We start from the raw sequence: 129219 nt of genomic DNA on the forward strand, positions 1-129219 counted from the left end.
ATGAACCTATATTCAAACATCTTATCCAACTGTGTTTGTTTTGTCGAGTTCAAAGAGCGTTTGGCCAACAGACTAGGAATGTTTTGCCTTGAGTTTTTGGTTTGTAAAATTCGTCTGGATTAGGGAAATGGGAAAAGCTGAGATGCATCTGTGCTGTAATTTGCCAATGGCAAATCAATATATATTGTAAGTGACGAATGGGTCTGTGCAGGGTAGGGTATATCACCAGAGCGCCTTGCTCTTCCGTTAAACAACATACTTGACATCTTTGTTGCAACACTGGGTCGCCCGAAAATTCTTAGACTACAGTATGGTGGTGGGTGTGGTTTGGATGTTTTTGTCATAAAAGACTCACGTTTGGTTTCCTAATGGTACTGTACATTTTCAGTGGGATCCATTCGTTTAATGAGATGCACCTGTACAAATATCGTACAATGGAGAAACATCTAGGAGACTTTAAGTTTCCAGTGTCAAGAGCCGGTTATAGCAATACAGTGAAATAGCGCTAGTTGCCATGAGTACTGTCTGAAATTGTCCCCATCTTTATTTTTTCTGAATGCTACCAAAAGGCATGGAACAAACTTGCGGCGTTCACATTATTAAAACAATAATCATGGTGTATCTGGCATGCAGGATTAAAAGATTGTGGAATATAGAAAAGCAACATTAATGAATGAACACATGCAGAAAGTGGTGAAGTGACAAAAGGAAACTAATATCCTAACAAAGTCTGTCACCTGTATGAGATAATACATATCCGGTCAACGGTGCATTATCCGGTAAAGAAACTGGAATTATAAGGGACTCTGGTTTATCTTTAATACATCTTTATATATATATAAAGATAAAAATACGTATATTTAACACACTATAGCTTCTCAAGAGTAACACCATCAACACATTAATTCCTGGGTTGTATTCCTGGCTCTGCCATTGATTGGCCTGCTGGGTGACCCTGGGCATGTCATTTCACCTCTCCGTGCCTCAGTTTCCCCATCTGTAAAACGAGGAAAGTGATGCCAACCTCCCTTGTAAAATGCATTGAGGTTTACTGATAAAAAGTGCTATAACAGCTATGTTGTTATTTTGTTACTGTTGTTTTAAAAATATATAATTTTTCTAATCTCCTGGAATGTATAGTTTATTACGATATTGTAGATTACTGATTTGTGTACTGCAGAGTACTGTTTTACAGAACACAGTAAATCGTACCGAAAACAACCTGTGCTACAATTCAGAAACATCTGACATCCATACTGCAAGTTCGCCACTAAGTGTTTGCTATAAAAGCTCACAGCTGTCATGTAACGGGTACATTTGTTTACCTATTGGATTTATATCCACACTTAAGCAAATCAGATTGGAGCTCTATTGAGATAGCCTGGAACACACATTCTTGCCTTGAGTAGTTCTCTAAATTACTGATTTATTATTGATAGAATAAACTTAATTGAGTTTATTTTAACTCTGTAAAGGTCATTGCTCACGATACTGATATTAAATTACCTCGAACGTTTTCTAACCACTATTCACTCTTCCTCCTATTGTAAGGTGTCTACTGATTGAGAAAGATAGAATGAATTAGTAAAAGTTATTCTAACCCCTAAATGTAGAAGTGGCTTCCCTAGTGACTTTTTTGAGAATGCATTTTCCATGTGGTTTGGGATGATGGCTTGTCATTGTTTATGTATTTCACTACAGATTTATGTGGGTGATCACATATAAAAATGAGAGGGAAGTTGGCCTTGGTTAGAAATTCACTCCTCGTACCAGGGAATGGGGAAATTCGAAAACCTAAGTCCTCTTGAACTAGTCAAATCTGAAACGCCAGCTGAGCATCAAAAGCAACACATTTGAAAGGGCTTTTACTTGGTATTTTATCCTGCATTCGTGGTTTGTGTGCTAACTCCTGAATCTAGCCAAGCAGCCCCTCGCCTCTTGACTCAACTAGAGCGAATCTATGTGAAATTGCCCTTCTGACACTGGTATATTAAAGAATTCTTATCCTGGCAAATTGTAACATGTTCTTCAAATTCAAGAGTGAATTTTCAAAAGCGCCTGGGTGGTTTAAGAGCACAGGTCAATGCTCCTAAATCACACAAGTGCTTTTGAATCCCACCCTGAATCACACAGGTGCCCTTGAAAATCCCCCTCTAAAAATCCTGCTTTAATTCCTTTAAGTTTTACCTATGTCACATTTTCAAAACTCAGCACAGAAATTAGTATGGTCTGACATCTATAATTTACACGTTGGAAACAGAATGATAGATCTTGCCTCCAGTGCCTTTCAAAGGATAAACACATAAACCACAAATATCAAGAATCTAATTTCCTTGGGGGACAGAGTGGAAGCAATCAAGGAACTCAGATCTTGATGTTCACACTATCTAGCATTTACTGTTGAAATAAAGGAATTAATCCATATCTTCTGATACTGTTGTTTATTTCAGATAATAGCCTAGGGGCACACAAGAAAAAATGGATACGTTAGTTTCAAAGCAACGAGAGCAAAGGAGAGGAGCGAGAGAGATTGCAACAAGTTAGTAACTCCAGTGAGAAAGAAAGTAAGGGAGGGCTGAAACTCACTTTTCATTCATAACAGTGTATATCGGAAATTTAAAATCACGGTGTGGCGGGGAGATTAATCTTTGAAAACACTTACTATGCTGTACCGCTCCCCAAAGGGGAAAAGGCAAATCGGCCCATTCATTGAGACAAAAAGCCTTTTTACAGGACTGAATAACAAGTCGGCACGGGAATGAAGCTAATAGACTGGCTCCACGCGTGTCTCAAGCGCCATCTACTGAGCACTGTTCAAAATAGGGAATAAGTTCAGCTCCTATCTATTCGTTTTACTTAGTATTTGTGGAACAGGTACTTGTGCATATCAGCGGATATAGATCTGTAGCTGCTGTGACCAGCTTAACATAGCTCCAAATCGTCGTTTCTGTCCGGCAAGTCTGACCGCAAACTCCACTCAAGGCAGAGGTTCGCATAGGCAATTAAATCATACCTTGCAGTCTGAAAATTAAAAACTATTAGGTCCACCTGATAATCTCACTCCTTTAATGCACAGGAGATTTTGATGATTGAAAGCATGATGCTTATACCTTCATGTAAAAAATAACAACCAATTATTCTAGAGGAATAATTTGAAAGATGCCCTTTTCTCTCATACTACTTGAATGTGTTATCTCTCAAATATCCACCATTCTGGGTGAAATATATTTTAGAAAGACATCGCTCTCCAGATAAGGAAAGTAATAATCATCTAATATAAGAAGAGACTCCAAGTGTGAATATTAAAGCGAAATAGGTTAAACAATGCCCTGTACTCTGAAAGGGACATGGGCTACAAAATCCTTGATGTAGAAATCATCAAAACAATGTCAATTTAACAATAGGTTACTTTGTATCAGAGAATAAATGGAAATGTTTTAAAAGATGCTGAAACAAGTAAAGTTGCTTGTTTTATGTTCTTCTAATCTTACATGGAATGTCAGTTTAGCTACCCTTTAACCCAATTCAAAAGAAAGAAAGAAAGAAAGAAAATTCTTAAATCTTAAAATGGAATTTCTGATAGGGAAACTAGATACCAGGCCTCTCCAACAGTAAAACAGAATGGACTTTTGATGAGACATGAAGCCCCAGAGGTGTCACCCAAAGCAGAGCAGATTCAGATAAACCGTTTCTGCTTTATCCAAGGCAGAAAGTACTATTTTTGTGACAACTATCAGTATTTAAAGATCAATAACTGGTTTATAGCCAAAAGAGAAAAAAGCTGAAGGGTCAGAGCCAGTATTGTGGAGTTCTTGGAAGCCTGATAAAGAGTATGACAAACTCCAGATAATCAGAAGTACTAGTAACAGCTGGAAAAAATAAATACAGAAAATAAAATCCTGACCCCTTGAAGTCAATGGGGAAACTCCGACTGACTTCAGAATTGGCATCCAAGTCATCTGCCCTACTTTTCTACTACTCTATTGAAAAACGATGCATAAAGCATGCCTTCTATGTTGATTTGTCAGGGACATTTTATGGAAGAAGAAGTGGGGGGCACTCCTCAAATCTGAATAAAATAGCCTAAGCAGCCCCATGTCTGTCTTCCTTTCTTTAAGGTAAAGAATATTTTGACAGATTGAGTAACTGAGGAATTCAGTGGAATAGCCCATGTACATAACCAGTTGGAAAAAGTCCAGAGGAGAGCAACAAGAGTGATCAGAGGTTTGAAAAACATGACCTGTGATGTAAGATTGAAAGAATTGGGCATGCTTAATCTAAGAAAGAGAAGACTGGGATGAGAACCTGAAAACAGTCTTTAACTATGTAAAAGCATGTTATAAAGAACATGGTAATCAATTGTTCTCCATGTCTACTGAGGTTAGGACAAGAAGTAATCAGCTTAGATTGCAGCAATGGATATTTCGGTTAGATAGACAAATGTTCTAACTCTAAAGATAGTTAAGCACTGGAAGAGGTTACTGTGATACTGACATACCATGTACCACCTCATACCTACATTCCCATGTCTCAGTGGAATACTGCCAAATACATAGCTGGAATCAGTCTGGCTCACTTTTGTGTTAGTATTGTTAAAATACATATTAGAAGTATCAGAATGTGTTTAGTGTTTAGACTTTATTTAATGCTTGTGAGTAGCTGCATGCATTAATCTCATTCATAACATCTGTGTCCTCTGTTGTAAGGGGATATTTGAGCATTTGTATTGTGAGTCCCTGTTACTGTGTAAATCACCAGATTTACACAGTAACAGGAGAGAGAACAAGAGTACTTGTGGCACCTTAGAGACTAACAAATTTATTTCAGCATGAGCTTTCGTGAGCCACAGCTCACTTCTTCAGATGCACAGAATGGAACACACAAGACAGGAGATATTTATAGATACAGAGAACATGAAAAGATGGAAGTATGCATACCAACAGGAAGAGTCTAATCAATTGAGATGAGCTATCGTCAGCAGGTGAAAAAAAACTTTTGAAGTGATAATTAAGATGACCCGTAGAAGGTGTGAGAAGAACTTAACATAGGGAAATAGTTTCAATTAGTGTAATGACCCAGCCATTCCCAGTCTCTGTTAAAGGCCTGAATAATGGTGTCTAATTTGATATTAATCGTCGAGTCTTCAAGCAGTCTCTCTTTGGAGTCTGTTTCTGAAGTTTTTTGGTTGCAAAAACTGCCACCTTTCAAAGTCTGTCACTCAAGTGGGTAGAGGTTGAAGTGTTCTCCACTGTTTTTTGAATGTTATGATTCCTAATGTCAGATTTGTGTCCATTTATTCTTTTGCGAAGAAGCTGTCCAGTTTGGCCAATGTACATGGCAAGGGGGCATTGCTGGCACATGAGTGGCATATATCACGTTGCTAGATGTGGCAGGTGAACGAACCCCTGATAGCATGGCTGGCTGTGATTAGGTCTATGATAATGTCACTTGAATCGATATGTGGACAGAGCTGGCATCGAGCTTTGTTGGCACAGGATAGGCTTCCTGGTTAGTGTTTACATGTTGTATGGTGTGCGCTGCTGGTGAGTATTTGTTTCAGGTTGGGAGGCGTATTATGCGAGGAATCTCAGGATCTGTGGAGAGTGAGGGATCATCTTAATAGGATAAGTTGTAGATCTTGATGATGCCCTTGGAGAGGTTTTAGTTGGGGCTGTAGGTGATGGCTAGTGGCGTTCTGTTATTTCTTTGTTGAACCTGTCCTGTAGCAGGTGGCTTCTGGGTCAGCGCATAAAGATGTTGGCAATAATCTGTGGCTAACTAGAACAATGCTTCCTTAGCCCTCGTTCCCTACGCCGCTCTCTACTTACATCTACTTGGCGCTACACTGATGACATCTTCATCATGCTGGACTCATGGAAAGAAGTCTCGACGGATATTCCAACCGTGATTTTTACATATTTCCATCCCACCATCAGCCTCAGCCTAGATCAATCCACACAAGTGGTCCCATTTCCTAGACACTACTGTGGCTTAATAAGCGATGGTTCATAAACACCACCCTAGATACCGGAAACCCACTGACCGCTATACTTATGTACATGTCCTCCAGCTTCCATCCAGGACACACCACACGATCCATTGTCTACAACCAAGCTCTAAGATACAACCGTACTTGCTCCAAATCCCTCAGACAGAGACAAGCACCTACAAAAGATCTTTATCAAGCATTCTTAAATACAGTACCACTCCTGCTGAAGTAAAAAACAGATTGACAGAGCCAGAAAGAGTACCCAGAAGCCACCTACTACAGGACAGGCCAACAAAGAAAAATAACAGAATGCCACTAGCCATCATCCTACTACGCCCCAACTAAACCTCTCCATGTGCATTCATCAAGATCTACAACCTAGTCCTTAAAGATGATCCCTCACTCTCACAGATCCTGGGAGACAGGCCAGTCCTCGCTTATAGACAGCCTCCCAACCTGAAACAAATACTCACACAGCAGCAGCACACCATACAATAAACACTAACCCAGGAACGCTATCCTTGGCAACAAAGCTCTGATGCCAGCTCTGTCCTCATATCGATTCCAAGGTGACATCATCATAGGACCTACATCCACCTCAGCTGCCATCTAGGGGTTCGTTCTACTAAGACTGACATCTAGCAATCGTGATATCATGTCCATCATGTCCAGCGAATGCCTTCTCTGCCCATGTACATTGGCCAAACTGGACCGCTCTTGCAAAAAGAATAATGGACCATAATATCTGACATTAGGAATCATTAACATGTCAAAAAACACTCGCAGTTGGGAAAGAACACTCAACGCTCTCTACCACTGAGTGTAAGACTTGAAAAGTGGGCAGTTATTTGCTACAAAAAAACCTCAGAAACCAGAACTCAAAGAAGAGACTGCGACAACTCGAATTAAATATTGCAAAATTAGATCACAAATTAATTCAAGGCTTATAAGAGACTGGGAATGGCTGGGTCATTACACTAATTGAATCTATTTCCCTATGTTAAGTTCTCCTCACACCTTCTATGGATCATCTTAATTATCACTTCAAAAGTTTTTTTTCGCCTGCTGACGATAGCTCATCTCAATTGATTAGACTCTTCCTGTTGGTACGCATACTTCCATCTTTTCATGTTCTCTGTATCTATAAATATCTCCTTTCTGTGTGTTCCATTTTGTGCATCTGAAGAAGTGAGCTGTAGCGCACGAAAGCTCATGCTGAAATAAATTTGTTAGTCTCTAAGGTGCCGCAAGTACTCTTGTTCTTTTTGCAGATACAGGCTAACACAGCTGCTACTCAGACAGAAGAGAGACATTAGTGTGAAATGCTGGTCTCCAGTGGAAGGTGTTACATCCTGTCCAACAGGGAAGGTCCTTCAACACCAGATGGGCTATTGTGGGACATTTAAGAGGACAAAATACATTGTTGTTCTGCTCTCCCATCCCTGCCCTCCCATGAAGATAAGTGATGCAAGTCGATTCCTCCCATCAGCTAAATTTGCAGCTCAGAATACAAGGTCTCTTCCAGTCCTACATTTCTATGAGTCTATGATTCAGTAAGTGTTTACAGAATCAGGGCTTTAAGGAATAGTTTCCTTGAAAAATTACCTTTGTTTTTGATTTAGGTTAAAACACAAAAGAGTGATAGAGCAGAAGAAAAGATTGATTGATTGATTAAAACATTGCCTGTGGTTATACCTGACTGATGAATTTCTGAAGAAATGAGAAAATTTTAAATCATTCAAAGCAGAGGTCAAATTAGAGGGAACTAGCAATGGGATTTTCCCAGGCTCCACGCATTTGGCAAAATGAGGTGGGGGCGGGTTAGGGGTTGCAATAGCTATCTATTATTGCAATGAGTCAAACTACAAAAAAAATCAAATAACTCTCATTGTATAAACTCACTGAGATTATGTTCTTGCTTAAAATGTGAAAATCTTTTCCTTCAGAACTTTTATATGTATTCTGAGATACAAATATAGAGATAAAAACAAGATTGCCAGCTGTGCATGGCTTTTTTTATGCCAACATTTGTGAACCAGAATTGGATCAAAGTCAAGAACTAATTTTGCATAGGTTGTCGAATAAACCTGATCCGATACCCACTGAAGTCAATGGAAGAACCCCATTGATTACAATGAGTGTTAGATTAGGTGCTTAATAAGAACTTCCAGTTTCTTAGATGTATCTTCATATCAACAGTCCTCTGCATTATGTGGAATTTTAATTTTTCTCTTTTCTAGATTAATATTCTCACTGATTAAAAATAAATAATAACAAAAGTAAGGGAATAATGGCCCTGGCTTGAGCTAAGCATAGAGTAAGATTGTACATAACAATATTCTAGATAGTGTGTACTAAGGCAACTCCAGCTTCACCTCAAATTCTTTGGGTCTTTCTTGAAAAGAGATAATTATTTATGATGAACAGGCTCAAACTGTGCAATAGTTTTCTGCACTGCAATAGTGGGATTTAGAATGATGCCACCACACTCATTTTCACTTAAGCTCTACACTAGAATTTGAACTCAGAGCTCCAGTTCAGTAAAACACCCACTTAATTTTCAGTCTGTGTTTAAGTCCCATTAAATAATCAAATTGAAGTCAATGAGACTTAAGTACATGCATGACGTTAACCATGTGTTCAAGTGCTTTGTTGAATTTTAGAGCACCTACTTAAACTATAATGCCACATATTCCTCAGTAGTACTATGGTTAAGCAATAGCTATAGTAAAGAAAGTTATATATGGAATATGCAATTAAGAGGGAAGCACAAAAATATCTATTCCTACCTTTTCAGTTCACAATCCTGCAACTCGTATGCACATGAGTAATTCTTCACTTCATTCACTTCACTCATTACCCAAATGAGTAAGAACTATTCACATATGCAATGTGCTTGCAGGACTGGACCTTTAGCAGCTTGCTTTATAGTCTGGTTTGGTTTAGTTTTCCTAGGAGATATAAGAAGATTTGAAGCTTCTGAGTTGTAGGGTATTTTTCTCATGGTCATTAATCCTGGAAAAATATTATTATTTATTCATTATTTATTGAATTAGGTCCTGATTCCTAGAATGCACAATATCCACAATTCCCATTGACTTGACAGTAGCTATGACTGATGTTAAAAAGTGACTGATTACAGTTTTCAGAGGAAAATAGTTTGAGGACATAATTTCCTAGTATGAAGGCACAAGATTGCTAGTATTGGAAGAGAAATGATATAAAGTTACAAAAAGTAAACTAAAGATATTTATATGTCAGGTAATAACAAAAACTGGATGTAAGAAATTAAATTTGGATGTCCTGATTCTCCTTATATCTCTCTCTTTCTACAACTTAAGTGTAAAGTGCCCTTAAGTTGGATGTAAAAGTAATTTATCAAAGTAATGAAGCTAGACAGCATAAATGAGAATCAGGCCTGGAATGCTTCAAGGCCATCAAAAATAATAGTCAAATTTAACAAATATAATTCACATTAATATAAAGTATTGATGTTATCTAACTCTGTTTTGTTATTCTGGTGTTGTTATTTATATAAATGTACTGATCTTTAATACAGACCATTTAAAAGTCAATCAAGCTTACTGATCTACTACCAACTCTTGCATCTTTGTTGGATGAATCACTTTCCCCTTCAGTGTCTTGGAGATGTGTGGTGAAGGGGGGCCTGCTCCCCTAAAATCTTGGATGAACCTGCAAGGGTTAACAAGTGACACTGTCTCTCAAAGAGCACAGAATCCCTTCCTGCTGCCAATCTTCCGCTTCCTTCCCCCCACCTCATATCCGACAACCATGTCAAAACACATAGCTACTCCCGCTCAGAAAATAAGTCAATACGACTCTTTGCCAACCTTCCAAACTACAAGGAAGGTTCCATTAAGCAGGAGCCATGTGACTTATGACCAATCAAAACCAGCTTGAAATTCAACAAAGTAACAAGAAAATGTGTCATAAATTCTCACAGCCATTCAACATGAAAAATAAATTTCACATTTTCACTAGTGAGGAGTAGATGTTCATAAAATTCTCTTTGTGTGTGTGTGTGTGTGTGATCTTGGAACAGGTGGAGGTTGATAAACAAATGCCTGATAAAAATATTGAACTCATCTCTAATGACTGGCAGCCTGATATCTTGTCATGGTTTGAGATGTGTGTGAGCATAACCTGACTCTGTGGTTGACTTGACAACTGGAAATATGTGATAGAAATAAAGGAGCTTGCACAATGTGTAATTCTGATGAAGTGAATATGTATCAAGTTTCTTTCAGCTGCTGAGAGGTCAAAAATATTACAAGTGGCATCATAAAAATGTAACAGGAACTTAGAGAGACAAGAAAACTGAAGATTAATTACCAGGGATGTCATCAACCTTTAGAAAAATGCCACTAATACTTTCACTGGACTATAACTTTGGTCTTTTGTTTTTAATTCTGAGAACTGTCAAACTTTGTGACTTTCCTATAAAGTTCACCTGGCATTCATGGCTGGCTTTCCAAAAAGGAGCAGTGCAATTACACAAGCATAATAGGTCAAATCCAGCTCCCCCTTCTAACCATGAAATATATTGCACTGTGGTCCTGTTACAGCAGATAGGGCAAAAAGTGTGTGTGTGGAGTGGGGTGAGGGTGGCAAGGGATAGACCATATGCAAAACTGGGGAATTACTGTTGAGTGGATTCTCCAGTTCTCTCCCTGAAAGGGCTGCAAAAGGTACTGCAAAGGCTACTCTGGTCACTGGATTGGAGTTACCTCTGTGTAATACAGCTCAGTAGCCTTTGTGGGAGAGGAAAGCTACTCCTCATCATGATGCTAGCCTAGGTACCTGAGCTGTGTGTTAAGATCTAGCTTTGGGTTGAAACACATGTGAAAAGCATATCCATGGGTGTGTGCTCTCTTACTAGATTGTCATTTTCAAATGGCTAATTATATGCCTATTTATCCTTCTGCATGACTTGTGCATGCAATTGTAGTGCTAGTGCTAATTTGTGAGCCTATACTTTTTTGAAAATGTTATATTTCCATGTTGTGTATATGTGACACAGTGGCCCATTAGTGACTCACTACCCTATGTCAACACCTCTTGTCAAGCCTGGCATACTCACTACACATTGTTGTCATAATCTGTATATAAAAGGTGTCATATAAGATATCTTTGGAAAACTTAACTCTGATTATTAATATTATTCCATGGTATATGTACCGGATTGCACAAAGAATTATGGATATGTACTAGAATTATATTCTTAAAATGAGCTGGGCAAGCATAAACCCAATCTGCCCTGGACAAAGGAACGTGTATTTGTTTGTCTGACCCACCTGGTCGTCAGACAGAGGCAGTGAAGGTAAATTTACATAAAAGGTAAACAAAGCCATCAACCTAGCATGTGGGGGAGCTAGTCTGTTGCTGGGTCTGAACCTCAGATGGTAAATAATTGTATCAACTGATTGTATACAATATTACTAAATTATGCAGATGTATCAAGTAAGGTCTTTTATGAAATTAATGACACCCTGTTGATTAATACCATTGTGAAATGTATACATTAACACTATATGAAGAATTATGGATACTCACTCATTATAAAACACACAGATTCAGGACATGGAATGTGTCAGACCCTACCATTTTTTCCACCCAAGCCCCCAAATTCTACTACCTGAATACAGACCATGTCCAGCAACTCCTATCACACCAAATTTTGCAGACACTGGTATAGACCAGTGTCACAAAACCCAGAACTGGAAGATTCATTTTGGCAATTTTGGCACCTACCCTCTCCCCCCCCCACACACACACATTCCACTGTATAAGTAGAGCATGCATCCAGCTGCGTCTGCTGAACTAAATAAACCTGGATCCAAATATGTTGCGTTGCCATAGAGCTGCCAAAATCTATATCCAAGGTATGTATCATGCAAGATCCTGCCTATTTTTGCTCACAAGGCTTCATATTTCACTGCCTCAGTAAAGAACACGTCCAGCCACTCCTAGTGAGCCAGCAAATCCTGGAAGTGATGCTACATAAATGGGGGAATAGGATTCGCTTTCAGGGAGCATAGACCAGAGGCACCAGGGGGACTAGTACTGGCAGACACATAGAAGCCACCAATGGGCCTCTTGATTGACTTTTAAAAGGTCTGCATTAAGCTGATATGTGTAGGGGAATCCAAAAGCTGGGCCACATGTGCATGGAACATGGAAAGAGTGAACCAATGGCAATATGTGCAGGGGAGAGCAGGACCTGGGGTCAGGAAAGCATGCACAGCAGCAGGGATATATGAGAATGTAAGCAGGGGACTGTGCAGCAGAGAAGAGTGTGAGAGGAGATGCATTGCATACAGAGCATACATTTTTCAAGAGGCAGGGGACAGGCAAGTTTCAATGAAGGAAGAAATGTCGAAGGGGCAAAGGATATCATGATTGTGAATTATGGGGAGTTTATTACTGACAGATGGACTAGAAGTATTGGATAGTGCAACGTTTATAATGGGATAGGGATAAATTTGTTTCAAAGGGGCACGTGGAGTATGGGGTCAGGTTGGAATGGAATGGCCTATATCAGGCATATGGGTGATGCCTAGGTTGGGTAATATGGCACTAGAAGAAGAAGAGAGTAAAAATTCAAATGGGAACCTGTACTTAAAAAGGAGACCTCAGGGGAACCTGTACTAAGGTGCTGGGGGAACAGTCTAAATTCTACCTTCAGATGATAGACAGAATCTAGAGGAAAAAGGAAAAGGCTGCTTGGTAAAGAATGAGTAGTGGAGAAGACACAGCATTGAGGACCCAGAAGAAAAGTTCAAGTGGTCTGGTGAGAGAAGTTATGAATCCAAAGAAGAAATGTCAACATAAACAGCAGTAAGCAACTGCATGGATATAGCAACAATACTGGAGTGCTGAATCAAGACTAACATCCTATTGTGAGAGCAATTGGTGATTGATGGGGAGGGCCTCACCTGCCAGTGACCCTCAGCAACAGGCCTGCAGAATCTTTGTGGAATCTCTGGATCTACAGTATGATTTTGTTACTATAAGAGAGCTATTCCTTTTATGTGGGAGAAGTATATAACTGTTCTGAGGGTCCAAAATAAGTTACTGATCCACCATATAGACTTTGTGGGGATGTGGTACTATATTCTTTCAGAGGTTTTCCCCAGAAGATAATGACTAGTGGTTGTGATAAGTATTCTTGCATTAACTGGTACATCTTTGGACAAAATTACATCTTAAACTATGGAAATTTTAGCACAGAATCAAAAATTAAGTAAAGTACAGGAACATTTGTTACACACAGTTTTCATAAATTCAGAAATTTTAAGGCAAAAGGGACCATTGTGATCATCTAGTTTTACCTCATGCATAGTACAGGTCAGAGGACTTTAAGTCTAATAGCTGTGGCTGAACTAGAGCGTGTATTTAAGTAGAAGTGGTTAGAAATTTTGCCATTTTGACTAAAACAAGTTTTTTTCATGAAATCATATCAATTTTGACAAAATAGATATTGTAAACTAGAATACCAGAATCACAAGAAATATATATGAATGCTTCCATGCAGTTCTAAAACAGCAGTCTGAATGAACAGAAATATCAATGGAAGAAATGGTACTACCAGTGTACTGTCTACAAAAAAGTTACTGGAGATAACTGTTACATGAACTTTGACATATAGGAGATTACCATTGATGCTCACAATTCATCAAACACGCAACAATCCCTGAAATAAGTTTTGATCATAAGACAATATAAGAGTATAATGCTTATGATCTACCACCAGGCAAGTGAGCTCAAGAAAAAGACAATTTACATGACCAAAAAAGAGGGAACCTATAAGTCACATTCTGTGCGTCCAAAAATGCTGGCCAATATAAGATAGAAAAATTAACTGCTCTGTGGTGACAATGGTACAATTTTCCCATTCAGTTACTACTTAATATAGACACTGGTGCTATAAAAAGTGTCAAAACAAAGCACAAAATATTGCATAAAGCACAACAGCCTACAAAAAGACAATTTGCTGATTCCTCTTAATGAGAGAGGTTCACTGGATACTGATTATTATCATTAGGAAGACAAAAATGCTTAACCTAGACTCAAACTATGGACAGAATATGGACTAGATGTATGGAATTGCAACAGTTTTAGGGAATCTTCTTCTTACGGAGACTAGAAAGTCATCATCTTGAGTCATTTTTTGTTGCAGCAGCCAACATAATCCAAGCAAAATAATTTTAATGACTGTGCTGTGTTTCTGTGCACATCATTGTAACAGCTAGGAAGTTACATTATACCCAGAATAATATCACTTGCTACTTCTACATCTGGAGCGGAGGGTGTGATTCCCAGCTCCTGTAGACATACCCCAGCTACCTCTCAGAACTACTATGCTAAAAATATTAGTGTAGCCAGTAGCACTGGGACCTGGGGTGAGGGCTAACCACAGGGAGAACAAACCAGCCAGGACCCCTTTGGATGTATTGGACATCATTAATCTTTGCTACTGCTGCTACACTACTAAAAAGCTAGCTGGAGGAGAGCTAGCACCTGTATATCTATGCCAGCTGGGAATCACACTCCTAGCTCCTAGTGTAGATGTAGCCAATACAGGCTGGATTGCAATGACATTAATAAAATGTAATGGAAAAATATATTATTTCTGAGGTAGCTAGTCTTCTAAAAATGAACCAAGAACATTAAAGTTTCCAGAGGTTGTTCTGATGGCCTTTAAGGATTCTCAGGTTTTTCTCCAATTTTAATTTCTTTGACAGATATTAGACATGGTGTTTTCTGGAAAAGAAATGCCTTAGGCTAAACTTGAACATGAAATGGTGTTTTGTAAAGGAAACTGTAAGGCCTGGCAGCATTGCGGTTGCTTGGAAATTGAGACAACAACAAAAAATCCTCCCCAGAGTTATTTCCCCATTTGTGAAAATTAAGAGCAAATCTAGATCAGTCAAGTAGTACCTGCTCTGATCACTAATACTTAGTGAGCGGGTGAATATATTTTATGGAGAGAGATAGATTTAAGGGGAAGAGGTTGAAGGAGACTAAACTAAGGGATTTGGCAGAGAGGGCGGGGAAAGTGAAGGGACAGAGGGATATCCAGAAAATCACGGGGCTTGGTTCTCCCCTGCCCTGGAGCTTATGTCATTATCTGCACCTCTCCAGAGTGAGGCCTGGTCTACACTACGCGTTTAAATCAATTTAAAGAGAGTTAAATCGATTTAATGCTGTACCCGTCCACACTACAACGGCTCTTTAAAGGGCTCTTTAAATCGATTTCTGTACTCCTCCCCGACGAGAGGAGTAGCGCTAAAATCGATATTGCTACTTCGGAATAGTGTTAGTGTGGACGGAAATCGACGTTATTGGCCTCTGGGAGGTATCCCACAGTGCACCACTGACCGCTCTGGTCTGGACAGCAATCAGAACTCTGAGACACTAGGCCAGGTAAACAGAAAAGCCGCAGCAACCTTTTGCAATTCAATTTCGCTGCTTGGCCGCGTGAGCTCTAATTCGCACAAAGGGTGACACGCAAGCTCCATCACAGCACAGGCAACATGCAGGTCTCCGTGAGAAAAAGTCAAAAGCCCTAGGGCCATGAATGAACTTAAGAGTACTGGATCTGATCACTATATGGGGAGAGGATCAGTGTACATAACCAGAATACCGTTCAAAAGACTGAAAGAAAAGTATTTATACAATATTCAACAGTCTATAGGAAGGAAAAGGCCACAGCAAGTGATAGTTCGCTATGCAGAGTAAAAAGTTATGAAGGACTGCCAGACACGCATAACCAGAAAACCAGAGCTACGAGCAAGCGGAGTCGGTGCAGGCTGAAATACTAGGCACTTCTATGCCGAGCTGCATGCAATTTTAGGGGGCTGGCAACCAGTAACCACCTCTGGAGTGAATTCAGAGGTCGGGGTTGTAATATAACTCGTGGGCTGAGGATACTGCAGAGGGAGAAGATAGGAGGAAGAGGAAGAGGAGGAAGAGCTGCTGGAAGCACACAGCACTCATTAGCCCCACAGCCAGGAGCTTTTTGTGACCCAGAATTACCGTCCAGCCAGCCTACAAGCACGCCAGAAGTGAAGCCATGGAGCGACTCAATGGTGAGTGACCTTGTAAATATAAAATGGTTTAAAACAACGCGTTTTAATGAATTGATTGCCACAACACACAGGGGCTTGGGAGCATTCGCAGTCAGTATAGTTACAGGACAAGATCGTTAACGTGTCCTGGGGATGGACCGAAAATCCTCCAAATAATCCTCTATGAATTGCTCTTGGAAGGTCAAAAGCTTTTGCAAGAAGATTTCTGGCAAGCGTCCCTATTTGGTCTCATATGTATACACTTTTCACCCAAGCATGTAGGAAAGAATTCGGATCATAAGCTTCACAAACAAGCCCGCTATGGCCCAGGTGACGTGGCCCAGAAACATACGTTCTGCTCCTGCGGGGTGTATTCTCAGGAGATTATATCATTCATTGTAACCTGGTTGAAATTCAGGACTTTAATTAGGGGCGACATGGCGATTTTCCTACTGGGCAGCGCTTAATCCTTCCTTGCTTAGCAAAGTGAGGGGAGGGGAGGAATGATAGCGCTGAGTTTCTCAGCGTTTGGCGAGCAGGAATCTTCCCAGTACCAGCCACGATCATACCAGTGATCTTTCATGATAGCGCCATGCGTGGGGAGGAGGGAAAGAGGGGGTTTGGGTTTGCTGGTTCCCTTAACAGGAACAAGGCATCATAGATTACTGTGTATATGAACGCTGGAGAAGTCAAACAGAAAGCCTTACCATGGCCACATGGAAGCTTAATTTGGATGCCTGGACCTGTGTCTGTGAGATCTGCAACACAGAGCCACAGGCACTCAATATTACGATGCAAAATGCGACCTTGTTAGGTGGAAATCACATGTGCTATGTAAGGTGGATAGTGTTATTCACTGTGAAAGAGTACAAGCATTGTTCTGTAAAATGTATCTTTTCTAATACTTCTCTCCCTGTTTTCCCTCCCCATGCAGCTGCACAGTTGTCCGCCTCCTATGCATCCGAAGGCTAGCTCAGATAAGCAGAGAGGAAGAAATGCGAGATGAAATGTTCTTCAGAAATCATGGAAGGAACACGCAATGACAGAGCTCATCAGAAATGGTGAAGGACGTGCTAGCAAAAGTACAGGAAAGATGCCAGTGAACGGGAGGATAGGAGAGACGCTCAAGATGAGAGTGTAGCAGGAAGATCAGCAGTGTGGGATGCTACCTGTAGCTGCTGCGTGCTCAAACTGATATCTCCGACGCATGGTGATCTTCAGGAAAGAGCAGCGGGGTTACAGAGTGCCGCTGCAGCCCATGTTTAATCACCCTCAAGCTCCCCACGTTCCTATCTCCCTCACCCATGTGTGAAGAACGCGTGCGGAAGGCTTTCTGCACCCGCCCACTCCACCCCCTGGACAGTCCAAGCAAAAGGACTGTCATTATGTTGGAATGAGCTTAATGGCCTTTTCCTTCCCTCCTATCCTTCTCCCAAAACCACAGCAGTCAGGATACCTTGATAATTCTCTGCTTCTTTTATAATTACTTTAAAGAATACATCCAAAGGGGAGGTGGGTTGCTTACAGGGAATGACTTTTAAGAAGAATACATGATTTTTAACATACTGAATGACTTTTAATAAAAATACATGATTTTTAACGAACTGACTTTATTTCCTTCAGCAAGCTGTAAGTAAAGGGGAGGGTGGGTTGCTTACAGGGAATGAGTCAATCAAGGGGGAGGGTTCATCAAGGGAAACAAACACAGCAGTCACACCGTACCCTGGCCCGTGCTGAAACTCGTTTCAAGGCTTCTCTGATGTGCACCGCTCCTGGTGTGCTCTTCTAATCGCCCTGGTCTCTGGCTGCTCGTACTCAGCGCCAGGTGATTTGCCTCAGCCTCCCACCCCGCCATAAATGTTCCTCCTTACTCTCACAGAGATTGTGGAGCACACAGCAAGCAGCAATAACAAATGGGACATTGGTTTGGCTGAGGTCTGAGCGAGTAAGTAATGTTCACCAGCGCCTTTTAAAACGGCCAAATGCACATTCTACCACCATCCTGCACTTGCTCAGCTGTAGTTCCTGACCACTGTCCAGGCTGCCTGTGTATGGCTTCATGAGCCATGGCATCAAGGATAGGCTGAGTCACCAGGATAACGACAGGCATTTCAAACATCCCCAACGGTTATTTTCTGGTCTGGGAAGTAATTCCTTGCTGCAGCCGTTTTAACAGAGTAGTGCTCTGAAGACGTGAGTGTCATGAACCCTCCTGGCCATCCACGTGGATGTTGGTGAAACGTCCTTGTGATCCACCAGCGCTTGCAGCACCATTGAAAAGTACCCCTTGCGGTTTACGTACTGGGTGCCCTGGTGCTCTGGGGCCAAGATAGGGATATGGGTTCCATCTATGGCCCCCACAGTTAGGGAATCCCATTGCAGCAAAGCATCCACTATCACCTGCACATTTCCAAGAGTCACAACCTTTCGTAGCAGCAGCTTAATGATTGCTTTGGCTACTTGCATCACAGCAGCCCCCACAGTAGATTGCCCACTCCAAATTGATTCCACTGACGGTAGCTGTCTGGCGTTGCAAGCTTCCAGAGGGCTATTGCCACTTGCTTCTCCACTGTGAGGGCTGCTCTCATCTTAGTATTATGCATTTCAGGGCAGGGGAAGCATGTCACAAGTTCAAAGAAAGTGCTCTACGCATGCGAAAGTTTTGCAGCCACTGGGAATCGTCCCACACCTGCAAAACTATGCGGTCCCACCAGCTGTGCTTGTTTCCGCGCCCAAAATCGGCGTTCAATGGGTAGAACCTGCCCCATTACCAGCAGTAGCTCCAAAACGCAGGGGCCCCGGTTAGGGAGAATTCAGTGTCCATGTCCTCATCGCTCTCGTCGCCGCGCTGCCGTAGCTGCCTCCTCCTCTCCTCCTGCCTTTGCAGTTCATGGCTCAGCATAGACAGCACGAGAGTGCGCGAGGTGTTGACAACGTTCACGATAGCGTTACTGATATCAGCAGGGTCCATGCTTGCTGTGCTATGGCGTTTGCTCAGTTCGCCCAGGGAAAAAGGCACAAAACGTTGTCTGCTGCTTTCACAAAGGGAGGGGTGAGGCTGTACCCAGAACCACCTTGACAATGATTTCTGCCCATCAGGCACGGGCTCTCAACCCAGAATTCCAAGGGCGGAGGAGACTGAAGAACTATGGGATAGCTACGGAATGGCTACCCACAGTGCACCACTCCAGAAATCGACGATAGCCTTGGATCATGGACGCGGATCATCGAATTAACGTGCCTAGTGTGCGCACACTCGACTTTATAATATCAGTTTTAAGAAACCGATTTTAGCTAATTCGATATTATTCCGTAGTGTAGACGTGGCCTGAGTGTAAAGCAGGCGTGATAATACTTTTACATCAGCTCAGCATGTAAGTGTTCATTGTTCGAGATGTCAAAAGTGGAAGACGATAAACATCCCATACTCATTTAAGTGACACAAAAATGCGATACTCCTATTTTAAAACATCTAGTTCTGAAGTCTGTGATCACCTTCTTCCAACTCTCATTGTGTTAATTCTGCCCTTCCTTCCTCTGGCTTCTGATCTCCTTCTCACCCGCTTTACTTCTGACCTTAAAACTTCAGATCCCTTGTTTCCTGCTCTACAGAATTCACTAATTAGGATATGTAAAAATGTTTGATCACGAGTTATTTCTTATATTTAAAACTGTGAACCGTTCAGGGGCTGTTCCACGTCCTTCCGATGCTCTTTAAACTATGCAGTACACTTGAGGTGCTATGCAAATAAATAATGTTACTTATACTTAGTAATTATTCAAGGACTTATAGTTTTTGTGTAATTGAATTTAAGGTCTTACATCTGAAGCATTTTGCCATGTATCATTCAAATGTGGGTTTATTTACAAGTTCCTGTTATGTTTCACTCTCCTATTTAAAAAATTAAGTTATTATGCTATAAATGTTGTCATGTAAATCATATTAATAAGCCATCAGCCCTGCTCAATGTGAATTTAAGTAATGCAGAAATGTATTTCTAATATGGAAACAGGCAGAGATGTGTAACTTCTCTTTTTATAGTAAAACGCTTCTCTGCAGCCTGCCAGGATTGTCCTGACTGCTACTCAAACATAATTTCTGTTCAGCACGGGACTTAATTAATTCTATTTTCTATCTGATAAGAAAATTATGACCTAATCTTGAATGAGAAAAAGGAGATGCACATTGTACAGATATCTGAGTGTGACAGACGCGTGAAACAGCAACACTGTTACCTATATTTAGTCTAAATAATTACAACAAAGCGCTAGAAACAATTATTTGATCAGAGACGTTTCACAAACAGGGAGAGGTTGCAATAGGTTGTATAAGGACTTGCCGAGTTCCAATTCAGCCTGAGTGGCTGAAAGACAAAGTGGTCTCTATTGAAGCCGCAGTGTGGGGCACTTGGAGGCAGAAATCGGCAGGTAGATCCAGTTTTCTCCTTTTCCCCTAGAGCAATTTGAGCTTGAGGGCAGTAGCCCCTGCTGACTGAGGTGGGGGCGAAGTAGGGAGGAGCGACTCATCGGGCTGTGGGTGATTACTGGAGCGCTGACAACAGATGTCTCTCTCTCCCTCCCTGCTGTGTGCGCACTGGGCGGGCAAGGCACTGCTGGCAGGACGGCAGCTTTCTTCCAGGATGGTCCCTGCTCCTCTCCCTGGACGGACCCAGCTGGCTGCCGCGGAGAAGCGGGATCCAACAGCAGCTCCTGACTTGAGCCCCAAGTGAATGGGACGCCTCAACAACACAACGCCGGGGCTGAGGCTGGTGCGTACTACGCCGTCATTGCGTCTGTTGCTACTTTCCACTAGGTCCAGGTCTGCAGAAAAGTTGGTTTCCATTCCAGAAGGAGGGGAAAGTCCCGCAAGCCTCTGCTTCCTCGGGCTGCTGTGCAGCCCGGAAAATACACCTTGCGCTGCTTTTCCTAGCCCCCCCTTGAAATCTCTGGATGGGTCAGGCTAGGGGGGAAAGCTGGAAAGGTGAAATATAGTGGGAGGGGGGCTGTAAAGAGGACTCGGAGGGTCGTGTTAGCAAATGAGTTGGATCTTGTTAGTGACTCTCAGAAGGACCGGTCTGTTTGCGAATGAGCAGAAAGACGTTGGGAGAAGACAGATGTAAGAAATAATCTTGCCAAGAATGCCTTGCCCACACCAGGATTTCACTTTAGAAGAGAGTCCCTTCCAGCTGCTGTTTGCCAGGCAGATCCCTGTGCGTGAAACGCTTCAGTGTTTCCTAAGTTTTCACTGATTTCACTTGTGAGAATGACGTGAGCACAAAGAACGAGTATCTCATGGGAGCCCACGGGATTGAAACCCCTAAGGGGCACTTTTTTGTGTGTTACTTTAGTTCTCAAGTAGCACAGTGGTGTTGGGAGCTCATTGCCACTTGTTCCCGTCTATTGTGTGACTGTATTATGGTGTTGGACGTTTCTGCTGACTGCCTTCATGGGGGATTATGAGGCAAACCACATGCACCCTGCTTTTGTTTGGGCTCTTTTTTTTTTTTTGTCCTGAAAGAGTAAGGTTGATTGGGGCCCCAGAGATAAAAAGTGAAATGTGCAGTGACAAGTGTTTTGCCCAGCAAGGGTCATGAGAGAGCAATAGCATCAGACTCAGTCTGATGACAGCAAATTGGCAATGAAGGGCATGACTTACACCACAATTGCACTAGGATAACATCTTCCAAAACATGTCTTTAAATTACATCAAGAACTTCTATGAAGGATGTGTGAGTATTAAGTGAATAATGAAAGGAGAGGTACTGGGGAAATAAATAATTTGCTTTCTTTATCATGACAAATACACGTGGGTGGAGATGAAAGTTCTGATAATCAAATATGGAGGAACAAAACAGCATTCTCTGCAAAGGCAGACTTTAAAAACTACATAACCCATGCTTTCCTAACAGACAATAAAGAGGTAGCACTACTACTCAAAGTAATAGTGCAAACAGGTAACATTTCCTAGCCTAGTTCCTAGCAAGGCCACTTTTGAGAACTCTACCGGTTTAATTTCTGACACTAAATGTTAAATGATCTTAGTTTAATCAATAGGATAATAAAAATTGATTGACTCTTTATTGAAGAATTCCTTTTCAATCTGCCTGACGTCTGTAGTTGTAGAATACTGAGTTTTATGAATGTAGCTGATATGTAAAGCCACTACTGAAATCAGAGAAGGGTAGTTGTTAAGCAGAATAACTGACAGACACAATACAAATGAGAGTGTACTAGAAACAGTAAGTAAAATCAGTCCCAAACAATAACAAGGGCTTTGATTATATTTCAAGCCACTATTTGGTTTAATGTACACAACACCCTTTGTATAATAGTTATTTTAAAAGGGAGAAAAAGGAGTGAGAAGGGTGTTTTAAAACCTGAAATAAATGTTCTAGGCAACCTGAAACTGGAAGAATAACTTTGTTCATCTTTGCCTTTGTCTTTCCTGCTGCATAATCCTGTGACTGTTACAGCTCAGGCCTCCAACAGTGATTGGTCAGTTCCATACCCTTTTCTTTGGCTCAGTTCGAATGTTTTTCCTTGGTGTTTTGGGCTTTGCAGTTTATGGAAATGAGGCCTTGCACTTCAGCTGTGAGCCGGACAAGAGGGATGTTAATCTCTTCTGTTATAATCAGTTCAGGCCCATAACTCCTCAGGTAAATTTTCTTTTAATTGAAACAACCAATTATTTAGAAAATAGATAAAAGGTTCATAAAATGAAAGCAAATTCATTCCCCCATTTTACATAATGAGTAGTAATTAAACAGCATGTGGTGGTAGTTTAAACCAGTGTTTTTCAACAACCGGTCTGTGGACTGGTGCCAGTCCCTGAGATGTCCCTGACACAGTTTAGGAAGGCAGCAAGCCAGTCCCTGGTATCAAAAAGATTGAGAAACACTGGTTTGACCATCAGTGCAGCACAGTCTTCTGTAATAAACTTCCATTTGTGACAAAGTAAGCGGCTGATCTTTTAGCCTTTATTCACATGAGCCCTCGTTACCCTTGCAAGTAGCCAGACTGATTTCGACTCATGGGAATAAAGGTTGCAGGATCAGTACATACATGTACTATAAATAGCATTCTCTGACTTGGAAATATTTGTAGACAATAAGGTCCAGATTCTGTAACTCCTTACGCATGCAAGTCACCCTTGTTCACCTAGATCATTCCAGTAACTATAAAACAAACAGGAAAATTGGCCTAGTAGATAGGGCACTAGCTTGATACTCAGAAGACCTGTGTTTTATTCCTGGTTCAGCTATAGATTTTCTGTATGACCTTCAGCAGGTCCCCTCATCTGCCTTAGTGCCCCCTCCTATCAAAGAAAAGAGAGCGAACATTTAACTTACTCACCGTGTGTTATGAGTATAAAATCCCTCAGTGATTGTGAAGCACTCAGACTGAGATCTGCAAAGGCTCTTAATTTACGCTTACTTCCTGAGTCCCACTGAACTCAGTGAAAGTTAAGAGTCTAAACACCTTTGAAGATCTGGGCCTCATACTTTGGCCTCATACTTTGGCCATATAAGTGTCTATAGCTAGAATTATACAGACAAATAAGGACTACGCATGTGAATAAGGGTATATAGGCCCAAGATTTATTGACTGTAACCTACTTTATTCATACCATTCTTCAATTAAGAGAATGTTTACATGTAAATGAACTGTAAAACTGGAATAATATGTAACAGTGATTGTTATATTAAAATGATCTTTTGTTTTTAATGTATATCATAAATATAAAAAATCTTCTCATAAGAAATTTGGATGTGTGCCTGTTTTAACTGGCACAAGGCAGTGTACATGATCTGACAGCAAAGTCTCTGCTACACTTTAGGTATTCTGGGCATTACAGCTAGTGACGGTTCTGGTACCTGGAGCAATGTTTCATCTTTATGCTGCATGTAGAAACATCGATCAGGAAGATATCCTCCAAAAGCCCACCTATACTGTTTTTTATATCCTCTCTGTTCTGTTAAGGATTGTCCTTGAAGTTGTAGCATTTTGGCTTCAGAGTCATCTCTTTGGCTTCCAAGTGAACCCACTCTACAGGTGTGATGCAGGAGCCCTTGACAAAAAGTTTAATATTACCAGATGCATGGTGCCAGAACACTTTGAAAAGACAATTTTCCTCATTGCTATGTACACTTTTACTGTGATTACAGTGGTGTTGTGTGTTGCTGAGATTTTTGAGATCTTAGGTAGGAGGCTGGGTTTTTTAAATAATCAGTGACCCTGTTGTCATATTGAACTACTTTGGTTTATATGCCATCTGTTCTGACTGTTGTGTGTGGTGGATTTTTTATGTACAACGGAGATCTCAGTGTGAAACAAAGACCACTTTTTGTGCACCTCTGCAATTTTGTATAGGAACTTCCCTTACATGAGCTTTTTGTATATTACTGTGGTCAAATACATAACTAAGGGCCAGATCCAAAAGACATTTACTGGTGTTCATATAGATTGAAGCCAATGAAACTACACATGTGAATGAATGCCACTTCAATGCCATTTAAAGCAATTTGGTGGGGGATGGGGGGAATGAGGTTTTTATTTTTTTACACTTACCCCTTGTTGAAACTTGCTACTTAACTGCACACATGCATTCGGAATAAGTTTCTTTTTAAAATGAGTGATTATTAATCTGCAGGGGGAAAGTCATTCCAAACTACATAAATGATCTCATGATTAACCTTTCATTCAGTGAATTTTAATGCTCATGAAGTGAGCTTTAATGCTTAGGTAATGCCTGACATGGTACAAGAAAATGCTCTAAAATGTTCCCAAGCAGCTCTACCATTGCAACCTGATTCCTGAACAACCATATCCCTGGCCTTCACTAAGACTCCTGGTTGTGCTGTGATTTTAATATTTTAATATGAACCAATGTCTAAACCTAGCTTGCAACAGCCAAACCTATTTTAACTGTGTCCAATGCTAGATGTAAATTCCCTTTTAAAAAACAAAAGCTAGCTTGTGCTTCCTTGAATCCCCCACCCTGCTCATCTTTATATTTAAGATAAAACTTAGCCTCTCTTCCTTTTTTTTGTAATGAATCAGAGCTTATATTTATGACTTATATTTACTTATGAAGTAAAAAGTGTACAGATCCCAAACTTCCCTCAGATATGTAGCATTTAACAATTCATACATATTCATTAAATGGTGAGGTGAGGAACAGGCCCTTTGAGTTAATTTTTGAATAGAAAATTTCAAAAGAGCTATCAAGATGACACTGCTGCTTGTGGGCCCAGTCGTGCATTGATTTCAATGGGAGTTTTGCCTGAATATGGCCTGAAGGACAGGATCTTGTACGTTTTTTTTTGTTTTTGCCATGCCACTTCTGCTCACCCATGGCACTATATACTACTGTTAAATAAAAATAATCATAAATATTCTGTGCATTAAAAATGTTCCCTGAATTAAGTGTATTTTTATAATTTACACTTAGACTTTTTAGAAAATATATCATATCTTCTCTTGCACTCCAGTTTCCATCTCATAATTAATGGAAATTTCAACATGAAAATTAATCTTGTTTCTTGGAGGCTGGACAGAAAGAAAGGAGTAGTTTTCCTTTTAAAATGTTTACAGTTAGAATGCTAGTAATCACCTAGGTTTTTTTGTTTGCTGGAGATTTTTGCCCCTCAGTTCTGATTTCTAAAAGTTAAGCTCTCTTGCCTACTTCATCATTGTCCATATGAACTAAATAAAAAAAAGCCCTCAATTTCATTTTGTGCCTACTTTTGATGAAGTGTCAACAAGAAAACAAGAGACTTTCTGACACATTCTCTTGAATTAAATTGACCTAGGGCCTGGTCCAGTGCCCACTGAAGTCAATGGAAGTCCTTTCATTGTCTTCTGAGGGCACTGGATGAGGCTCATAGCACTGAGAATAAACTGAGGGGAAAAATCTTAACTTATTTAAGAAACTTAACTGATTTAAAAAAGACAGTTACGCTAAAAGTTAACAAATAAGAACAGACAAAAAGTTGCTGTAAAACATACAGGCTTAAGGGTCTTTTAAAGTTAATTTATCTTTGAATACTCTATGGGGAATCAGAATACAACTTTTACAGTAAGCTGAGGCCAAATCCTGTTCACTGTATTCATGTGAGTTGTCCCAACAGGCCTAGTTCTGCAAATCTTGTAATCGTGACCCACACAGGTAGTCCCAGTGACTTCAAGTGAGTAAAGCATGCAGGATTTGGTCACTGTTGGACTCATATTGATCCAAACTGTGTACAGGTTACCTAGTTCTATATGTTTTTTGAGTTGGCTAATGATGAGATCCTAAATTCTAATATATTTTTTGTACTATAGGTTAATCTTTTGACTCTTCCCATGGAAACAAGTGATGTTTTTCTTGTCTTAATATTATAAATGAATGTGATATCTTTGGCCAAACACACTTAATTAATTATTTATTTGATATTTGGAAATACTACAAGGGCGGGGGGACTGCCTCTGTTTGTTGCTTGCCTAATATAACATGTACTTTGGTCAGTATATACATACTTATTTTTGTTGTTTATATCAAATATCCATCCAACTGTTTTTACATACATACAGGATCTGTTCTTTCCAAATTAAATTTGTAATCTCAGGTACAATAAAACTTTTTATGTATAAAAATACAAATATATGTGTGACTATTGACAACCCAGTTCATGTGTGTACATGAAATATAGATCAGTAATTACAATTTTGTCAGTGTTTTTCCCTAGTGCTTCATATTTCTGTTTAAGTGATGAAATTCAAATGCTTTCCAAATAGACCAGCTGACTTCATGTTAATTACAAATAATAATAATTCCTAGATTCTATATAGCACTTTTCATCAATAGATCTCAAAGTTCTTTGCAAAGGAGAGCTGGACAGTATGAATATCCCCATTTTAGCAATGGGGAAATTGAGGCAAAGAAAAGTGCTCAAGCAGTCACTCCGCAGAGCCAGAAATAGAACCCAGGTTTTATAAACCGCAGGCCAATACCTGTTCTCTAGATCACAGCCTCTCCTAGCCTAGAATACTCAAAACTTGGAATTTTGAGAAAAATTTTGTAATCTTTAAATGTGTTTTCATTCCAAAACCAAGCCATTTCTGAAATTTCCTGCAAAACAGAAATTCTGAAAGAAAACTGTATGCAAAATCCATTTTTGAAACAAAATTGTATTTTTTGTTTCAAAACAAAATTTTGTTTTCATTTTATATTATTTACATTTCATTACATGAGAAGTAGTGTAGAATATGTCATAATAGTCAAAATATTCTGTTTTATTTTTTGAAATCATTACTGGAAGTGGCTACTTTAACAAGAAAATAACTTGACTGAATAACTCTGTACAAATTGTATCATTACAACACAAACAGGAGACATGTTTATCTAGAAAATAAGATTTTCCACTAGCTCTCATTCTAAACACTACATGTACTTTGTTCAGCTGGAGAAGTTGTTGTATGTAATGCCCTAAGGGTGAACTTGCTTAATCATCTTCCTTCTATAGGATGCAACCCCATACTTCTTAATCAAGAAAAACTCCCATTGAACTAAATTGTAGTTTTGCCTCAGTAAGGAGTGAAGAATTGGGCCCAGAATGCATCTCTCAAGCCATTTTCAAACTCTGTTTTACATAGGCTCGCTCCTCTGTGAAGGTGATTTATGTGGCCTCAGAGTTAAGTATAATTATGAAGAATCTTCTACCAGAGGCAACAAGTATTTTCTTAATGTAAGTGGAAGCAGCAAATGCTCTAGATGTACTCTCAGTTGGATATCTGGAGTGCTCCTTTCCCATGCATTAAAACGTAAATACATCCCCTTGTATGAAATGTATTACTGCACGAGAGCTGAGATAAATACTGCACAGAATGAAAAATATGAAGTTCTATCAATAAGCCAGTCCCTATAAAGGTCATATATCCAAATAAGGGACAACTCAGAGGACGCATTAAGGGTATGCCTACACTTGGAAATGTGCAGTGCTGGGAGTTACAGCTGTGTTCGTACAGCTGTGTAGGAACAGCGCTGCAGTGTGGCCACACTGACAGCTACCAGCGCTACAGTGTGGCCACATTTGCAGCATTTGCAGCGCTGTTGTGAGTGGTGCATTGTGGGCAGCTATCCCACAGAGCACTTCGTCCCATTTTGGCGCTGTGGGTTGTGGGAAGGGGACGGAAGGGTGCGGGTCATTCCGCTTCCTGTCCCAACGCCCCGTGTTGTATCGCTCCAGCAGTTTGGTGCCATTGTGAGTCTGCAGCGTGGTTTCTGTTAGAAATGGAGCCCCAGCTGCTGAGGACTTTGCTGATGAATGTCGCCAGCACATCACGTTTGGCAGTTGAGCTATTCCTTCAGCTCCAAAGTGACAGTGAGGAGTCCGACGATGATATATTCGCCTGACGCGTGTGACACTAAAATGCTTTGTGCAGTAACGGACGTGCTCAGCACCGTGGAACGCCGCCTTTTGGCTCGGGAAACAAGCACTGAGTGGTGGATCACATCGTCCTGCAAGTCTGGGATGACGAGCAGTGGCTGCAGAACTTTCGGATGAGAAAAGCCACTTTCATGGGACTGTGTGCTGAGCTCGCCCCAACCCTGCGGCGCAAAGGACACGAGATTGAGAGCTGCCCTGTCAGTGGAGAAGCGGGTGGCTATTGCAGTCTGGAAGATGGCAACTCCAGACAGCTACCGATCGGTCGCGAACCAGTTTGGAGTGGGAAAGTCGACCGTTGGAATAGTGTTGATGCAAGTTTGCAGGGCCATTAATCGCATCCTGCTAAGAAGAACCGTGACTCTGGGGAACGTGCAGGACATTCTGGATGGCTTTGCACAAATGGGTTTCCCTAACTGTGGAGGGGCGATAGATGGACGCATATTCCTATTCTGGCACCACCCACCAGGCATCCGAGTACATTAATCGGAAGGGGTATTTTCTCTATGGTTCTCCAGGCGCTTGTGGATCACCGTGGGCGTTTCACTGACATTTACACAGGCTGGCCTGGAAAGGTGCATGATGCATGCATCTTTCGGAACAGTGGCCTGTTCAGGAAGCTGCAGGCCGGGACTTTTTTCCCAGACCGGAAGATCACAGTAGGGACGTCGAAATGCCCATTGTGATCCTTGGAGACCCCGCTTACCCCTTAATGCCTTGGCTCATGAAACCGTATACAGGGAAGCTTGACAGGAGCAAGGAACGGTTCAACTACAGGCTGAGCCGGTGCAGAATGACTGTGGAATGTGCTTTTGGCCGTTTAAAGGGGGCGCTGGAGGTGTCTTTATGGGAAGCTAGACTTGGGGAAAGCAGCATCCCCACGGTTATATCCGCGTGCTGTACCTCCATAATATTTGTGAAGGGAAGGGTGAAACATTCAGTGACGAATGGACCTCCGAGGTTCAACGCCTGGAGGCTGAATTTGCACAGCCAGAGAGCAGGGCTACTAGAGAGGCCCAGCACAGGGCTTCAAGGATTAGGGATGCCTTGAGGGAGCAATTTGAGGCTGAAAGCCAACAGTAATGTTTGGTGCCTTGCACAGAGGAAGTGCAGTGGTTACAATGATTTGATTTTTTCCCTTGGGGTACAGTATGTTTCTCTTTTCTGCAATAATAAAAACTGTTTTAAAAGCAAAGAAATCCTTTATTAAAAATACAGTACATAAAAGGGCAGGGGGTAGGGTGCTGAACTGTACAGTCAGATGTTTGAATATGTCCTGCCTGGAGTGCTGTGCAATGCCTGCTGCACTTCAGGATTACTATGCTGCATGGTGATGGGGTTGGGGTTGAGTGCATAGGGGTAAGGGTCGTAGTTCTCAGGGCTGGTAGGTGAACGTACAGGTGTGGGGCAGCTGGTGGTGGTAAGAACCAGGATGCTGGAGAAGGGGGTTTTGAGCAAACAGTGGGGCACAAGGGAGAGAGCTTTGGGATGGGGAGGGGGGTTAGCACGGTATTGATCTGCCTGCATGGCTACCAGTGACTGCATACAGTCCGTTTGCGCGCCAGGAGGCTTATCAGCTGCTTTGTGCTTTTCTTCTTAGCCAATTCCTTTCTCCTGCTTTCTGTTTCCCTCCACTGGTGCATTTTCTCTCTCCAGTCCTGCAGCCTCTTACTCTCTCTGGCATACTGATTCATAACTGCTTTCACCAAATCTTCTTTTGCTTCTCCTTTTGCCACTCCTCAAGTTATGTAGTCTCACATCTGTACGTGTTAGGGCCGGAGGATTCAAGGACACTTAAAAAAAACAGAAATAGAAACATTTATTACAGAGGCTGCATTGTTTATAATCACAGTGAAGGAGTTTGTAGACTATTTGTAGCATCATTTACACATAGCAAACATAGCACAGAGAGGCCACAGCAGCGAAGACATGGTGAGTAATGGGGAATGAGTGATTAATGAATCCATGTTTCTGCCGCGACTCACCTGGGAAGGGGAGCTGCTTGAGTCAGGGCTCACTGGGGTTTCTGTGCATTGGGGAAAGCAGAGAGCAGCTGGGGGGAAAGTGCACTGAACACCACCCCACAATTGCCACAGCAGTTACTCCTGGAATCAATGTTTCTGCTGCCGCGACTCCCCTGGGAAGGGGAGCTGCTTGAGTCAGGGCTCACTGGGGTTTCTGTGCATTGGGGAAAGCAGAGAGCAGCTGGGGGAAGTGCACTGAACAGTATCCCTACATTTTCCACAGGATTTTATCCTTCCAGATATATCGCTGCTCCGCGTCACCTGGGAAGAGCGGAGGGTCTTCTCCAGCAATGTGGATTCCGCCCTGGTCCCTATGCAGCTTGCCTGTGTGCAGCAATGGTCCCCCCACCCCCTCACGGCACAGTGGCGCGGACGCGTTAGCCTGACTGGGACAAGGACCACGGTGCTCTCCCTATAAACTTGCGCAAGCACATTGCCCACGCTCTGGCTGAAACTTTTGCAGAGATTACAGAGGCCGATTACCGCGACGTGATAGACCAAATCAATGGGCTATTCCACATCTAGGCATGCATGCATGCAGGCAGCCATAACCCCCCCTCCTCCTCCAAAAACATTTCCCTCCTTAAAATAAAGCTGCTTACCCGGGAACACGCTCCTCTGCTTCTTCTTCACCAACAAGTTCCAGCTGCTGCGACTGGCTAGCTTCCTCCTGGCTTTGAGAAGAGCTCTTGGCTGCATGCCTTCTGGGACTCCGGGGTGTCTCCCACCACCCCAGTACCCTCACTCTCGGGTTCCTCCACACCCTCCCCCCCTCCTTTCCCGGCTCTGAACTATCCATCGGGGTCCTCAGATTTGCAGTGGGGTCACACCTAAGTATCGCATCCAGTTCATTGTAAAAACGGCAGGTCGTGGGGGCAGCACCTGAGCGCTGGTTTCCCTCACAGGCTTTGCAATAGGCACTCCGCAGCTCCTTTACTTTAACCCTGCACTGCAGGACGTCCCATTCATGGCTCCTTTGCAGCATGGACTTTGATATCTGCCCATAGGTATCATAATTTCTATGGCTGGAGCGAAGCTGTGACTGCACAGCTTCCTCACCCCAAACACTGATGAGGTCCTGCAGCTCACCATTGCTCCATGCTGGGGCTCGTTTGGGGCATTGAGGCATGGTCAGTGATTGATTGATTGCACTCCACACCTGGCTGAGCAAACAGGAAGAAGATTTTTAAAATTCCCGGGGCATTTAAAGGGAGGGTCACCTGAGCCCAGGGCAGTGGAGTGTGAAACGATGAGCAGAGTGGCTGAAAAGGTATTCTGGGATACCTGCTAATACCCTGGAGGCCAATAACGGCGCTTTTGGTGTCCACACCCGATGAGCAGCGCTGCATCACCAGCACTGGAATCGTTACACCCCAAGCAGACCAGGTGTACAGCCAGCGCTGCAGCCAGGGAGTTGCAGCGCTGGCTGGGCTTTTCAAGTGTGTACACAGAGTGAGTTGCAGCACTGTAACCCCCTCAGCAGTACTGCAACCCTCCAGTGTAGCCAAGCCCTAAGACTTGAAGGAAAAGTTTCCAAAGAAGCATTGCTTGTAGGTCCATCAGGGATGCAGTGTCCCAGGCCGGTGAATCTGCCAGCTCGCCAGTACGGTTTGCACAAAACTGTTCTGAATAAAGGTAACTGAGCACCCACTATTATTGTTCTGTGGGTGCTCCAGCCCCAGAGCACCCACAGAGCCACCACCTGTGTCTGACAGGGGAAGCAACACAGTGGAGGAGGCCACAATTTGTGTCTCCGCCTTTGATAAGAACAGGCCTGCAGCCACCACACAAGCGACCAGTAGCCCGCCCCTAAGCGATTTCTAAAGCTCCCGGATCAAGGGACGCTCGCGTCTGCGCGGGGCTTCGAACACAGCTGCCCCACCACGCAGGCGCGCTCTGCACAAGGCCGCTTCGCACCGCGGGGGGCGGCCCCTCACCTCACTTTTCCCCGCTTCCCACCAGGGGTCGCTGCTGCAGGAGCGAGGCGCCACTCCCCCCTCCCCGCCCGCCCGCGTGCCTGCCTCGGCCGGCGGCTGTTACTGCACCGGAAGCGGAAGTGGCCGCGGGGTCGGGCGTGGCGCTAGTTGTTGTTGCTAGTGCTGCCGACGCCGATCGGGTCTGGGGCGTTATGGCGGCCGCGGCCCTTCCTCCGCTGCCTGAGCAGTTCAAGAGCCTCCAGCATCATCTGCGAACCGGGCAGGAGCTGGACAAGCGGGAGCCGGTGGTGGCGTATTACTGTGAGTGAGGCTGCAACGGCCAGGAGAGCCCCGCCCCCCACTCACCGACCTGTCCCCCCCGCCCCCCCTCTCTGACCGGTACCCGACAGCCACGCCCCCATCCCGTGACTGTGTCCCTTGCCCCGCCCCCAATACCTTTTCCAACTACAGCCCCCTGCGCGTCTGCAGGGCCGACCGCCCCCCCCCGCCCCGTAGGACAGACCACTGTTCTATGGGGGGGGGCGGTAAGAATAATAACGCAATAGCTGTTCATTAGTGTTGTAATAAATAACTTGGTACCACGACTAAATTTGTCCACATTTAATCCGGTGCGATAAATTAATGTTTGTTCCAATCTCAGCGTTGCCTTTCGTAAAGGGAGCACCTATTTTGGGTCGCCCCCCTCCCGCCTCAGTGATTAATGTCTTAGCCGCAGCGTCTTGCAAAACACAGCCCAGGGTTCCCATCGTCACCTCCCTGTAATAAATGGGCCACCTTAGAAGTTTTAAGAGATTTTAAAATAAAAAAATTAAGAGATTTTAAAATATCAGTGATGGACGTTTTCACATGCCTCTTTGAAATATAAAAGTAGCCTCAAAAATGGAGAAACAGACTAGATTCAGGCAAGCTTGGTTCTGCTGCTGATTTATGTGGCCTTCAGCAGTTCACTTTCCCCATCTTTTGAGATAGATGTTTGTGTTTATGTCTAGATATTTAAAATCTTCATTTGTTGTTGTTTGAAATTTCCTCTTTTTAGGGGCAGGTCTACACTATAGCCCAAGTCAATCTAACTTAACGTTGCTCAGGTTACATAGATGCAAATTTTGTGCTGTCCACACTGGCGCTACATTGGTGGAAGATGCTCTCCTGCCAATATAGCTTATGTTTCTCACCGAAGTATATGCCAACGGGAAAGAATGGCCCTCACTCATTTTCAGCATGGAGGAAATTATATTTTCTTCGGCCTTATCTACACTACAGACACTACAGCAGCACAGCTACAGTGCTGCAGCTGTTCTGCATTAGTGTAGACCCTTGCTACAATGGCAGAAGAGTTTTTTTCATTGCTGTAGTTAATCTACCCCTTCGAGAGGCAGTAGTAGTTGACAGATGAATTCTTCCATTGATTTAGCAGTCTCTATATTGGGGCTTAGGCTAGTCTAACTACATCTCTCTGGTGTATTAATTATTCACATTGCTGAGCAACATAGTTAGGCCAACCTAAGTTTTAGGTGCAGAGCATGCCTTACTGTTTCTGTCTCTCAAATGACTTATTCTTCCCGTTTGAGATAATTTTATCAGGAATAAACTTCATAGAGTTGCTGTAGTATATTTTCAGAAAGGAGTAAATGAGGAAAGGAGCTTTTTAACCAATGATTGAATAAAGTACTTCTTTGTATACAGAGGTGAACTGAAAATGCAGGCTTGCAGTATTTTGAAAAACATACGCAACTCAGAGGCCCAAGAATGATCCTAGTCTTTATTTCCTGCAAACAAATAATATGCTAATACAGTACTAGAATATCAACAAGTTGAATAAGTCACCTGTAAAATAACAGAAAAACTGGATATTTGTAATAATTGCTGGATGGTTCTAGTAAAACACAACACAAAGTCATCTTGTGGATGAAAGGAAGCATTAGCTTGCTCCTGAAGTCCTTTTTTCTTATCAGATGTTACACAATGTCTAACTTCGTCATACAAATAATAGAGTTTCATGTAAGCAAGTAAGTGCAGGTTTTTGTTCTTATGAAACAAGTTGCAGAAATGTTTGATGACTAACCAATACTAATTTCTCTTATTTTCTTGATTTATATATATGTTCTGAAATCTAATATAAATTTTCAAGAGTGTGTAGGAAAAAACTAACTTTTTATCACATCTCAATATGTTGTGATATTTGAACTTCAGTGAATAAATACTTAAGAGAGAGGATATAAAGTGCCAATTAGCTTTATATCATTTATCAGGTGCATCCCTGCTTGAGCTTTAAATTAGTATAGGTAGCCTTGACTTTTCCATCTGGCCACTTAAGTGTGCTTACTGTGTTGTTGAACATAGCAGAAAAATATGTTCCAGTGACACAATGTTTCTCATTACATTACAACTTAAAGTAAAAAGTGATGACATCTTGTTTTCAAAACTGTTTAGATTCTGAATCCTTTTAAATGTCACAGAACAAAAGAATCAGTCATCACTGAAATCATTTCGAAACTTTAAGTAGTGTTTCATACAAATAAACATCCTATCCATCTCCAGCAATGAGACTGTTTCTACTATATTATATGGCTCCAATCCTGCAAGTTCTGGTGTGTTGGTGTGCTGGAGAGCCCTGCTGAACTCCATGTCGGTGGGATTCCATGCAGGGGCAAGGAGTTGCAGGATCGAGGAGATAGACTTCGATCCTGCAAATGTGTGTGTTTAACTTTACTGTGATGAGTACTCCCATTGACATCTTGTGACTACTCAAGGTAGTAAAATTAAGCACAGTCATGAGTGTTGGCGGTGCCAGGGCCTAAGGGCATTTCTGCACATTGTTTAGCACTAAAATTGTCAGTAGTGACCACTCCTTGAAATTACTGCTATATGTAACTTCCTGCTGTACCTTTCCTCTAAAACTCCCGCTCCCATTTCAACAGATAAGGGGTGTTAAATCTGTGTTATGAACAGACCTTGGTACTTGAATTGGTAGTCAGATTTTTTACTGCTAAGTAATAACTAAAAATCAAGAAGTAAAGTGTAACGTATTGTTTGTCTCACAAAAATAGCAAGCAGAAATTTTTAAATAGAAAGATACATGTTTAGAAGTGTTTATTGTTAGACTATAATAGTTTTTAAAGATTACATGTTGGGCTTAAACTACTTTTATTTTAAACTGTGTATTGTAAAATACTTTTTTTGAGCATTTCCTTTTCTGGGCTGCATTAAATAGTTTGTGTTAATCATATGGCAAGATCTTAATGGTGCTTGTTCAGTGCCTAACTGTTTCCACACCCCACTAATGATCAGATTTAGTATGTAGTAATGTCTAGAAGAAAAGTTATATAGCTCCACTAGAGAAAAGGGCACAGGTGATTAATGGTGAACAAGATGGAATTCTTCCTTCATTAAGTAATATGGGTGGAGGTTAGATTGTTTAATAGAGTTGCATGACTTGTTCAAGGGATGTCATTTTCTAAACACAAGGAGGCAAACTCTGATGATAAATCTCTGGCCTGTTCAATACCTGAAGAAAAAGTTGTCCCCAAGTACTATCAAAGGCAGTCTGACTGGAAAATAAACTTGCTAAATAACTGTGTTTGAGAGATAATTACTTGTTTCTGTAACATGTTCGCTTCTGTTGATGAAGGAAACTTCTTAATTACTGATTTTTCTTTCAACCTTTCACTCTTAGCTCTTTTCAAATTAGCCTGTACATTTTCAAGAGTATATTTATTAACTGAATTGTGTTCTTTTTACTTACTGTAGCTCTAATTTAAAGGTATTGATAGCAGTGCAGGTGTACTGAAAGCAACACTGTTGTCCCTGAATCTTTTCAACACTCTATAGTACATACATAAACCACATTTCCATATCCAGTAAAGGCAGTATAAAATAGTATAAGTGATATAGTCAGCATGCTCCAGCAACTTCTAAGAAGCAGAGATATAGGGCCTGATTCTGATAACAGTGTTATAAATCTGAAGTATCTCTGTTTAAAATCATTGTACTAACTGGTGTAAAATAGATGTGAAAATAATTTGATCGCTAGATTTTTTTTTTTTCCCCCCAGATCTTTTTTCAGATCTTTGAATTAATCTTTTGGTAAGATGACAATGAAAAAAGTCCTTACTCAGCATGTGCATTAGTAATTTTCCTGAAATTCAAGGAAAGAAAACATACAAGATTTCAAGTTACTTATTTCTCCCAGTACTCTAGCTGGCCATTGTTCGATTGAAAAGCTGAGCGGAACAGAGGAAAAAGCCCCTAGCCTGCATTTTTCAGCAGTTAAATGGGATTTTTTCACTTCGGGAAATTTGGGGGAATAATAAAATGTTGACAGACGTGACCTTTTCTACCTGCAGTAGATCCAATGTCTTTTTTTCTTTCTTTTCTTTTTTTTTTTTTTTTTTTAAACCTAGAGATAAAGAACAAGGAAGTGCTGCTTGGCCTTTTTGTCTTTCTAAGGCTGAGGTCTGTGCAGTGTATTGCAGTTCTATATGGATCATTCTGTTTAGCATTACCGAGCTATTTCTGTCTGCTTGTTTTATACAGCAGCTGCAGTGTAGACCCTCTCACCCTCACCTGTATTTGACATATGTTGTTAATGAAAACCTACTTTGTGTTTTTCAAAATTAGCACCAGCTAAACTCAAGTTACAGTAAAGTGTTAGCATAAGTGGTAAATTTAAAAACTTGGATATTATTAAGGCACAGAAATAATTGTAGACAGCAAGAAATATTTTTCCTACTTCACTTGGTTATAGTTGCAGAAATAACGTTCTACTGTAACTTCATGCATTTTTGCTTATTAGGAAAATATTGAGTAACCATTTAATCTTACTTAAAGCAGTATATAACTAAATGGTATTAGATCTTTTCACTGGAAAAAATCTTTGTCAATTACGTACTTTATACATTTAACTAGGGCTTATTAGAATTCAAAAGCATAAATATTGTGCCCAGAAGATTCCTTGTTTATTAAAAGGTGAGTTCCCCAGAGTTTCTACATACTGGAAGGAAACATACATTTATTACATGTCTGCAACAAAGTTTCTTTGCAGGATAGTACCTACTAAGACTTCAGAGTTTAAACTGATTCACCTGTTGTCCATGGTTGAACAATCTATTTTCTGTATCATAATAGTAATGGGGAAACAGATTTTATGGGGTTTTTTAAATGTATCATTTGAGACTACACATTAAGGAATAGATTTTAATCTTTTGTTTTTTTCTGGAATATTTAAGGAATAAGACATCTAGTTTGTGGTGTGCTGTGACTCATGTTTTGAATATATGGGATAAATTGTCCTCAACTTCAGTTTCTTAAAGATGGGTTTCCTTCATCCTATATCTCAAGTATTTTCCTTCCTCTGTCTTCATTTGTGGGCATGTCTTCCTTTAAGAGGTTTGCAAGGAAGAAACTGTACTCTGATGCCTTTGCCCTTACTGTTGCATCAGAAGAACAAGTAGCTCAGTATTTAGAAGCAAATGCTTACGAGAAGGGTTAATAAAAGTTGTTAATTGCCAAATGTGTTCACTGGAAATTATTAGAACAATGAAATCAAGCTGATGATATTGTTTAAAATTACTAGGAGATGGACAGAAATGGAAATATAGAACAGATATGATTCAGAAATTAAAACTTGTTTTCTGAGGTGTATATTCTTTTATTAAGTAAACTATTAAACCTGTGACTTACCCGCTGGTCAGAGAATAACTTTTGGTCTAGGACCTCAATACAGACTGGAGGCTCATGAAGCCTCCATTTTAACCTCTCTCAGAACGTTCCTTACACCAACTCATTGTACTCTGCCGATTTTGTGAATCTAGCTCTTTAAAAATGGCCAGAACAAAATTTTTACTTTTATCTGAAATGGACTTCAATTTGCCAAACTTGTCTGGAATTTTTCAAATTTGATTTGGGTGCTACAGTTTGTTTTGTTTGTTTAATTGCCAGCAAACTGAAAAATCAGTGATTTGCCCAGCTCTAGCTCCAACTGATTCTGTCATCCAGTTAACTATAATTCCCATTGGCATCTCCCTGGAACTTGCCATTTTGGGCAAAATTCTCTGCAGAGGAGCCCAGGTTGATATCAACATCTCCACTCTCTTGCATCTAGCAGCTTGTCTACATAGGGACATGCAGGGTAAGCATGGATGTACATTTAAAGTGCACTAGTGATTTCTCACTAACTCCCTGTATGGATACTCTTATTGTGCACTAGAAGCATCTTTGCATTTATACCCTAAATTACTCTGCACTAAGTTCCTTGTACTGACAAGTACTTAGTGTCCTAAAAAGGTGATTAAAGAACGTCAGCCCTGTAGGTAAAATGAAGGGTAACCCCAGCAGAAGAGATCCAAATCCCTGGTTCTCTAGTAAATTACCTATCTCCTAGAACTGGAAGGGACCCTAAAAGGTCATCGAGTCCAGCTCCCTGCCTTTACTAGCAGGACCAAGTAATGATTTTTGCCCTAGATTCCTAAGTGGTTCCCTCAGGGACTGAACTCGCAGCCCTGGGTTTAGCAGGCCATTGCCAAACCACTGAGCTATCCCTCCTCCCTTCCTTGACCCTGTCTCATATATCCCTGTTTGATTTGGACAAAAACAGAAAAAAAATATAAGGTAAACGCTAAGAATCACAATAAAAGCAGTCGTCATTGTTAGAAAAATGATTTTCAAGTTGAAAGTGTCCATTTAATCATAAAATATTAACATATCTTCGCCAAACATATTTCACATTTTAAAACATACATCTCATTGCTAATCACAAAAGAAACAACCATTAAAAATGCAGTGATTTCACACTTCCCCTCTTTGCTCCTTCCCAACACACTGACAACCCCATATAATTTACATGATCAGTCTTTGATAGACGTTTCATAGGAATATTGATTGTTCTTATGATTCTGCAATATACTCTTCTAAAACAGGTGTCCTTTAAATCTGAAGACCTATTGTGAAACTGGTGTAATTTTTTTTCTTTTCTAAATTGACATTGATTATATAAAATTAATTTTGGTTACTAATATGCAGGGTTTAATTTAGAAAGCATATGTTACTTCCCCGACCCTGTCCCTTCCCTCGCACCCCTGTCTTCAAATAAAGAAGTTCCTTTCCCCATCCACTCTTTAGTCTACATTGTGGTGTATTTTTTTGGCTGAGAAGAGCTGGATGAGATTGTTTGAAGCTAACAATGCTACTTCTACAGTAGCTCAGATCTTGGGATTGTTACAGAATGATGTAAATACTCTTCCTTCTCACTAGAGACCAGTACAGATTGGGATCACAAAATCTAGATACTGAATGAATATGACTCAGATGTCACAGTGTATATTGCTTCAGGGCCAACATAACAGACCCTCTTCTGTAGCTTTCACAGACTATAGTAGCTCAAAAGTTATTTTTCTTTTGTGTGGACAGTCCCATTTTTGACTTCGTTCTTTGAACAAGCTGTGTCATCTTAGATGTGGTAACTCATGACTGCAGTTAATTGAACTTGTCGTCTACTACTTTTCAAGCAATTTCTTAAGTATTTGAAAAAGATCTCACTTACCTTTTTACTAAACTCTTACTTATTTCTAATATCAAGGTTAGTGTTTTTTCTCATTAATATATTGGACCAAAGTAGTGCTCTGAAGTTAAAAAAACCAAAACAATATTATGATAGATTGGATTTAATAGGGAATATGGTAAATTGCTTTAACAATACCAAGAATTAGAACTGTGACCTTTCCATTGCACACAGAATACCATTGCTTTTGTCTTTCATATGAACTAAGTGCTCATAATAAGTGTGACTGATAGTCTTGAAGACTGTTTTCATCAGTTGAATAGGTACAGCATAGACAGTTATGCTGCAAAGTTCCCCAAATGGTCCTGAAAATGTAGCCCAGGGCTTGGCTATACTTGCGAGTTACAGCGCAGTAAAGGAGTCCCGGGCGCCCTAGCTCATTCCCCGTGCACACTGGCAAGGCATGTAGAGCGCTTTGTCTCCGCGGCTACAGCGCTGCTGGTACTCCACCTCGGTGAGAGGAATAATGTTTGCTCTGCCTTGGCTACAATGCACGTGCGTCACTGTGAACGAGGTGTTGGGTTACTGTGCTCTGACCAACCTCTGGAAACATCCCATAATCCCCTTAAGTCAAGTGGCCACTCTTGTCATTGTTTTGAACTCCTGTAGGAATGTGGAAATGCCCTTTCCAAGCTCTGTTTCTGACAGCCAGCATGCAAGCCATGTGGAATGCTGTGTGTGAGAGAATAGGCGTGGGTGGGAGGGTTGGCTGCGTCATCTTACAAGACTGCATGCTGACATGCTCTCAGCCCCTCAAAAACCCACTCTCTCTCCCCTCACATACACACAACACACTTCCTGTCACACTCCACCCTACATTTGAAAAGCACGTTGCAGTCACTTGCATGGAATAGCTGCCCATAATGCACTGCTCCCAATGCTGCTGCAAGTGCCACAAATGTGGCCACGCCAGTGTGCAAGCAGCTGTCAGTGTGGACAGACTTCAGCGCTTTCCCTACTGCGCTGTACGAAGGTGGGTTTAACTCACAGCGCTCTACATCTGCAAGTGTAGCCATGCCCTCAGTCTTTGCCTGGAAGAACCAGGGATGAGTGTATTTCATTCTTCAACCTACTAATCCTCTAAATTTCTAACAAAGGCAAACAAATTTTCCATTTGTGATACATTTTCACACAGGCCATTAAAGAGAGGAAGGATGGTCCGGTGTTAGGGCAGTAGCCAAAGACTTGGGATCAAGTCCCTGCTCTGCCACAGACTTTTTCTGTGACCTTAGACAAGTCACTTAGCCTTTCTGTGCCTCAGTTCAGCATTAGAAAATGGGAATTATAGTATTCTCCTGCCTCAAAAGAGAGATGTGAGGATAAATACATTTGTTTGTGAAGCACTTAGATACTATGGTAATGAGGGCCATAGATAGAACTTACACTTTTAACCCCTCCCCCTCCCCGGAAAAAAAAAAACAGGGCAGGGAAGTTTCCTTTTATTCTTTCAGCTAGTATTTTAAAAACAGATGATTTTTCATTTCCCTTGGTTACGTCAATAAGAGAAACCAAGCAAATGTAAAACCTGTCTTCAACCCTTGTCAACAATTTTCTTAAGTTTTTTGTGGCTTTTTTCTTTATAGCGTATATGTATCTCATGCTGCATACTAAGCAAACAGATAGTGATGAGACAAAAAAGACTTTTTAAAAAATGTTTTCTCCTGACCAACATAACTTTATTTTTATGAGTAATTTATTTTATTATGAAGCTTAAGATCAGAATCTGTTAGGTTGTGTAAAGCTTTTAACTTGGAAAGCCATTGATTTGCTATCTTTAGCTCTGTTTAAAGTATTCGGGATGTATGGAGTTGTTAAAGCTGAAGTAAGATTTTAGAAAGTGCATTGGATTGACTCTGATAGTGTACTTGGAGATAGTGTGTTGTTTTGATTGTTTTGTGGAAGTGCAATAATCTGACCATTAAAGATGCAGATATTAATACTAACCATTTAAAAGATTAACACCTGATACTTTTTAGGTAATGTTTGCAAGTCTACAGATCAAGTTATTGCCCATTGTCGTCTTCCTCATAATATTTTAAGCTTTCCTTATGTTTGCTCTGACCATAGCCAGCAACTTCATTGTAATTTATGGGGCAACCCCCTGGTACCTTTCCTTTGACTGAGAACCTAGATCTATTGTATTTCTATCTCCCTTGAGAGTAGATGAACAGGGTATTCATCTCAATGACCATGAGTATCCTCTAATTAAAATCAGCAATTTTAAATTCATGTATTTTTTTAATCCTGTTTTTTAGAGAATAAGAAAGTAAAATTTTAATCAGTCTAAATACATTGACAGCTATGTTGCTGCAAAGTATTTAGCTTAACTAGATCAGACTTTTTTTAGTTTTATTCATACTTTATGTAGAAGGACCAGAAGTTGGTCTTTTAAATAATAGCACTGAAAGACCAGAGCTTGGAAGAGTGAATTCATTCTTTTTCTCGGATTCCTAATGGAGATTTGTAAAGCCTATTTGCATTACCAGCTGAACTTCAGAGTTGGAACATGTTTGTAATTGCAGATATAACTGTATTTTCCAATTAATTCATTTTATTTAACAAGCTGGTGTTCTTCAGAGAAGAGTATATTCTAAAACAGTTGTTTATAATTTTCAACAAAATTTTTTTGGAACAGTATTAAGTTTGTAGTATTAATAGTACAATATGTATCCCCTACATAGTGTTTTGAAAAATGAGACCACCCAGCACATATGCAACATTGTGGTAAGTTTTAAAATGTGGTACTGTAAATGATCCCCCTCAATTCCAGGATTTGGAATACTATTAAACATGAACTGAAAATAGATTTTTTTTTTTTCTTGTATGGGATTTTTTTTACTTTTTTAAGGTAGTTTGGCTATTTTTTCCTCCCAAAAGAAAAAAAAATTTTCTTCTGCTTGTATTTTTCCTTAGAAATATCAGGAATTTCAAGTTTTGTTATTTTTGGGGAGGACTTATTGTTTGACTCAAACGCTTTTTCAGTCAAACTCTTACTGTTTGACTTTTTGCCCATCTACATCTCCCATGTTATGTAATTGGGGGGGGGGGGAAGAAGTATGACCCTTCAAGGTGCTTTTTTGTATATATGTATATATACTGCAAAATTGGTAACGTACTGAGTCAGTTAATTCAGGTGAGTTAGACTTGGCCATCCTGAAAAAGTAGCATGATGAATACTAAAACTACTAATTCCATAGTGGAATAAACAGTGGTGCAAGTAGAAATGGTTTCTTGTGGGTACATTTCACTCATGGGAGGGACATAAGGGAGAGGCATGTGACCTCCCCATCTGACCTCCAGTGTGAGTCCTCCCCAGCCTGGGCCCTTCCCTACCCTCCGGGTGATCAACATCCATAACCTGAGGGAGGGGGTCTGACTGTCCTCCTCCCGCTGCGCTGTAGACCTCTGCTGTACAGACTCCAGGCAGGAGGACTCAGGAGACGCATCTGCATGGAAGGGCTGGGGACTGAGCTGGGGGTGGTACAGCCGTGCTGGAGGAGCATGAAAGAAGTTATTATTTCTGTTGCTACAGAACAGTTGTCCACATAGGATTGAATGGGTCTGGAAATCAGGGTGGATTGACTTTCAAATGAAGGCAATTTAAATCATGATTTAAATCACCAAATGGAAATCCTTAATGTAAATAGCAAACCCTATGGCACCTTAAAGACTAACAGACGTGTTGGAGCATGAGCTTTCATGGGTGAATACCCACTTCGTCGACATGCATCCAGTGAAGTGGGTATTCACTCACGAAAGCTCATGCTTCAATACATCTGTTAATCTATAAGGTGCCACAGGACTCTTTGCTGCTTTTACAGATCCAGACTAACACGGCTACCTCTCTGATACTTGATTTAAATAGTCGATGTTAGTCAACTTTTCCATTTATACTTTAGTTACTTCCTAAACAAAGTTGCATTCTCATTGATCGATATAACCATTAAAACATGTTCACTTACAACTAAATAAAGCCTTTGTGCTAGATTTGGTACATCTTTTTTCTACCTAAGAGAGTATGCTGTAACTATATACGTATATTTAAGCAACAATATATAGCTTTATATTTTCAGATACTTATTAATTGTACATTTTATATGTTAGAAAATAGTGAATAATGTATTGCTTGTTTATAACAACAAAATAATTTTTTGCTCATGATTTGTGTCAAGCTGGATTAGGATGATAATTGGAATTTAATTAAATGCACAAAACATCATATAAAATTTATATTTATTAAAACAACCTTAAATGTCATGGGCACAAACTTCTCTTACCAGAACATATTTCACATTTACAACTAAATGATTTAAAAAAGAAACAGAGGTATTAGTTGTAGTCAGTGAATACAGTTGATTACTGGTATTTCACGTGAGCCTGGCAAAATTTTCAAATATGTCTAAGTGAAAGTGACTGGAGCTTAAGTTCCTACTTGCCTAAGTCTGTTGAAAATCAGACAACCTAAGTTACTTGAGCTGTGTTTCAGACTTTAAAATAAGTAAATCTCAGGCCCTCCTTCTTTGTTTTTATGCATAGGCATTTTCAATTCCCAATCGATTTCTCAACTTTGAATGAATTAGTCCACATGAAGAAAATAGTCTCTCTATGCCTGCAAAAGAGGATACAGTTATCAGAAGCTAGTTTAGCAGTTCAGCATGATATGGTTCCAGGTGCTTAGCTCCTGACTTCTACGAGTTCAGTGGTGTGACTTTCTTTAAAACATAATCAGCAAACATATATTGCTTGAATGGTTCACCTCCAACCCTGAAATTTATTATGGTTGGTATGACTTGAAGGGTGACTATTAGATGCCCATGTCATAGCAGATGCATCTTCTTCAGCAGTTTGGCATCCACTCTGGTACTTTGGATTGAGAATATTGGCAAGAAAATGAGGTGGAGTAAGTGCTTGACCTATCTGTTTCTTTCCTGCCTTAACATTGTCGAGTATTTCTTTCTTCAGTGTCCTTTCCAAATTTCAGCAGTATCACCAGTACAGCAGCAATCTTTCTGCAGTTTGTTCAAAGCTATGGAAATAGGTTTCAGTGTTTTCAGCATATCTTCTATATTTCTCTTTAGTGCAATGTTGACTGCTTTGTCTGTGATAGTTCCATCTATTTTGTCATGATTTTCTTCATAAATTGTCATCAGAATAGGCCAATAGCTCAAAACATTCAGCCATTGAATTCCATTGTAAATCTTGGGGGAGAAATAGTTTGGATCCTGTTGCTCTCCAGTAAAGCTGAAATAAAGTGGTTATTACTGAAGTAGTTTTAAATTTCAACAATATTTTCCTTTATTCCTAGAGTTTTACTTAAGTCTTTGGCTAAAATATGCATCAGATGAGCTCTGCTCCCATATGTTGTAAGTTTCATGTTCCCTCAATTACCTTCTAGATTTCTTCTCATCTTTGCTACATTTGCAGCATTGTCTGTGATAAAGCTTCACTTTGATACTTTAATTTTTGTTCACAGTTTTATAGTTTTTACTGCTACTTCTTTTTAGTATTCTGCTATATAATCATTTCCTGATGTATTTGTCTGCTGACAGAAGATATTCTATTTTACAGAAACAACTGATACAACAGGATCATTGTGTACATTTCTTCACCCATCAAGACTCAGATTAAGGCATTTCCCATCCATGTTTTTTGCGCGCTGTTCAATTTCTTTCTCATACACTGTATCCAGCAAACTTCCAGCAGTGTCTGCTCTACTGGGTGGAGTGTAGCCTCGTCATAATGATTGAACCATGTCAATGAAATGTTTTGTTCTAAACAAGATGAAAGGGGGGAATTTGTTGCATAAATAAATGAAAATTTGTTGCAATCTTTTCATCTATGGAGTCTTGCTGGAATTTGCTGGTCCTGATTACAACTCATCCATGGTTTTACTGGATGATGATGACAGTACTTTTTGGATACTTACTTTTTGGTAACTTACTGCTGATGTGTGTTTAGTTGCAGTGCTGCTGGTGGTACACATTGCAGATGGTGGGCATTCATAATCCCTTATGTCTAAGAAGGACCCTGAAACAAAAAGGAAATCGCTCACTGAATATTACTCAGTGCACTGCTTAAAAAAAATGATTGTAAATGCAAGATTCCTCCTAATGCAAATGTTTGTAACACATTTTAATGATAAAATTTATTCTAAACCAAGTTTTATAGGGAAGATAATTAATAAATATACAGATTAACTAAATCTATTTAAACTCTTACCTCTAGCAGCATACCAAACAGGTTAGGAAAAAAAGGGGTTTAAAAGTTAAAATTCATAAATATCTAATAGAACTTTATTTTTAAACAGGAAATCTTCTCCTAGGACAGGGGTAGGCAACCTATGGCATGTGTGCCAAAGGTGGCATGTGAGGTGATTTTTAGTGGCACTCATACTACCCGGGTCCTGGCCACTGGTCCGGGAGGCTCTGCATTTTAATTTAATTTTAAATGAAGCTTCTTAAACATTTAAAAAACTTAATTTACTTTACATACAACAATAGTTTAGTTATAGCTTATAGACTTATAAAAAGAGGCCTTCTAAAAACGTTAAAATGTATTACCGGCACGCGAAACCTTAAATTAGAGTGAATAAATGAAGACTCGGCACACCACTTCTGAAAGGTTGCCGACTCCAACCTAATTTGTTTGATTATATTGAGCAGTAAAAAATAATTTCAGAAGTCCAGCATTAACAGTAATAATATAGTTGATAAATATTCCTACAAAAAATTCATGTGCCAATTATATTTGCATACAAACATTTTGAAATTCATAAGTAAGTAACCCTCCCAAAACGCAATTTTATTACAATAACTTGTCATAGATTATCATTTATTAGCATACTAGGACCTGGTAGGTATCCATAAGAATGATGCAAAAATAAATTTACTAACCAGTTGATTCAGATTGTTTAAGCATGTCCACATTATCATCTTCAGGTCATTTATTTCTGAGGAGTATTTTTCATTATGGTGTTTCATTCTGTCAGTTAGGACTTGCACCTATTTTGCATATGTTCCTGTTTTACCCAATGGTAGAGGAGTTTCTTGAAAATCTTCCGGAGTAGGATCTTTTTATGACCTTCAGCCAAGACGGTTTTTTCCTCTGGTTCCCAGGTGTTGAAATCAACACTAGAGGCTGCACTCTGAAGAATACTGTTCCTTCTTCCCACAGGGTCTTGCTTGAACACCAATATTGCTCTTTTTTTTTTTTTTTTTTTTGCACACTTTTGTATTTTTCCAGAGCCAATGAAACAGCCATTTATACATAAAATGGCAAATGTTGCAATCCTTAAACACAAGAGAACACCTTTCTCCTATGCCTCTTTTTTTTTTTTTTTTTTTTTTTTTTGCACACTTTGTTTCTTATCCCTTGTTACATAAACTGGATCCACCCCTCCCCAATTCTTCATCCTGGGGGAAAAAAACAAACTAACAGCTATGGAAGATTTCTACTCGTGTAACTCACACGCATTTTGCACTGCAGTATTTTATTTATTTAGAGACAGAGAGAGAGACAGATGAGAAATTAATGGATCTCTATTTGTTTGTATCTCATTCTGTGTACACATGCAAGGAGACGGAGCAACGCCATTTACTTGAAGTGCCTAGAACCATCTAAAGCAAGGGCTTGTAGTTACTAGGCAAGTTAGTGCTCTTCCATTAACTGGAGAGTAAGCTTCTGTGGTGAGTTGACTCATAAATAGTCATAATTTTGAGAACTGAGCCTGTCAGGGACAAGCTATAAAATAGGAGTAAGAGACGGAGGTGGGCTCAATGGATGATCCTGATCCAATACAAGATGGGGCTCTCCTGGAGTCAGAGGCCAGGTCTCAATGTCCCCCACAGCATCAATCCCTTACTACAGTACATGACCTGTTGTGCCACATTCTTAAAGCTTGATCTAAAAAATTAGATGTTTTTCCTCTGATTTTTAATTTGTCTAGAAAAGCATTCTTTAACTCAACACTTTTGATGGTGACAGTCATAGATTCAACATATTTATTAAATATTTTAAGAGATTATAATAATGTTAGACCATAACATATTTTTATTAAATTCAGAATTCATTTTAAACAAGTTCATTTTTAAAAAGAAAATCTCATCATAATTTACATAAAATAAAAAGTCAGAATTAAATTTTAAAAAATCCAACTTAAAAAAATATGTATATGTATATTTCTTTTAATCTGCCCTCCTAGAGAGAGAACTACCTATTCGTCATTAGAATTCGATCATCCCTCTAGGCCAGAGTAGAAGCATGTGGTGGGGCTAGCAGCTACCAATAATATCGATTCTGTGGATAGAACTTCATTTGCTGCTATTTTATTTTTATTTAGTACTAAATTCATTTAAAAAAGAAAAAAAGTTTGTTATCCTGGCTGAAATCTGGAATAATTTACTATGTTATAGAAATGAGTGTTATGCACAAATTAAAGACAAACTACTCACAGAGAAATTGTGCTGTGCATTAGCAAAGGAGGAATGAACTAGTATTGCGTGACACGAATAAAAGCAGAACAGTTTGTGTCGAAGCTCATTGTATAATTCCTTCCAGCACGCCCACACTTAGTATTTACTGAACAAAGATTAAGGACAACAGATTGAAACATAAATATTCAGTTGCTTGGAAAAACATTTTTCTGCTAATTATTACTGCCAAGTCTCTTTGACTTTGAAGATAAATGTCCTGTCTTAAAAAAATAAAAAAAAGTCAAGAAAAGAAATAGAAACAAACTGTTATTGATTAGTAAAACATATTTCTATCTTTGTGTATCAAAAGATTTAAAGCGATTTCAATAATACATTACTAGCAAGTACTCCTTGCAGTATTAAATGATGGTGGCAGTAGCTTACTCCACAAACGTTTCTTTACCTCTCCACCCCCCCAGTCTCTGCATGTTGATTTAGTTTTGTTTGAGTAGACAAAATTTGAACTGCTAAAATATTTCATTAATTTTAAGAACATGGGAGCAAAGGTAACATAGTTTTGTAATTATATGTTAAGCAAATTGCTTGAAACAGAGGTGAGATTAGAAGTGAGTAATCAGCATCTTTTATTCATCTTCAGATATCTCACATCTGTACCACAAGTAGTAATGAAGATTTGTAGTTCGCTTTTTTCCTGACAAAGAATACCAAAGTGCTTCTAACAGGTCCAGTTAAGACTTTGGAAATGTGTGTGTTCTTGCAGCTGGAATGTATGATTAACTATGGCTTTTATTTCAGAAGTTACAACTGCTTGGCTTTCTTTCCACTGAGTATATTTTTGATCTAAAGGTTAACATCAAGTGGCTGCCTTCATTTTAAGCCTAGCTCTTCAGTTTGCACAGTGTTATTGGTTCCTTTAAGGACAAGCACTAAATACATTGTTTCAAGTTTAACAGAAGAGAAGTAATTGGAAAATGAGCTTCATAATCATCTTGATGTAAAATGACATCTTGAGCCATTAAGCTCTTGTGTAAAGTGTTCTCATTGTTTTAAAAGGAGACACCTTTGGCTGAAATAATACAGTTTTAATATAAAGCATAAGGAGAATTTCATTCTGTGCTGTCTGTGATATTAAGCAACTTAGCCTCCCTATGAGGCTATTAGAAATCAAACATTGTCAGACAAAACAGAATGTGTGTGACTTTAGCAAGTATCATAGCTATATGTTCTATTGCTTTTGCAATATTACGGAAACTAAAATATCTGGGTTTAAGGGAATGTAAGCAATTCAGTCTATTTTCTTTAAGAAAAGAAATGAGGAAATATCATTGATGATTTATTAACGTTTGGGTTCCCTCAGCAAATTGGTGGGAAGAGGTGGGGATTTGATTTCTCACTTGGGAGTTGCGCTGAACATTGAGAACTCCTATCTTTCTTAGCAATGCTTAGGGCCTAGTAAGTTTTGTCTTCTGGCTATTAGGTGTCTGTTAAAAAATTTAGTAAAGGAACAACCTGGACTTGAGAAGAAGAATTGGGCATCACTGCCTACAGCTCAGTGAAGATATCTGCTTGTTGTGCAATTGCAGTCAGAATAACAAATACGTGAAGCCCTTATCCTTCAAACACCTACACGCATGCTCAACCTCACTTTTGGACTGTAGTAAAATTAAGTATATCGTTGTGGGATCGGGACCTGAGTTTGCATAAGCAACCGGATGGAGAAAAATATAATGCTTATGGCTTACTGCCAACTGGAATACTTTGGTCATCCCTTCTTTAAAAGAATATTTCAGTGTGTTTCTAGGGGGGCGGGGGAGGAGGGCTAGAGAAGGGTCACAAAAATGATTAGAAGCATGGAAACACTTTCATATGAAGAGAGATTGAAAAGATTAGGTTTGTTTACCTTAGAAAGGAGACATCAAAAAAGTACATAAAACAATTAATGGAATAGAGGATGTAGATGGGACATTACTATTTTCTCCCTGTCTTAGGAGCAACAAATGCAAAAGTGAAAACCAAGAAATATTTTTTGCATAAATCTGAATTAGATCATCACTGATGTTATTGAGTCCAAAAAATTAATAGAATTGAAAAAGAGCTTAGATATTTATATGCATAACAAGAATATCCAGAGTTTTTATAGTTAATACAACAAATTTTAGAGGAGATATTAAATCTCATTCTACCAGGTTTTATGCGAAACTCTATTAAAAATTAGGATGAGACCTTATGTGGGGAGGTAGGTTATTCTGCATGAGCCTAACACAGTGTTTCTTGTCAGCTCCTCTGAAGCCTCTGGTGCTGGCCATCATCAGAAATCACTGGACTAGTTGGTTTGTTGATCTGATCCAGTATGGTGATTTCTATGTTCCTGTAACACAGCCATGAGGGGCAAAAAGTAGGGAAAAAATCTAGTGTGTTTTTAAAATGTATTTAATTGTATCTGGGACCACAAACACTAAAATGCCATAATCATATGGTTAGCCCTTACTGCGGGGCAGAGTTAAAGTTGTTTGGGTGCTTTCCATGTGCTTATTTTAATATGTTTGGTTTTCTTTTAAGTGTATCCTTAATTCTAAATTTTGTGGATTTGTAATGCTTGATTTTAGGATAATTGCAGCACCTTGGAGGGTAGAAAAATTACTGGTACATACTCTTAAACTTAACTATATCTTAATGTAGGTGGGGTGTTGGGAGATGGGATAAGGATAAGGGGGTTACATATGATAAATTCCGTCTGCTTTTAAACTTACTGCATTTCTTTCAGTTGCCAAACTCTTATTTTCAGTTGCTCAGAGCTTTTACCCAAAACACATCTTTTGGATTGAAGTTCCTATTCAGTCTCAAAATTAGAACTTTGTTTTTGTTTTTTGTTTATTGTATTGTTGATTGTACAGCTGTTAGGCTATTTTTTAAATTATCCAAATGTGTACAGGGAGGAGTCAGAAGGCAAAAGTACTTTATTTTTCATCTGCTAAAAAATGTTTGTCTTTCTTGTGGTTAAATAACTCAGATTTATTTTAACATTTTAAAACTTGGCCAGTGCATGATCCTGAATAAGGAGTGCATACTTCGTCTGGTTTGAAGAAATTTGGTTTTGAAATAATGTGGTATTTGGCCCATGTGAGGTACATTTTCTAAACTTTGGAAAGACTTACCAAATTGTGAGACTCATTGTTCAAACCTAATCACTGATAGCCAAGGTGATTCTGTTGTACTTCAGAATCACTGGAGGAAGCTTGGAGCCAGCAAGTTCAATATGCCCTCTGATTTATCTGCATTCAGAGTGGGAGTTGCTGGTTCCCTACCACAACCACTCTCAAGTCCCTCTGCCAGTTGCAAAATCCGCTTGTTACACCTAACCATCCTGCCCCTCTAGGCAATTTTATTGGATGTAATATATTATGATGTGGAGGGGAGACAGATTGATAACTTCAGCATTAATTCACTGGAGTTGCTGAGGCAGTTTCCAATTTACTGTGCATTCATTTTATGGTGATATTTATTTTATAATAATAAAGTGAGTATGTTCTATTCTTGCAACAAAATATCGTGGTTAGATGACTCCACATACATTTAGTGACCCATTTACTTTTTAGTTTCAACCACTGTATGGGCATATCTTTGTAAAAAAAAGTCTCCACATTTCCTTCCTTCCTTCCCTTCCCCCTCCTCCACCCCCGCTCGCCAACATAACATAGAATTATTGGTTTGTGTTCCATGTTAAAAAAAATATGGAGAAAAGAACCTTTGCGTTTTTATCCTATTACTGTGAAATAGATAAATAAGATAAACCAAGTGGAAAAATAAAATGGAGGAAATCTGGATTCTGTATCAACTACTGTGGATTGTGCTTTTTAAATTTTTACATAGTATAGGACAGGGGTGGCCAAACTCTGGTTCGCAAGCCGCATGTAGCTCTTTTACAGTTGGAGTGCTCCACAAGCTGCACTTTATGTCCCTCCCCCCATTCTCCACCTATCAGACTGGGGGCGAGGAGCTCGGGGCTTCTGCCCTGCGTCAGGGCAATGGGGCTTCAGCCCCGCTGGCATGCGTGCTGGAGCTCAGGGCTTCAGCCTTGTCAGGTGCCTCCTGCAGGGTGGAAGCCTCGTGCCCCAACAGACACGCCCAGCTCTCAAACTTCTGAAGATTATCAGAGAGTCAGTAAGTTTGGCCACCTCTGGTATAGAGCATAATTTCAAACCTTGTTTAAGAATCATAGAATCATAGATTATTAGGGTTGGAATGGACCTCAGGAGATCAGGTACAGTAATTTCAGGGAAAGGGGTAACTTCAAAATACTTCTCTGGATAGAGAATCTGCATTTTGAGACTACAAAATGAAAATTCTTGTTTAAATTCCAAAAATATTAAAATTGGACAGGTTGGTTATACCTGTCAAACTTTAAATTTAATCCTATTAAATCAAGATTTAAAAAAAAAAAACTATTAGAAGAGAAACTTAAACTCTAAACCTATTAGTTAATTGGGATCAGCTCCTGACATATGCTTTTCTTTCAAAAAGGAGGCCTCTTAATGAGGGAAATGGATCTATAACTCTTAATTATCACTCTAATTCGGATAAACTCTTATACCTAAGGGAGATGAAATAAGATAGTGTTTATTTGCAAATGTTTCGTTATAGTTATATTTTAGGTCTCAGTCTGCAAAAACTTCCTGATTGAAATCAATTGATTACTAAGTGCAAAAAGTGAAGCACATGCATAAATCTTTGCGGAATCCAGTTTGCCCGAAGTCTGCAATAACGAATGTACTTGAACACTCAATAGGGTCAGAGTTGTGATTTTACAATGTGAAAATGAAATAGTTTCTAAGAATATCTGGTTTTGGGGCAGAGAGAGACACACACACACTTAATTACTTACTTACTTCATTAGTGACCTTTGAATATTTTGTCTTCTTTTAAGGCCGTTTGTATGCTATGCAGACTGGGATGAAGCTTGACAGTAAAACCCCAGAGTGCCGCAAATTTTTATCCAAACTAATGGATCAGTTGGAAACTGTAAGTAGTTGTGGGGTTGTTGTTTTTTTGCTTTACTATTACAGAATCTGCTACTCCCTCAGTTTTAAAAAATTCATCTTTAAACAATTGGAATTGCTTTTCCCTTAGCATTACTTAATGAAACAAACCTATAGGTGCAAGCATACTGTTTAATTGTTGTAATGTATTGTTTTTAAATTAGGATTGAAAAGGGGTAGAGGGTCTACATATATTTACACAAACCTAACTGAAATCTAATACAAACAAAATGTTTACAATAAAATTCCACGTGAAGTAAACATGTTACAATGATACTTTATTTAAACTCTACTGAGAAATTAGATGACCCAAGTATAGGATTTTCAAAAGTGCTCATTCATGGCATATCTTTTCTCCTACTGAAGTCAATGAAAGTTTTACCATTGACATCAGTGGATGTGGTTAACCCAGTGCTGACTCCTTTTGAAAATCTTACCCCAAATGTCTTGCTGGAAGGAATAAATCTCTTCCCATTCTGGTAAGATCAACTAACATAACAATCTAAAATGTTAAGATCTGTCATAATTTCTGAACTCGATCAGTCAAGTATTCATAATGTGGCAACCTTAATCTTACTCACTTATTATATAAATAATCATCTGAGCCTCTGAGAAGCAAGGACCCATACTGTGCAAAAGAAAAAAGTATCTTAAACTGAAGAGGAGTAAATTGGAAAAGGAAATGCATGGTTGACTACATCAATAAAGTTATAGAAACTGAATGCCACCTAATGACTTCTAATGTAAAATTCCTGTTGCCCTTCATAGAGTTGTCTTCCTTTCTCTCCTCCCTGGTGAAGGAAAGCTATACTTGGAAAATATTTTTTTATCACCATCATGCCAGTTATGAAAGATATTGCATATGTCCTCAAAGTGGTCGTTTTTTGAGCTATTCTGATCTCTGATAACAAATCTTTGAACATGTAATGAAAATGGACTAGTAAGCAATGGAGGGAACACAGAAGTGAAGTATTGATGGAAGTCTATCCCACTCTGCAGAGATGCAGCCCAAGATGGAGTATCTGCATTGTGTTCATGATCTATCTTAGAATAGAGTGAATTGTGATGATCGAATCTGGAGGTGACTAATGCATGGATCACTGTGGCCAGAGCCTCATCTGGGAGTAAGCAGTAAAGTTTACTAGCAGACTGCAGTGGAAGGAGGATTTTTTATTTATTTTTTTAATACCACTGATACTATCTGATACCTTAGCTTAGGGATGTGTTAAAGAGATTCAGAAAGCATTACATTATTTGAATATGAAGCCAAAGACAATGTACCAGCTAGTTCTTCAAAGCATTTTTCTTACCAGCACTGCCTCAGTCTTGTCTATGTTCAGTCTGAGCGTGCTGTTAATTCAGTAGCTCCTGTCTTGTTGGCATAATGACATTCTTGCATAGCTTTTATCTTTCGAAAATGCTATATACAGGAAAGTGACATTGACATGTTGTCATTGGAGCCTGTTGTATCATGCCACATCTTCAAATGGTCTTATGGGGGAAAAAAGGGGAGATTGAATAACTTCTGTGTCTCGGAGAAGAGCAATTTCCCATCACCAATCTCTGAATCCTCTTGGAAATAAGCGACTGGAGCAGTAGTACTACGCCATCTACTTCAACTGTGTTATCTAGGTGGTCCAATAGCACCGTTTGGTTCATATCTGAAAAAAGGTCAAATAATTTGAGCACTGAGATGTGGCCTCTACCCATTGCAATAAGAAGTTGTCTCCATGGTGTGCCCCTGTCTGAAGCTCAGCTGTGGAGAATCAAGGATGTTGCATATGTCATTTTTTGTTAGTTAATTGTTGCCCTTTTCTCTCTCTTGCCTAGGAATGGGAGGCTGGAGACAGAAGTATAGTTGGAAGGTTCTCAAGCATCAGATTCTTTTTTTTTAGTGCTTGCACAGGCTAGCATTTTTGGGTTATTTGTCATTTTATCTTCTCTGAAGGAGACATTGATGATTTGTTAACAACAGGCATAATTCTTTTTCACTAGCCAGCAGACGCATAGAAATGTCTTTCTGGTCTGGCTTACATATTCCTCAGGGCTTTTTGAGCTTTTGTGGATGTGATAGGTCAGACTTTGTCACGGATGGTGAGGTACAAACAGTTATCATGCTTAGTCAGATGCAGATGCTGTATAACTGTAAAAGTAACATGGCTTAAAGAATAATAACTGAGGTGTCTGGAAATTACCAGGAACAAAATTTCTTATGAAAATCATTATTTTGTAAATAATCATGGTTAATTATTATTTAATACTGTATATTTGTAACTGCATTATAAAATATTTTACATATTTTGTGTGGATATACCTCTGCATTAGATAATTGTATTATCTTACATGGTTCTAGCAAAGTAAATCCATTGTGCATGCTTTTAGGTTTGAATTATAAACCATAATTTAGTACATAATGTCCAGCCTCAGCACTACAGTGCTCTCTGGGGAAGAATTTCAAAGGCATAGCTTTAGATACCTAATTCCCATTGACTTTCAATGAGAGTTAGGCACCTGTGTGCTATTTGAGCCTTTGAATATCTATTACTTTATATTGGAGTACATTTATTAAAACTTCCCCTTTATATGTAAAATCTTGGCTAAGGAAATCTGCATGAAATGGCAGAGTTCATCTTCAATAAATAAAAGCAATGACTACAAGTTCGCATGTTTTAGGTCAAATATGAGTCTGACAAAATTACTTACAAATAATGATAATTTACTGGGAAGAAAAATAAGTTTTCTCAAATACCAGTTGTTTAGTAACGTAACTATGACGATAATGTTTAATTTACCTTTGTAAAGAAAAAGAACTATTTGTGATAATGTTTACATTTCAGGTCTAAACTCTCAAGGGGCTGTTTTGGGGTATTTTGTGTGCTTTTTACATTGCTGTAGGGGTTCCTAATATTATAGATGTCTAGCCTGTAAAATTAAACTTTATTCATGTACACCCTTTGGAAAAAAAAATACCATTCAAAGTTGCCTTTACAATTTTTGGCAATATAGAAGTTGTATGTTTGTGCTACGTGTAGTATTCCTATTTTTTGTTCTGTAAGGATAAACTGAGATTTCTTTAAATGCAAACAGTAAGTCTATTCAGGAGCCCTACATCCACCTGTTGTAACTGTACCAGTGTTATTTACTTTGCGGATTTTATTAGGAAACCTGAGGCTTCTTGTACTCTGTAACATCTTTGAAAAGAGGTCTTTGAATTGCAGTTCACTGCTTAGACTGAGCATTCCAGTAAATATTTAGGTCATTAGAGGAGTCAGGTTAGAGCTGGGACTTCCTTTTTATTAGATCTGAGTTTTTATTAAATACTATAATGTGCAGCACAAAAATGTTTTGTAAGACATAAAAAATATATAGTCACACTGATCTACAGTGTGACTCTATGAAACACACATTATGAATTGAGTAGTGTTCAATCCTTACTCAGAGTTCAGAACATACGGTCTTTCAGATAGTGGAAAAAATGATGTACAGTACTTTAGATATTCCTTCCCGGCAATGTGTGCATATTCTTTCAGTATTTCTAAAGACCATTGTGAAGAATGCTTCTATGTTAATACACATAGTTCAGAGCTATTAGTTCATAATATTTTCTCCCCAAAAGGCTGCGCTCTGTCATAATATAAGAAACTGAAGTGAAGTTGTTAATCATGTCTCTGTGTTTAATTGCATCTGGATTGTTTTGAATTAGCAAACTGATCCTATATCCTTGAAATTCAATTACTGGGAACTAGTCAGTAACCAGATATGTATTTTTAACTTGCTTCAGATGAAAAAGCAGCTGGGTGATAATGAAGCTATTACTCAGGAAATAGTTGGCTGTGCCCATGTGGAGAATTATGCTTTGAAAATGTTTCTATATGCAGACAATGAAGATAGAGCTGGGCGATTTCACAAGTAAGTGAAGAATGAAAGCAAATGGCTGAAAGTATCTTTAGATTTATGACTTAGATTAGGTAATGAAGACAAGAGTCCAGAAATTCAAATATCCAAACTCTGTCGTTCTTTCCTGATTTATGGAAAAAACATTGGGTTGTCATCTGCTGATTGCTCTTGGTGGTTTTTTATTATAAAATGGCTAGCATCTCTGAATGGCTTTGAGTATATTGTGCCTTATTTTTTTGGCAAATTATGTACCTCGTTTTGAAAACAGCCTTATATTGACCTAAGAAGAGAGACTCCTGAGACCAATACTGAATCATTGTCATCAAACATGACAAAAGTATTTCTACAGCTGTACTACAAAAATATCTATGATGACACATCACTAATGTGGTTTGATTTATGGTATTACTAGAAAATAATAATAATAATGGCTAATTATTTTTATGAAAATACATTAGAATGTCTTACGAATTGGCATATACAGAGCAAAACTCCAGATCAATTTTGAAAAAATCTGTATTTTGCCTTATAGTTAAAGAGGCATTATCAATTTAAATTGACCTCTAGATCCAAATATTGTGGATAAAGTTTTTTAAACTATGTTCATTTATTGCAAATTTCAGTGACAATTGTTTTTTTTAACAAATAAACATTTCCCTACAGTGTTTGATAATAGTGTTATGACAAAGTTAAGGTTAGTGACTTTGACTCTAAACAAAAGTGAAACTGATTTAATTATTTTTCATTGTCCAATCTGAAAGAAACATCAAAGCTCTAATAATAAGGAAAATTCTTTTAATCATGTGGTGTCAGTAGCAAAGATTAGAAATTTTGAGTGGAGAGATTACGTCATATAATTTTAAAGTTTATAGTATCTCTTTAACTCATTTTTTAAGCACCAATAATAAGCAAAATTCTTAATATTGCTATGGTACTACATGTCAAATAGTTTCTTATTCAGTTTGTCTGTGTTACTGTTTTAAGACTTTATTATTAAAATAATACTTATGTAGGACTATCCAGATTAAACTTATTGAAAAAAAAGAATGTGCACCTGACTGCAATGAAAAATTGTAACAACTAAGATATGAATTGTCAAATCTACTTTTAGAGATTGTTAGGCCTAAAAATGCTTACCTTTAAAACCTAATACTAGTGATATTCAGCATAAGAAACTAAAGTTAACATGATGTTTGTTTCTTGTAGAAACATGATAAAGTCGTTTTATACTGCAAGTCTCCTGTTAGATGTTTTGTCGGTATTTGGGGAGCTCACTGAAGAGGTAAGTTACACAGGTATACAGTATATCATTGATTGCATCTTTCCAGCTATGACACAAAGACACGGTTTTAGTCTGTTAAAGCTTTGTTTTACCGTTTGGCTCTCAGTATATTAGCTGTTTAATTATGAATATCAGTGTAGATGGGTTTTATTGCCATCTACAGCTTCACTCTTGTGATCATAGGATCTAGAGGGAATCATATCCAGTATTTCCTCCATAAGTGTAATATACAGGTTGTGTGTATTGTCCTTTATGCATAGAAATTTTATATCTGTACGAGTGTTTATCAGTTAGTAATGAACATACTGTGCATTTACTTGGGGAAAAAATATTGTACCAGCTAGAGGGAGGGTCGCCAGGGGAACTGGGGAGGGAAAGTGGGGAAGCCTAAGTCCTCTTCCTCCTCTCTCATTTAAAGAAAAGCGCTTATCACCACTGATAATTAAGGTTGCACTATGTAAAGTTTAAAGTACAATATACATTTTTTGGTGCAACAAATAATAGATATCTTTTAAAAGGTGATGTTTGATGTCAGCAAGTACCAAAGTTCAGTTCACAAATGTACTGCTAATGTCACGAATTGTCACTTTATAAGTATGTTGAGCACTACCAGGACTAGTTTCTGGAAAGCCAATTCTAAATTAAAAATTGCAAGTAACTAAAGTAGACTTGGTTCTAGCCACTTTTTACAGCAGATTGCTTATTCAGGCAAAGACTTCAGACCTGACTGAATGAGATGTCAGTATGCCTGGTAGAAATGAGAACAACCACCAGGACTACTTTAAAGTAGGAATGTCTGCCAGTGGTAGAGTCACCTGCTCTTTCTTACTCTTGCAGCAGGAGATTTAGATTGGAACATACTGGAGCAGTTAAAGTCTAAACAAGATGTTTCATGTTCTTCTATTCCCTTTCTAGAACATAAAACTGAAGGTATTTCTGCAGAATTTACTGAATTAGTCCTGATGGAAAAGTGTGAAAAAAAGGTTGAAACCTTTGGACAGTGAGATAAAAAGAAAGCCATTGCAGACTAGCACAGGCAGATTTCACATCTAGTCAAAGGCAGTTTAGAATAAGATGCTGAAATGTTAAACCACTTGATATCCTAGCAGCAGAAGGATATGTGGTCTTAGCAGCATTTGTGGAAAAACTAATGCCAGAAGTTCTGAATGGGGATGGGATAGAACCTATCCAAATGGAAATTGGCAAAAATTTTCAGTCAGGAAATACCACAGCTATACCCTGACTAGAGAGTTCAGAGTAAAATGATGCTTGCTGTGATCTTTCTCAAAGATAGTTGATAGTGGTCATTTGTTCCCCCTGCCCCCAGATTTTAGCTCAGCTATGCTAGTTAGGAGAAGGGATTTAGCTTCACTTAGGGCTTAAACCCATGGAAGAATGCCAATTGACAGCAATGAAAACTGAATGGGTCCCTTAAAGAACTTGGTAGACAAAGGTGCTTTCACACAAGAACCTGGATTCTAAGTTTACATTACCATCTGACCTGCATCTAATCAGAACTAACCAATACTGTTCAAACTGCAGTTTTTAATCTTCTATAATCCGGGTGCTTGGAACATTGTTCCCCCGAATAGCAGATGGAAATCAATAATTACCTTTTTTTATGTCACATCCCAAGATGTAAGGTCTGACCTGTTTTTCAGACTCCGATTGTTTCCATCAAGTGGAAGATTCAGTTGTCCTTAGAAGTTTGTGGCCTGAAGAAGGGCTTTGTGTAAATTCAAAAGCTTGTCTCTCACCGACAGAAATTGGTCCATTAAAAGATATTACCTCAACACCTTGTCTCTCTAATATCCTGGGATCAACACAATTACAACACTGCATGTAGAAGAATAGATAGCAAAGGTCTCTGAGGCATAACAAAGGCTAAAGACACACTTTCTAAAGAATCATATGAGGGACAATCTTTGGGCTCTTCAGCCGATGTAAACTGTACATCCTTAGCTGACGACCAGCGTGACTGACTCCAACAAGGATTCCAGACCCTAGTTACTCACGTGATCAGTCTCCTATGCAGCCAGACAGTTTGGGGGCTTCTAGCCTGGGTTCTGTGTTTGCACTCTCAGCATAGGATAGAGGAGGAGGAGTAGGGGTACCAGAATCTGAAGAATCCCAGCATTCAGAGGAAGCTGGAAAGCAGAAGCACCCAGATGCAAAGTAACTGCTCTGAAAGGCTGCAACGCCTCTAGCCCCATAAATTCACATTTCCACTTGCCCTCCAGCTCGTCCCCTACACCCAAGTCTCCGAGGACTCAGGTTACACAGTTTCATCTGCTCAGGGGCTGGAACGAGAGCGTATGCATCACTTCCTGTGACTTAAAGTGTCAGGCTGGGTATAGAGGAAAGCAACCAGGCAGACTTCTCTCCTTTCTCATTCCAGATTTGGTAGGAAAAGGAAAAGGAGCCTATGCTGCCAAGACCCCCTCCTGCTAGGGAAGTCTCATGCCAGAATATTCCTAATCATGGGCATGCACAGCACATTTCATTAGGGTGTGCACCCAGGGAAATTTTTTTTTTAAAAGGCAAACATTATAAAGGTTGGAGTGTGGGAGGGGGTGTGGTGTGCAGGAAGGGGGGGCTCAGGGCAAGGGATTGGGGCAGAGGAGGGGTGTGGGGTTTATGAGGGGGCTCAGGGAAGGGGGTTGGGGTGCAGGAGGGGTGTGGAGTGCAGGAGGGGGCTCAGGGAAGGGGGTTGGAGTGCGGAGTGCAGGAGGGGGCTGCGGGAAGGGGGTTGGGTGTGAGGTGCAGGCAGGGGGTTGGAGTGCATGGGGTGTGGGGTGCAGCAGGGGGCTCAGGCCCGGGGGTTGGGGTGCAGGAGGAGTGCCAGGTGCAGGCAGGGGATTTAGGGCAGGGAGTTGGGGTACAGGGTACAGGAGGGGGCTCAGGGCAGGGGGTTGTGGTGCAAGGTGCAGGCAGGGGGCTCAGGGCAGGGAGTAGGGGTGCGGGGTGCAGGCAGGGGGCTAGGGTGCAGGAGGAGTGCGGGCGCAGCAGGGTGCTCAGCAGGGAGTTGGGGGTGGGGTGTAGGAGGGGGCTCAGGGCAGGGGGTTGGCGTGTGAGGTGCAGGTAGGGGCTTGGCAGGGAGTTGGGGTGCAGGCAGGGGACTTAGGACAGGGGTTTGGGGTGTGGGAGGGGTGTGGGGTACGGCGGGGGCTCAGGGCAGGAAGTTGGGTGGGGTGCAGGAGGGGTGCCTGCCTGCCTGCCTGTCCTGGCACCACACTGCGCCGCTCACCACGTCCCTGCGCGGCCCCTGGGGGAGGTGGGGCCCACAGTGCTCTGCGCGCTGCCCTTGCCATGCCTCCAGGTATCTCCCCCAAGCTCCCATTGGCCGTGGTTCAGAGCCCTCCCCGCCACCCCCGGGACGTGGTCCTTTGCTGGCCACTTCTGAGAGTGGCGTGGGGCCTGCGGCCCCACAAGGGGCAAATCCCATGGGCCAGATCCAGTGCCCTGAGGGTCCGGATCTGGCCCGCGGCATTAGGGTGTGTCTGGGCACACCCGGCACACCCCATGCACATGCCTATGTCCCTAATTCTCCATTTTGAGCATCTCATCTTTGCCACCTCCAGCAGAGAGGCTGCAGGGGGAGCTTAGTGATAATGGTGGTTCTTCTATAGACTCCCATTACCAAGACCACAGGTCAGGCAAGGAAATGGAGTAACTGCTCCAGTGGTTCTCCTGTGGCTCAACATTTGCACCCCCACAGAAACAGACCAGTAAAGGGGGAAAAAGCTAACAGGCAAGCATCAGAGTAACCAGCAAGCAACTCCACATTCTTTCAGCAGCAGATCCATCAGGATACACAGCAGCCAGAAATCAGCCATAGCTCACAGGATCGGTACTACCCTGTTCCCCCAGGTAATCCTAACCAACCATGAAGTAGAAGAGATGATCAGGGGAAAGTACCAAATATATATTCTGTCTTTTGAAACTGACAGCTCCTCCCCACAACAGACATGTATGTTCCAACAAAGAGGAATACACATCTAAGCAATGAGGAACACCACCATCTGTTTCTTCAATGCCTCTAGTTAGATTCCTGCTGGACACTCAAAGCTCTGTTCAGTTCAAACCTAAACAGTCACTGCATCCTTTCACACCCCCATGGGAAACTGAGATACTGTATTCTAGATGGAGGAGCAGAAATCAGTATGAGAAGAGGATTAACTGGAAAATGGGGCACCTTAAATGGCAGACGGGCATCCCAGAGCTGCAGCTATAGTGAGAGGAGCATTCTGAATATTGAAAAGAGGAACAACTGCACTTCTCTTAGTTGGATGGCACAGAAGAAGAAACGATGGTGAAGCCAGTATCTAGGTCCTTCTAGTATAAGACATAATTTTGCCCTTTCATGCTCACATAAAGCAAATAGTAGACAAGTAGGCTTTTTTTCCCTGAACAAAATATTAGAGCTCAGCTGGATTATAAGAATTTTGCATTCTTTCTATCTAACAGTCTGTTTGGTTTATACAGCTGTTACTCTCAGATCCAGAGATACAGTTCATGTGGAGAACTCCAAAAGAAGCCCATACTGGTTCAGTGGCAAAGTAAAGGCAGCAATTAGAAATCAAAAGGCAGTATTTAACAAATGGAAAATGGGGGAAATAGATAGCAATCAATATAAATGAGAAGTTATGTAGTGCAGAAAACTGATGAAGGAAGCTAAAGTCAGGAGCGAAAAGGGTCTGGAAGGGTTAAGGACAATAAGAAGTTCCATATATAAAGAACAAAAGAAATCCTAGCAATGGTATAAGCCCTTTATTAGATGGAGATGGATAAAATTGTTAATAATGATACAGAAAAAGTAGAAGTGTTCAGTAAATGCTGTTCTGTGTTTGGAAAGAAATGGGGTGATGAACTCATATCATATGAGGATAATGAAATGTTTTCCTGTCCATTTGTAACTGATATCTACTAGGGATAAATATTTTTAAGTCAGCAGTCTTGGATAACTTGCATGCAACAGTCCTAAAAGGATTAGCTGAGAGATCTGTGGCCCACTGATGTTAATGTTTAATAAATTTTGGACAACTAGGGAAATTCCAGAAGGTAGGGAGAGTGATAATGTTTCCAATATTCAAAAAGTGCAAACAGGATGACCTGGATAGCTATAGACTGGTTAACCTGAAATCAATCCTGGGCAAAATAACAGAATGGCTGAAACAGATTTGATTGACAAAGAATTAAAACATAGGAATATTTTTAATGCTGGTTAACATAATTTTATGAGAAATAGGTCATTTCAAACAAACCTGTTATTTTCTAATGAAATTATAATTTTGATTGATAGTGACTTCCATAGATGTAATATACTTAGACTTTTGTATAGTGTTTGATTCAGTACCACACAGTATTCTGCCTTTTAAAAATAAGCATTATACAATATCACTAGAGCAGTGGTTCTCAACCTTTCCAAATTACTATACCCAAAGTAAAAGAAGCAATAAGAGGCAAAAAGGCATCCTTTAAAAAGTGGAAGTTAAATCCTAGCGAGGAAAATAGAAAGGAGCATAAACACCAGCAAATGACGTGTACAAATACAATTAGGAAGGCCAAAAAAGAATTTGAGGACCAGTTAGCCAAAGACTCAAAGAAGTAACGGCAATTTTTTTTTAAAGTACATCAGCAGCAGGAAGCCTGCTAAACAACCAATGGGTCCACTGGATGATTGAGTGCTGAAGGAGCACTCAAGGACGATAAGGCCATTGCAGAGAAACTAATTGAATTATTTGCATCGCTCTTCACGGCTAAGGATGTTTGCCAGAAGTTAGGAATGAGTGACAGGGAATGGATCACTTGATGATTACCTGTTCCGTCCATTCCCTCTGGGGCACCTGACATTGGCCACTGCCAGAAGACAGATGGAAGGCTAAATGGACCTTTGGTCTTACCCAGTGGAGCCATTCTTATGTTCTTTCAGGAGTCTGATTTGTTTTGCGTACCCCAAGTTTTACCTCACTTAAAAACGACTTGCTTATAAAACCCACAAAAGTGTCATAGCACACAATTATTGAAAAATTGCTTACTTTCTCATTTTTACCACATAATTATAAAATCAATTGGAATATAAATATTGTACTTACATTTCAGTGTATAGTATGTAGAGTAGTATACACTTTTCATAGTCTGTATGAAATTTTAGTTTGTACTGCCTTTACGAGTGCTTTTTACGTAGCTGTTGTAAAACTAGGCAAATATCTAGATGACTTGATGTACCCTGTGATGGGGGTCCTGCAGGTCGAGTTGGGGCACCCCCATGAGCCCAGTGCAGGGTTAGTACATCCAGTCCTACAGTCATTGGGATTCCCCACTTGACTGAAATCACCATCCAGAGCAACAGTCACACAGTGTCTGACTCTGTGCCACAAACATTGACAATTCCTTTTTAGATTAATTTAAAATTGTCTTGTAAATCAACATCAGGAAAGAAACTCCCCTTAAAAGTGGTCTTGAGAGTCTGATTTTTTCAGAACACTCACCTGAACCAAATGTTCTCGGTAGAAAAGATAAATGCATTTCTCTTGTCAGTGCTTACAATGGTCTGTGCAAAAATTCCTGTAAGTGTTCTTTCTACAAAGGAGGCGTTTTCTTTTGCTCATTTTGTGAGGACGGTGGAAACAATGTCAAAAACACAGATTTTTCAATAAAAAGCGTCCTCAGTAACTTTGATTAAATCTAAGCCCTTTGAGAGAAATTGTATCTTTTTTTCAGAAAGTTTCTTGTTGCTTCAGAACATCTTTTGCAAACTGGACAGTGGCCTGTGTCAAACATGCACAATGTTCCATTTGCAGGGTTGGGGTTGGTTTCTTTTTGTTTTGTTTTTTGCCCCCAGAAGGATGTTTCCTACAGCTTCAAGTTGTTTAAATGGAAAAATTAACCCTGAATCTTCTAACAGGAGCTGTTAGGTTGCAACACTAGCTCAAACAATGAATCTTCAGAGTTCCATTTGATTACATTAGCCTTTTAAAATATTTTGTTTAATTAAATGTTTAAGAATAACCTCATCTGTGGGAAGAACTTTCCGTATTAAACATTGGATATAGCCTCATATCAGTTTATAATCCTACTTAAAAAGTGTTAATGGCAGATTTTATCTATAGATATAAAATAATACTGAGCTCATTTTCAATAAATGTTTGTGCTTTCTTCTTTACAGAATGTTCCTGAAGATATTCTATTAAAGGTTGAGAAAGTAAAAACAAGTTGTAGTACAGTTTAGCTATTTAATAAATATCTTTACTGTCTTTCACTTTTGCATAACTAAACACTTCTAGGCATTTAGAAGCAATTTAAAAAGACTTGTGCCCTTGGATGTATGCATTGCTGCTATTGACTGATGTTTGCATAACTCCTAGTTAGGAGCAGAAATGGTGAAAAATACAGGTTCTGGGTGAACTATTTTAAAGCAGACCTAAGAAAGTAAACTTTTAAAAGAAACTGCAAGTAGTGTTTGAGTTCCTAGTTATTGCATTAAATTGCCTTTCGTATTATAGTTCATATGTTTCTTATTTCTGTTTTTTATATATTTTTACTCTAGCCCATTAATGACATGTTATGGATAAAACATAATTGAAATGGTGATTTAACATGTGAAAATTATGTTCTATATCCTTAGGCATATCACATTTGCTTGTAATCCTGCTTAAGTAACAGTTGTAAAATACATTTGACAAAAAATAACTGTGGTATTGGAATCAAGGCAAGGAAAAGCAGAGGCTATTAAAATTGCTCCGCATTCTTCTCTAAAGATAACATTCTCCAGACCTATACTTTTGAGTTACATGGCTTCCTATTTATTTACGGGGAGAATGTTGATAAAACATGTCCATTGCTAAAGCTCCTGGGCAAGTGTACAAAATTTAATAAATGGTTTTTATCCAAAAAGTCAAATAAGGTAACCTACCCATCAACCCACTAACAGCAACCTCCAGGGCAAAAGCCTGTTAAAAGATGAGTCTTGGATTGTCTTAAAAGCCATCACATTCTGTTACTGTCAGAGAAGTGGAAGAAGTGAGTCAAGGGCCTTTTCCTGACTGAGAATACCATGTCACTAGGTTCCTGATGACCAAATCTGGGAACTATTAGCTGATATGCTTGAGTTGACTTCAGCTGTTATGTTGGTACATGGGGAGAGTGGCAATCTCTTAAGTAATCAGGAAAACCCAGGAAAGCTCTGACGACCAAAGTCAGCACCTTATTTTCTGGTTCAAATTTAATAGGAAACCAGTATAGCTGATGTTAACAGGCTGTCTGCAGCTAATATTGCTAAGCAGCTGGACAGACTCATGCCTCATTAGCTGAAGCTTCTAAGTGGTCTTCAAGGGGAGTCCCATGTTAAAGTTCATTGCAGTAATCCATTCGAGAAGAATCAAAGTCATGGCTTTGATAACTGTGGCAAAATCTAGATGTGACATAGTCGCTATCTAGCCAGGGGCATTCAAAAAATTCACTTGGTATGCCACTTGAGATTCCAGAGCTAGTTGGATCCAAATGCATCTCAAATGCAGCCTCTTGAATATAATGTGAAAAAACTCTCAATAATAGAGGGAAACATCTTCCCTGCTACTCTGTCAAGATCTTCCTTTTCAGGCTTCTAAGAAATAGATTTACTTAAATGGATACAACTTGTGTGTGTAGATAAGGCCTAAGATGCCATAAATATGCAGTTGGGACACAGTTGTTTTCTTCTTTTTAACTGAATTGTAATGATGAGGTCACTAGCATCAACTTCCTGGACACCACGATTAGCTTCAACAATGGAACCCTACAGACAACTATATACAAGAAACCCCGGGATCACTGCACCTACCTTCATAGATCCCGTAACCATTCCCAAACATATCAAAAAATCTGTTATCTTGCAGTCAGGCAGTCATGTACCACAGAATGTGCTTTGAGAAGAAAATCCAGGGTTATACACCTTCACACACTCAAAACCAGCTTCACCAAAGAAGGACACTTCACCAGAGAAGTAGATTGCATCATGGAACGTCCCACACAAATACCCCGAGAGAACTTGCTTCAATACAGAACTAGAACCCCTTCAGACCACACACCCCTAGTTGTCACCTACCCCTCAACACTGGAACCATACGGAGTATCATCTAACTACTAAACCCATACTCGATGGGGACTCCATCCTGAAAGAAACATTTCCTGAACCCCCACTTCTGGGCTTCAAACAACTCCCCAGCTTTGAAAGCAAGCTCTGCAAAGAGCAGATAAATGAAATCAAAGGAGCACCAGACCCTGCCGGAACAACGGATGCAAAACCTGCAGACATATTTCTAGTGCTACAATGATCGACGCTCCCCACAACACACCTTTCAAAATCCACAAGTCCCACACATACCTGTCAAAACGTGCGGTGTATCTCATCCAGTGCACTAAATGTCCCAATAACAACTATGTGTGTGAGACAAGACAATCATGATGCTCTCAGATGAACTCACATAGGAAAATGATAAATGAAAAACACACCATATCACCTGTGGATGAACGTTTTTCATAAAAAGCAGTCACTTCTATATCTGACCTCTCATATGCAAAGGAAACCTGCACAACACTTTCAAAAGAGGAGCATGGGACCTTAAGTTCATAACTTTGCTAGACATTAATAATTATGGTCTTAATAAAGACACTGAACTTATGGCTTATTACAGCAATCTGCAATCCACTAACCCCCACTTTTTGTCCTATGACTATCCCTTAAAATATGTGATAACTACTTATACTAAACTATCTTTTCAATCTTGTATTTAGCTGTGACACTCTTAGTATGGACAAGTGTACATTACAAATTTACATCAGGGCAGCTGCCCCTTTAGCATCTGGTGAAGAAGATCTAAGCTGAAAATAACTCCACCTCCATGAGAGGTGGTAGCTATGTCAGTGGGAGAAGCTCTCCCACCGACATGGCACTGTCTGCACAAGGGGTTGAGGTCGATATAACTACATTGCTCAAGGCTGTGGATTTTTCACACTGCTAAGTGACACAGTTATACTGAAGTAAGGAGACCAAGCCTACCTTTCCCAGACTTGAAGAAGAGCTCTGTGTAAACTCAAAAGCTTGTGTCTCTCACCAACAGAAGTCGGTCCAGTAAAAGATATTACCTCACCCACTTTGTCTCTCTAATATCCTGGGACTGACATGGATACAACAACACTGCATACATTCTTAAATAAGTCCATCTTCAGAATAGGGCATTTCCTGCAGGTCAAACTAGCTGCAAAAACTAGGGCCACTGCCTTCACCTGACCTATCCAAGCATGCAACTGGACAAAGACCAGCTAAAATATGAAAAGCATTATCTAATTTTATGTCACTGACATCTGACTGATTCACAACTGATAGTGCTTTGAATATAAAAATATAGCTTTGGATCTCTGTTTATCACATCCCCAGAATCATGAATGAAAACCTCAGGAAGGACCAAAAGGCGTAGATTAAAAGATGTGTACAGTCTGCTCTGTGCCAGATTACCTGTCTTCCCCAGGCATTTATAGCCCCATGATTGTCTCCAAATATACTGACCAGGCAACACCTTGCCAATATGACATGGTCTTGAGTGGAAAGCATACTCCAAAGCTGGGACGAATCATAGAGCAAAATGAAAAGGATGTTGCCAAACCTAATTTTGATCTATTGGATTGGCAGAGTTATTCCAATAATCTCGTCACTCCTACTGTACGTGCGCATGCACGCGCACACACACACAGACGCAGAGAGAGAGAGATCCAGTTCAATCCACTGAAATAGGTAATCTCAGATCTAACTGAACCTGTGGTTGGGCCATTCCTAACAAAATTCCACCCATCTTAAGTGAATGTTTATAACTGATCATCTTTCCTAACCCACCAAGACTTCTCTGGTAAATTGGAAATCTTTTTTTGTAATTAAAAAAAGACTATTGCATCCATCCAAGGGGAAATAAAATAGCCCAGATATTTTCCATTTTATCATATTATACTCCGTTCTAAATTTGCCTGAAATATAAATAGACCTCTTACACCAGTTCTAACCTCCACTTAATTCTGTGAAATTGCACCCTTTTGTACCAGGTTTGAATTTGTCACTTAAATTTGAAGGTCTTTTGGCTCCTCTAGTTTATTTTGGCTATATGTACGATTCGATTACTGATCTGTAAAAGTGACAAGTGAGAGTGCTCACTGTCTTCTTTCTGCAGGTCATTCTGATCCCATTTTTGCAATGGTTGAAGTCAGTAAAACCCTTAAATTACCTTAATCACTCCAACATTCATTTTGGGGAAAAACAGGAATCTGTAAAGGCTCTTGATGAGAGGTTTTTCTGGCAGTTCCTGTTTCCCAGAAACAGAAGGTGACCAAAAATAAGGTAAGGATTTAAAAATATTGACATTCTAAATTTTCCTTACCTTATTTTCTCAATTCCAAACTGTTTTTATGAAGATGGAATTGGAAAGCCTGCCAGCAGCTGAGTATGAACTTTCACTTGTCACTTTCACTGCTCAGCAGTCATCCAGCTTCAGAAAAATGCCAGTTTGCCAAAACTAGCTACAGATTTTTTTCAAAAGAGTTATTTTAAACTCTTTTTGAAGATATAAATATTTGTTAAAAACCTGGTACTCTTATTTCTCTGTTGATTTGAAGGTATTTTGCCATTGACCTTGTAACACACAATTCACTAAAAGTTGATTTTGTCACTGTTCTTATGTACAGAGATTATAAAAGATAGTCAACTATATATAACAAAGCTGCTGTTCCATCTATTCATTTTAGGTAAACTTTACAGTGTCTTTCTAATGTCACCAGAACTTCTAGATGAAACTATAACCTCTTTTATATAAACATGATTTTAAAGCTCTGTTTGGAATTTTAAATTTTATATCTTATAAAAATTCCAATATTATTGGTTAGAGATGAGTTATTTGAATTTAGTAGAGATATGAAATCTTAATCAAATGGTCTTCTGAAATTATCAAAGTGTAAAATTTACTTCACTATGTGAACTGTTACAAAACACTTATCAATTTTTAGTATTCAGAGAGCTGTCCATTATACTAGATGACTAGGGTGTCTGTTTTACACCTTATCTTGAAGTGTTGCATTAATTGAAGACCTCCCACATTTTCACCTCTTGCTGAGATCCCACATAAGAGCTTGTCTTTATTCGTTCCCTGGTTTGTTTACTTGAATAGTTGTTTATAGTAGTATCAGGTAATTGCAGAGAAGGTTATTGTAACTTTTTTTTTCATTCTGAGGGAGGAGTGGAAAATCTAAATCCTGCTTAAAATAGAAGGTTAAAGACCAGTGTATTTTCTTAATCTGTGAAATCACACAAATTAATTTAGAGTACATTTTGACATATTTTTTTAACTTGCCTCAGAATGTTCAACACAGAAAATATGCCAGATGGAAGGCAGCATATATTCATAATTGTCTAAAGAATGGAGAGACTCCTCAACCTGGACCGATTGGAATGGAAGAGGAAGATGATGGTATGTACATTGCTATTTCAAATAAAGTAATATTAACAGGTTGGATGGGCTAGTGAATTAAAGTGAATATTGTTATATATATTTCTCCAAAGGGAACTTAATATCATCACTTTCCTGCTTAGGGTGAATGTTTCACAGTAATTTTCTGTTTTTCTTTTCTGTGCCAGACATCTTTATGATTATCATTGGACTTTTCTCTTGACTGGTAGCACTAAAAAAATCTTGCTTGTATATGGAATGTTGTGATTTTGGATAAGTGGCAACTATAAAATAAATAAGGATAATGAAACTCATTTCATAAATGTCTCAAGATGGAATTTAATAGTTTTCAGAAGCAAAAGGCCTGGTAAATTAATCCTCTATACCACATACCCTCTTTGACTCTAAGGCAGATCTGCAGCTGGAAGGTAGTCAAGTAGCAATGTAAAGTTCTGAATCTGTTGGTACAGGATGTGTACTAAGGTTTTGGGCTCTATACCTGGCTCTGCATAGAAGATATAGTTCTTTTCTGAAAAGTGATTCTAAAAATATTATCTCTAGACTTATGTGCTTCAATTTAATTTAAAATGTGTTAAGCATTAGGAAATAGACATATACTATTGTGGATCTGGTTCTCAACCTTTCTGAACCATGATCTCATGCTTTGGCGATCCCGTTCCCATCTAATCGAAGAAAAGGAAGGATGGGCACGACTTCCTGTTTAAGAAGAGATCAGACTGTTGGTCCTTCAAATACAATATGCTGCTTGAGGTAGTGGCAACTAGCTGATTCCATGAAGAAAAACTGAAAATAGGAACATAAGAATTGCCGTACCAGGTGAGATCAGTGGTTTGTTTAGTTAAGTTTCCTATTGTGAACAGTACTACATGCTTCAGAGAAAGGCACAAGAAATGCTGTAGTAGTGATCATAGAATAATCTGCTCTCAGGGAACGTTTCTTCCAAGTTCTCTTGAATAACAGATTGACTTATGCCCTGAAATCTGAGAGTTTATATCTCTTCCAAAAATATGTGTGCCAGAGTTGTACAAGGAAAATGGAATGAGTGATACATGTAGCAATCAGCCGATATCCTATTGCATTTTTTAGACTGATACCTCTGGGTATCCATTTTTTTTAAATAATCTGTTGTAGTTTACACCTTGCTTGGTACTGTTTATGGTGTTTGCAGGCTTTCTATTTAAAAAAAGAACAGGAGTACTTGTGGCACCTTAGAGACTAACAAATTTATTTGAGCATAGGCTTTCGTGGGCTGATTAAGAGACTAATTAAATAAAATGAGGTATTATCAGCAGGAGAAAAAAAACTTGTAGTGATAATCAAGATGGCCCATTTTAGACAGTTGACAAGAAGATGTGAGGATACTTAACGTAGGGAAGTAGATTAAATATGTATAATGACCCAGCCACTCCCAGTCTCTGTTCAAACCCAAGTTAATGGTGCCTAGTTTGCATATTAATTCAAGCTCAGCAGTTTCTCGTTAGTCTTTTTCTGTTTTTGAAGTTTTTCTGTTGCAAAATTGCTACCTTTAAGTTTGTTGCTGAGTGACCAGAGAGGTTGAAGTGTTCTCCTTCTGGTTTTTGCCTGGAATCATATCACATTCAGGAATCACAACATTCAAAAACCAGTAGGAGAACACTTCAACCTCTTAGAGTTGGTATATCTACTTCCACCTTTTCATGTTCTCTGTATGTATATATATTTCTTACTATATGTTCCATTCTATGCATCTGATGAAGTGAGCTGTAGGCCACGAAGCTCAAATACATTTGTTAGTCTCTAAGGCCTGGTCTACAGTACACATTTAAACTGAATTTAGCAGCATTAAACCGAATTAACCCTCCACACAATGAAGCCCTTTATATCTATATAAAGGGCTCTTAAAACCAATTTCTGTACTCCTCCTGTACGAGGAGAGTAGTGCTGAAATCGGTATTGCCATGTCGGATTAGGGTTAGTGTGGCTGCAATTCGACGGTATTGGCCTCTGGGTGGTATCCCACAGTGCACCATTGTGACCGCTCTGGAAAGCAATCTGAACTCGGATGCACTGGCCAGGTAGACAGGAAAAGCCCCACGAACTTTTGAATTTCATTTCCTGTTTGCTGAGCATGGAGCACTGATCAGCATGGGTGGCCATGCAGTCCCAAATCCAAAAAGAGCTCCAGCATGGACCGTACGGGAGATACTGGATCTAATTGCTGTATGGGGAGACAAATCTGTTCTATCAGAGCTCCGTTCCAGAAGATGAAATGCCAAAGCATTTGAAAAAATCTCCAGGCTATGATAGAGGCCACAGCAGGGACTCAACACAGTGCTGCGTGACAAGCGTAACGGAAAGCCAAAGAATCAAGTGAACGCTCATGGAGGGAGGGAGGGGGTACTGAGGACTCGAGCTATCCCACAGTTCCTGCAGTCTCTGAAAAGCATTTGCATTCTTGGCTGAGCTCCTAATGCCTGAAGGGTCAAAAACATTGTCGCCAGTGGTTCAGGGAATATGTCGTCAATTTACCCCCTTCCCCTCCCCCCAAAGAAAAGGGGAAAAAAAATTGTTTCTCGCCTCTTTTCAATGTCACTGTTTGTCTACTGGATGCTGCTGGTAGACGGGGTGCTTTAGCGCTAAACAGCAGCATCCTCTCCCCTCTCCTCCCCAGTGGCAGATGGTACAGTACAATATGACTGATAGCCGTCCTTGTCATCATCCTGTGAGTGCTCCTGGCTGGCCTCGATGAGGTCGGCCGGGGTCGCCTGGGCAAAAATGGGAATGACTCCCGATCATTCCCTTCTTTAAGCTTTGTGTCCTGGAGATTCAGTCCTGGCAGATGATGCAATAGGGCTGGTAACCGTCCTCATCATAGCAGCTGGAGGCTGTGCTCCTCTCCCCCAACACCCTTTAATGAGTAATGGAGATGTCCTGCCTGGAATATCATAGCAGCTGGAGGCTGCCTCCCCCTCATTTTATCTCACTAAAAAGTCAGTGTTTCTTATTCCTGCATTCTTTATTACTTCATCACACAAATGGGGGGATAACTGCCACAGTACCCCAGAAGGGGTGTGGGAGGCGGGAAGCAATGGGTGCGGTTGTTGCAGGGGCACCCCCTAGAATGGCATGCTGCTCATCATTTCTGTGGGATATCTGGGGTTCTGACCCGGAGCGGCTGTGCTCTCTGGTTCTCTAGTAGAGTTGCCCCATATTCTAGGCAGGACTGTGTCATAGCTCCCTACTCAGATCTGAACCTTAAAGTTCAGAAAATGAGATGCTAGCAGGAAACCCCCAAGCTTAATTACCAGCTTAGATCTGATAGCGCTGCCACTAGCCAGGAATTCCAGTGCCTGGATCACTCTGGTCTCCCCAAAACCTTCCCTGGGGGGACCCCAGGACTCAGATGCCCTGAGTCTCACAACAAAGGGAAACAACACCCTTCCCTTGTCTCCTCATACTTCCTCCCAGGATGACCCTGGAAGATCACTCTGTTTCAATTCCTTGAAACGAACACCAGAGAGAGCAGGTTTCTCTCACCCTCACTCAGAGTCCCTGCAAATGCAAGCTTTGTAACTCTAACACAAAGAGATTTTCTCTTCCCCCCTGTCTTCTTCCTCCCACCAATTCCCTGGTGAGCTGCAGACTCAATCCCCTTGAGCCCCAACTAGGAAAAAATCCAACAGGTCTTAAAAAGAAAGAAAAAAACAAAAAAAATGGTCTCTGTATCAAGGTGACAATATACAGGGTTATTTGCTTAAAGAAAAAAGGAATAAACAGCCTTATCCCCAAAAAGAAATACAGTTTAAAACATTCCAGCAAACTACACACATGTAAATACAAAAAACAATATAAGCCTATTGTCTTTTTACCTTTGTACTCACAACTTGGAAATAGAAGATTAGAAAGCCTGGAGATAGAGAGATCACTCTCAGAGCCGAGAGAGCAACAAAGACGAGACAAAAACCACACACCCAAAACTTCCCTCCCTTGAGATTTGAAAAATCTTGTTTCCTGATTGGTCATCTGGTCAGGTGGTGTTCCCTGTTCTTAACCCTTTACAGGTAAAAGAGACATTAACCCTTAACTATCTGTTTATGACAGACTGACTCTATTTTTAGGCAAAACATAAAGAAGGTGATGAGATGGGAAGTCATTCCCATTTTTGTCCATGCGCCCCCAGCCGACCTCAGCGAGGCCAGCCAGGAACACCCATGACAGCAGCATACGGTACAGTATGACTGGTAACCATCATCGCCAATTTCCAAAGCAAAAGACGGTGCAATAGAGCTGGTAACCATCTCTACTACCTTGCAAAGGCAAATGAATGCTGCTGTGTAGCACTGCAGTACCGCGTCTGTCAGCAGCATCCAGTACACATACGGAGACAGTGAAAAAGGCTAAACGGGCTCCATGGTTACCATGCAATGGCGTCTGCCAGGGCAATCCAGAGAAAAAGAAATGATTGTCTGCCATTGCTGTCACGGAGGAAGGATTGAGTGACGACATTTACCCAGAATCACCCGTGACACTGTTTTTGCTCCATCATGTATTGTGATCTCAACCCAGAATTCCAATGGACGGGGGAGACTGCGGGAACTATGGGATAGCTACCCACAGTGCAACGCTCTGAAAATCTGTAGCCTCGGTACATGGACGCACACCACCAAATTAATGTTCTTAGTGTGGCCGCATACACTTGACTTTATACAAACTGCTTTAAAAAACCAGTTTATGTAAAATCGGAATAATCCCGTAGTGTAGACATACCCTAAGGTGCCACAAGGACTCCTGTTCTTTTTGCAGATACAGACTAACATGGCTGTAACTCTGAAACCCATTTAAAAAAAAAAACAGTATTACTGCTAATACCTATATTTTACTGACCTCCTTTTTTCTGATAAACGTACAAGATTTCTCTGTTTGTATTAGTTATTTTTAAACTATTCTCTAAAATGATCGTGACTTAGTTTTATTTTACTGTGCAGTCTACTTATTAGCCTTTATACTTTTAAAAATAGACATGAATAGGGCCATCTAAAGGACTGTAGCTGCAAATTATAAATTTTATAGCGTAGAAATATATTCGTGAGAACACATGTAAGTGAAATTCATAAACATTTATGTGAATTGATATTTAATCATATTTCAGTGTGTTTACCAGATTATTAGTTTATCCTAATTATTATAAATGTTTCGTCGTAGTATATTTTTTCCTACCAAAGGAACCCAAAGCACTTTACAAACACTGGAATCACTACACCACCACTGAAATGCAGTTGCCTCTGAGCTGGAGCACAGCATCCAGTTGCTACAATGTACAAGTTTGGAAACTGTATTCTTATGTAGTTCTGTAGAATTAAGCCTTGTCTAAAACTGAGGTTTTTAGCCACTGGTGCAGCTATGCTCATGTAGTTGTGCCAATACAAACTCCTAGTGCAGATGTGGTGCCCCTGGGTAAACTGTGACTTTGAATCAGTGTAACTTACTCCAGTTTGACGTTCACTTCTTAGTTAGCTGAAAAATGTTGTTAAAAGAACTATTGTGAAATGAGTTCATATTTACTATCAATATATTATAAATGTGCAAATATAGAAGTCTGTAAATTTAAAGAATTTGTTTTAATTGTTCAAATCCATAACTAGTGATTGCCCACAGAACTTCTTTGATTCTTGTAAAATTGTATGAACGATAAGCAAAGTGTAGTGCTACTACTAATATTAAAACTTACATATCACTTCTAATCTTCAAAACCTTATACAAATATTAATTTATCCTTAGAATGAGGAGTATTTTATGCCTCTTCGTTTTGCAGACTGGGAAAAAAGCAAAGATGATAAGTGACTTGTCCAAGGCCACAGAACCTGTCAGAGGGAAGATTAGAATTCAGTAGTTTTGCACTCTTACTACTGTGCTAAAACCACTACTTTTCACTCCATATCATAACCAGAGGCTGTAGGAAAAAATGAAAACTGCAATTCCCATTGCCAGGGTTATAAGTAAAAGTAAACTATTGGGGACAGTATTTTTGGTGATGATATACAAATGAAAGCATTGCTGTTCAAAGTGAGCCGGTAGTATGTATTTTTCATAATCAACAGGCTATATTTTTTGTTTGACAAGTTTTATTTTGTTCGGTAAAGCATTGTTCTCTGAGGCATTAATGCCATATTGTATTTTTATTTATGGACAATAAAATGACAAAATACTTTTTTCAGGGGATTATTAACATTGTACCAGATGTGGCATGTATGCCATAACATATTTTGAGCATTGTAGAGTCAAAAGATCATATGCAAATAGATTTTTCAGTAGAATATTCTGGAAAAAGAACTTGTCATAATTCTTGCTTTGTTCATCCCAGAAAGAAAAGCAGCATTGTTTAAACATACTGCTGGACTTTCCCCATTCCTTTCGGCTTGCTCACTTTCTTCCTTCTCTTGCGAATGAAAAAGTACATGTTTAAATAGAATGAAACTAGCCATCTCCAGCTTGACAAATTACCATATTTTCCATAAGTGTTGTGCTCCCTGTGATTCTGGAAAACCATACGGTATGTCTTGGAGATGTTTATACAGTAACATAGGTGTTTTCTATGTAATTCTGCTCTTGGATTTAGTGGAAGCTTTTGTCAGTATGCTACAAGACCGTGGAAACTTAAAATGACACACTTGATTTATTAATGTGGTTAGAATATGAGTCATAGAGTACACATGAAGGTCACTCAGGAGTACCCTTGGGTCAGCTACTAGACTTTTATATTAGGCAAGAAAAACATAGTTATAAGCTGCATATTTATAAATAAAAAAATCCTAAATGGACAAAGTATAAAGATACTAAAATACATGAACTATTGGCATTGATATTAGAGTGTTCCAAGGAATCTTTACGGTCCTCATAAGAATAAGGAGCAATTTATAGAAGAAATAAACTTTAACTGATTCACCCTTCTTACCTGACTTGAGGAAAATATGGGTTTTAAATGTTTTTAGAATCATAGTTTGCAGTAAATTGGAGTGAAATGGTACACCAGGGTAAGAAAATGAAATGATTTGGAAACTGAAATTACTACATGATCAGTTGGAAAGAGGAGACAGTCTTTAGAGTTCTAGTCTGGAGTTCCTGACACCTCAAAAATATGGTTTCTATGCCAATATTCAGTATGATATTCTAAGCGGTATTCCAGATGATATTTTAATTTAAAAGTTATTGGTATTGTGTGTCAGAATGATTACGGTAATGTTCCAGATTTCTGTTACTTTTATGATCTGCTTTAAATATAGGATTACTACCTTCAAAGCAAAAAGTTATTTGTTTATATTTACCAATATGAAATATCCATAGAATTGTTGCTATCACTGTGTATAAAAGTAGTTTAAACACTGTCTGGCAATAAAAATGTGACTGTTAAAGATGACAAATATAGAGCGATAGTATTTCATTCACATTGGCTCTAGGACTGTAAATATATTGTTCTGGCTATATATATTGATAACAAAATTAGAAATATAAATACTAGATAGCTTTAAAGAAGGTTTTTGTAAAACTCCAGAAGTCCTAATATTTACCTTTTGAATTGCCAGTTGTTAAAAAGAAAACTATAAAATTGAAGTGTGAAGAGACTCTAATTGTTTTATTACATAGTTTTTAAAAATTCTTTGCCATACTACAAATGTTTTAAACTTAGATTGTTAGTGGTGTCTTTTGAGAAACAAACCATTTAATTTTACTAGTATTGATTTACTGCAAAAGATTTGTATTTCTTAATGATGTTATAGTGCGTTCAGATCTCATACTTAAAACAGTTTCCGGAATGAAAAATTCTGATCCAACATCTTAAAAATAACTAATTGTTTATCTCTTGTATCAACTTCTTTTCAATCCTTTGCAATAATATTACAACTAAAGATTACATAAAAAGGCCATACTGAGTCAGACCAATGGTCCCTCTAGCCTAGTGGCCAGATGTTGCCGAAGAAATTAATAGAACAGGGCAATTCTTGAGTGATTCAGTCCCTGTCATTCAGTTGCACCATCTGGCAGTCAGGGGTTTAGGGATACCCAGAGTATGGGATTGCATCCCTGACCATCTTGGCTGATGGCCATTGATGAACCAATTCTCCATAAATTTATCTACTCTTTTTTTTCTTTTTTTTTTTTGAACCCAGTTGTAATTTTGGCCTCCACAACATATAACGGCAACAAGTTCCACAGGCTGACTCTGCATGGTGTGAAAAAATACTTCCTTATGTTTGTTTTAAACCTGCTGCCAGTTAATTTCACTGGGTGACCCCTAATTCTTGTGTTATGTGAAGGGATAAATAACATTTCCTTATTCACTTTTTCCACACCAGTTGTGATTTTATAGACCTCTATCATATCCATGCTTAGTTGTCTCTTTTCTAAGATGAACATTCCCAGTCTTGTTAATCTGTCCTCATATGGAAGGTGTTCATACCCCTAATCATTTTTGTTGCCCTTCTCTGTACTTTTTCCAATTCTAATGTATCTTTTTTTGACATGCGGCAACCAAGAACTGCACGCAGTTATTCAAGGTGAAGGCATACCATGTAGATTTATATAATGGCATTATATTATCTGCCTTCTTATATATCCCTTTTTTAATGGTTCCTAACATTCTGTTAGCTTTTTCTGACAACCGCTGCACATTGAACAGATGTTTTCAGAAAACTATTCACAGTGACTAAGATCTTTCTTGCATTGTAACCTCTAATTTAACCCCTTCATTTTGTTTGGATAGTTGGGATTGTGTGTTCCAATGTGCATTATTTTCCACTTATCAGCATTGAATTATATTTGCCATTTTGTTGTTCAGTCACCCAGTTTTGTGAGATCCCTTTGTAATTCTTTGCAGTCAGCTTTGGATTTAACTCTCTTGAATAATTTTGTATCATCTACAAATTTTACCATGGTTCATCCCCTTTTCCAAATAATTCAAGAATGTGTTGAACAAGCTCTGGTTTTAGTACATATCCTTGGGGGATCCTCTTATTTACCTCTCTCCACTGTGAAAATTGACCATTTATTCTGACTTTCTTTCTGATCTTTTAAACAGTTACTGATCTGTGAGGATACCTTCTCGCTTATCCCATGACTGCTTACTTTGCTAAAGAGCCTTTGGTGAGAGACCTTGTCAAAGATTTTCTGAAAGTCCAAGTACACTGTATCCACTGGATCCCCTTTGTCTACATGCTTGTTCAAATCCACAAACTATTCTAATGGATTTCTGAGGCATGATGTCCCTTGACAAAAGCCATGTTGACTCTTCTGAAACATATCACGTTTATCTTTGTATCTGACAATTTGGTTCTTTACTAAAGTTTCAACCAATTTGCCCAGTATTGCAGTTAGGCTTACTGGCCTGTAAATGCCATGTTTGCTTCTGGAGCCTTTTTTTAAAAATCAGTATAACATTAGGTATCATCCAGTCATCTGGTACAGAGGCTGATTTTAAGTGATAGGTTACATACCGCAGTTAGTAGTTTTGCAATTTCATATTTGAGTTTCTTCAGAACTCTTGGGTGAATAAGCATATGATCATGGGGGGCAAGTGGGCAATTTGCCCTGGGCTCCACAGGGGCCCCCACGGGAATGGCTAAGGCTCTCTCCCCGACCCCAGCCTGACCTCTGACCCTCTCCCGGAGCCTCAGCACATCCAGGAGCATCCCTGGACAGCTGCAGCGTGGCTCCAGCAGGGCCTGAGCTCCTCCCTGCTCAGAGCCACATGGTAAGGGGGCAGGGATGTAAGCTCCAGGCTGAGCGGAGGGAGCTCAGGCCCCACCGGAGCTCGCAGCCCCGCCCCTTTACCACATGGCTCTGAGCGGGGAGGAGCTCAGGCCCTGCCGGAGCCACGCTGCAGCTGTCCAGGGATGTTCCTGGATGCACTGAGGCTCCGGGTGAGGGGAAACCTGGGGGTAAGGGTCCAGGGGGGTTGGATAAGGGGCAGGGAGTCCAGGGGACAGGGAGAGGGCAGAGGCTGGGGGGGCAGTCAGGGTAAAGGGAACAGGGGGGCTGGATTGTGGGCATTCTGGGGGTCTGTCAGGACTCTGAAGGGGGAAGGCTGGGGGTTGGGGCAGTCAGGGGACAGGGAGCAGGGGTGGGGTCCCAGGGTGGTGGTTGGGGGTTGGGTCTCTGGGGGACGATGAGGGGACAAGGAGCAGGATGGGTTGGGGATTCTGAGGAGGGTAGGCAGTCGAGGGGCAGGAAGTGGGTGGGGGTCGGATAGGGGGCACGGCCAGGCTGTTTGGGAGGCACAGCCTTCCGTACCCTAAAGCTCATTCAGCACTTTGAGGCTTGCAGAAGAGCCAAACTGTTTATGGCTACCATCCCTTTCACTTCTCAAATGCCAAATTATAGTCTGTATTTAATTTCAGTGCCATAGGGAGATTCATGTCAGGGGAGGGTAGCTTCATTTAAAATTAACCACTGGGGGAGGGATCACATGAGAAGAGCAATATCCTTCCCAACCCTACCAAGGGAGACTCCCCCCCACATTCCCTGAGGCTTCAGAGGGGTTAATTCAGTGGTTCTCAAACTTTTGTCCTGGTGACCCTTTTCACATAGCAAACTTCTGAGTGTGACCCTCCCCTTATAAATTAAAAACACTTTTTAATATATTTAACACTTATAAATGCTGGAGACAAAGCGGGATTTGAGGTGGAGGCTGACAGCTCACGACCCTCAGTAATAACCTTGTGATCCCCTGAGGGGTCCCGACCCCCAGTTTGAGAACCCCTGGGTTAATTTAATTTTAGCACCCTGTATCCATTCACATGCATGTGCTATTTTGAGCATGTCAGTTTTCTCGACATAGGCTCATCCCAGATTCTGGAACAAGCTCAAATGCTCAGTTAATACAGTATGTACATAAGCTATACTAAAGACAAACCCACAATAACCGTCTCCAGTATGTGAGGGACCCCATGGAGCCTGTCTCTAGGAAACAGATAAATGCATGGAGGTTAAGTCCATTAATGCTATTAGCCAGGATGGGTAAGGAATGGTGTCCCTAGCCTCTGTTTGTCAGAGGGTGAAGATAGATGGCAGGAGAGAGATCACTTGATCATTACCTGTTACGTTTACTCCCTCTGGGGCACTTGGCATTGGCCATTGTCAGTAGACAGGATGACAGGATACTGGGCTGGATGGACCTCTGGTTTGACCCAGTATGGCTGTTCTTATGTTCTAAGCTAAATGAACCCAAAGTTATGGAGACAGATATGAGTCATGGAAGCCAGCAGAGTATCAGAAACCTGGAAGAATTTCTGACTGGATGGGCTCAGGCGTTTGGTCACAAGCTGAGGCGGTTCAAAAGTTTTGGATTTTTTTTAAGCAGAATTTTTTTTATTGTTTCTTAAAGCAATAAAACACAGCAAGCAGCAAATATTTGGACACACACTTCTGAAACCCCAAACCATATTCAGATTTTGGTAGACTAATTTCAGCTTTTCAATTAAAAAAAACACAACAAATTTTGAAGGAAAGCAGACATTGTCCGTGATTTTTTTCTTTTTAAAAACCCTAGTTTTCGATCCAGAAAGTTTTGACGGAAAATGTTTGTCCAACCTTTTAATGAGCTTTAGTGCCTTTTAGCACTAGCTGATGCTGAGAACCAGTGATACCTTGTAAAGAAGTTTTCTCAAAACTGGGTTTGTGCCGAGATGCAGAAGGTTTATTTTTCCCAGGGCCACCCGTGGGGCGGGAGCAAGTGGGGCAGTTTGCACTGGGCCCCGCAGGGGACCCTACGAGAATATAGTATTCTATAGTATTGCAATTTTTTTTATGGAAGGGGCCCCCGAAATTGCTTTGCCCCAGGCCCCCTGAATCCTCTGGGCGGCCCTGGCACCATTCCTGTAAATTTCCTGGCTCCAGCATGGAGTCATGAACTTGACAAGAGTGACATCCAACAGCCAATGTAAGTAACCCGCAGTGTCCTCACAGATGCTGCATTGCCCTAACTACACTGATGTAAGCCCTTTGCCTCTCGTGGAAGTGATGTTATTATGTTAGTGTAGTAGGGCACTTATATCGGCCGGAGCAAGGCTGTCGTGTGTACACCGACATAGTTAGGTCGACATAAGCTCCCTTACATCAACCTAAATCTGTAGTGTAAACTAGGTCTTTGCAAAACTTTAACCATTTGGCTTGAAATTTTTCATGCTACATGTCCTTCTCATGCTGAATTGTTCAGGATAATTTCAGCCAAAACGGTTCAGCTATTTCTAAGAATGAAGTTAGGGAAAAATACGTTGTTTTGCCTGTGTTAAAAAATTCTGGTAAGCTTTTCTTTGAAAAGCTGTAGTGCCCCCATATTTTGGACTGGGACTTGAAAATTGGCAGTGGGGGATGGCCTTTGTGTCAGGTATGTGCCTCTTGCCTTCCTTGTGAAAAACTGCTCAAATTTGGCCAAGTTACAAGCCCTGTTTAAAAAAAAAAAAAAAAGTCACAGTTGATATATGCTTGGAGAATTGCTAGATCTTTGCATTTAAATTCCTGGAATATTCTGTGCACACTGAACGTGCTGCAGCCTGGGGCAAAGCAGGATTTTCCCTCTGATTGCAGCTCTGGCCAGGGACAGGAACTGGAACTGAGATTAGCAAGCCTGTCTTGCCTGAGCCTTGTGACCCCCTGCTGGTCTAAGGCATCATAGAGGAGGAAACCTCCTTATTTGAATGCAGAAGGTTGGAGTAAATAAGGACAGCAAGCCCTGGTGGGGCGGGGGAAGGGAGGGACTAGGATTAACTGGGAAAGGAGACTTGGAGCTGGGGGGGATGAGACTGGTGACATGAACTGCAGGGAGGTGACTGGAGGCTGGGAGTGGGAAAGAGACAGATCAGATGTGGTGCAGGTTGAGTAGGGGAGCTGGGAGCGGAGCAGAGACTGGGACAGGCTAGGTAGTGAGAATGGGATTGGGATGAGGAATAGAAGATTAAAGGAAGAGAACCGATCGTCATCATTAAGGATGTTGAATGATGCTTAGCAGAATTGGATTCTATCTCTGCCTCTGCCAGAGAGTTCCTATGTGATGCTGTGTCCTCTTTTTCTCGGTGTTCAACCTGAGTCCCTAAGGCCTGAATTGTAGAAGTGCTGAGCACTTAAAGTTGTGGTTATGGGAGTGTGACAAACTGGGAATATGTCTTTTATTTCTTATGAATATTATATGCAACTCAGTTTCCTTGTTCAACTGCATATTGCTGCCTGCCTGAATGCATAGAGTTAAATCAAAGGAGGCTTTAAAGGGGTTGTTGAGAGGCCAAGCAGGAAAGGTAGTATAGTGACAGGATAAGACAGCCTTACAGGTACATACCTTCAAGTAGGGCTGGCTTTAGGCACCGGCAAACCAAGCATGTGCTTGGGGCAGCACATTTTCAGGGGCGGCATTCCAGCCATCTTTTTTCTTTTTTTTTTTTTTTTAAGCTTCCGGCGGCAAAAACCTAGAGCCGGCCCTGGCAGTAGCAGGGCGTCGTGCCCGGGGTCGCCCTGGGGCTGCTGCGGTTTGCGTCGCGGGGGAGCAGTGCACGCACCTCATGGCTGGCCTGGGCAGGCTCCGAACGGGGGACACTCGGGCTGGGGGCCGCCCCGCAGGGCACACAGTGCTGCCTGCAGGTGCCACAGGGCAGCCACCCCCCTGCTCCACAGCCGCCCAGGGACTGCAGCAGGGCAGCCAGAAGCAGCGGCAGCAGCGGTGCTAAAGGGGTGGGGCGCTGCTCTGCGGGGCCTGCGTCCCACTGTCCAGGGCACCACTCCCTCTGGGGCTACCCTGCCGAGGCGGTCCCTCAGCTCTGCCCTCCCGGGTCCCGGCCAGTCCTGGAGGCAGGTGCCCCAGCTGGAGGGACCCTGGGCAGAAATGTGGCCCATGAGCCTCGTTGCTTACCCCAACCCTGCTAGCGCTGGACTGGCTAGAGGCAAGGGTGGGGGAGAGCCCAGTGCTGGGGAGGCAAGGGGTGCGGGGTGAGAGCCCAGGGCTGGGGTGGAGGGCAGCCAACAAACTTTGCTTGGAGCAGCAAAAAAACTAGAGCCGGCCCTGCCTTCAAGGGATTTAAGATAACAATTTGAGGAGAGAAGTTACCTAGATGGCTCCATCCAGGTTAGGATGTTTTACTCTTCCCAAGGATAACCCTATAATCAAAGTTTTTTATCTGTGGTATGCCTAGTGTTAATGTCTAAATGCCTAATTTTTTTCTACCTGTTTTAACGCACCTTAATTTTACTCCTGCGAATGTTAGCCAGACTGCATTGCAGTCATAGTGAACTAGCAAGAAATACAGAAGTAAAGGAAAAACTGTGCAACTTTAGGATAGTGTTTGTCTGCAAACAATCTACCATAAGTTTGTTGTAGAGGTCAGACATCTGTGGCAATAAATTACAAGATGCAGATGAGAAAAAATAATTTTCAGAAGATAGAAGAATTTTGCGATGTTCTGTGCTTTTCGATTACATTTTGGAAACAATACTAGACACTTTGTTTATAGCTTTCTCATTAAAATGCATTTTTATATGTTTAAACACTGGCAATATAGTGAATGCAATAGTAATGGCATTAATGTGTAAAATAATGTGTTTATGAATAAATTTAAACAAGCCAGAAAGTATGATGACAGTGTTTGTCATAAAGCATAAGTCCCAATTCTGAACCGTAGCATCCAAAATGTGGGTCCCTGCATAAACCCTCCAAGCTTAATTACCAGCTTGGATCTGATAGCGCTGCCACCAGGCAGAAACTCCAGTGTCTGACTCACTCTGGTCTCCCCAAAACCTTCCCTCGGGACCCCAAGACTCAGATGCCCTGAGTCTCACAACAAAGGGAAATAACCCACTTCTCTTCCCCCTCTTTACCTCCTCCCAGATCTTCCCGCCCTGGGTACACTAGGAGATCATCGTGTTTCAAATCCTTGAAACACAAACACAGAGAGGACCATTCACCTTCCCCCGTCCTTCTTTTTCCCCCTCCCAGTCTTTCCCTGAGAGAGACGGTAATCCTAGCACAGAGATTCCTATCCCCTTGAGCCTCAACTAGAAAAGAAAATCCAACAAGTATTAAAAAGAAAGCTTTATATAAAAAGAAAGAAAAAGACATAAAAATGGTCGCTGTATCAAGGTGACAATATACAGGGTCATTGGCTTAAAAGAAAACAAAATGAATAAACAGCCTTATTCAAAAAGAAATACAATTTAAAACATTCCAGCAAACTACACACATGTAAATACAAAAACAATATAAAAACCTATATTGTCTTATACCTGTACTTACAACTGGGAAACAGAAGATTATAAAGCCTGGAGATAGAGAGATCACCTCAGAGACTAGAGAGCAACAGAACGAGACAAAGAACACACACCCAGAACTTCCCCCCCATTGAGATTTGAAAAATCTGGTTTCCTGATTGGTCCTCTGGTCAGGTGTTTGGTTCCCTTTGTTAACCCTTTACAGGTAAAAGAAACATTAACCCTTAGCTATCTGTTTATGACAGTGTTAGATTGACACAGGCAGCCATCAGGCATACTGTGTTTTATTCCTTCTTATGTTTTCAACAGTGTTTGAAGGTGGCAGTGAAAGACTACTAGGACTAACTTAGATACAAAACTACCAGAAAAATCATTTTTATTATAATTATATTTAAAATCAGACTAGAAAAGAACTTCATAGGGTAGATTTTCTTCTTGATGCACACACTTAAATCCTATACATATGATGCTTGTCTCAGAAAAATATACGTACACAAATTTTGATAGGGAGTTAAGGCAGATAACGTTAAAAAAAAAGTTTTTCCATGGAATGTATTTTTAGAGTTTTATACTTTTAAAGTAATGATATCTTAGTCTAAATCTATTAATATGCTCATATACACATTGTCAGTGTCAGCTGTTCTAACTTAGTTTTCTGTAGCAGTAAAGAATATTGTGAAAGGTAATAGAAAGTGGTATTTGTTTACTATTTTTACTAAAGTTAGCTGTCCTACATGTAACTCAAATTATACTTTTCCCTGTTTATTTCAAAAGTCTCAAGTGGGGCAAGATCTCAGTTCCATCAGTTGACTGTCCAGTTTTCATTATTAGACACTATTTACATACTTGATCGGATCTCCTGCAGCTGGAGACCAGAATGCACTTCATAAAAAATTTTAAAATAACCAGTTTTTGCAAGATCTAGATACAACTTTATGCTCTTATGTTCTTTCCGCTGTCTTTGAAGCACCAGCAGTTAACAAACACTATTCCCAGAACTGTGGTTGTTCCAGTTGACCTTTCTAATCATGCAGAGGCACACCTCCAATAAATGAAACAGAGCTTTGTTGTCTTGAGCTCCACTAGAAATCTAGGAACAGAAACAAATTCTTAATAAAATTGGACAGTTAGGATAAATTATGCTTGGTACAGATATGGCCATACTTAGCAGACTAGACTGGATCTTTAAAGTTATGTGCCAGTTATAAGTCAGGATTTTTTTAAAGTATCAGAGGGGTAGCTGTATTAGTCTGGATCTGTAAAAGCTGCAAAGAGTCCTATGGCACCTTATAGACTAACAGATGTATTGGACCATGAGCTTTCGTGGGTCAATATCCACTTTTGTCGGATGCATGTGATGAAGTGAGTATTCACCTTCTTTAACATTACTTCCTTCCCAAATTTTCTTTTGTGTTTTTCTCTTTGCTTTCTTTTCATTTCTCATTTTAATCTTGTTAACATTTTCCTCATGAATATACATGCCGCATAAGAGAGATTGCCTTATATAATGTAATGTGTTCATTCAGATGTATTCATTAGTACACACTGTTTGTACTCTGTCAAACTGTTTTTAATTCTGTATAATTTATATGCTAAAATGTAAGGATTCAGAAAAATAAAACCATGAGGTTGTACGCATTCAGCCCAGTTATGATGTGTATTCTGTTTCAGACATCTATCTACAGGTCTATACATTTTAAGTATGTGAGCTCCCAGAACTTATCCCATGATGCACTTAGAATCATAGAATATTAGGGTTGGAAGGGACCTCAGGAGGTCATCTATTCCAACCCCCTGCTCAAAGCAGGACCAATCCCCAGACTGATTTTTACCCTAGTTCCCTAAATGGCCCCCTCAAGGACTGAATTCTCAACCCTGGGCTTAGCAGCCCAATGCTCAAACCACTGAACTATCCCTCTCCCCGAATACTTCTATAGATCATTATTTGATAATGGTTGTTAACCCATTCATTTTATAACTCTACAAGATGTTATTCATATAGAGAAATTAAGGTAGATTATTGTTGCAGAAATAAATGGCAGTTTATATGCTTGCACAAAATTAGAATTAATATAGCCCTTTTCTGTATCTTAACAGATGCTGAAAATGAAGAAGCTAGCTCATCTGCTCTACCTACCCAAGTATCTCAGCCATCATCTTCTACATATGACCCAAACATGCCAACTAGTAATTATACTGGCATACATATCCCACCTGGTGCACATGCTCCAGCCAACACTCCAGCTGAAGTACCTCATAGCACAGGTATGTTGCATTTATATCCAAGAACACAAATTTACTCTTACTGTGAAGTGCTTTGCTATTCCATTGTAGCCTCCTTTCCATTGCATGTGAAGTATAATAAGGATGCAATATTGTACGTGTGTTAGAACAGAGGCAACTTTTATAGTTAGTACTTCATAAATTACCATGTTAATCCCCATATTTTTGGACACTTGTGACTTTCTGGGACTTTCACTTGTTGGGCTGAAACTTTCTATGACTCGTCTCAGCCTGATAGTGATTTTTTTTGTTTTGGTTTTTGGGTTTTTTTATTAAAAGTTTGGCAAAATAGTTTTGGTCTTTGACTACAAGGGATAGTGACAAGAATTTTCTTTTCCCATTATTGACAAATATTTTTGAACAAGTTGATGAAAGTATGTACTCTATGGGCAAGTGGCAGTCAAAAAATCTGACCAAAATGCTGAGTGTAATAGTAAAGTCTAAAAAGTATATGACTGAAATATTAAAATGTAATGATTTAAATCACTGTACATCCTCAGTTGGAATATGGTGCTTAGTTCTCATGACCTATCTCAAAGAGACATAGAAGAAATAGAAGGGGCATATGAGGAAAAATTTAAAAGATTAAAAAAAATTTAGTTTAGAGAGCAGAGGAATAAAGGGACAGGATAGAGGTATATACCAACTAGTGAATATGATACAGAAGGTGAATTGGACACTCTTTCTTGCCATTTCTCATTATACAAGTTCAGGAAGACCGTCAATAGAATTAAAAGGCAGTATGTTTATAACTGATAAAAGGAAATACTGTTGATGTTGTGCATAATTAGCCTTTGGCAACACATTGCCATGAGATGTAAAAAAAGATATTTATATGGGTAATGGGTACCCTCAGTTAAAACAGAATAAGCAAAATTGTTTACCCTGAAACATATAAAACCCTCATAGTGTGGACATAGCATATCAATTCGCTGACAAAGCTAATTGTGAAAGTTCTCGTGTGGGCAATTAAATCTGTTCAAATTGGTAAAAGTGCACAGGAGGATGAGTTATTTGAATGCATCTTTGGAGCTTTGTAACTCCATTTGAATACCTCCATTGATGCCTGGTTTATTTACTTGACCTCATCTTAAATCCCTCCACCCAGATGCATCATTTTCCTACCTTTGGGACCATATCTAATGGAGTGTTTTAGCCCTTCTGCTCTTCCAACAATGCTATGCTTGCTGTCCTGTTCACTGAATAGCAGCTGTGAAACTGACAAGAGTGTTAATTTCACTGAACTGCTCAACAGGAAGGAGCCTGCCAGCCCTGGGAGCCCCAGCTGGAGCCAGGATTCTCAGGGTTGCTAGCTCCCTGCTCCATCTGGGGTTCTACTGGCTGGCAGGCAATCTTTTGTGGTGAGAGGTGCTGTAAGGGCTGCAGGAGCTGGAAGGCTCCCTGCCACAGAGCCTAGCAGCACCAACAGTCCTGGCTCCAGCCATAGCACCCAAGATTCTCTCTTATCTTTCCAGTATAACTTCTTTGTCTTTCTCTACATATTCCCACTGCAGCATGCATTGTTCTTCTGGTTATCACCTGTGATTGGCTCTTCTTTAAGACTTCTCTTTCTTCACTCAGTTTCCCTAAAACTCTAAATCTGGTGACCACCTGTTCTCATGAGACCTTTTTTTCACACCAACTTTTCCGTATCTGTTTATGTTAGTTCTATGAAATACTGTACTGCAGTAGCTTTCTTGAATACGTCTTAATGAAAGATGTTATGTAGAAATATTTGAACATTTGTAGCCAACAAATTATTTTTCAGAAGTATTTTATAAATGTTTCTGAAGTTCTCCTAAAGTTTCCTTCAGTCTCAGTTATTTCCGATAAAAGCCAGGTCGGGATTATTAATACTGTAAGTAATGCAATAAAACCTCCTGTTAACAACTTGCTTTTTAAGTCTATAATTAAGAGTAACATAGTGTAATTCCACTATTATTTTGCTGATTTGCAGGTGTAACAAGTAATACCATTCAACCCACTCCACAGAACATCCCAGCGGTAGATCCTTCTCTTTACAATGCTCAATCTGCAGGTAAGGCAACGACATTTTATGTTTTTGCTTATGACTTACTTTTCACAAAAAAATAGTTTGAGGAGAAACAGAATAAAATGTAAGTAATGTTGACAATTCACAAATAAAGAGTATTGCTCTTTGGGGTAGGGACTACCTTTCTGTGCTTGATGACATCATCTTTCAGAGTGCTAATGAAATGCAAACAGTTTTTAAACTGTTAATACCCTCATGTGTAACTTTTAGCTATTACCTCATTAAATCCCCTAGCTAACCAAAACATGGTCTGTACTTAGAACCATGTTTCTGAAAAGCCCAGGTGCTGCAAAAAGTAGAATTGGATGATTGGGTAGGTAACACTGATCTTCTGAATTGGTATTGAACTAATGAACTATTATTGTGATAGGGACTCTGTGCTGCTATTTTTCAAATGAGATTTAGAACCATCCAATTCAGTAAAAATGATGATTCTCATGGTGTGGCTAAATTCCATCTTGGGTAATCATTGAACATTTCACCTACCTAAAATAGCCCTCACAGGGTCAATTTAAGTTATTATTCAATTCCTTCCTAAAATAATCACACAAAAAAGACATTTCTGCAGTGCCTCTGCTGTAGAATACCTGTTGCATTCCATGCCAGAGACAGCACGTCAGTTGTAAATAATCCCTGTATGAAATGAGCTAACTTAATATAATGCCTATTTGTAATTATCGATCACTTAGCCAAAGTTTGCTTTGAATCCAAAATATGTTTACTTCTATATTGCCATCTGTCTGTGGTGTTATATTTGCACCCATTGCCATACTATTTCTCTGTTCATAAGTTCATTGTTCTCTCTGTATATACATATGATCTAACCTTAGCGAGAAACCATACTCTGAGAAAGGTGTGGTCTGACTAGAACCCAGAATCCTTCTAGCACTGACACTCCATTGAACAAGTCCATTAACCTTTCTGCCAGAGTTTTCCATTGCAAAAGTGAGGTGGTACCAAGATATGTTGCTTTGTAAAAGTTAGTTAGTGTTTCTGTGTGACTGGTATAATTTTGAAACTGTAACTCAGGAAACTAAGAGACCTCATTAAAGATTGTGTAGTACATTATTAATTAAAATACATTTTTTCTTTGAGATATTAAAAGGCTCCTTAGCAGTCTTCTCTTTGAGTATAATTAGGCTTCGAAGGATTTGATTTTTGTTGATAAGTGTCAGGAAATATCAATCTACAATCTACAAACTGACAAAAAAAATTACCATCAATAATAATCTAAATCTATAGATAAGCAAAGTAAAAAAAAAAATGCTGCTTGAGAACTTATTGGAGTTTGATTTAAGGGTGCTTACTTTGTATATTTTGATGTGATTTGACAATTTTTGTTTTAACAATATTAAAGCTTTTTTTTTGGAAATCAGGGTCTACTGTCATTAAAAATTATTATTTGATCCCCCATTAATTTCTCACATCGGTGCAAACTTAAATTGATAAAAATAAAAAAAGCTTGAAAATAAACATTGATTTCATCCATCAAAATTACATTAAAATATCAAATTCTGCCAAGCGTAAGTATAATGAATTAAAAGGCATTAACTGGAATTTCGTATTTCAGCCTCACTTGAGCATGTTGTCGCATGAGGATGCTACGTAACAATGCCATATTGATGTTTAAAAAGCAAATTTCAGTGATAGGAAATGTCTTCAAAAGATTGCAGATGAGTAGGAGTTCATTAATTAATTAGTCTTCCATATTTTCTTAGAGAATAAAAGGCATGTCTCTTAGTAATTCTAAATACCATATAATGTAGCATTTCTGGTTACAGTTGCTCCTATTGTTGAGTACAAAAACATGGCAGTGTGATTAAAGTGTGTGTGTGTGTGTAAGTAAATTTTGAGCTGCTGAAAAGGTTTCATAAGCCATTTAGCCTAAATCACAGGGCATTATTTATTCTTACACGTTAACAGCCCGCTGTCCTCTTATCTCTGGGAGCCTGAGTTCAAGTGCTGAATTAAGATAAAAATAAAAAGGAATTTGAATCTCTGTGGAGTCCCCCTACATGTGATGCAGTTCAGAATGGCCGGCAACCTCTACTACAGAAACATTCAGCACTGGGCTAGTAATGGGCATTGCATGTCCTGATTAAATTGATCCATCCTCATTTAGGTATTCTCATGTCCGCTTTCCAAATCATCTCAGCATGGTCTTGATCCTCCACTGGGATAAAGAGTAGCACTGCCATGTGGATGGGATCTGCCACAATGCTGAGCAGAATGAGGTAACCTTGTGATGTGGATCCCCACTTGCAGATCCCCAGTTGCTCCTGATACAGAAGTAGTGGAGATGATCTGCGTGCACTCAGCTCTGCATGAGTGCACAGAGATCATGCCAGTTGGCAGAGTCAGGGTGTGATGCCACACCCCCTGCAGATATGCAATTAAGGATATAGGAAGTGTGTGTGGAAGTCATGTCCACCCATCCCAGTCACCACCACTAAATTCCCCTATGCCAACTGGTTGCAGGCATTGATGCCATCTGCACAGACAGGAACCAGAGGGCAACCTGTAGAGATGGGCAGGTGCCCTGTGGCTCTGAACACAGACATCTCTGCTGGTAAAGGGACACTTCTAAAAGCTGGCCTAGCCAACCCATGATATCCCCACCTCACGCAGACAGAGAGGTAACCTCTGAATTTTCCTCTCTGAACAGCTGCAAAGCCAAGCACTTGTCTGTGGCACATGCATTGCCTCTCCACAGATAAGAACCCGTCCCTTGCAGCACGGGCAGGCTTTGGTTTGCATGCTGCTCCACAGGGTGCTCAGCATGCTCATGCCAAGGCTCTCTGAGCACCTCCTTTTATTTTAAAAGAAAATATAGGTGGTGGTTCTTTGGTTGGTTGTTTATAATTGGAGAAGAGGAGTGGGTGTCTTACTGAAGGAAATAAAGAGAGAAGAAATAAGTATTGCTTTTAGTTTGTCCAAAGTGAGTCATGTGGTAATTGTCATATTTATTAATCAGGTTTATTACAATAGTGCTTAAAGGCCAATCAAGAATGGGACCCCACTGTGTTAGGCATTGAACAAACAGAGTAGTAGATGTTTCTTCTCCTGAAGAGCTTGCAGTCTAAACAGATGAGACAGATACAGGGTAGTGCCAGGGGTACACAAACTCACAAACAGAAAAGTTCATCATTTTTTTTTTGGTCATTTTTATTTGCTCCTGGCTTTGCGGCTTTGTTTTCTTGGGCAGCAGCACAACCTGGATGTAGAGCAGGACATCCCTTGAGCGACTGTTACTTTCCCCAGCAGCTTGTTGAGCTCCTTGGTTGTTACAGATGATGAGCTGCAGGTAACAGGATGATGCTGGTTTCCTCCAGTGTTGCATGTCATCTCAAGAATCTCAGTTGTCAGATATTCCAACTCTATGGCCATGTAGACTGGGGCTCCTGTCCCAGCTCACTCCACATAATTGCCTTAGCAGATAAGATGGTGCACACAGCCCGCAGGGAACTGCAACCAGCCCTCAAGGAACAAGACTTAGCCTTCACTTTGCCTCCCTGCTTCCCTCAGCCTGCCGTTGTAATTCATGCTCTGACAGAGTGACCTCCCAGTGAAAACTGTGATGGCAGCAAATGAAAATATCATGTTTGTGCCACTCTTTGGGGAGGGGGAAGAGACGGGTTGGATCTATTTATTTAAGTGGGGATAAGCTAAAGGGAAGGGAAGTGATGGAGGGGTTAGGTATGGAGTGAAACTGAGGGAGTGTAAGGCGCGTGGAGAGGGTTGGCACAAACTACCAATCAGCACAGATCAGAGTTGCAGTTCAAAACTGCAGAAAATTCTCTGAATGTCCAGGGGTCCCTGCTTTGGCTGCTTCTGCTCCGCCCAGCTAGAGTGTTTGTCTAGCTCCCCCGTGCAATTTTCCCAAAACGCAGGAGTGAGCCTCAGTCTCTTAGCTATGGCTACATTAGAGATCTTACAGCTGCTGTAAGCTCTCAAATGTAGCCACTCTAAGCCGATGGGAAAGAGCTCTCCTTTCAGGCTAATTACTCCAGCCCCCATAACGAGTGCTAGCTATGTTGGTGGGAAACTCTCCCCCGCCAACATAGCTCTGTCCACACCGACGCTTAGGTCAGTATAACTTACGTCGCTCATGGGGGTGGCTTTTTCACACTACTGAGTGACATAAGTTATACTGACATAAGTGGTAGTGTAGACGTAGCTTAGTGTCTGTGAAAGTTCTGACTCCTACAGTCAAGCATCGCTCAACTGGTTGACAGTTTCATGGTACAAATAAGCCAGAACTGTGTAGCAACTTTGTACACCACCTGCATGCATTAGTTCAATACAGTTTAGTCATTGTTTTTGTTAGCACTAAATTTCATTAAATTTATTCACAGGGTACATGATGTTTTATGTAAACTTTGTATGCTCCCATAAGCTTTTTTTGCCAATGGCTTAGTGTAGTGAAGCCACCTGTACCTTCTTGTTGTACAAGTGATCATATTTGGAATTAATAACTGTTTTGGTTTTCCGCCCATGAAATAGAAATAATAATTACACATTTAAGATGGCTAAATGTAAATAAATACATCTAGGAAGAAAGCATGTAGGCTATACTTACATGATGGGGGACATTATCCTGAGAAGCAGTAACTCTGAGGAGAAAAAATAAAGATTAGGGAGTTGTGGTGGAAATCAGCTGAACATGAGTTCCCAGTGTGACGCTGTGGCAAAAGGGATAATGGAATCCTTGGGTGCATAAACGGGAATCTCAAGGAAGAGTAGAGAGGTTACTTTGGCACTGTTGTGACTGCTGCCAGAATACCGTGTCTAATTCTGGTGCCCACCATTCAAGAAGGATGCGGATAAATTGGAGAGGATTCAGAGAAAAGCCACAAGTTTGATTAAAGAATTAGACAACGAGCTCTGTCAATTTAGCTGAACAAGGAGGAGGTTAAAGAGTGACTTGTTTACAGTCTATATGAACCTACAGGGGAACAAATGGGCGCTCTCTCTGATCTAGCAGAGAAAGGTATAACATGATCCAGTGGCTGGAAGTTGAAGCTAGACAAATTCAGACAGGAAATATGACATACATTTTTAACACTGAGAGTAATGAACAAAATGGAACAATTTACCAAGAGTTATGGTAGGTTCTCCATTACTGGCAATTTTTAAATCAAGATTGGAATTTTTTTTCTTCTTTGAGTGCTTGCTCACATCGATTCCATTCTAGGTGTGTGTGCACCCATGTGCACGGCTGTCAGATTTAAGCTTTAGCAGTACCCGTAGGGCTGGCTGTGGCGCCCTTTAGAGTGCTGCATTCATGCTGCAGTATATCAGCCACCATCAGTCCACGCCCTCTCAGTTTCTTCTTATCACCCATGATTGTCAGTCAGAGCATCTATCTTGCTTGACAAGAGCTAACGGTTTTCTTCCCTTGGACTCCATGCCTTCGGGCCTCATGTACATTGTTGATAGTGTTAAGTAGTTGTTAAGTGTTAGTTAGTTAATAGGGTCCCAGCAGGAACTTTGCCCTAAGCCAGACATGCCCCGTGCTCCTGGGTTTAAGCCTTGCCTGGACTGCAGCAGGGCTATGCCTGTGGGTGACCCCCATAACAGCTGCCTTAAATGCTTGGGGGAGTCACACATCAAGGAGCATTGCCAGATCTGCAAGAACTTTCAGCCCCACACCCAAAAGGAGAGGAATATTCGCCTCAGGGCTCTCCTGATGGAGTCTGCTCTCTGCCTGGCTTCGGAGCCTTCCACACAGGCCACACTGAGCACCTTGGCCTCCGTGTGCAGCGTGCCCCCAGCACCTGGCTCTTCCCGGCACCATTAGCCAATGCTGATACCGAAGAAGAAGGTTAAAAAGCGCTCCCCAGAACCGAGCAAGAAGGCCCAGGGGTCATCCAGCAAAGGACCCGGTCCTGCCCGCCAGCCTTCTCCAGAGCCACGCAAGTGTGCCTCCACGACTGGGGCTCTTAGCCCCCTTAAAGATCCACCACCGACTCCTGGGAGCAGAATGGGACCCGCAACGCTGCCTGCACCATCGTCATCCCAAGCCCAGGCGCAGAGAGTGCACAGGTCTCCACCTGCTCTTATGACGTCTTCAGTGCCACAGGAACAGGCTAAGTCTCCTCAAGAGGGCAAGCCTACAGTTAAGTCCCCTCCTGGGGTGGAGGAACACCATTGGTCACCAGACAATAAACGCCAATCTCCATTGCTTAGAGCAGTGCTGTTCACTGTTTTTGAAATGGGGCCCACTTTGGCAAAAAATCTTCAATGGGAAAGCCACATTAACCCGATACAGCTGGTTGAACACTCCAAGTTCTTTGTTGGTTGATATGGTAATATTACCATTATTGATAATATTGCTTGGGATGCAGGAGGCGGTATTGGGGGCTGGCTCTGGTACGGGGTGCAGGAGGGGGTATAGGGCTTAGGGCTGGGGCTTGAGGTGGAGGAGGAGGTGAAGGGTGCAAACTCTGGGAGGGAGTTTGCCCAAGCCTGGAGTCCCCTCCTGCCCCCAGAGGGTATGGAGTGCTGGCTCCAGGAGGGAGTACAGGGTGCAGGCTCTGAGCTGGAGCTCAGGGCTGGGGCAGGGGCTTGGGGTGCAAAAGGAGATAGAGGACTGGCTCTGGAATGGGGCTCAGAGCTGGGGCTTGCAGTGCAGGAGAGAATATGGGGGGCTGGATCCGGGAGGCTGCAGGTTGGGCGATGGAAGAACTATTCAGAATCTGCCCATTGAAGAGGGCGGCACTTACTTTGGGCGGCTCCAGCCCCACGCCGCTCCTGAAAGGGGCCAGCACACCTCTGTGGCCCCTGGGGGAGGCATGTGGCTCTGTGCACTGCCCCTCTCTGTAGGCACCGCCCTCGCAACTCCCATTGGCCACAGTTCCCCATTCCCAGCCAATGGCAGCTGCGAGGATGATGCTTGCAGGCAGGAGCAGCACGCTGAGACCTCTGCTCCCCTTTTACCCGCCTCCCAGGGTCATGGGAACGCTCCCCATCTTATTGCCAGTCTCCCCCGGCACCGGCATCACTCTCCCCAGTACAGTCATTGGTCAGTTACACCTGGCCAGTGATCACTGGTAGCCGTGACCAGTAAACAGACTCAGGCGTCGATGGCTTCTCCCAGGTCACCAGAAGGTGGTTCCTCTGGCACAGAGGCCCAGTTAAGCCCACTGCCTCAGTCTCAGCAACAGGATTGGGCACTGGAGCCTGCTCCATCACCCATGGCACCGCAGTGACAGCAAGGCCAGTGGCCAATACAGTTGTCATATTGGGGAGCATGGGGCATTCAGCGATGACGATGCCCCCTTCGCATCACTCCTCATAGGCCATGTCGGCACAACAAACGGCAGCCCCACTGGCACCGGCCTCAGTACTGGAAGCCCATTCTGAGGTTGGGGTAGAGGATCCCGTATCCACCCCTAAACTTGCCTCTCCAGCGATGGCTGAGCCCTCAGCGCCTCCACTGGAAACCAAGTCTTCCTCATCTTCCCTAGATGAGGCAGTCGCAGGACCTTCCAGGGCTCGCCCCCACCAGATAACTTTAGGGAGCATCAAGCCCTTCTCCAGCAGGTGACTGAGAACTAGGGGCTTGAGGTGCAGGAGATGGTGAAGCAGGAGGACACCCTTTTCAATGTCCTCTCGGCTTCCATGCCCACCTGGGTCACCCTGCCCGTACATGATAGGGTCCTCAAGATTGCCAAGTCACTATCCAGACTCCTTCCTGCCCACCTCGAAACAGGCTGAGAAAAAATACTTTGTGCCAGCCAAAGGCTTCAACTACCTTTATACTCGCCCACCTTCAGGCTCGCTGGTTGTATCTGCAGCCAGTGAAAAGGAAAAGCAGGTTCCCACTGTTTCTACTCCCAAAATTAAAGAAGTCAAAAAACTCAGTTTATTTGGCAGAAAAATTTATTCAACAGAGAGCCTACAATTCCAGGTGGCGAACCATCAGGTCCTGCTTGGCCAATACAAGTTCAGTCTTTGGCACAGTCTTATAAAGTTCCAGGATTCCATTCCTCAGGGTGAGGCTCAAGAGTTTGGCACCCTGGTAGAGGTCAGTACCGCAGCAGCCAGATGCTCCCTGCAAATGGCATGGGACTTGGCAGCGTGGGTGGTCACATCGGCTGTGGTCATGCAATGCAGCTTCTGGCTCCAAACAGTGGGCCTCTCCCAGGAGATGCAGACCTCGATTCAGGACCTCCCCTTTGACAGAGTTGGACTGTTCTCTGATCAGACAGACACCAGGCTACATGGGTTGAAGGACACTAAGACTACCCTTCACTTGTTGGGCATACATACCCTGCAGAGTGCCAGAAAGCCATTCTGGCCTCTGCCTCCATCAAGGCTTTGACAAGCCCAGCAGGGATCTGCAAGAAGGGACACTCAGTTTAGCTGTCACCGCCCTTCTTCCTCCCGGTCGCCTGCCCAGCCCGGACCCGCCAACGTCAGGGCGGCCAAAAGCAATTGTTTTGTGGGTGCTATCATAAGCATCTTTCCCAAATCTGGACCTTAGTGTCCAAAAGCTGGGTGCTTAGCATGAACCCTTGTAAGCTTAATTACCAGCTTAGCTTTGATCTCGCTGCCACCATCCAAAAATTCCAGGGTTTTGGCCCCCTCTGGTCTCCCCAAACCTTCTTTGGGGGACCCCAAGACTCAGAAGCCCTGAGCCTACAACAAAGGGAAATGACCCACTTCCCTTCCCCCTCTCTCTCTCCCACCCAGACTTTCCTCTCTGGGCTAACCTGAGAGTATTGATGCAATCTCTTTACATCACAATACCAAGAAGCATGTCTCCTTTATTCCACAAAGAGACAAACCCCAAATACAAGGAAACAGAAATGATTCTATCTCTCTTTCCCCTTCCAACCAATTCCCTGGTGCTGCAGAGCTTATCCTCCGTAGATCTAACACAAAGAGAATTCCCTCCCCTTGTTCCTTAGCCTACCCAGAGAGAAAAACTCAAACAAGTCTTAAAAAGAAAACTTTATATAAAAAAAAGAAAGAAAAAAGATATTAAAATTTCTCTGTATCAAGATGACAATAATACAGGATCAATTGCTTAAAAGAAAAAAATGAATAAACAGTCTGATTCAAAAAGATATCCAATTTGAAACATTCCAGCAAGCTACACACATGTAAATACACCCAAAACAACATAAAAGCCTATATTGTTTTTCTACCTGTACTTACAATTTGGAAACAGAAGATTAGAAGATAGAAAGAACCTTCTCATAGCTGAGAGACAGACAAAAGACTCGGACCCCAAAAATTCCCTCCCTGACTTTGAAAAATCCGGTTTCCTGATTGGTCCTCTGGTCAGGTGTTTGGTTCCCTTTGTTAACCCTTTACAGGTAAAAGAAACATTAACCCTTAGCTATCTATTTATGACAGGTGCGCTCGACAGCGATGCCCCACTCATCCAGCCGGATCCTGCCCATCTTTTCCTCAACTGCCTTTGTGCTTACCACTAGGCCTAGTCGCAGGTAACATCGGACCGCAGGCTCCTGGATATAGTAGCTCAAAGCTATATCTTGCAGTTTTTGGATACCCCTCCTTCCCTCCCCCCTGCTTCCCTGTTTTTCTGCAGAGACCCCTTTCATGAGCAACTCCTGGTTCAGGAGGTCAACAAGCTCCAGCAGTTGGGAGCTGTGGAGGTGGTTCCTTGGGAAATGGAAGGAAGAGGATTCCAGTACTTACTAATCTCAAAGGCCCAGGGGGGCCTCAGACCCATCCTGGGTCTGCGTGGCCTCAACAAGTCTCTCAAGAAATTGAAGTTCCGCATGGTCTCCCTGGTCTCCATTATTCCCTCTCTGGATCTGGGGGACTGATATACCTCTCTCAGTTTTAAGGACACTTACTTCCATGTCTCTCTATTCCTGGAACACAAACATTTCCTGCATTTTATAATGGACAGGGGCCACTTCCAGATCACAGGGATACCCTTGGGCCTGTCCTCGGCCCCCGGGGTTTTCATGAAATGCGTGATGCCAGTAGCAGCTTACCTCAGACATTGGGGGGTCCAGATCTTTTTGTATCTCGACAACTGGCTTATCAAGGGCAGGTCTCCGGAGCAGATGCCAAGAAGCCTCGATCTGGTGCGTTCCACCTGTAGTGACCTGGGCCTGTTAATAAACATAGCAAAGTTCACATTAACACCTGTCCAGCACCTAGAGTTTATCAGAGTGGTTTTTGACTCCTCACAAGCCAGAGCCTTCCTTCCAGAAGAATGCTTGCAGGCCATGTCGGATCTCATAGCCCATATAAGGAGGCATCCAATCATCATGGACATCATGACTGCGACTGATGTGCCACATGGCATCATGCACGTATGTGGTCAGTCACACCCAGCCTCATTTGCGACCCCTGCAGAAGTGGCTGGCAATGGTTTGCACAGGTATCCCCTGGACTGAGTGATCATGGTACCAAACCACATCCTCTCATCCATGGACTGCTGGCTAGACCCCAAGCCAGTGTTGCAACGAGTTCCCTTTGTGTCTCCAGCACCGTCACTCACCCTGGTCTCGGACGCATCGGACCTGGGCTGGGGGACCCGCCTGGGCTAGTTCAACACCCAGGGCTGCTGGATGCAGCGTGATATAGCCCTTCATATCAATGTCAGGGAGCTCAAGGCAGTGTACCTGGCCTGCCAGGCATTCTTGCCCCACCTGAGAAGCAAGGTGGTGGAGATCCTCACAGACAATATGGCCACAATGTATTACATCAACAGACAAGGTGGTGCCAAGTCTTTGGCCCTGTGTCAGGAGGCAGTCAGTCTCTGGAACTTTTGCATGTGGCATCCATCCGTCTGCTAACCGCCCACCTACCTGGAACCAAGAATGTCCTCGCAGATCACCTCAGCAAGACCTTCTCATCTCACCATGAATGGTCCCTCCATCCGGAGGTGGTCAGCCTGATCTTCTGAAGGTGGGGGACTCCCCAGGTGGACCTGTTTGCATCCAGACGGAACAGAAAGTGCCACATACTCTGTTCTCTGAATGGCAGCGATAAAGGATCCCTGTCGGATGCCTTCCTGATTCCATGGTTAGGAACGCTGATGTACACCTTTCTACTGGTGCTGCTTATCCACAGTGTCCTGCTAAAGATAAAGCAAGATAAAGTGTCTGTCATCCTGATAGTCCTGGTGTGGCCTCACCAACACTGGTTTGGCATGCTTTTGGTGACCGACCCACTGCAGTTACCTCTCCAGCTGGATCTGTTGTCCCAGAACCATGGCAATCTGCTGCACCCGAACATGGTGTCGCTGCACCTGACAGCATGACTGCTGCATGGCTAAGTGAACGGGAGTGTGGGAGTACTCTGCTGAAGTCCAACAGGTCCTGCTGCTCAGCAGGAAACCTTCCACCAGGGCTTTGTAGCAAAGTGGAAGCACTTCACATGTTGAGCCTCGGACAAGCACATTGGTCCTGAAGAGTCCCCACTGCAGAACATCCTGGACTATTTGCATTTTAAGCTTCAAGGTGTTAGCCAAATGGGCTCGTTCTCCCCGGAGCTAGTCAATTACTCCAAGGAGGCACAGAGAACGAGACTGAGTTTTATCCAGACCTTTATTAGACGACCAGCTGGACGGGTGCCCTCCCCGACTAATGCCAGAGGAGTGACACCCCGAGGCATAGCAGTTAGGACATATATATACCATTATTTACATCATATCAGACCACACTGTCACAGCATATTTTCCAGGGGTTTGCGATGTGGGGTACATAGGTATATTTGCCTGTACATAGGTCTATTTGCCTGTCGATACACTCTAAACATTCCACGTTGTTCTTTTTGACCAAAGTACTTAGCAATGTTTGCCATAGGTTATGAAAGCAGGCCATAGAATCATTTCACAAAAAACAGCAAAGCATGAATCATTTTATCTATCAAAGGCTTGTCGTTGTCTTCGGTCAAGGTACACCTGGAGGCCCTTTCAGCGTCCTGCCATCTGATTCAGGGCAGGTCGATCTTCACCCATCCCATGACGGTGTGGTTTCTGAAAGATCTAGAGCACCTGTACCTGCATGTCCGGGACCTGGTCCCGCTGCGGGACCTGAATCTTGTGCTTTCAAAGCTCATGGGTCCCCCTTTTTGAACCCTTAGCTTCCTACTCCCTTCTGCTTCTCTACTGGAAGGTATCCTTGGTCGCTATAACTTCAGCCCGGCGAGTGTCCGATCAGGGCACTCATGTCGTAGCCGCCTTATACGGTCTTCTGCAAGGACAAAGTCCAGCTGCGTCCGCATCCGGCTTTTCTGCCCATGGTCATTTCTCAGTTCCACACTGGCCAAGACATTTACTTACCAGTCCTCTGTCCAAACCCTCATGCATCAGAAGAGACACACAGCTTGCATACTCTAGATGTCAGACAGGCTCTGGCCTTCTTATTGATAGCCATTCCGTAAGTCAACGCAATTATTCATTGCTGTCACAGACAGGATGAAGTGTTGCCTGGTATCAGCCAGAGAATCTCGTCTTGGATCATGGCCTGCATCCGCTACTGCTACAAGCTGGCAAAGGTGCCTCCACTGGCAATCATGACAGCTCATTCCACTAGAGTGCAAGCATCTTCAGCGGCCTTCCTGGCACAGATGTCTATTCAAGAAATTTGTCTGGCCACCATCTGGTCGTCCGTTCATACATTCGTGTCGCATGTGCACTGACTCAGCAGGCGCGAGACGACACTGGCATTGGCAGAATGTGCTACCAGCTGCATGACTGTGAACTCCAAGCCCACCTTCATTGATACTGCTTGCGAGTCACCTAGAATGGAATTGACCTGAGCGAGCACTCGAAGAAGAAAAAACGGTTACCTCCTTTTCATAGCTGCTGTTCTTTGAAGTGTGTTGCTCATGTCCATTCAACTACTCGCCCTCCTGCCCCTCTGTTGAAGTTATTGGCAAGAAGGAACTGAGAGGCCATGGGTCGGTGGTGCCTGATATATTGCAGCATGAGCGCAGCACTCTAGAGGGTGCCACAGCTGGCTCTACAGGTACCGTTAAGGCAAAAATCTCTGACAGCCGCGCACGTGAGTGCGCACACACCTAGAATGGAATGGACGTGAGCAACTCATCTCAAGGAACAACAGTTACAAAAGGGAGGTAACTATTTTTTTTTGGTTTTAAAACAGATATGTTCTAGGAGGAATTATTTTGGGGAAGTTCTGTGGTCTATGTTATACAGGGTTAGATGATCACAGTGGTCTTTTCTGGCCTTGAAATCTATGAATCTTTTAATTTAAATGATATATTAAAAATAAATTCAGTTTAGTTACATTTTGAATATCTTGACTGTTCCTTTTTAATAGGAAAACAAACTTTCACTCCTTTAAATAATTTTGGTTCCAATTAGTGCATTGTTCATATATTTAAAGAATGATTAAAGCACTGCTAACACATACTAATAATTTTAATTACCGTCACTGCTTTGATTTTCGGTAGATGATATCTAAGGGGTTGCCTGCACACACAGTGCACTGGTTTCATTAAAAGTGTGGTTTTTAAACCAATTTATTTAAATTTGTCCAAGTTTTGAGTAGCAATTTAAATTAAATAAATCGTATATTGTGTAAAATATCAATTGTTTTTCTTTCAAAAACTGCTTTCCTTTCTCACTACATGATTTTCTTAACCCTCCTCAAAATGCTCTTCAATTTTTGCATCATGTTTCTAATTGCTGAGCTGAAAGAATCATAGCTGGTGGAAGTTAGCTTTGGATTGCAAATGACTATCAAATTTCAGTAATGAATACAACTACTATACTAATATTATTTTTGGATTAATACAGAGTCCAGTTTGTTTCAGGATTAGTACCACATAGCTGTTCCCATGTGTCAATATTTTTCTTGCCTTTAAATTATATAGGTTGAAATTAATTAGTTACTAAATGGACAGGCCATCTAAATGACAGCTTTGAAATAACTACAAATATTGTAGTTTTTCTCCACATCATTTCCAAGTAGATACTTTATTAAAGTATTTCAGGAAAATTACAGTTGACATTTTTCTATACTCTTTCTCCATTGTGAGCTGCTGACTTTAATAGGAGCTGAGACTGCTCGGCACCATATAGGATGAGGCCCTTATTGGGTAAACTTTGGTTTATAAATTAAAATTGCTAGAACCTTTTCCTAAAGTGTTGATATGGTGGTATCTGAAGGAGGCGTCATAAAAAATAAGACTTTATGCCAACAAAACATTAATAGAGCTGGTGCTGTAAAAATAAGATTAGGTTGGTTAATTTAGGCTTTCTTCCAGTAAATTAGTTGAATACTGGAATGATGCCTTGTCTATTTTCTAAAGAATGACATTCTAGTTTCTTTTGGCATCATAATATGAAGGAAAAAATGTCTAAGGAGAACTTGTTCTTCTTTTACTTTTCATACGTATAGCCTAGTGTGGTGATGGAATTCAGCCCAACTGGTTTGACTCAGTTAAATGTCACTTGGGCTATGAAATATGGACAAATGTATACATACTATGTATGTACAAGTATATTTTTTAAAAAGGTGTAAACTGGCTCATCTGATTCACTAAAGTACACTGCCATCATACAGTAATCTTACAGGTTTGACAGGTGCCAGATGGCAGACTATTCAACAGCTATTCTGTCTCAGGCTTTATATTTTGAAGATGAAAGTAGGTGCAGGTATGAAGTGTATTTTCATTCTGGATAAAATTAAATCTCCAGAACTTCTTTCCTGGTCATATGCTGTTTGTTTTGGATGGCTGGTTGTTTCACTGACATGCTTTTACCGGTGAATCTCAACGATACTAAATGTTTCCGCACTGTACAACAGTGGTAATTATCATTTGGATTTGGCTGTTTTGTATATGCTAACTTCTTGCCATATAACAAAATTGAACCCAAAAGAATTTAATTTATAATTTGCTTTGATTGGCTGATATGTTGTCCATCTATAGTAATATAGATACTTAAATCATTATTTAACTTAGTCATCTGAAAAATCATTGGTAATTATTCATCCAGGACATATGAATCAGATCCAGATAAGGTTAAACTGAAGTTAAAAATTTTAAAACAAGCTTTAAAAATTGTATATAGATTTTGTCCACTAAATTATTTTTACCAATTGACAAACCAAAAATCTGTCTGTAGATTTAACTTCTTTAAACAGAATACAACAACCATAAAATGTATTTTCCTGGTGAAATGGAATAATAATAATAATAATTAATACCTCGCTCTTACTAGAAAATTAACAAAGATATTTAGTTTTTAATATTTACTATCTTTCCATTTTTTTTATTTGCCCAAAGTCAGCTGCCTAAAAGTGGGAAAATGGATGAGGAAATATAATGGGTACTTAGAAATATTTCTTGATAAGTAAACAACTGAGATTATGAAGTAAACAGATAATATCAGCAACTACACAGTTTGTGAGTTTCAGAAAAGGAGATCCAGCTGAACAGAACTGTACACAATAAAACTCATAAAAATATGTTTATATTCATGTTTAAACATTCAAAGAATTAAGTTAACGTCTGAGTTAACAAGTTTTCTGTTATTAAAACCCCCATCATATAAGAAATGAATGCTAAATAAATATTCATTTTAAATAGTAAAATATTATGACCTGTTATTATGGGTGCTGCTTATAAATTGCCCGTGATTTTATAATAATTCATATTAACGTCCAATATAGCATGTCGTTTTTTAACAAAAATTTTCTGGTGAATATGCCAAAGTAGTTCCCTAACAACCACCATTTTTCATCTTGAGTAGCATTGATAGAAGTGGGCTTATTTACAGGGTAAAATATACTATTCATTATGAGTACAGGTTTCAGAATCTGGCCCTAAATTATATGGGTTATATGGGCTTTAGCCTTAACTTTCATTGCATTGGTTAAGCCCTTGATGCAGTGCTTTTAAGCATATGCTTAACTTTAAGCACATCAGTGGAACTATTCACATGCTGGTCTGCTGAATCAGGGTTTACGTCTCCAACATTTTTTTGAAAAGTAGGAGCGTGTGTGTGTGTTTGAGAAGTTTGTACAGATCAATGTTTGTTATGAGAGAGCTTTTGGCTGGTGTTTGTCAGAATTACAAAAAATACAGTCTTGCTTTCTCTGATTACATAAGACTGAAAATATTGCAGATATGTTGATAATATTGGGACAAATGCTTTAGTTTGTTTCTCAGTAGGTAAAAGTGGAAATGTAGTATTTGTACAAATATCTCAATAGGGGATGTTTCTGTATCTGGAAGATTATACAGACAGGGAGAGAATGGTTTCAACTGTGAGTGTATTATTCCGTGCTGAGAGTAAAGCAGTTACACAATAAACACATAAGCCACTGTCCTTGTTTCATGCAGGTTGTAACATGATTACAGTTAACTTACTGTAGTGTGAAAGCTCTTCTGAGCTACCTCAGATAAAGGGCAGATCTTTCTCAAAAGTATTGGTTTACTCATAAAAGGCACTGGATCACGTAAATGTCCAGATTTTGAAGGTCCCCATATAATAATAGAATGACACGAAAGAAACTGAGAATTATACATAATAATGAACTTAAAAATAACGGAGTAGAACCAGCACTTCTTCTCATGCTCTTTGTTAATATAAACAGACAATTTCAAACATTTTAAGTAAAACATTATGCTTGATCTGAGATTACGGCCTGAATTTTTCTTATATTTTTACTTTTTAATTATCTTGTTTTTGCAGGGGAAGTCCGTTTGACACCAGAGGACTTTGCCAGAGCTCAGAAATATTGCAAATATGCTGGCAGTGCTTTGCAGTATGAAGATGTGAGCACTGCTGTGCAGAATCTACAGAAGGCCCTCAAGTTACTGACTACAGGCAGAGAATGACGCCTTTGTCCAACAGATTCATGTCTTTTGCCTAAAGAACTAACAATCCATTACTTTACCTTCTGCCTATTAGGGGGACACAGTTACATGAAAGCGCTCAATACCATTGACCATGACAATGAAATCTGTGTCTCTCAGTATCAGATCCCTGATGTAGCACTAATCAGGAAGCTCAACCAGTTTTCATTTTCCACACAGTGGAACTGGAAACATATGGATGCAGTGATGTGATCAAGATACTGGAGAATGCACTCTGAACACTGCTTAAGAGTTAGAATTAATGTTACAACATTTAGAATGTTTAAGGAAAAACAAAGAATCTATCTTTACCATGTTGAAAAAACAAAGTAATGTGCTTTACTGGTATTGAATCTGAATTTATCACTATTAATAAAATTTAAAATGAAAAATGGCTTTGGGACTGGAAATAAAAATTAGGGCTTTTCTACTGAAATTTAGATGCCAGGAGTGTGGGGCCAGATAGATCATGAAATGATCTTACTGTACATCCAGAAAAGTCGTATCGTTTTGGTATTATCTGAGACCAAGTTAAAGGTTGGAGGTTTGAAGAGAAGAATACTGAGATTTAATTGATAATTTATTGTACTGGAATGTCCATTTTTTGAAGCTTTGGGCAAAGACATTTAGAAGCTCCTCCCCTTCCTCCCCCTCCTCCCCAAAACACACGTGTGTGTGAACTGCTACATATTGGTTTTGGTAACTGATTCTTACTCATTTTGCATGGGCAATTTAAATTTTATATATTAAGGATGGTTAAAAGAAGGTGGTACTAGCGTTAACCAGAGATGAGCCCAAAGCCCAGATCCTAACAGTGTGGATTTAAGCTTCACAGCTGCCCCATTTCTTTCACCAGCCAAATGACCCCTAAACCAAAGATCTGGACTTTGACATCTTCATAGTCTGTTTAGATCCAAACTTTGCAGGTCAGGTTCATCTCTAATGTTAGTGCAACCGAGTATCCTCCTCTGCTTACTTTCTTGTGGAGACACTGGGGATTCTAGAATTGATTAAAATATTTTGGAATTTGAACTCTGAACACTTTATAAGCTCTGTCTTGGGGAGTTATGGAGCTATTGATTGTTAAAACTGCATCCAAGCTGTATAAAAATAAATGAATAAAAGATTCTTAAATTAGTATGACAAGCCTTAAATGAGTACACTATAGAGTTTGTCTATTTGTATAATACATCTTTGAATACCAGTGAAACCTGATAGACGTTATTCTTTACAAAATACCAAATCAGATGTGCACTCCTGTTCATGCCTACGCTATTTTCCAGGGATGGAAATATAGCTGATATTTAAAGTACATAAAAGCAGCCTAATGGTATGTAAAATCTGGTGTGCAAAGCACATCTAGTTAAGACGACAAGCTCTGTTCAACAGCATGTTTGAAATGGTAGTGTGATCATTTGTAATGTATTCTTAAACATTTTAACCTAGTACAAATACATACATAAAACAAGTTCATTCTTACATTTTCCCACTGTGGGATAGAATCCCAGTTTAGACAATGTTTGTCTGTGTAAGGGACATTGTTGCAAGTTTAGAACAAACAATTCTGAAACATTAGTGACAATAACTTTCTGTGGCTCTCTGCAATTAGCTCATGGTTCATTATAGTACTTCAGGCAGGTCAGAGATGCTTCAGCTTGCTGAACAAGCCCTTCTCACCATCATACTAAACTACTGGTAAATTCTTCTATATATAAAAGAAAATTCCCCTCTCACCCCTATGGGTGGTATGTGTCTTCCTCAACCTCGGGTCCTCTACCAGAGGCCTGGGAGTTTGAGGGTTCTGCGCAGTATCTTAGCTGTTCCTAGCACTGCACTCTTCTGGACAGAGAGCTCTGATGTTGTTCCTGGGATCTGTATGGGCCACTCACCCAGCTTAGGAGTCACAGCCCCGAGTGCTCCTACACCACTGGGACCCCTTTGGCCTTCACTTTCCACATCCTCCGAGTTCTCTTTCAGGCCCTGGTACTTCTCTCTCTAGCTTCTCATATTCCTTCTTCCTGATGTTGCTGTCACTTGGCATGCTATATCTATCACCACTGCTGTCTTCTGGTCCTTGTCTATTACCATGATGTCTGGTTGATTGGCCAGTAGCTGCCTGTCCGTCTGGATCTGGAAGTCCCACAGAATCTTAGCCGCTATTCCCACAACCTTCTGTGGAATCTCCATCTGTGTCTGGGAGGGTCTAGCCCATACGCTGTGCAGATGTTCCTGTACACAATGCCAGCCACTTGGTTGTGCCGTTCAGTGTATGTGTCCTGCCTGCATCTTACATCCTGCCACTATGTGTTGGACTGTCTCTGAGGCCTCTCTGCACAGTCTGCACCTTGGGTCCTTTCTAGTGTGGTAGACCCCTGCTTCAATGGATCTGGTGCTCAGTGCCTGTTCCTGTGCTGCTACGATCAGTGCCTCAGTGCTGTCTTTGAGTCCAGCCTTTCCAGCCACTCGTAGGATTTCCCATAGTCAGCCACCTCAGCTATCTGTCGAGGGTACATCCCATGCAGGGTCTTGTCTTGCCATGGCACTTCTTCTGCTTGGTCTTCCTCCATGTCTGCTGCTGCCTCAGGCATTCTCTCAGCAGCTCATCTTTGGGGCCATCTTACTGAGGTACTCCTGGATGTTCTGGGTTTCATCCAGGACAGTGGCTTTGACGCCTCCGACCAAGCCCGCGCGTTCTTTCTCTGGGTGTTGGACTTGGGGTGGAAACCTCCGTGCATTGTGAGGAGCTCCCGGGTTCACATCGGCAGCCTCATGTCCTCCTTTGGCCAGCTCATCACATACCGGCAGGGTATGTTGATGGCGTGGATCTTGTCCTCCCACTGAGCTGGCTCTTCAGGACCTGTCATATCTTTGGTGATACTTGAATGTGCTGCTTCCTTGCCTCCTCATCATGGTTTCCATGGGACGGTGGGACGCCAAGGTACTTGTAGCTGGTCTGTATGTCTGCTATGTGGCCCGCTGGTAGTTCCACCCCTCAGTCTTGACTACCTTCCCTCTCTTCACTACATCCGGCCACACTTCTCCAGTCCCGAATGACATCCCGATATCCTCACTGTAGATCCCCGTCACGTGGATTAGCGAGTCGATGTCCTCGTTCATTCTTTAGCATACGCTTAATGTCATCCATGTGAGGAGGTGGCTGATGGTAGTTCCACTCCTGAACTGTACCCGTACCAGTCGTGTGATTATCGGGCTGAGGGGGTTTAAGCCTATGCAGAACAGCAGCGGGACAGTGCATCACCTTGGTATATGCCGCACTTGATGGCCACTTGTGCAAGCTGCCTTGAGTTGACTTCCAGTGTTGTCTTCATAGTCCCATTGAGTTCTTGAGGAAGGTCCTTAGTGTCCTGTTGACTTTGTATAGCGCCAGACATTCACAGATCCACGTGTGCGGCATTGAGTCATAGGCTTTCCTGTAGTCAATCCAGCTGGCTCAGATTGGTCTGTCTAGACCTTGAGTTGGGCGACTGCTCTATCTATGAGCAAATCTGATGTTTTGAGCCTCTGGTGTTGTTCCCAATGCCTTCTGAGCGTTGCTCATGTACTGGCCCATGTGGTACTGTAGCTTGGCAGCTATGATGTCTGATAGACTTTCATGTTTGGGGGAGGCAGGTTATTGGCCGGTAGTTGGACGGCTCTGTCTCCTTGTAGGGTCTTTCATGATCAGACTGTCCGTCCTTGTGTTAGCCAGTTTGGGTGGGAGCCTGCTGCTAGCAGCTGTTCATCTGTGCTGCTAGGCGTTCATGCACTGCTTCAGTTTCTTTAGCCAGTAGGTGTTGGATCATGTCTGGTCCAGGTGCTGTCCAGCTTTCATGTTCTTGACCTGCTGCTGGATGTCTTCTCTGTGATGGTGACTGGTTTCTATTCTGGGAGATTGCTGTGCTCTGTTCTCAGGTCCTGCAGCACTTTGCACTGGTGTTATGAGTCTTCTCTTTCTCCCATATATCTTCCAGTACTGTTCAGTTCTGCTGCTGGTGGCTCTGCTGTTATTGTGTTGTTGCACTGCAGTTGGGAGTACACCTTGGATGGTTCTTTGGAGAAACAGGCCATTTACTTTTTGGCCTCTGCTCTCTAGTGTATCTCTAGCCTGGTAGCTAGTGTTGTGAGCCTTTGTTTAGCAGTCTCTAGGGCTTCAGATGGAGTCAGGTCCTTGTATTTTTTCAGTAGCCGAGTCTTATCCTTAATCTCTACACCCTTCTGTAGTTCACACAGGTGACTAAACTTCTCTCCGAGTCGCCTTGATCTTATCCTCCAACCTCATTTTCCAGGGTGGTACATACTGTTGTTCTCTTGATCGTGTAGCAAGCATCTCCAGGATTACAGAGGCTGTAGCGTAATACCAGTTCACTGGTTTGAGTTATGGTGGTAGTAGGATGTCATGAGGGCTCTATTGGCTCTTCTAACATACTGTCTGATGTACTTCTCACACTGAGCTGGTAATGGTCCTCGAGGATTGACTGAGCTAGTTTTTCCATGATCTATGCCTCATATCAGCTGCTGTGCTCCGCAATGGAGGGGGTGCAGTGAAGTTTCCAGCTTCAGGTGTGGGTGCACATCCACTTGTTTCTTCAGGTCTTCTTGAGTCTGGGATGTAATGTGGAGTTGGTCTATCTCAAGCTGTGAGAGCCACTTCCTCTTTACTACGTGAAGCGTTGGTAACTAGCTGTTTCTCAGTAAGTGTGGATGTAGGTCTTTTGTTCATCCACAGTCCCTCATAGTTCATCATCCCTCTCATTAGGTCTACTGTGAGTAGCCTTCCATCATTCCAGGTTCTCTTATCTCGATCCATGAATGGTTTGTTTCCAGTAGCCCCACTTATCGTCAGATTGTCCTGGTTCCTCAACATCTGGCGCGGACCTTGTTAATCCGGGCGACGTCCGAGCTGGCATGACTCTCCTAGTTCGTGTCACTCTCATATTTGAGGTAGGCAGGTGAAGCGTTAGGGGGTCTTTTGCCCAAGGACCCCTACTGGAAAGTTGGGTACCAACCGGGATTTGAACCCCGGTCTCTCGTATCAAAGGGCGGTCTCCCGTATCAAAGGACGGTGCTCTTAACCACTACGCTATCCAGTCGCTTATATATATATAAAATGAAGGGGTTTTATCGTCACTAGAAATGCTTTATTTTAAGAAAAATATGTTGAATTATCAACCTAGAGAAACCTGTTGCAATCTAGAAATGACTCTAAAAGTATACAATTTGGTATAGCACTTTTCATCTTAGGATCACGTAGCTACTTATAAATATTAAAGAATAAAGCCCCAGAGTACGCCGGGGAAGAAGCTAAGTTTTACTAGCGATCTGACTTACAAATTAAGTAAATGTTGTGCTTTGTTCTAATGATGTTTCTCCAATGAGTACAGTGTTAATCGGGGCTTTTAAAATTAAGTTTTCTCTTGGAAGAATTTAGTGAGCCAGTGCAATGGATTAGAAGGAAATTATTGAGTAGGACTATACACTGAGTTTATAGGTCGCTCAAGAAGGAGGACTGGCTCCTGGCTACAAGTAATACATTAAGTCTCCAAGGAGCATCGTTAGTAGAGCAGCCCCGGGCAGTTCCATAGGGGCAGCAGTTGCAGCATCTAGCTTTTCCAACCAGATGAAAATTTCAATGTGGTGTCTACGAATGGGATGGAAATTTAAAATGAGCTGAACTAACAGGTTTCCATAGCTGTTTGTGAGGGTCTCAGTAGCATTTTTTTCTTAAATCAAACTGCTTGTATGGATTTTCCCCCACCCCTCCTTAGGAAATCCTCTAGCATTCTGTTGCCTGTAAATTCAAAAGTAATCTAACGCTGAACTCCAAAACAATCTTTTGATATTTTTAAGCAGATCAAGACATTTTATAGTACAAAAAAAGAAAGAGTCTTCCCCTTTCAAGTACTTATTTTTAATTAGCTATTGTTGACAATACAGCTACTACAGATATTTCAGTGTGCTGCTGGCATACTGCCTTTTTTTCATCTACACATAACCAAATTCTGTGTGCCATTCCCATTGACTTCATTAGAGATTATGTTGCATCCATGTAACTGAAGGCAGAATTTGTCCCAATTAGGTTCAGCCAAAAGAAAAAGATACTTAAAAATGAATGTTTGTAATAAACATTTTGCTCTATGAATATTTTTGATTTAGTGCTTCTCATCCAAACAGATTAACTTTGCAATTTATGAATATTCCACTGAAATAAGGCCATTTCTGGGATTAGCTTAATATGGCAGCTATTTCAAAAGTTTACATTAATGTTATGCAACAGTTCAGGAGCAGTGACGTTGCTATATTCGGCTAATGTAAGGAGGATTTAAGTAAGTAGAATGTAATTAACCTAATTGGAGTTTGGCACAAGCAATGAAACGAGCAGTCTTGATCTTAAATAGCATGGGAGCTTTTAATAAGTGTTCATGAACTCATTTTACATTCTCTCTGAAAGGTGATACCTCCACCCACAGCTCACTCTAACACTGTGCTGGGAATTAGGTTAATACTGACTCAACTAGGAGTGTCACTTGCTGAGTCATACACCATTGCCTGCAAGTATAAATCTGGGGACTCCATCCACATACCAATCAAGCGTTACCCTGCTTAGCTTGTGCAAACAACCCACAGTCTAAGGAGTATAGAAAAGAAATAGTGCCTTGCTTGCCCTATGTTCATTTTTGCTATTAATAACTTTCAGATAAATACATTTATTAAAAGGTTTTAATTAGTATTAATTTTATGCATAGGTATATCTATAACACTGATTTTCATAATACTTTTAGAGTTCTAAGTTTTAAACTTCCACCTGTCCTGTAGGTAGGAAAAATGTCTTGCAGTAGTTGTAGTTCAGGAACTCAAGAGTTCTGTGAAATTCGCCTGCAAGGCAAGAAATCCTCTGCATGATACAGTGGGAACCCTTAAGAAGTGCTACTGTTTTGAAAGACTCTACCAGTTCTGGAGAGAGTCCATTAGAATTGCTGCAATCATTCCAATTGATGGAATGTTTCAAGGATGACCAGTGTAGGTCACATGTAACCTTTACATTGAAATGTTCCCATTAATATTAAGTTGTTAAAGATAAGGTTGCAGTAACACCCAATTTAGTTTTCAGGTTGGAGCATCTAGGTTGGTTACAGAAATTTTATGTAGTAAATTACCACAAGACAGCACTTTGAATGAGAAGACCAAACTTTATTAAAAAAAAAAAAGTTAAGCGAACAGGCATAAAATTATTACTTGCACAATACTACAATAATACATACACTCAAAGATGAAAGTGTATCAGTGGGTGATCAGTCCACTGACAGAAGAGTGAAGTACAGCCTTATAATTCTGTTCCCTTTTGACATTAATTGGAGATCTCTCCAAATTAACAAAACTACTCCTTTTGTAATCCATTGTAATACTAATTAACATTAAACTGTCCCTAACCATAATTATATTTCCACCACCTCTTTTTGGCTTTTTACATTCCTCATTATTTAAATTAACAACAGCACCAATGTGCTTCCCATACTATCAATATAGATAGCATTTTAATAAAACATTCCAGAATTTTCAAAGAATTCTAGGGATTAAAACCTTGCTCAAGTCAGTTATAACCATAATGTAACTTGGGGTTATGTTCTTGCTAACTTGAGTTTTTGCATCATACTGTCCCCAACTTAGCTCTAGCTTTCTCATACTAGCAACTTCAATTTCCCATACTCTACATCAGGGGTTGGCAACCTTTCAGCAGTGGTGTGCCGAGTCTTCATTATGGCTTCACATGCCAATAATACATTTTAACATTTTTTAGAAGATCTTTCTATAAGTCTATAATATATAACCAAACTACTGTTACATGTAAAGTAAACAAGGTTTTCAAAATGTTTCAGAAGCTTTATTTAAAATTAAATTAAAATGCAGATCTTATTAGTTTAGTGTGATCCTTGCCTTTGTTTTTCCTTGCTGAGTCTTCCAGTGTCTGGTGGCACGTATTTGGATACTTTAAGCTGCACACAGGCTTCTGAGTGATCAGTTGATAACGGGCTGGCAGGAGGTCAGCGGCTGGAACGCCAGATGGGCAGCTGAGGTGAGTGGAGCTGGTGGCTGGTAGGGCTGAGCAGGGCTGGAAGCCTGGACCCTGTCTGGCAGGGGGCCTGCGCTGGAAACAAGGTGAGTGGGGCTGCACCGGGGACCCCAGCTGGTACGGGGCCAGCAGCCGGAACCCCAGAGCAGCAGCGGGCTGAGCGGGTCAGCCCACCCAGCTGTGGGGTTTCAGGGGTGGGCTGAGAGTCTCTGCCAGCCCCGCTCTGGGGTTTCAGCCGCTGGCTCCTGCCAGCCGGGGTCTCAGCCCACTGCCAGCCTGGGGTTCCTTCACCCAGGCCAGCAGCAGGCGCTGAGTGGGACCCCAGCTGGCAAGGGGCCAGCAGAGGGAACCCCAGAGCGGTGGCAGGCTGAGCAGCTCAGCCCGCTGCCACTCTGGGGTTTCCACCACCAGTTCCTGCCAGCTGGGGTCTCAGCGGGCACTGAGTGGGACCGGCGGTGGGACTCCGGCTGGCAGTGGAAACCCCAGAGCAGTGGCGGGCTGAGCCGCTCAGCCTGCCCCGCATGCCATCAAAAATCGGCTTGTGTGCTACCTTTGGCACGCGTGCCGTGGTTGCTGACCCCTGGCATATAGAATGAGAAAAAAAACAGAATTTAACAGCCTTGCTATGGAGAAAAGAGAGAGAGGTGTAGAAGATGAGTGAAAGTGTTGGACTGTGTAATAGAGGATGGTCGAATTGTTAACAGTGATGGAGATGATTGGGTATGGGAGCAAGGGAGAGTCATTGGACTTTCTGGGCCATGGGGCAGGTCTGCTTCCTAATGAATAAATATGTAAATCAGATTTCATCATCTCCTTTTTCCAACACCAAGGTTGGTTAGGCTGAGTTTGTGAGCATCACCCATGTCTGTTTTGAGTCACCAGTTGAGCCTGCTGGGAGGTTTCCTGGATGATTTTATATACCATGTTATATTACTGTCTCCTTGGACATCCCTGGCCAGTCAGATACATGATTAAAATTAGGGACAATGAATAATGCATTATGCAGCTGCAAAATTTACAGGTTTTAGCAAATTGATGCATAAATCTATAAAAGTGCTACCCTTTCTGCTCGCTTGCCAAGGCCCAAATGTGAGGTGCAGTGCCTGGCAGATGAAAATGAGGGACACAAAATATTAACTGTACAGGAAATTTAAAGTTCTATGTGATTGCTTCCTTGAGTTTAAACATTTTCTATCACTTGTATTTCCTCATTCTATGTTCCTGATGTAAATAACTTTCAACAATAAGTGCAAGAAGCCAGCAAACCTATGTGGACCATAGGTAACTTTGGGAATAAAATGAGTGATGTCCCTTGAAATTGAGCATAGTTGACATATTGGGAATCTGAGTTTTGAAACTTTAAATTCTGCCAGAAAGCACAATGCTATGAGAGCTTCTGATGCCATCTGCCTCTGCTGGTAGAAATTATAACTTTTGAGTGAGGTCTAAAACTTGACTCGTGGAGGTTGCCAGCTCTGTAAGGTATATGGAGCCTCATGGAACTAATTCAATTCTCAAATGATTCTTTCTGCTCACCCCAAATACAACTTTATTACATCCTTCCCTGAGAAATACACTTAAAGCTAGTGAGTTATAAGCTCCACTAGGAAAGCTTGTAATTCATAGATCACTGCAGATTAAATGCAGGTTTCATTAAAGAGAGTGAAGCATTTGGCTCTCGAGGATGAGACAGAGGCATGGCCATCGACTTCGGATTCCAATCCTAAACCTGACACTAACTTGAGTGATTTTGGGCAAGTCACTTAACTTGTCCTTGCCTCAATTATCTCATCTGTAAAATGGGGATATGTATGCTTAGCACATCACAAAACTGTTGAGAATTATTTACTGGTAGTTTAACGTTGGCACAGTGCTTTGAAAATATAAAGCACTGTATAAGGATTAAATTGAGTACACTTGAATCCAGCGCTATAAAAGTCTGTGCTCTTTGACAATATAAAATGTCTTTTCAAAAGCTTTTAGCATGAGTCTATCGGAGTAAATGCCTACGCTTGGTTAACAATCTAAGAACAATTTTTAATGTAAGAACACTCATGGGCATTGTTACTACATGTTTAATCATCCCTAATCTTACTGACTTCGGCAGGATGTATTCCAAATACATTGTCACTTCCCTCACTGTTTACTGTTTGGATTGTTCCTTCCCACGGCATACGCACCACACAAGATGTAACAACTGCTGAGGATTTAATTTATTTTCAAATCAAATGCCAAAGCCTGTGGTTTTATTACCTCATGCTCTCCATGAAGGTGCGCGAGAGAGTCTTTATCTCAGAAGATCAGAAGTGAGATAGCAGGCTCAACAGCTGATGGAAAAGTTTGTAAATATGTAAAGGCTGGAAGCAGAAAAGGCTGCCAGATTTTCTTTCCTAACCCGCTTCTTCCTCCTCCCCCTAGTAATATAGACATGCTCATTACAGAATACAGACGAGGTCCACACCATGAAGAATTTACAAGCTACTGCAGCAAGAAAAAATAGAATGTGACAAATGAAGTGGGGGAGGTACTGTGAAGGTTTTATTTATGCAACACTTGTATCAACATCTACAGAAGATGTGGGTTTTAAGGAAGGGATTTGAAGAGGTGGAGGGAAAGAGAAGTGGCAGACAAGAAATGACCATTCCCAGTGTAAGGAATAGCAGCAGTGGCATCAATCTCTTCTAGGGTGACCAGATGTCCCGATTTTGGGGTCTTTCTTATATAGGCTCATATTACCTCCACCCCCATCCCCATTTTTTACATTTGCTGTCTGGTCACCCTAATCTCTTCATAGGGAGGTGAATTCCAGTCATCCCTCCCCCCCAGCAGGGACACCATTCTTGCCCTTGCTTGTCCTCTCCCCCCCCACCCCCATCTTCCTCCCACAGCAATCACTATCTCCCTCAGCCAGAGTGTCTCTCTTACCACAGAATGCGTGAGTCAGTGCCGTCAGGAAGTGGAGTTTTCAGCAGACTTCCCTGTGCTCTGCCACACAGGAACAGACTTCCTCTACATCAGGTCACAACCAATTTGTGTGGCACTGAGACCCCATGCACCAGGTTGCAACACCACTCACTGAATTCTGGCCCAGTTCCTCCTCCACAGAGGGTGACTGGGTCAAACTTCAATGGTACTGCAACCACACAGCTTGAGCAATGCTCCCAATTGCCAGCTGCACTGATTTAGTATGGGACCACAGCTTAAAAGTGGTCAGGCCACAGCCCCCCAGCTGTCCTTCAACACGCACATGTGGGAAGCTTAGAGAGTATTCTGAGATTTAATTTGGGCTCATCTTCCAGTCCATAAATATACTTTGATCTCAGCACGCAAATGTAAAGGCGTGTAAATGACATTAAATATACCTTCAGTATAACAAAAAAGAGCAAGTAAATTGGAAAGCACCGTTTTGACAATTAGCCGATGTAAAGTCTGAAAGAATGTCTTCTCAAAATTAAAAAAAGGCTCCCCTCAAAAACATTAAGAAATTAGTCAGTAATTGTAAATCATTAAAGTGTTAGTAAAGTAAATAATAGTATAAAAAATAACTTACAGTACCCTGGAAACATGCTGGTTTCCTGTGCATTCTATCTGCAAAGTTCTTAGATTCCAAGGGCAGAAGAGACCATTGTGATCACCTGGTCTGACCTCCTGCAAAATACAGGCCATGGAATGTCCCCAGAATAATTCCCGGAGTATCTCTCAGAAAAATGTCAAGTTGATTAGATGAGTCTGATTAAGCAAAATCAACAGGGTCCCTTGGAGAAGGATGATTAAAATGATGCCCCGCACTGAGGGTATGTCTACACTGCAGCTTGGAGGTGTGGGCTAGCTGCATGAGTCAAATCCCACCTGAGGCAGATTACTTTTGTGTAATGAAATGTATCTGGACTAGTGAGTAAGAGCTTTTTTGTTCCAGATCCATTGTGTTGCCAGTCCTTCCACTGTGCAGACTCTCATTTAATACCTATCTTTAGACCACCATAACACTGAGGCCGAGGCCTTCGCTTTTCTTTCATTTGTGACTATTTCCTACTAGAAAGTACTATGTACTTCTGATACTTTGTAATAAATAATCAAGAGAATCTGTTTTCCCAATTTATCTGAACTCCACTAGATTTTCCAAGAAAACCAAGACTTCGCTGCCTTAAACGTTTTTGAAGTTGCATGGACACATCAAGATACCTTTTCATGGGTAATCTGACTGTGCCAAATTTTGCAATCAAGGACCATGCAACATAGGATAAGATGGTTTTATACAATATGTTAATTCTGCTGCCAAAGGTGCTGTCATTTCTCTCTTACTGATTCCTATGATGAGACAATTAAAAGAGCAGAAAGAAAAAATAGATGAAAATAGAGGACAGTGCTATTAATTTTTGCTGGTAGGAGACCTGCAGCTCAGCAAAAGAACATATACTGAATGTACTGGCACTAAAAAGACTTTATTGATGAACTGGGTCTCCACAGCTATCCTTTTTTCCAGCCAAACTCTGGGGAATGTACAACAACAAGACTTCATTTAGGAATGTTTGCTCTGCACAGAAATTTCTGAAGGAAGATGGATGGAAAAAAAGAAACTAAACCCAGATTGTAAAGTTGAGCAATGTATGAAAGTGCAGCCAGTTTCATCTTTCATAACCTATATCCTGATCTGTGTCTAGGAAATGTACTGTTTAGCAGATCTCCATTTACTCTCAATATAATCAAAATGTATGTTTTCCCTCACCTGTCTTTTTAATTTCTCCTCTGTAAAATATTGGACTTCCCTCCTTGCTTCCTTTGTGTATGCTTTCTGTTAGTTATGTTATTGGATGTTTCATTTATTTTTCTGCCATGTGGACATTTTAATAAGAAGAAGATGCACTGTAATTTTTATATGTGTCAACAGAATTGGTATTTTTCAGTGTAATGGATGTTTGTCTCTTGCTAGAAATAATAGAAAACAGATGTTCTGTATGTTTGAAATTTCAAAATAATAAAATATATGGAGGGAAAAGCTGCCTGAGCAAAACCCATGTGTGATGTAATTCTATCGAACACAATGGATTAACACCCGGGATTAATTTATTTTTGGAAGCATAGCCAGAATAAGAGAGAACTCCACAGATACATTTATGTGTAGAACAACTTCTACAAGGGTGGAAGACTCAGCCATCTCAACTGCTGCTTTTTAAATCTCATTTTATAGTGTAGATAAAGGAAAATTCGAGGTTTTAGAATCTGATTTAACTTGGAGGTGAGGGGGGGAGAATGGTTTATGTGTGACTTTGTAGTTGGCTCCCTAGGTGTTTAAACATGTGGCAAACCTTTACTTAATGGCTTCAAAAGAATTAGTACAGAATATGCATGACTTTTTGTCTGGTATTGAACTTTGTTTAAGTACACCACATTACGCTAAGTGGCTGGTAGTACTTTGTGTAATGGCATGCATAAACAATGCACACATTTCAAGAACTCATTTAACCTAAAATGCACAGTTGTCATTGTAAGGGTTCTATAGATTTGCATAAATCCAGCTTTTAAGTGATTATCCACCCCCCTCCCACACACACACTGTGACAAAGTTCCTCCTCTACCTTGGTGGGTCCTGCGCTTATTGGCAGATTTGTTCACCTCAGTGATCTCCCCCTCTTGTGGAACCCACGGTCTGGGTCAGCTCCTCCTGTGTCTGATCAGGAGTTGGGAGGTTTGGGGGGAACCCAGCCCTGCCCTCTACTCTGGGTTCCAGCCCAGGGCTCTGTGGATCGCAGCTGTCTATAGTGCCTCCTGTAACAGTTGCTTTATCCCCGCTGCCACCCTCCTCTACAGCGATGACGAGAAGGAAGAGGAGGGGCAGCTTCGGTTGCCGGCGGCCAGGGTGCCGGCGATGACAGGGCGCACCGGCCGGGGGTCAGGGGTCCCGAGCTCCTCCGTGCTGGGCCAGGGGCAATCCCTCCGGACGATTGCCCCATCCCCGGCAGAGGTAGCACCGGCCTCCCCTGTCGAGTCAGGTGCCAAAACCCGGTTAGTGGGCCCCCTGTAAAGGGACCAGAAAGGACCCCTCGAGCGGCCGCCCTGCCACGGCGCCGCCAGGCGGCAGTTTGAAGCTCACTTGCCGGCGGAACGATGAGGACGTGACGGAGGGCGGGGGTCCTTGCAGCCAGGAGAGGGGCTGATGACGAGATGCGGCGCCCCAGGGCAGATAGGCGGGCAACAGGCGGCATTGGGCAGGAAAGGGAGGGACGGAGGTTCATGGCACCAAGCGGACCCCCAGGTCTTTCCAACGGCTCCAGGGGACGAACACGCCCCCTACCGCTAGGCCCCTCTCACCGCCTCCTGGGCGGCGGGCCTCCGATGCGAGGAAGAAGACCACCCTCCCGTACATTCTGGAGGCCGCCCACGCATGGCCGTGGGCCCCAACCACCCTCGCCAACGCCCGCACGTAGGTCTCACGTGGGCGAGGCCGGGCCACCAGGAGGCAACGGTACGCCGGGCTTCCTGTCAAGTGGGAAAGGATGGCCCCGGCCACTGTAGTGGTGGTGGAAGCGGTGTCGGAGGACGGTGGCAGGCGGGACGGGGCCGCCGCCACCGTGGGCGTATGCCTTGGGGCACAGGGGGAGGGACACCCGCAGAGCTGGATGGAGGAAATAGCGGGGAGGGATTGCCGCAGCCGGAGGCGGGGCTGCGGCAGTGGGGGCAGGTTCCGCCATGGAGGGCCTGGCCTTTTTAGCGGGCCCTTACCCTTCTTCCACCCCGACCCTTCCACCGGCTGGGGGAGCTCCCCCGAATCAGAAGGGGGAGGGACGTGACAGCAGCGGAGGTCTCCCCGGTACTCGCCGCTGCCAGTGCCCCGCAGGGGCGGTGGTAGGTGGAGCGGCAGCGGCGGTTGAGTGGAGGCTAGGGCAGTGGACAGGGGCAGGTGAGGAGGGCAGTGGAGCATCGCGTGGGATCTCCCCCGCCGCGTCCCCGCCATAACGAGAGCGGCGAGGGGGACAAACAGCACGACGGGAGGGAAGGAGAGGAGGCGACCACCCCTCCCCGCTAGGCTGCAGGCAGGGGAGAGGTGCCAGAAAGGGAAGGCAAAGGGGTGCGGGAGCAGCCAAGGACCTAGGGTGGAAGGGTGACAGGACACCGACGCAGAGGGAGTTCCGGCTCCTCCAGTTGCACTGGGGGATCAGGGGGGACAATGGCAGATGGGGCGGGGTGCAGTGAACAAGGGAAAACTCAAATGGGGGAAGGCACACGCGCGTGGGGGGGCGTGGGCGCACGAGGGGAGGGACCAATCAGGGCAGGGGAGCACAGTGGGGCGAGAAGGGCTAGCTGGGAATGGGCAGAGGGACCCGGGATAGCTGCAGGGCTGGGGCAAAACTAGCAGGGCCACAGAGGGAAACAGGTGGGCGCGGACAAAAAAGGAAAGGCCAGTTCAGGGAGGGGAAGGTGGTGCGCCCACAGGCACTTGTGCGAAAGTCAATTAATTAGAGGCTGCTGCTGCTGCAGGCCCAAATGATGGCAGTGGGCGTGGTGGATCAGGCGAGCAGCTCAGTCCCAGAGGCAGGAGTCCAAAGGCGAAGGAAAACAGCAGCAGGGTGGTGGAGGGGGCAACGATGGTGGTGGGGCGAAAGGGACACAGATGGACGGGGCAGGCCCCACGCCACACCCCGGGTCCCAACAGACACAGTCCAAACCCCACCACAAGAGCACAGGTTGAAAAAATACTCAGTCCAGGAATACCCCCTCCACAGTGGTCTTCACTGCGTCTCCAACAGCAGGCGGTCTCCTCCTCCTCCTCACCTCCTCGGGCTCCAACAGCTCGCCAGCAGCTGCCCCAGTAGTCCCAGCAGCTCCAGGTGGTGGTGGTCTGGTGTCCAGGCAGGAGGGACCCCGCTCAGAAGGGTTCCTCAGCAACAAGAGCCGGGTCCCTCACACCCCCCCTCTCTGGAAGCAGGCCAGCAGCCCCCCTCCCCTCAAGGGCTGTAGGTGGAGGAACAGCAGGAACCGAGGGGGAGGGGGAATCTACTAGCCAGCCAGCAAGCTGATAGCAGGTAGAGGTGGGTGGTGGCGCTAACCCAGCCAGGGGAGCAGCAGAAGCAGGAACAGCAGAAGCAGGAACAGCACGCAGCGAGGGCCCAGCCCCAGCAGGAACAGCAGCAACAGCAGCAGCAACCCTCTCCCTCTTTCCTCCACAGCAGAGCAGTCGAAGGGAGAGGAGCTACTCCTGGCCCCAGGAGAAGCAGGGTTCTGTTCCCTCACAGGTATGTAGCCCCAGGCTAAACAAATCCCTAGGACTCTGGTAACCAAATGGCAGTTGCTCCAGGTTAATCAAGGCACCTAGAGCCATTAAGATCTTTCTAGAAGGCAGTAGAGATAGCTACTTTAAATAGAACACCTGCAGCCAATCAAGGCAGGCTAATCAGGGCACCTGCGCTTTAAAAAGGAGCTCACCCAGTCAGGCAGGAGGAGCCAGAGGAGAAGGAGTTTTAATGAGGAGCTGAGAGTGAGAGAGTTATACTGCTGGAGATTGAGGAGGACAAGCGTTATCAGACACCAGGAGGAAGGTCCTGTGGTGAGGATAAAGAGGTGTTTGGAGGAGGCCATGGGGAAGTAGCCCAGGGATGTAACTGTCATGCGGGCGCTGTATAAACAGAGGACTAGTAGACACGGGCGATCCACAGGCCTGGGCTGGAACCCGAGTAGAGGTGCCAGGTTCCCCCCAAAACGCGCCCACTCCTGATCAGGACACAGGAGAGTTGACCCAGACTGTGGGTCCACAGAAGGATGATCACTGAGGTGAACAAATCTGCCACAAACGCAGACCCACCGAAGGGGTAGAGGAGGAACTTTGGCACAATTAGTATTATGATATATACTTCATCCCAATTGTACCGTGTTGCACTGACCCCTTTTCTAGATTAGATTTGTTAGGTCCTGTTCATTTGCTCTATTTACCCTTTCTCCTGTCTTGGATCTAAGAGATGTGGATTTTCTTGATCAGTATCCATCAAATGTGCCCACTTCTTTACAATGCCCCCACACTTCCTACTATTACATTATTCACTAAGCACTCTAATCTCCAGGAACTCTTCTTGTGAATTGACTCCATATATACAGTCATACTCCACAGCACAAAACATTTTGTTCCTTTTCCCTGGCTCTTGACGTGCAGTTACTCCCATAATTTGCCTTATTTTCCCCCTTGCTTTGTCCTCTGTCACAACACTCTGTCATGATATTGCTGCCCCATTATTACAGTTGAACCCGAAAGATTATGAACAACGGCATTTGGACTGACCAACTACAACCATGTGAAACCCAGAAGTAACAATCAGCGGGCAGAGAGACCAAAAACCCAAACAAAAGCAAATACTGATATGTACCTGTACTGCATTCTCAAAGGTAGGCACATCTGGCTGCCTAGTCCTCACCCTATCCCTACCTCTCCATGGTGCAGGGCCGCCACCTGACAGGTAATGAGTACTGTGAAACCGCTGTTTTCCTTCTCCCTCCCTCCCAGTTGGGAGTGGGGGGGGTGGACAAGCTTGCAAGCTCCAGAGCCCCAGGAAAGAACCTTTCTGATGCTACTGAAACCGGGCTTGGAGGTGTTACGCTGCTGGAGCAGAGCCCAGAGCTTCCTCCTGACACTGCGCGCTGGAGGAGCAGCTTAGTTTAAAGGGCCAATCCTGCACCATGAGCCCACTGATACTGTGTACCTCCGGGTGGGCCTCACTCATCACCCTTGCATCCAGGGCTAAGAACCAGGCTGCCTCTCCCACCCTTACTCACTCAGCAGCCACTGCCGCGCTGTGAATCCCCTAATCTGAGCAGTCCACCCTGAAGCAGCTAGGAGCATACCATAATGCGTTGCTCAGAGTTACAAAACATTTTCAGAGGTACAAACAACTCCACTTCCAAGGTGGCGTATCCTGATTCTACGTAGGAACATATCCGTTTCCACATCTGCTTACCTGTGCTTTTTTACTTGAGTCAATCTCCCTCTGACCTGAGAAAGGACCACTAAGAGGGACCAGACTGGTTTATGAGTCCAGCTTCTGGTGCCAGATTTCAGGAAAGATGTAGACAAATTCGAGAAGGCAGAGACGAGCAACAAAAATGAATTAAAGGTTAGAAACCTGACCCATAAGCGGAAGATTGAAAAAATTGGGTTGTTTCGTTCTGCACGAAGACTGAAGGGAACACGATAACAGGTTTAAAGTACATAAAAGTTGTTAAGGAGGAGGGAGAAAAATTGTTCTCTTACCCTCTGAGATAGGACAGAAGCAAGATAGCTTAATGCAGCAGGCCGGTTTAATTGGAACTTAGGAAAAACTTCCCTAACTCGTCAGAGGTGGTAATCACTTGAATAAGTGCCTAGGAGGTTGGGGAATTCACCATCACTGGAGTTTTAAGAGCGGTTAGCAAACCCTGTCTACTAATACTTAATCCTGCCTTAGATGCAGGGACTGGACTATAAGAGTCCCTCCAGATTATGATCTATATTACTCTTTGCGTTCTCAGGGCAGCACACTACAATGTATCAATATAATGCTCAGTTTCTTTCGTCATTAATTTATTCATGGACTTTTGTTCTTGCAGATTCCACCTGCAAGGAAGAGCTCTGCTAGGTTGCTGGGATCCTACTACTGGGAGGAGTTTCATGCAAAACAATTAGAGGAAGGTAGAGCTCCTCATTTCCTAACCATTAGGTGACACCTCAGTTGCCTCACACACATTCCCTTTTGAATTTTCTTACTTCTGCATTATCTTTAGAAATACCTTGTTCCATCTGCGGCTCGTCTCACCCTAATAGTTCTATTGGGCGATGGGACCTCCTTAAATGTAACCCACTCCCAAATTTGAACCCTTCCAGTGCCTTCAAGCCTCTCTTTAGTGATCTTTGACAGCACAAAGCTTACATATAATAAACAATACATTACTGTTCAAATTTTAATGGACCAGAGTCACAGCAACCACTATGTTGGGCTCCCCCTGAGACCCTCTTCCATTCAGTTCCTAAAAACTCAGTTGGACTCTGGAATTTGTTCCAGGTCTTCTATGCATTACAGCAACACTGTGCCAGCTGGCCAGGCACAATTGCAGGAGGCTGATGCAGGTAACATCACTATCCAAAGTTACACAGCAACTTTTCCTTATATAATCTCTTATAGCACTGCATTGGCGCCTATACTGTGGATCAGACCACGTTATTGACTGGCTTGTTATGTTTCAGAACCATCCCTGTACGCCATGTTCTGTCCAGCTATAAAACTCTGATCTTACAGTCCAGGTTCATGATGTCCTGTACCATAGTGTGAGAGTTTCTTCTATATCTTAAGCTTATTGTCTGGCCTAATGCTTGTTATGTCTTATTTACAAATTAATCTTTCCATTCACTTCCAGTCATGGTCACTGAAAAATGAGTTTAACTCATGGTAAAGTGACAGCAGAATAAAGACAACGGACTTCAGAAAGGCAGCACTTTAACAAACTCGGAGATTGGTAGGTAAGATTCCCGTGAACGTCAATCTAAATGACAAAAGAATTCAAAGGGTTGGCAGCGCTTTTTTTGACGCAATATATTAAGGATACAAGCACTATGCCAATGCTAGTGGAAGATAGAAGTAGGTAAGATAGCACCCAGCTTAACCAAGGACAGCATTCATGACCTGAAATTCAAAAAAGGACACCACACACACCACCAACACACACACACAACCCACACACACACACACACTGTGTGTGTGCTGTAGTTACATCATCCAACAGTGCAGTGTTCAACCCAGAAGCTTATGCCCCATACGTTGTAAGTCTATAAGGTGCCACACGAACCTTTGTTGCTTTTACAGATCCAGACTAACCGGCTACCCCTCGAAACTTTTTTTATTCATTTTCTGTAAAAAGGTTATTAGCAATTATTGGATGAGACTAACATGTGAACAGTGTAACGTGGGTGGATCTGAGAACCTTAAATAGGAAAGAAAGTTTAAAATAAATTAGATGTCTTCAGATGCAAGACCTGACCAAATACATCCTAGAGTACTTAGTAACAGCTGAAGAGATCCCTGGAGTAGCGACAAAGAGTCACAGAGCTGGAAAGGGGAAAATAAAAACCCAAACCCTTTGATTTTTAAAAAAGGGGGCGAGAATAAGACAACATAGGGATATTGCACCACTCAGTTTAACCTCCGGAACTGAAAGGCAGGGGAGGAAATAATCCAATCATTTGTAAAGCACCACAAGATGAAATAAGGTAATTAAATAATAGTCAACATGGATTTGTCGAACAAATCAGTTGAACCTGTGACCCGAAAGTGGGCAGCGTAGTCAGCTTAGGGAGGACTAATGACCCACCGTGAGTTTGGCAGAATGCAGCAGTGTTTGTTATACTGGATAAAGACATCAGTTCAAAAGAAGGAGGTTGAGGGTTCACCTCACATCACAAACTTATGCTATCCCAGGACAGCTTGCACTTGGAGATGTCAGGATCCTTCAAGCTGCATGAGGGTAGTTTCCCGGCAGAAGAAATGCCATCAGTGAACCCCTAGCCAGGGCAGTCTTAGGAGAAGGCCTATAGGCCTGCAACTAGACATGACTTTGCCAGTCTGGATTGGTCACACTGTCAACCTGGGCAGTTGTCCTGCATTGGCATGTGAGATCGCTGCCTAATCAGTCCATCTATGTCACCTGGGGATCTTCGATCTTCCAGCTGCTCCAAGCAGGTCCATTCACTTCACAAGCAATTCCCGGAGTGAAGCGGAGCGGGAAAACACCACTTCACAGGTATTCCAAGGGAAGAGGAGACAAAAGTCTAAGGGAATGTAAAGATCTTTGAGCATAACTTATACCTGTAATCCTCCTGCCAGCTGAGTTGATAGCAGCAAGGCGGAGTTCAGTACATAGGATTACCTCCCAACAATGGAATCAAACAACATTGAGCCCCACCGTGACTGGGAAAATCTTATAACACCCCTGCGTGCCTTGAGAGGCAGACTTCCCCGCTCACAAGCACAGAGTCTTGTGTAGCAGAAAAGTTTAAGTAACATGAGGTAACGACATCAGCATTAAATTGAACGACACCACAGCTGAGTTCATAGACCAACAATGCGCAAGACCACCCCAGCAAATCTGCGGCCATGTCCTTTCCTCTGGTTCTTGAGTCCAGCCACCCAAAAATCACCAAAGTCCCACAACCAAAAGTCTCTGTCCCAGGTTAGTGCAGCCCAGAGCTCAAAAGTTTATCTGCAGTTTTACGCCCCCAGCTGGTGGAAAATGAGGGGCAGGGTTTAAGGGGCACCTTACGTGGTCGAGGCCAACTGCCCTGCCTTTCTGCTGGGTTCGGCTTCCCCTTCACCACCTTAACTGCTTCACTCTACCACCACTCTGCTCCGCTCCGCCCCTCCCTCCACCCCCGCCCCCCTCCTCTCCCCTCCTACCGCATCCACACCGATCCAATCGCCCACCACCACCTTCTTACCCTAACCACCAAGACCTCTACCAAGGCAAAATCGCCAAGATCTAATTTAAAAGCACCCCCCCAAACATGCTCGCTCGCTCCGCTCACTGTTCCATGGGCCGCTCCAAACATCCCTAAACTGCTCCGCTCGGCAGCCGTCCATGAGCCCTCCAGCTGTCCCCGG

The 129219-nt window shown here is 41.6% G+C and overlaps 2 protein-coding genes across 2 annotated transcripts; both read left to right on the plus strand.

The window, feature by feature from the left end:
* The first annotated feature begins 20810 nt into the window (after window positions 1–20810).
* GJE1 (gap junction protein epsilon 1) lies at window positions 20811–24313 on the plus strand. Its single transcript, XM_032795055.1, has 3 exons — window positions 20811–20849; window positions 22554–22736; window positions 23918–24313. The coding sequence occupies exons 1-3, from the start codon at window positions 20811–20813 to the stop codon at window positions 24311–24313; spliced, it is 618 nt and encodes a 205-aa protein (XP_032650946.1).
* An 8195-nt stretch (window positions 24314–32508) lies between these two features.
* Window positions 32509–108679, plus strand: VTA1 (vesicle trafficking 1). Its single transcript, XM_032795012.2, has 8 exons — window positions 32509–32766; window positions 53378–53472; window positions 57271–57398; window positions 58593–58668; window positions 71045–71156; window positions 88476–88643; window positions 90619–90699; window positions 107378–108679. The coding sequence occupies exons 1-8, from the start codon at window positions 32658–32660 to the stop codon at window positions 107521–107523; spliced, it is 915 nt and encodes a 304-aa protein (XP_032650903.1). The 5' UTR covers window positions 32509–32657; the 3' UTR covers window positions 107524–108679.
* The last annotated feature ends 20540 nt before the right edge of the window (window positions 108680–129219 follow it).

The sequence above is a fragment of the Chelonoidis abingdonii genome, chromosome 3 (assembly GCF_003597395.2).
Source record: "Chelonoidis abingdonii isolate Lonesome George chromosome 3, CheloAbing_2.0, whole genome shotgun sequence".
Taxonomy (NCBI): domain Eukaryota; kingdom Metazoa; phylum Chordata; order Testudines; family Testudinidae; genus Chelonoidis; species Chelonoidis abingdonii.

Coding starts and splice junctions, on each gene's coding strand:
- GJE1 (XM_032795055.1), top strand. CDS start 20,811: ATGGGACGCCTCAACAACACAACGCCGGGGCTGAGGCTG. Junction 20,850..22,553: donor CAACGCCGGGGCTGAGGCTG/GTGCGTACTACG, acceptor TGACTGTTACAG/CTCAGGCCTCCAACAGTGAT. Junction 22,737..23,917: donor TCAGGCCCATAACTCCTCAG/GTAAATTTTCTT, acceptor GCTACACTTTAG/GTATTCTGGGCATTACAGCT.
- VTA1 (XM_032795012.2), top strand. CDS start 32,658: ATGGCGGCCGCGGCCCTTCCTCCGCTGCCTGAGCAGTTCAAGAGCCTC. Junction 57,399..58,592: donor AGAGCTGGGCGATTTCACAA/GTAAGTGAAGAA, acceptor TGTTTCTTGTAG/AAACATGATAAAGTCGTTTT. Junction 90,700..107,377: donor TTACAATGCTCAATCTGCAG/GTAAGGCAACGA, acceptor TTGTTTTTGCAG/GGGAAGTCCGTTTGACACCA.